The 144,179-nt window shown below is 40.4% G+C and overlaps 1 protein-coding gene across 2 annotated transcripts; it reads left to right on the top strand.

The window, feature by feature from the left end:
• The first annotated feature begins 59,014 nt into the window (after nucleotides 1-59,014).
• LOC126164329 (serine-arginine protein 55-like) lies at nucleotides 59,015-98,779 on the top strand. Of its 2 annotated transcripts, none has more exons than XM_049920232.1 (11): nucleotides 59,015-59,175; nucleotides 59,861-59,984; nucleotides 70,854-70,924; nucleotides 79,197-79,283; nucleotides 81,128-81,154; nucleotides 82,660-82,729; nucleotides 84,778-84,851; nucleotides 86,896-87,084; nucleotides 97,620-97,736; nucleotides 97,917-98,042; nucleotides 98,148-98,779. In XM_049920232.1, the coding sequence occupies exons 2-11, from the start codon at nucleotides 59,862-59,864 to the stop codon at nucleotides 98,242-98,244; spliced, it is 981 nt and encodes a 326-aa protein (XP_049776189.1). In that variant the 5' UTR covers nucleotides 59,015-59,175; nucleotide 59,861; the 3' UTR covers nucleotides 98,245-98,779. The 2 variants fall into 2 exon arrangements, with proteins under 2 accessions (XP_049776189.1, XP_049776188.1); XM_049920231.1 differs by lacking the exon at nucleotides 59,861-59,984 and adding an exon at nucleotides 60,026-60,152 and having other exon boundaries at nucleotides 59,017-59,175.
• The last annotated feature ends 45,400 nt before the right edge of the window (nucleotides 98,780-144,179 follow it).

Raw genomic sequence — 144,179 nt, 5'->3', positions numbered from 1 at the left:
AGTTGATATCCGTTTGACCTATGGCAGCGCCATCTAGTGGGCCAACAACCATAGCGCCATCTGGTTTCCCCCTTCAAGGTAGACGAGTTTCGTTCCTTGTAGTTTGTTCGTTTGATGCTTATTTGCCCCGGTCACTATCAATGGACCACCCTGTATAATAACTGTTTAACGGATTTATCGACTGTCCATCTCAGTGACGCAATGCAGGAACTTCGAAATCAAATTGTTTGTGACGTTCGCGATTTGCAGGCTTCTACCATCGCGCTTGCTTTGGGTGAGGGAGTTTTGGCAGACGAGCCAGTTCTACAGAGTAAAGATACAGGTGTGGGATTGCGATGGAAAACTGTGTATTCTGATTGTTTTTTGAAATTTCCGAATCCTATTGTAAAATTGTTTGAAGGGATTTCAGAATTACATGTTGAAACCTTAGACCATATTCAGGAATTATTGTGGATGTTAGTCCGGTTACAATTTCATGCTGATGTATTGGGGGTGGAGCATTGCGTAATTTTGTCTTTATTTTATCTGATGACTCGAGGGTGCTTTGGCAAGATCTCAGCGGATTAGTTGCAGAATCAATTAACATTGCTAGAACACCGTCGGAAAATTTTAGGGAGGAAGCTCCCGCATCGAATACGGGTACAGCTGGAGCTTGATTTCTATTGGAGAATACAAGCAGATGATGAGACGCTAGCCCAATATTTTGATAGATTGTGTACTGCGGTTGTTCCTCTTGACAAGTCGGTATCAAAAATAGATAGTATCGAACATCTGCTTGAGGGGATGCGTCCTCAAGATCGTTCGCGCTTAACTTTTGCGCGAGCGTCCGATTTCATTGGCTCAATTCCAGCAGCTAACTGATTACGTAGAAAAGGTCTCCCTAGTTGATGATCAACGTCCGCAGTGCCAAATTACACAACCTTCCGTGGTAGTTTCTAGTGGTGATAGAGAAAGGGGGTCCAGTAGTCCTCGCGATTTACGATGTTATCGTTGCCAAGCTACCGATCACTTAGTGCGGCAGTGGAACCCTAGGCCCAATATCTGACGCCAGATGCGAGGTAAGGGTAGCAAAGATCGTAACTGGCCTTTGAATTGTAAGGCGATTAAGCGTGTGAATCGTTCTCCCTTGCCACAGGTTTGTGCTCGGATTGGAGATGAGCGGTTCGTGCTTTAGTTGATTCCGGTAGTTCGGTATCTCTAATTAACCAGACATGGTGAAACTTCCTGGCAGATAAAACTGTGTGCCGGACCGAGACTCGAACTCGGGACCTTTGCCTTTCGCGGGCAAGTGCTCTACCAACTGAGCTACCCAAGCACGACTCACGTCCCGTCCCCACAGCTTTACTTCTGCCAGTACCTCGTCTCCTACCTTCCAAGCTTTACAGAAGCTCTCCTGCGAACCTTGCAGAGCTAGTCGTAGTCTCCTGTGCAGGCAGGTGGGCAAGGACCAGCAGTTAAGGATTTGCTTGACGATGTGTTCGGTACCTATGGTATTTAAGTACTTCCATGAGTCTGTAGTTGGTGGCCATTTAGACCTTAGCCAAGGTACGTGAAAGATTTGTTTGGCCCTCATTGTATCGCGTTGCGTCGTTTTGTTGCAGGTTGTCAGGCATGTAAAAGGGCGAAACCCAACTCGGGCGCTTCTCACGGGCTGCTACAATCTCAAAGGGAAGATTACCCTCTTGATGGACCGTTGCCGCGCACTAGAAGGGGTAACAAACATGTATTGGTTGTAGTCGATGCCTTCCCTCGCTTTGTGCGGTTGCTACCAACTCGTGGGGTTACGGCCGATATTATCACTCACCAGCTGGCCAGAGTAATTTCATGGTTTGGACCACCTAAGTCCTTGGTGAGTGACAATGCCCCGGCCTTCTTATCGAAGATCTTTAAGGCCTTTTGTTTCAACCACGGGGTCAAACATATTATCACCACTCCATAGCATCCGAAGGCGTCCTTTGCGGAGAGGGTCAACCGGAATTTAAAGGCGGCCTTGACTATATACCATTCTGTCACCGAGTAGATGGGATTTGAGCCTTCCGTGGCTTAATCAGGCATTTAATTCTGCGAGACATGAGGTAACTGGTGTCGCACCCAGTACGTTAATGTTCGCGTGTTCTGTTAATTCTCCCCTCTCGAACTTGTGGAGTATCAGTGATTTGTCGCCGGCATCGATCACTCCTGAAAGTTTGAGAGAAAATTGGCAGCGGGCTCGGAATAATATATATTTACCGTACAGTCGGGAGGCAAAGAGGTACAATAAAGGGCGAAAACTCTTTTCGGGGAAAATTGGCGATTTGGTATTTTTTCGCAATTTGGCCTCTCCCATGGGTTGGATGTAAAGGGAAAGCTTAAGTCGAGATATCGTGGGCCGTGCCGAATCTGTAACATTCTTAGTCCATTGAATTTCCAGGTACAGGAGCTTAGCTCGAGTAGGGTTTCCAGAGCCCACTTGAGCCAGGTTTTTTTTTTTTTTTTTTTTTTTTGCATTAGCCCCTCTGGCGGGTGGTTCTCGAATAGGAGGGCGAGGTTGAGCCGTGTCGACTGACGCTAATTATGCTCCGCTTGCGTCGCTGATATGGACACTCGTCTTGTACCTCTGACTGTTCCGCCTTTGGTTTTCCGGCCTGGCGTGTGGCCGGGGGCTCTCTCCGAGGCAACATGTTTTGAAGGCAGGCCCTCGTCCCTATCCACTGTGCCTGGGCTTCGCCGTCCACGCCGTTTTGCCGCGCGCCGGGTGTACGGTGCTGATTAGTCGACGCGTTTGCGTGCGAAACGGTGGCGGGCGCGTCATCTCATGCTGGACATCTTCTCAACGCGTAACTGGAAGCATTAAATTACGTATTCTGCTGTTAACCTGTGAAGATTTGTGAAACTTATGGTGGCATATTGCATCTACCGGAGATCAGTTAAGGGTGGTTCTCAATAATAGTGTGTTATAAGAAAGTTACGAAGTCTAAGGCTTAGAAGTGTTGTTTCAGTGGAGCCAAGTCTAATTATTTCGGCAAAAACAAAAGGGAATAGAGTTTTACTGCGTGTTTTAAAGATTCCTTGCAGTGTTCATTTGATGTAGTATGTTAATTAGTGTGCTCTTCGCCAAGTTTTGGATTTAGACTTTCTTTTAGTATGAAGGGCAGAGCTTTTGTTCAGTCAGTGTAATTTTAATTGTTCTTTTATTCGGTAAATGTCTCAGTTTGGTTTTCAGTTATATAACAGATAGTCACGCAGTTAGTAAGCCTTGCATGGTCTTGGAAAAGGTGAATCGAGAGTTGAATTTGTCTGCCGCGCGAATTATTTGTTGTTGCAGAAATGGTCAGGTATGTGTGGCAGATGGGGTTCGTCGTCTTGGCGGGCCGGCTGAGATCGTGTGTGTGTTCGGCGTGTTTCCTGGCCTGGCTATCTGCCTGATCATCTTCGAAACTGCTTGGTGGTTGCTTTCTACTCGTTTGTTCAGAGTACCACCGTGTATAAGCCACGCCTCATCCTTTAGTTGAATAGCCGGCCTGTCCACCGGAACAGACGTGATCTTTTCATAAGTAACTGAAGGTGAATAATTAGTGCTGTGAGTATTTTGGTTACGTAATCAATGAACTTATTAGTGTGTTTATGGTGGTGACTGTCTGTGATCCTTTTGCAACCAGACCTAATTATTATCTTTAAAATACTGTTTGTTATATTAATTCATGATCCAATGACATACTTTTTCTAAGTTTGGTGAAGGGCAAGCGTCCGAAATTTAAAGACTTGTATTTTTTTTTTAAGGGGCAGACGGTTAAAGTCAATTGTATATTTTCTTAAGAGGACAAAGTTCCGAATTAAATTTTTATATTGTTATTATGATTCTGTAATAATAAAATGTGTTCTTTAGTTGAAATTAAAATAATGTAGCAACCAGTTTGTCCATCAGCAAAGAACCCTAGCTTCCTATCTCCTTTGGGCAGCTGTGGTTAAATTGCGATTTTGGTTTCTGTAGTACATAACTTGAGCAGTAACACAGCTCACGACTGTCCAGATACTTTTGATCACATAGTGTATATTGTTACCAAATTCTGACTCTTAACAATAAAAGTGTTCTGAGAAATAAATGTTGGGCATTACTTATCGAACGACTCTCGTATTTTATGCAGGTAGTTGCTATGGAAGAGGCGGCCGGAGTGGCCGTGCGGTTCTAGGTGCTGCTGTCTGGAGCCTAGCGACCGCTACGGTCGGAGGTTCGAATCCTGCCTCGGGCATGGATGTGTGTGATGTTAGTTAGGTTTAATTAGTTCTAAGTTCTAGGCGACTGATGACCTCAGAAGTTAAGTCGCATAGTGCTCAGAGCCATTTTGCTATGGAAGAGTACAACATGCATGTAAGGGTGGACATGGATCGCAGGGGTAGACACGTCCTTGTGTTGATCCGTTGTGGCTTCCAGAACGGGTCATCATATAGAAGATGCTACGAAAAGATCCCCAGGCCATAACACTCCCTCCTTCCGGCAGTTTCTGAAGGGTGTTTACTTTCAGACGTTTTGCATCGTACACTCCAACGGCCATCTGACATAAATTTCAGTTTGTACAGTTGTGTACGACTTCATACACATTGGTAAAGAGAGGTGGGCCACATATTGGTGTGGCAACTGTCATTGTAGGAAAGCTGGAGAGGTGCAGAAGTGATTAACGAGCAAACAGAATATTTATATAACTTGTATTTCTCCAAGTGAACAATGATTCATTCAAATGATGCAGCAAGAAGTAGAGTGAAACTTGCTGCCAGATTAAAACTGTGTGCCGTACCGAGACTCGAAGTCGGGGCCTTTGCCTTTCGCGGGCAAGTGCTCTACCAACTGAGCTACCCAAGCACGACTCACGCCCCGTCCTCACAGCTTTACTTCCGCCAGTACCTCGTCTCCTACTTTCCAAACTTCACAGAAGCTCTCCTGCAGAACTAGTACTCACGGAAGAGAGGATATTGCGGAGACATGGCTTAGCCGCAGCCTGGGGGATGTCTCCAGAATGAGATTTTCAGTCTGCAGCGGAGTGTGCGCTGATATGAAACTTCCTGGCAGACTAGAGCTGTGTGCCGGACCGAGACGGGGCATGAGTCGTGCTTGGGTAGCTCAGATGGTAGAGCACTTGCCAGCGAAAGGCAAAGGTCCCGAGTTCGAGTCTCTGTCCGGCACACAGTTTTAATCAGCCAGGAAGTTTCATATCAGCGCACACTCCGCTGCAGAGTGAAAGTCTCATTCGAGAAGTAGAGTGTAGGTCATAAAATAGCGGCAGTGATGATGTCGGAGCCGCTAGAGTGCCTGCGTTGCTTCATGTGGCGGTATGCCTCTAAGGGCGAGTGGGCTGAGCCGCTGCCGCCGCGCCGGCAGACGGCAGTCGTGGTACACAGCCGCTGGAGGCGTGGTTCTGCGGGCGCGCTTCACTGGCTCCGCCGGATCCCGCGCGACGGCTCGCGCCGTTGAACGGAAACTTCACGTTCCGTTGCCAACTGCGGAGCACGCGTTCGGTGGTGTCGGTACATGATACCACAGCTACATCTAGCCATTCCTGAGAAAAATGGTTCTTAACATACAGACAGATTCTCAGACACACCGACACCAGAGTGGTGCTACAAGGTTCAAATGGTTCAAATGGCTCTGTGCACTGTGGGACTTAACTTCTAAGGTCGTCAGCCCCCTAGAACTTAGAACTACTTAAACCTAACTAACCTAAGAACATCACACACATCCATGCCCGAGGCAGGATTCGAACCTGCGACCGTAACGGTCGCGCAGTTCCAGACTGTAGCGCCTAGAACCGCTCGGCCACTCCAGCCGGCTGGTGCTACAAGGTTCCGTTGCAAAACGACATGATATGGAACGACCACGTAAGGTCAGATATGAATACCAAATACAATCCTCTAATGCTCGAATATAGCATCAATAGCGTGCGGCTTGACACTGTCATTTCGATAAATGTCCAAACGTAACGTTGTGAAGCGATATGAAATCGAGCGAGCACATAAAGTCCATTCTACAAAATGCAGATGTTCGACCTCCGTTTATCGGGAGGGTTCTACAAAAGTATAATTTACCTGCAAAGGATTCTCCATGTATAACACTAATGCGACCCATTCGTGAGTACTACTCGAGCGTTTGAGATCTCCATCAGGTTAGACTAAAGGAAAACATCAAAGCAATTCAGAGGCAGGCTGCCAGATCTCTTACCGGCAGCTTCGATCAACACACAAGCATTACATAAATGCTCTCATGAACTCAAATGGGCGTCCATGGAGGGAAGGCTACATTCTATCCGCAAAAAATGTTGAGAAAATTTACAGAACCGGCATTCGCGGCAAAGTGCAAAATGATACTACTGCCACCAACATACGAGGGTCACTCCAAAAGAAATGCACACTATTTTTTGTAAAAGTACAGCTTTCATTCTGCATGTGTGAAAGTCTTACAGTGTGTAGATAAATCCTTCCCGCTTGTTTTCAAACTTAGTTCAACCTCTTCCCGTGAGCGGCGCCGTCACAGTATGTCTTCAAGATGGCTGCTACACTTGACGTTCATCAGAAGCGACGTGCTGTCATAGAATTCCTGTGCTGCGAAAACGAGACAGTGGGAAACATCCACAAGAGGTTGAAAAAGGTGTATGGAGATGCTACTGTCGATCGCAGTACAGTTAGTCGGTGGGCAAGCAGGTTACGTGATGAAAGCGGGCACTGCAATATTGAGGACTGTCCTCGCAGCGGCAGGCCTCGTACTGCACACCCTCCAGACAATGTCAGAGAGTTAACGAATTGGTGGCTGCTGACAGACGCATCACAGTGAACGAATTGTCACCCTACGTTGGGATAGGGGAACGAAGTGTTTGCAGAATACTGAAAGTGTTGGCGTTAAAAAAGGTTTGTGCTAGGTAGGTTCCCAGGATGTTGACAGTGGCTCACAAAGAAACAAGAAAAACGGTATGCAGCGAACTTTAGGGACACTATGAAAATGGTGGAGATGAACTTCTTGGAAGAACTGTGACAGGTGATGAAACATGGCTCCATCATTTTCTCACCAGAGATGAAGAGGCAATCAATGGAGTGGCATCATGCAAATTCACCCAAGAAAAAAATTCAAAACCATACCTTCTGCTGGAAAATTTATAGCTACAGTGTTTTTCGATTCCGAAGGACTCTTGCTTGTGGACATCATGCTAAGTGGAACCACCATAAATTCTAATGCATATGTGACGACACTGAAGAAACTTCTAGCTCGACTGAATCATATTGAACCACGTCGGCAAAAGCAGGATGTTTTACTGTTGCACGAGAATGCACGGCCACATGTCGGTCAAAAAACCATGGAAGCGATCACAAAACTCGGATGGACAACACTGAAACACTCGCCTAACAGTCCTGACCTGGCTCCATGTGACTATCATCTCTTTGGGAAACTGGAAGACTCTCTTTGTGGAACAAGGTTTGAAGATGATGACTCCCTTGTGCAAACTGCCAAACAGTGGCTCCAACAGGTTGGTCCAGAATTTTACTGTGCGGGTATACAGGCGCTGGTTCCAAGGCAGTTTAGAGGGATGGAAATTATGTGGAGAAATGAAAATATTGTTCCTGAAGGATGTATCTACACACTGTAAAACTTTCAAACATGTAGAATAAAAGATTGGCTTAAAAAATAGTGTGCATTTCTTTTGGAGTGACACTTGTACATCTCATGTAAGAACTGTGAAGTCAAGATAAGAGAAATGAGTGAATGACACAGGTGTGTGTCTATAACGTAACCTGCCAAGTCGTACAGCCCCATGCGCTGAATCACACAGTGGTTTGTTGGGTATGCTGAAGGTAAGGCCACTGCACCAGGCAACATAGGAAAAGTGCGTGTTTGAGACGACGACGGCCATGGGTGCACTAGTCCTATTCACATGTATTTGGACTTTTTTCATACTCATCTGCATTAGCTTGCATTGTTATACGTTTACAGCAAGCTGCTACTGATCACAACAAATTGTAGCGGTCTCGACTATGTTGACCTTTAGGATAGTTGGTGAAAGAGCCATTCTGCTAGTCAGACACTCTCCCGCCCTAGACACTGTGGCTTCGATGGGTTGGCAAAGGCTGTGGGGAGACCAGTGTAAAGAGAAGATGGCTGCAAGACAAACGGCCTTCATGTAAACTCTTTATTACTCAAAACCAGCTACAGTGGTTAAATGTGCCGACTGGTATTGACCCACGCCGCCCGGGTTCCACGTCGTGGTCAAGGTACCAGTCTAATGGCTCACAGTGATGGCAAGCAGTGTCATACGGACTGCAGTAACTGCCGCCCCAGCAGTGCCAACGCCTTGCGTGGTCGGCATACCTCGGCAGTGCTACGTCAGGTGAAGTGCCTGCTGCGGTGAGTCGGAGCGGGGTGGGGGGCAAGGTGGGTTGCTGTGGTTGCGACTCACCCAGCTGTGTGTGGTGCGCCACTATAGCAGATACCAACGGCTCGGTGACTGGGAGGACGCGTTAGATACTTGGCCCATCTGATGGCAGTAGGAGCCTCACTAGGGTGATGAAAGAACATTGGCAGCCTTGCAGCGGAAGCCAACAATAAGGGACGCCGATCTGAAGCCTAGATGTCTCAACATTATTCCCAGCCTGGCCGGAAGGCCAATTATTAAACATGAGAAGGTAGGTTTTATTGCACCTGAGGTAGTCTGCCATGCACTGTCGAACGTGTCGTAACATCAGTCATTGCCACAGCACCCAAGTCGCGGTCGCAGATCCGCTGGCATGGCGTAATGTCTAAAGCAGCAGGTGCCGGCAAGTGCGTGGGTTTCAGCACCGGCCCCTGGCTCGATCTCATGTCGCTACGTTCCTCCCCTCATGAAATCATTCTCCGCCCGCATCTCGTGGTCGTGCGGTAGCGTTCTCGCTTCCCACGCCCGGGTTCCCGGGTTCGATTCCCGGCGGGGTCAGGGATTTTCTCTGCCTCGTGATGGCTGGGTGTTGTGTGCTGTCCTTAGGTTAGTTAGGTTTAAGTAGTTCTAAGTTCTAGGGGACTGATGACCATAGATGTTAAGTCCCATAATGCTCAGAGCCATTTGAAATCATTCTGCCCCTCGAATTCCTGTCTGGATGAAGTTTGGCTGAAATTGCGATATCATCCGGAGATTGGATGATAAGTCACCAAAACGCATCGATACCACAGACGTTAGCGTGAGCTCGCTGCAATCCGCAACGACGTATGGGCGGCACTCCTAAGGACCACGTCTCCCCTCTCAGCACTGCAGCGCCCTCGTACTGAGGTCTGTATAGGGCCGACCAAACCGGAATTCAGCCAAGTTCGAGACATCAGCTACAGCAGTCAACATCTTCGTGTGGGACAGTGACAGTTGAAGTTTCTGCTGAAATGTTGGTTCGTTGGTTGATTCGGAGGAGAGCACCAAACAGCGTGGTCATCAGTCCCATCGGACTAGGGAAGGATGGGAAAGAAAGTCGGCCATGCCCTTTCGAAGGAACCATCCTGGCATTTGCCTGAGGCGATTTTAGGCAAATCACGGAAAACTTAAATCAGGATGGCCTGACGGGTGTTTGAATCATCGTCCTCCCGACTGCCAATTCAGTGTGCTAACCATTGTGCCACCTCTCTCGGTGCTGAAATGTCTTATCGTAAACGTTGCATTTTGTGCTGCAAGAAAACAGTTTGTTAATTAGTGCATAAAGTGATGCTATGGTAGTCGATGACGGTTGTAAAATCTCCTCTATTCTTGCGGGAAAGAAATATGGCACAGTTAGGTAAACCTTTTACTTATATATGTAATAAAGTGAACTAATATTTCATGTGTTCCAGTGTGATGAGCCTTCTCCCAGAACAATCAACGAACCCACAGTTACGACCGGACGAAAATAGTTTCGTCTGGTCACAACAGAAGCAGTTTCTTTTTTTTTTATTGAATTTCGATTACCCCCGAAGGGGGCGGCCTGGCAGCAGCTTAGTACGCCGCTCTTCAACCTACAGACTTTGTTTTAAAAAGATGAAGAGAATAAATAATAAAATCAGACCATAAAATCGGAGACTTAAATAGTAACATTTCGAAAAAATCGTGGAACATAAAACATAGAACAAAGGGATGATGATGCGAATAAAATACATACGAAGCAGACAGGTAAAATAATAGACAGAAAGTTAAAAAACACGGCGACAGTCTGGTTTCGTTCGCAAAAGACATAAAATTCACACCCAGCGACAGCATGGTTTCTGTTCGCAACACTAAAAAGACGAACAACACTGAACAGCCACTGGAATACTGCACTAAAAGGGTGGCAAATGTGACATACCACAGCCGAGAGCAGGTGGGGGGAAACTGGACAGATGATGGGAAAATAAAAAAGGGGGGAAGGAGAGGAAAAGCGAAGGGGGGGGGGTGGAGGTGGGAAAGGAGTCGATGGGGGATGAGCACCCATAAGAGGCGGGTGGGGTGGGGGTAAAACAGAAGCATAGATGCTGTTAACTTTTACAATTTTTAAACTCTCAGTCAACACACAAATTCGGAATACAAATAGTAGGACAGCTGCCATATGCTCATACTTTTCGTTCCCTCTTTATGCGAGGCCGTGCAGAAAAGTAATGCCTCCGAATGTTTTATGTGAAACCTCTTAAAGCTTTTTAAAATAAAACAAACGTTATTAACATTCTACATCTTTATTCTTCGTGTTTCATAATTACAGCCTTCTGCCGCTAGAGGGATCTGAGTACTTTCTTACTTACCCCTCGGCTCTACAGCCCTTGAAGGGCCTTGGCCTGCATCACAATATCCTGCCATTCTACTATCCAGTCCTTGGCTTTCCGTCTCCATCCTCAGACACCCAGCTTTTTCATGTCTTCTTCAGTTCCGCCCACCCAACTCTTTCTGGGGCGTCCCTTCCGTCGTCTGCCTCCAGCCTTGCAACCAAAACTCTTCTTACGTGTTCCGTCTTCCTCCATTCTGACCACGTGTCCTGTCCATCACAGTCTTCTTATTTTAATGGTAGTGACAATGTCAGGTTCTTCAAAAAGTTATTCTACTTCTACATTCGTACGGATGCGCCAACCTTCTTGATCGTATATTGTGCCGTATATTTTACGCAGAATCTTTCTCTCCCAAATGCTAAGGATCCTTTCCTCGTTTGCAGTCATGGTCCATGTATCGTCGCCTACTGCTATTTGCCTGCTGCTATTCTAGCTTTCACCTTGCTGATGATGTCATTTGTCTCTGTGATAGTCGATCCGAGGTACTTCAAGCCTCTCGCTCTTTCAAACTCCTTGTCGGCTATCCTGAGATTTGGTAGGTTTCGCTGGTAGGTAATTGCCATATATTTGGTCTTTTCGACATTGACTACCAGGCCAAGTACCCTTGTAGCTCTCTCCAGTTGTTGATAGACATCAGCCAGCACAGCTGTGTTTCGTGCGAGTAATGCCACATCATGTGCGTAGGCCAGGTATTGCAGTGAACGATTAAAAATGGTTCCTCCTCTATTTAACTCTACATGACTTTTTCTGGCAGAGGTTGAATGGCAGTGAGGAGATATTGTCACCCTGTCTCAGTCCCTTCTTCACTTCCAGTTCCCTGGAGATTTCGCCCTGTACTTTTACTTCACAGTTGGTTTCACTGAGGGTCATAACAGTAATTCTAACGAACTTCTTAGGTATTCCTGCCTCTTCCATCACATTCCGCAATGCCACTCTTGAGATGCTATCATTTGTTGTTGTTGTGGTCTTCAGTCCTGAGACTGGTTTGATGCAGCTCTACATGCTACTCTATCCTGTGCAAGCTTCTTCATCTCCCAGTACCTACTGCAACCTACATCCTTCTGAATCTGCTTAGTGTATTCATCTCTTGGTCTCCCTCTACGATTTTTACCCTCCACGCTGCCCTCCAATGCTAAATTTGTGATCCCTCGATGCCTCAGAACATGTCCTACCAACTGATCCCTTCTTCTAGTCAAGTTGTGCCACAAACTTCTCTTCTCCCCAATCCTATTCAATACCTCCTCATTAGTTACGTGATCTACACACCTTATCTTCAGCATTCTTCTGTAGCACCACATTTCGAAAGCTTCTATTCTCTTCTTGTCCAAACTAGTTATCGTCCATGTCTCACTTCCATACATGGCTACACTCCATACAAATACTTTCAGAAATGACTTCCTGACACTTAACTCTATACCCGATGTTAACAAATTTCTCTTCTTCAGAAACGCTTTTCTTGCCATTGCCAGTCTACATTTTATATCCTCTCTACTTCGACCATCATCAGTTATTTTACTCCCTAAATAGCAAAACTCCTTTACTACTTTAAGTGTCTCATTTCCTAATCTAATTCCCTCAGCATCACCCGACTTAATTTGACTACATTCCATTATCCTCGTTTTGCTTTTGTTGATGTTCATCTTATATCCTCCTTTCAAGACACTGTCCATTCCGTTCAACTGCTCTTCCAAGTACTTTGCTGTCTCTGACAGAATTACAATGTCATCGGCGAACCTCAAAGTTTTTACTTCTTCTCCATGAATTTTAATACCTACTCCGAATTTTTCTTTTGTTTCCTTTACTGCTTGCTCAATATACAGATTGAATAACATCGGGGAGAGACTACAACCCTGTCTCACTCCTTTCCCAACCACTGCTTCCCTTTCATGCCCCTCGACTCTTATAACTGCCATCTGGTTTCTGTACAAATTGTAAATAGCCTTTCGCTCCCTGTATTTTACCCCTGCCACCTTCAGAATTTGAAAGAGAGTATTCCAGTCAACATTGTCAAAAGCTTTCTCTATGTCTACAAATGCTAGAAACGTAGGTTTGCCTTTTCTTAATCTTTCTTCCAAGATAAGTCGTAAGGTCAGTATTGCCTCACGTGTTCCAACATTTCTACGGAATCCAAACTGATCTTCCCCGAGGTCGGCTTCTACCAGTTTTTCCATTCGTCTGTAAAGAATTCGCGTTAGTATTTTGCAGCTGTGACTTATTAAACTGATTGTTCGGTAATTTTCACATCTGTCAACACCTGCTTTCTTTGGGATTGGAATTATTATATTCTTCTTGAAGTCTGAGGGTATTTCGCCTGTCTCATACATCGTGCTCACCAGATGGTAGAGTTTTGTCATGACTGGCTCTCCCGAGGCCATCAGTAGTTCTAATGGAATGTTGTCTACTCCCGGGGCCTTGTTTTGACTCAGGTCTTTCAGTGCTCTGTCAAAATCTTCACGCAGTATCTTATCTCCCATGTCATCTTCATCTACATCCTCTTCCATTTCCATAATATTGTCCTCAAGTACATCGCCCTTGTATAAACCCTCTATATACTCCTTCCACCTTTCTGCTTTCCCTTCTTTGCTTAGAACTGGGTTGCCATCTGAGCTCTTGATATTCATACAAGTGGTTCTCTTATCTCCAAAGGTCTCTTTAATTTTCCTGTATGCAGTATCTAACTTACCCCTACTGAGACAAGCCTCTACATCCTTACATTTGTCCTCTAGTCATCCCTGCTTAGCCATTTTGCACTTCCTGTCGATTTCATTTTTGAGACGTTTGTATTCCTTTTCGCCCGCTTCATTTACTGCATTTTTATATTTTCTCCTTTCATCAATTAAATTCAATATTTCTTCTGTTACCCAAGGATTTCCATGAGCCCGCGTCTTTTTACCTACTTGATCGTCTGCTGCCTTCACCACTTCATCCCTCAGAGCTACCCATTCTTCTTCTACTGTATTTTTTCCCCCCATTCCTGTCAATTGTTCCCTAATGCTCTCCCTGAAACTCTCTACAACCTCTGGTTCTTTCAGTTTATCCAGGTCCCATCTCCTTAAATTCCCACCTTTTTGCAGTTTCTTCAGTTTCAATCTGCAGTTCATAACCAATAGATTGTGGTCAGAATCTACATCTGCCACAGGAAATGTCTTACAATTTAAAACCTGGTTCCTAAATCTCTGTCTTATCATTATATAATCTATCTGAAACCTGTCAGTATCTCCAGGCTTCTTCCATGTATACAGTCTCCTTTCATGATTCTTGAACCAAGTGTTAGCTATGATTAAGTTATGCTCTGTGCAAAATTCTACAAGGCGGCTTCCTCCTTCATTCCTTCCCCCCAATCCATATTCACCTATTATGTTTCCTTCTCTCCCTTTTCCTACTGACGAATTCCAGTCACCCATGACTATTAAATTTACGTCTCCCTTCACTACCTGAATAATGTCTTTTATCTCGTCATACATTTCACCTATTTCTTCATCATCTGCAGAGATAGTTGGCATAATACTTGTACTACTGTAGTAGGCATGGGCTTTGTGTCTATCTTGGCCACAATAATGCGTTCACTATGCTGTTTGTAGTAGCTTACCCGCACTCCTATTTTTTTATTCATTATTAAACCTACTCCTGCATTACCCCTATTTGATTTTGTATTTATAACCCTGTAATCACCTGACCAAAAGTCTTGTTCCTCCTGCCACCGAACTTCACTAATTCCCACTATATCTAACTTTAACCTATCCATCTCCCTTTTTAAATTTTCTAACCTACCTGCCCGATTAAGGGATCTGACATTCCACGCTCCGATCCGTAGAACGCCAGTTTTCTTTCTCCTGATAACGACGTCCTCTTGAGTAGTCCCCGCCCGGAGATCCGAATGGGGGACTATTTTACCTCCGGAATATTTTACCCAAGAGGACACCATCATCATTTAATCATACAGTAGAGCTGCATGTCCTCGGGAAAAATTACGGCTGTAGTTTCCCCTTGCTTTCAGCCGTTCGCAGTACCAGCACAGCAAGGCCGTTTTGGTTAATGTTACAAGGCCAGATCAGTCAATCATCCAGACTGTTGCCCCTGCAACTACTGAAAAGGCTGCTGCCCCTCTTCAGGAACCACATGTTTGTCTGGCCTCTCAACAGATACCCCTCCGTTGTGGTTGCACCTGCGGTACGGCCATCTGTATCGCTGAGGCACGCAAGCCTCCCCACCAACGGCGAGGTCCATGGTTCATGGGGGGGGATGCTATCATAGGCTTGTTTAAAATCAATATACAGCTGGTGTATGTTTATCTTTTCAAGTAGTATGCGTAATGTGAATATTTGGTCAGTTGTTGGTCTATTTCTTCTAACACCACTCTGATAGTGCCCTACTCTCTCTTCCACATAGGGAGTAAGCCTCCTATTAGGATCTTGGAGAGCACTTGTTATGTAGTATTTAGCAAGTATATTTCTCGGTAATTCTGGCAGTTTAATTTATCTCTTTTTTATGTTTGGGGCATATAATAGCCGTTTTCCATGTCATTGTCATGCTCTGCTCCTGCTTCCCCACCATATTCGAGAAGTTCCACCTGGATGTAACCTTTCCCAGGTGCCTTATTATTTTTTAAGGTCTTAATGGTTTGTATCACTTCCTCCAATGTGGGTTCTGGTGTTAAGACCTCTGAATTACAGCATGTAGCATGGTGGTCCGCGAGTAACAATGTAAGTGCATGAGAAAAAGCGATCTGTAATCGAGTTTCGAATTCGCGGAGTTCATTCACACATGGCGCACCTTCTCCTTCAGAATGACAGTGCCCGACCACACACGAGCTCTGCGACATCTGCAACAATCCGATGCCTTGGGTCCAATGTCAGCGATCACCCACCGTTCAGTACCAACTTGGCCCCATCCGACATTCATCTGTTCCAAAAACTTAGGAAACTGCTTCGAGGAGTTCTCTTTGATGGTGAGGAAGCTATGCAAGCAGAGGTGAGGATGTGGCTCCGTCAACAAAGTCAAACATCCTACACTGACTGCATCGACAAACTGATCTCTCGTTGGAAGAAATATGTTTCGTCATCAGTATGGCATTACTTTTCAGCAAGCCCTCGAATTTGCACTATTTATGATAGTCCACATTCACTGGGGCTCAATCTCTGAGTTTTTGTCTCTTGATTTTTGCACTATCTCACTTTCATTCTCCATTCCTGAATCCCTCTTCGTTGTCCACTTGCTGCGCTCTGCAGCACGCACCAAGCCGTCTCAATGATGAGTCCATAAATTTGTTGGACTGTAGCTGTGACTAATCCACTTAAGCATCGTAGGAATAAGACTGTAGCAGTCCCGCAGGTGCCCTGTAACGTAACATCGCTAAACTTTCCCAGCTAATAACAGTCGTACACTAGCACTACTAAATAAATAAATGCGTTACGTACGCCTTCATGGCTGACAATCTCGGTGTTCAGCTTCCGTTAGCTCCTACACCAGTAGTTCCCAACTTGGGGTGACTACCCCCTGAGGGGTAAAATGAAATTTTATGGGAGGTAAATACCAAACGATTCGATTCTATTTTCAAAATATCATTACCGTTATCACAACTCTGTAAGACTCTAATACTGATTATATGTTATTGTTGTTGTGGTCTTCAATCCTGAGACTGGTTTGATGCAGCTCTCCAGGCTACTCTATCCTGTGCAAGCTGCTTCATCTCCCAGTACTTACTGCAACCTACATCCTTCTGAATCTGTTTAGTGTATTCATCTCTTGGTCGCTCTCTACGATTTTTACCCTCCACGCTGCCCTCCAATGTCAAATTTGTGATCCCTTGATGCCTCAGAACATGTCCTACCAACCGATCCCTTCTTCTTGTCAAGTTGTGCCACAAACTCCTCTTCTCCCCAATTCTATTCAATACCTCATCATTAGTTATGTGATTTACCCATCTAATCTTCAGCATTCTTCTGTAGCACCACATTTCGAAAGCTTCTATTCTCTTCTTGTCCAAACTATTTACCGTCCATGTCTCACTTCCATACATGGCTACACTCCATACAAATACTTTCAGAAACGACTTCCTGACACCTAAATCTATATTCGATGTTAACAAATTTCTCTTCTAGAGAAACGCTTTCCTTGCCACTGCCAGTCTACATTTTATATCCTCTCTACTTCGACCACCATCAGTTATTTAGCTCCCCAAATAGCAAAACTCCTTTACTACTTTAAGTGTCTCATTTCCTAATCTAATTCCCTCAGCATCACCCGACTTAATTTGACCACATTCCATTATCATCGTTTTGCTTTTGTTGCTGTTCATCTTATATCCTCCTTTCAAGACATTGTCCATTCCGTTCAACTGCTCTTCCAAGTCCGTTGCTGTCTCTGACAGAATTACAATGTCATCGGTGAACCTCAAAGTTTTAATTTTTGCTCCATGGATTTTAATACCTACTCCGAATTTTTCTTTTGTTTCCTTTACTGCTTGCTCAATATACAGATTGAATAACATCGGGGACAGGCTACAACCTTGTCTCACTCCCTTCCCAACCACTGCTTCCCTTTCATGCCCCTCGACTCTTATAACTGCCATCTGGTTTCTGTACACATTGTAAGTAGCCTTTCGCTCCCTGTATTTTACCCCTGCCACCTTCAGAATTTGAAAGAGAGTATTCCAGTATGATTATATAGTTTATCAATAATAACTTTTCCTCAATTAATTGCGTTAATGCAGTGGAGGCTACAGTTTCCTCACATAGTCCACCCACTACACACATATGTTGTGCTTTGTCCCGTAGATCGCTGAGGATGAAACTGAGACATGTACGCAACAAATGCTAAATATCTCAAGAAAATATCTTCCCAAAGTTGAGGTTATTACCTTCAGTAGTCTAGAAATTGCTTCATTATCCGCTACGAAGCACATAAATAAATTAATTGAAGCACGACACCGCAGTAACTACATAAGGGCTACTATAGTACTGTACACAGTATTATTATTATTATTATTATTATTATTACTATTACTGTTAGAGGCTGTTGTCACACACAAAACGTCAAAAGCCTCAAGTCATCGAATTTATACCGGTTCACAAGTAAGGAGTGCAACAATCAAGTGATTTACCGAACAGTAAATATAGTGCACACATTTTAACGTAGTTGATTTTAAATGCGGTTTCAGTGAGCACGTCAAGCAAGTGCCGAAACGGAGTAATGCAGGGGAAGCGTGTTTTGTAACAAGTAACAAGTGTCTATCCTCACTGTGGATAGTCAGCTTTATCTGAGGGGTTGTGGGTAGCATTTGCGACGCATCACGAATTCCTTCGTCATTCATTGTAACACCCCCCCCCCCCAACCCCCCCAACACACACAAACTATATATAATTCATCTTTCATCGTTTTAAAAATAAAAGACTTCCATTCTACAGTTTAGTTAGGTGCTAAAGTTGGCGATAATGTGGTGGGGGGGGGGGGGGAGGGGGAGATGGGGGCCAGGGGTACCAGTTAATCTCTGATTGCACTCAGGGATAATGGTCTAAGAAATGTTTAGAACCACTGTCCTACACTTCCACCTAATATATATAAAAACCTCGAATAAGCTCCCGCATATACCGTTCGGCCACGCCATGTGTTATCATGCACAAAAATCATGTGCTCAAAATCGAAACATCCACTTTTCGAGCTGTATAAAGGTATCTACACACATTGCCCTGTTGCCTTATTACTTTGAAACAAGAATATCTATTTACGAAAAAAGGAAGTTAGTGGTAGCACTGCTGTGCTGGCATTTTCAGACATAATGCATAACGACTGGGGAATCATCATAACTCCACTTACTAACTCTAAATTCCTGGTCACCATTCTTCAGTAGTATACATAACATCTCATAATCTTCCATACTACAAAATAATCACAACCCTAGCACATCACCTTGACAATAAATTGTTAATATTTCATAATAAACATCAATATCTCAATTCACGATTACCTCCAGTGTATAGCGTTGTATGTGTTCCCCGACATCGCTGACTTACTTTCTGGGTCACAGTCGCTTTTCAGCCATCCCTCTGTGCCCTCAGTACGCCTACGATACTGCATAAAACTACCCCTAACACACGGTACATTAAGTGACGTGATGTCATTGTTCTAGTTTGGACAGGTATTTTCTGCTATCATGTTAGTGGTATTTCGAGGGACGATGACGATGTAACGTTTAACGATCATCTGGCGTCCGTGTGATATGTCAGCGTACTGCTGCTTTTAGTCAGTGCTGCATGATGTAAACACAGGAAACTCAAACCGTTCGATAGTGTTGCGTCACTTTATCCACGTTCTCCTTGGTCAGCGCTGTACCACTGTTTGCGTCTACCAAACCAAATAGCATTCAGTACTTACTGCCCTTGTTGTACGTTCTACGTTAACTAATCGTTATCCTATTTCCTAATACACACTTTACTGCTTACAGAACTCACGGATAATCCTTTCCTCTTCAAATTTGCACAACTTCTTCTTCAAAAAATCGATATTTCTGTAGCAGGTACACACTTCACAATATAATTAATATATTGCCCTACTAGACTAAATTAAACACACTGATTTTGTACTATCATCTACGTCTCTTTTACTCCCATTTGCAATTCCCTGCCGGCCGCTGTGGTCGAACGGTTCTGGGCGCTTCAGTCCGGAACCGCGCTGCTGCTACGGTCGCAGGTTCGAAAACTGCCTAGGACATGACGTGTGTGATGTCCTTAGGTTACTTAGGTTTAAGTACTAAGTCTAGGGGACTGATGGCCTCAGATGTTAAGTCCAATAGTGCTTTAGCCATTTGAACTTTTTTTTCAATTCGCTCCCATAAATGCGGCACAGACGTAAACAATAACATAAAAGCTGAACCAGAACTCTAGTGACAAACTTTCAACGATTGTCCAGGGATATCTTCTGAACATTTTGGTAACAGGGACACACAATCTCCGGTGGCTTGTCAAAGAGTTGTTGCATTTTCGTTTGGTTTCTCGTCTGAATTAGCTCTGTAACTGTATCGAACTGAAAATAGTACACAACACTGCTGCTGTCGATGGCATTACTACGGATCGATTGACTAATAATAAGTTGGCCGACATCTGCCATCTGCCTTGTGTGTGATCTCACTGGAGGCATTGGATGAGCGCCACAACAACCTATGATGAGCTGTTCCCGCACCAACGGCAGCGACATCACAGTTCTGTCACATCTGTCTGAGGGCTGTGGAATCACTCTGTGAAGTGCACTGCATGTTTTGGTTGTTGCATATTTCAGGCGTCTTCATTGTAGTAAAGGGAATTTTACAGAAACAAGGATAACCGCGATAACAAATCGAATCAATCATTATCACACTGTTAGTCACTACTTCGTAACAAGACGCAGAAGAAGGTATCGTGTGACACACTTTGAAAGTTTGTTGGTGCAGTTCCGGTTTACCTGATACATGCACATCTATCCATAGTAATTAATAAGACAAAATGTAGATAAAATTCAAATACGTATTGCACTCTTCTTCGTACAGACATATCGTATACACTAGTATAGACTACTACACGGTACTGTGTAAGTAGGCTGTTTATACACTCCTGGAAATGGAAAAAAGAACACATTGACACCGGTGTGTCAGACCCACCATACTTGCTCCGGACACTGCGAGAGGGCTGTACAAGCAATGATCACACGCACGGCACAGCGGACACACCAGGAACCGCGGTGTTGGCCGTCGAATGGCGCTAGCTGCGCAGCATTTGTGCACCGCCGCCGTCAGTGTCAGCCAGTTTGCCGTGGCATACGGAGCTCCATCGCAGTCTTTAACACTGGTAGCATGCCGCGACAGCGTGGACGTGAACCGTATGTGCAGTTGACGGACTTTGAGCGAGGGCGTATAGTGGGCATGCGGGAGGCCGGGTGGACGTACCGCCGAATTGCTCAACACGTGGGGCGTGAGGTCTCCACAGTACATCGATGTTGTCGCCAGTGGTCGGCGGAAGGTGCACGTGCCCGTCGACCTGGGACCGGACCGCAGCGACGCACGGATGCACGCCAAGACCGTAGGATCCTACGCAGTGCCGTAGGGGACCGCACCGCCACTTCCCAGCAAATTAGGGACACTGTTGCTCCTGGGGTATCGGCGAGGACCATTCGCAACCGTCTCCATGAAGCTGGGCTACGGTCCCGCACACCGTTAGGCCGTCTTCCGCTCACGCCCCAACATCGTGCAGCCCGCCTCCAGTGGTGTCGCGACAGGCGTGAATGGAGGGACGAATGGAGACCTGTCGTCTTCAGCGATGAGAGTCGCTTCTGCCTTGGTGCCAATGATGGTCGTATGCGTGTTTGGCGCCGTGCAGGTGAGCGCCACAATCAGGACTGCATACGACCGAGGCACACAGGGCCAACACCCGGCATCATGGTGTGGGGAGCGATCTCCTACACTGGCCGTACACCACTGGTGATCGTCGAGGGGACACTGAATAGTGCACGGTACGTCCAAACCGTCATCGAACCCATCGTTCTACCATTCCTAGACCTGCAAGGGAACTTGCTCTTCCAACAGGACAATGCACGTCCGCATGTATCCCGTGCCACCCAACGTGCTGTAGAAGGTGTAAGTCAACTACCCTGGCCAGCAAGATCTCCGGATCTGTCCCCCATTGAGCATGTTTGGGACTGGATGAAGCGTCGTCTCACGCGGTCTGCACGTCCAGCACGAACGCTGGTCCAGCTGAGGCGCCAGGTGGAAATGGCACGGCAAGCCGTTCCACAGGACTACATCCAGCATCTCTATGATCGTCTCCATGGGAGAATAGCAGACTGCATTGCTGCGAAAGGTGGATATACACTGTACTAGTGCCGACATTGTGCATGCTCTGTTGCCTGTGTCTATGTGCCTGTGGTTCTGTCAGTGTGATCATGTGATGTATCTGACCCCAGGAATGTGTCAATAAAGTTTCCCCTTCCTGGGACAATGAATTCACGGTGTTCTTATTTCAATTTCCAGGAGTGTATTTTCTTATTGGCAACGTTACGTAGCGCTCTGTATGAAAATCACTGGCTGTGCTGTGTGCAGTCTGATGATGATGATGTTTGGTTTGTGGGGCGCTCAACTGCGTGGTTATCAGCGCCCGACTGTGTGCAGTCTGTGGCTAGTTTGCATTGTTGTCTGTCATTGTAGTGTTGGGCAGCTGGACGTGAAAGCGCGTAGCGTTGCGCAGTTGGAGGTGAGCCGCCAGCAGTGGTGGATGTGGGGAGAGAGATGGCGGAGTTTTGAAATTTGTAATACTGGATATTATGAACTGCTATGTATATTATGATTTTTCAACACTATTAAGGTAAATACATTGTTTGTTCTCTATCAAAATCTTTCATTTGCTAACTATGCCTATCAGTAGTTAGTGCCTTCCATGGTTTGAATCTTTTATTTAGCTGGCAGTAGTGGCGCTCGCTGTATTGCAGTAGTTCGAGTAACCAAGATTTTTGTGAGGTAAGCGATTTGTGAAACGCATAGGTTAATGGTAGCCAGGGCCATTCTTTTGTAGGGATTTCTGAAAGACAGATTGCGTTGCGCTAAAAATATTGTGTGTCAGTTTAAGCACATTCATGTATAATTGTTCTAAGGGGACGTTTCATATGTCGACCCTTAGCCGAGGATACCTCACTGAAACCTTCTGATTTTTTTTCTTATAGTTTGTGTAGATTTTGTTTATTGCTAGCGCGTAATTGTAGAGAGAATCTCCTTTGTTGTTGCAGCCTTTCATTGTTGTACAGTAAAACAGTTGTGGCATGCATGTAGATTTGCACTAGGTATTTCGCAGCTGCGCTTGCAATTAACTAGATATTATTTTCAGTGCTATGTTAATGTGTTCTCTTATTTTTGCTCTTCAAATTGTGTTTTTCTGTGTTGTTGTGTGAAATATTGTGACAATAATGGCGTGTGAAAAACGTAATACTAGGCTCCAAAGTAAACTGAGCAATAACAGTGAAGACGAAAGCAGTGTGTTAACGCCACCATGTGATGAATTAACAAATATTCAAAGTAGTAATTTGGTAACTGTGCAGAGGGAAATGGAGCGGGCGTCAAATAATGGTGTAGGCAGTGAAACAATTAGTGAACAGGGAAGCATTATCGATCGATCGGTCGGCAACAGCTCGCCTCAGGATTCCGAAATGACAAGAAACAATCTTGCAAATACTGTAGATTCAGGTTTTGCGTCCTCGCCCTTTTCTCAAATAAGTCAAGACACGTTTTCTGCTTTTCAAACTGCGAATATTGCCGGTTCAAATGCATTGCCGAATAGCACTGAGGAACATGTTTCAGACACCAGTGCATTGTTATTACAATTAATACAACAAATGGGACAAAAGCTTCAAAAGTTAGACACAATGGAACAAAATCAGAGACAAACACAGCAAAAGTTAGACACAATGGAACAAAATCTTCAAAAGTTAGACACGATGGAACAGAATCAGAGACAAACACAGCATAAGCTTCGAAAGTTAGACACAGTGGAATAAAATCTTAAAAAGTTAGACACAGTGGAACAAAATCTTAAAAAGTTAGACACAGTGGAACAAAATCTTCAAAAGTTAGACACCACGCTTGAACAAACACATGAAGATTTAACTACTGAGTTACATAACATCGAATCGAAATGTCAAAAAGTCTGTAATGACGTAAAAACACAAATTTGTGAGCATTTCCAACCTATTTTTTCACGGCATGAAAATGCATTACAGAATCACGAGGCAGCCATAAAAGAACTGCAAACTATTGTTCATCAAAATCATGAGACCCTGCAAGCTAAAATTGACTCTGTTGGATCTACCGATTCGGTTACGCAACTTGCAAAAACTCAAGAAAACTTAAAGGACACAGTAGATACTTTGAAAATTGGTTCAGAAAGACACATGGAGTAAATTAGTTCATTATCAGAGAAAGTAGTTGAACTTTCGGATCAGCTAAATAATTTATCTACGAAGGTAGATGATAATCTGAATGACACAAAACCGGTAGTCTTTAATGACACAGAAGAGTGCGAACAAATTAGGAAACTGAAACAAAATCTGAATCAAATTAATACGCAACACCAAAGAGAAATCTGGGAAGTACAAGATCAGCTGACACAGGTAATACAAGAATTACGTATTTCAGAGGACACTCGCGCCCCAATACGGGATGAGGGACACAGAAATATGGAACAGCCACAAAATAATAACACAGTGCATTTTGGAAATTATGAAAGAAATTGGCAAGGTGCGCTGAATTTTGAAATGGAACCGCCGAAACGACGTAACAATGAGCGCTATGCGACTCGCCGACATGATGATTTTGACTATAAGCTGTTCATTACTACACGTAAATTTAAAACATTTAAGAATTCTGGCAACGACATTCATCCACAAGCGTGGCTCCGTCAATTCTCTCATTGTTTTCCTCCCAACTGGTCATTAGTACACAGATTAGAATTTATGTGTGGCTACTTAGAGAATGAACCAGCTGTAAGAATGCGATCGGTCATTCACGATTGTCACTGAAGGAGAATTTTATCATGCCTTCCTCTCAGCATATTGGTCTCAAACTACACAAGACCGAGTAAAACATAGCATCATAATGATGAAACATTTCGAACAATCTGAATTTTCCAGTCTTGTCAAATATTTTGAAGACATATTGCATAAGAATCAATATCTTTCAAACCCATACAGCCCTTCAGAACTCATCCGCATTTGCTTCATGAAATTGCCTGAACATTTAAGAAATATTATTTTGGCAGGATGTTGCAAAGACGACATTGAAGCTTTTCAGGGACTCTTACAAGAATTATAAATTGACACAGACAGTCGCGGGATGCGAAAACAGGAGCACAACAATTACAGGTCACATCCGTTACAATTCCGCAATGACAGAAATAATAACTGGACGCGACAAGGCTATTCTCACAACACAAATCGTGACCAAAACAGACACCACCTGTATGACAACCGTTGGCAGAGTAGTTATAATTACAGGGAAAGATCACCTCTCCGTAGTAATGAATATGACAGAGACACTCATAGAAACAGACAATTTGGCAACCAGAACAATTATTATCACAGGAGACAGAATAACTTCAGACGCAACGGTACACCGTGCTGTGATAATTCAGGGAGAAATTCTCCACCACTTAACCGACAAGAAAGAAACTACATGACGACAGACGATGTGATCGTAACGACAGACGTGAATTTCATCAAAACTGGCGGGATTTAAACAGGGCTGGGCCCTCTCGACAAGGAAAATTTGTACAAGTTAGGTCTCCTAATCCCAATAACGACGCGCGCCAACAAAGAAACAGACAATGACTCACACCGGAGGCAGCCACTTGCGCCCGCTGTCTCAGGGAAAAATAACATTGACGCTAACCTTGAGCAAAATTCCAGTATTCTTTACGGACGAATACCGCATGATAATTGCATTCAAGTTGAAACTCTGCGTACTGAGATGAGTGCCGGTTTACACCACATTTCACATGTAAAACCGTTTATTGAAAGATAATCTGCTTTTTAACTTTGTCTTTTCCATATAACTTTTCACTTTACATTTCTAGCACGCTTTGTCAGACTTAGAAACTGTTAACATGCGACAATATTTTGAAGTTCACTATCCAGTCTAGAATCTAGGGAACATATTTAGACAGTATTTACGAGTGCATTGTTATAGTGAACAGATGACACAATGTTATTGTGTATGTACATTCTTGCTTGTTAGTTGCACGATTACGTAATGACTATAAGGCTCACATACTTAGAACATTTACCAGTACTGCTAATGAGATTTTAATGCAACATTTTGGTTTACTTGAAAATACATTCTGGATTTAAAGTACTTTCTGTGAAATACCAGATGACACAGTGGTTAGTTTATGTGACAGCTACACGATTTTATCACGACGCTACTAATGAGTGACAATTTACAATGTTGCTTTTGCGGTGTATCTGTTTTATATCTGCACAGTTTTTCTGAATTCTTCTGTAAAGTAAAACATGTTTTAGTAGTAACTTTTGTGCTATAGCTACAAGGAGACAGCCTTTTCCGTAGGACAACAATATGTTACAGCACAGTACTTTCTTCATCACGGCAATAAGCGTAATAACTAAGATATCTATACGCAAAGCATTTCACTTTTGTTTATCATGAGGTAAGTACATTGACTTCTGCAGAACTTAGCTTTCGGAGGACGATAACTACGACACTTCCACATAGATTATCTTACAACAAGACGCACAGTTTAGCGCTACAGTACACGTATTTGAGTGATTAATTTTGTACTTAAAACATTTATTTTTAAAGATATTTGAAGTAGAATGGTACAAAGGATTTCCGTGATACATTTCATTCCATTGCTGTACTCTGTAACACCTGAGGGTATAATTACATTAATCCTCAGGCGGGTACACGCCTACTTTGTGTACCATGTGTGTGGCAAGCACAAGGAGCCCTAGCTAATATGGTATTTGCTTATACAACTTTACACATCGGTACCATATTTCTTTAACACATAATTACACCGCTACCTGATCATTTAACTGAGAGAGACAAACTTTTTTACTACAGCAGTGATAGATGTTTACGTAATTACACCGTTGGATAACTTCACACTTGCGAAATTGTATTTTGTCTGTACTTTGTGAACTGTTCATATTTTTTCAGACCCATTGCGATATTATGAGAACTTTGAATGATATATTTGGTATGGGATCACGATTTTTAAAGTACGTTTGAGGCAGATGACACTTTTGACATGAGCAGAGAATTTGTTTTAATTATTGGAGGAAGCTACGAAGATTTTGAGAGTTGACTGAGGTGTTATGATGTTATTATTACGATGACTATGTGTATTATGCTGTTGCGGTATAAGCTGATGCTATATGAGTTATTTGATTATGCTACGTATCTGTTATGATGAAATATTGAAGTGTCGACAAATAAGGTAAGGAATAATGAGTAGTGGTTAGGGACTCTGGTTTGTGAAAAAGATTGTTGGAAACCAAGAATCGGACTTTAAGAGTTATGAAATGTGTGTAAATGCGTGATGTATCACAATGCCGGCGAAAATTTTTTTGGACACTGTTATATTCATAAGATTTTGTTTCTACAGATTTGTAACGCAAATTCTTGACCTGTGAAATATTTTTATATACGACTGTCACTTTAGCGGAAACTGCTGTCGTAAATATTTCCGTAAGAAAGTTAAGTGACCACCTGCACGTAATGAGTCGTGGGCACGCAGCTGTGTCAGACGCCTGGAGAACAAGCCATTAGTGTGTGTCTTTCAGAGGCACAGGTAAAAAAAAAAGGGAGGCCCTTATCCTCGCTATTGACATTCCTTTGTAGAAATCATCCCAAATACGACACGCTCAAACTTGAAAACATATGATTACACTGTGGAGCTCTTAATTTATGATTTACTGAAATGCCTAATGAAATGACGAGAAATATTTTATGTCTATACACCTGATTATGATTACTGTCTTTATAGTTGAGAGATTTTTTACTACCTTATGAAATGCCATATGGCTAATGAATGATGTTTCATGCCTTCCTTTGTACATATTTTCATTTTTTTTAATATCTAGTTTCTAGCTGCAGCAGCATTGGTTAAAATAAAATTTAATAGATGTGCTAATATAAATATTTCATGCCCACAGATCCAGTAAATAATTTTATGATCTATTCAAAAAAACGAAGGAGCATAAAAAGACATTTCCCTTCACAGGAATTGCATATGGAATTTCCTTTTCAACTACTTGGTAATTTTTTTTGTAGAATAACTTCTTGTGGTGCACCACTTTAATTACATAGACTTTAAGATATGAATATACATTTCCCTTGTCTGCATTGTTGTCTTTAGTGTAATGTTTTTTTTGCTTGAGCTATGTCATGTTTAGATATAAGTTATTTCATTTGCTGCTGCTGTTTGCCAGGCATAATGTTACTGAATTTGACTTTCTATTACCCTGTTAAGCCAGTTTACTACTGATTTATTTTTCTTGTTGCTGCACATTGCCTTATATTAGTTGTAATATTGCAATTGCTTTGCTAATTTCTATAATGCTGCTTGCTTCACAAATCTGCATTTTTTTAATTTCTGTTTGTGTTAATTGTTTTGTGCTGCTGCATTGCCTCGTCCCTTAGTTTAGCATCTGAGCTCAGTAGATTTAAGTTAGCTTAAGAGGGGGTGCCCTATAAGAGAATGAGTTGCGATGAATTTGAAGAAATGCACTGAGAGGTTATACAAGAAAAATACAGAAAGCATGCTTGGATAGGATTTTTTTTTGGTGGAAGCAAAGGTTGAAATAAGACGAAAGATGTATGGAATGAAGTTTTGGGTTGGACTGCAGTATCAAATGTTGCACTGAAAACAAACCCTGTCCTTTCTTCTTGTGTTATCCCACTATGTGTTTGTGTACCCTTGTGTATTTATGTTCTTCCTGTCTTTATATGTTTATCTGATAAGACTTATGTTGTAGAATTTTTCTAATACTCAGCTACATGAACTATGATGAGGAATACTGTTATCCTCAAATATAATTTGCATTTATAAGATGTCATTTTCTTTGCAAAGATGTTTACACATTATTAATTCTGTTCTGTTTCAATTCTCATGTGTGAAATTAATGTTTCGAAAACTATTCTCCTTATTTTATTTATTTACTTATGTCATACTTCCTGTAACACTGATGTATATGTCTATTTCTATTCTTTTGTAAAGCCTGCGTTACTACGAATGTTATCTGTACTGTTATGTTCTTTAATGATGTATTTTGTACCTTTGTAATTGTATTCTTATGTTATAAAATTGTAATTGACACCAGTTCATCAAATTAAGTTACATTTCACTGCACGCATTTCTGTTGGTCATAGTATATGCACAATATGTGAAAAAAAGAGGACTGTTAGTGTTTGCACATGTGTTAATAATTCAGCAAGGGACTGGATAACAGCATTGCTGGTTCTATGGACAATTCCAAAAACTTGGTGAGTGCACAAGTGGTGGTTATGGACTTGCTATATTATCCACAAGACTTTTCAATGGTGATTGTGCACCTGCACAGTCGCAACAGATGGCTGCTGGCCGTCTCTACAAGGACTACAGTGGGTCTGCATCTTTGATGACCCACCAGTACCATTATTTCTACAAGGACTGCAGTGGGTCTGCACCTCTGGTGGCCCACCAATACCATATTCTCTACCAGGACTACAGTGGGTCTGCTCTGTGATGACCTACCTACCAATATCCTTCAAAACGTCGAATGCTGTGGGTTTGCTCTGTTGTGGCCCATTATCTGTCAGCATGTCAAGAGTCAGCACTGTCTTTCCGTTGGAAGGACAACACTACTTCTTCAAGACTGCATGGACATCCACTACTTCTGTGTGCATTGTCTTTTACTGCTCAGACTTTGATAAAAGAAAAGGCAGTTTTACTGTGATGAATGATGAGGACTGTCTTTATGGACTGTGAATTTTAGCTTTTGACCAACATTGTATCAATAAGTGTGTGCATTTGATATCTTTGTTATTGTAATTATGAAAAATTTTATCAAATCATTATTGGCCACTGCCCAAAACAATTTGTAAAATTTTTTGTGGGGAGCATGGGGGCTATATAAGTAGGCTGTTTATGTTTTCTTATTGGCAACGTTACATAGCGCTCTGTATGAAAATCACTGGCTGTGCTGTGTGCAGTTTGTGGCTAGTTGGCATTGTTGTCTGCCATTGTAGTGTTGGGCAGCTGGATGTGAACAGCGCGTAGCGTTGCGCAGTTGGAGGTGAGCCGCCAGCAGTGGTGGATGTGGGGAAAGAGATGGCGGAGTTTTGAAATTTGTAATACTGGATATTATGAACTGCTATGTATATTATGATTTTTCAACACTATTAAGGTAAACACATTGTTTGTTCTCTATCAAAATCTTTCATTTGCTAACTATGCCTATCAGTAGTTAGTGCCTTCCGTAGTTTGAATCTTTTATTTAGCTGGCAGTAGTGGCGCTCGCTGTATTGCAGTAGTTCGAGTAACCAAGATTTTTGTGAGGTAAGTGATTTGTGAAATGCATAGGTTAATGTTAGTCAGGGCCATTCTTTTGTAGGGATTTCTGAAATACAGATTGCGTTGCGCTAAAAATATTGTGTGTCAGTTTAAGCACAGTCATGTATAATTGTTCTAAGGGGACGTTTCAACTGTCACGTTAATGTTCAAAGATGCTACTCCAGGCGGGTGTAAAATCAATGTGTGCAACGGAAAATAATAAACGTTAAAATGATGATTTGGCCCTGTCTTACTACCCCCAGAAAATCTTAGGATCTCTTAATTCTGTAAATTACAATCTAAACATAAATGAATGATGAAGGCAACTAATATTAGTAAATTATAAACGTTGTTGTTGAATATATTTATTTATTATAAACTAAAAACAACCATTTAAGTACAATTGTCTATGTTTCCTAACTAAAATTATTAATCAATTGCCCAGCTCTGCCCCTTATTATGACTGCGCGATCTAATATCAATAACGAGAAATGACTGATATCATCTACGTACCAACACTAGTAGACACTACTTTCAAAGATGATCTACGGTGGCGTGGAACCTCAGTGGAAATAAAGTAACGCGATCACAGCTGATTAGGTTTATAGCCCTAATAAGCCGAAGCAATTTGCGATATCACCGTATGTTCTGCGTCCAGTGCGTCGCAGTGATGGTTCTCATACTCGTCTGCGATGATGGGAGAACTCCAGCCACAATTAACCTCTTTCAAACAATAGGACAGCAGAAGGTGGTCCTCTGACTAATATACTCTAATACTGTCTTCTCCTCTCTGTGTTCTACAGACGAGAAACGCGAACTCCCAGCCACAAGGACGGAGATCAGATAACGTCTCAACGTAAGTACAGGCAGAAGTAGTGCTCTCAATTACTGAACGCTGCGTACTCAACGACGACTTCCAGCCCAGAGGTGAAGTCCAGAATAATAGGCTGGCAACAGAACAGTGCCTAACTGCTCTAACTATAAACTCTCCTGAGAGCGAAGACAGCAAGCCTGTCTGTACCAACAAAGCTGATACCGGGTTACCGTCACACACGGGCGCTCACAACGGAAGACCCCGTCTCTCCACCGCTGGCTGCCCAACAAGGCTCGGCTCCCCACCCTCGACATTCCGAAAACGGATCACATTCCCGAAACCACGGAATATTCTCCCTCTCTACAGATTCTTCCGAACGCCGACCAACCATATTTTAGTCTTTTGTCGTCCAGCACGGAAAGTTTGCGAAGAAAAACCTAGACTCGTACAATGGTACGCTTCTGAGTAAAAATCCTTGGAAATAACCCAGCCTGCGAGGTTTCCGAGGTGCCGCTTCTTCTTTCCTCTCACCTGCGTCCCAGATTTACAGAGTTAGGCAGTATTATCTGGTTATCCTTCCGGCCCTACTACAATAGCGGCCGATAGCGACCGGCCGCCCCTGTATTGTGTCTTCGCGCTCAGATGTCCAGACTGTCCTTCTTGCCACTTCCTTTGTGGAGCTGGACCAACACCTGTGCGGGCCTTCCACCCAGAGCTCGAATTCTGCCTGCCGTTTCATCTTCACTGACGTTCCAACCTCTATTAGTATATGCGATCATTCATTATGCCAGTCTGATAATAAAGACACTCCGTCACCTTCCATGCAATAAGCGTTAACAATTATTTACAAGGTGTAAGTGACATTGTCAGTCTCCTTTCTATATTCATATGTACGATGTACAACCTATCACATGATACCTAATTGTGTTTGTAGATCACGGCAAAGTATGTGGATGAGTGCTTGTAAGGTGCGAAATTATAGCCACCTTACAATGTGGCCACCGCCTATGTTCGATGTCAACGTGCAACAAGCACTCACAGATGGCAAGTGTGGTAGTACTAGCAGTGGAGGGTGCATAAAGTGTGTTGGGGGATATGTGGTAAGCAGTGCAGTCACTGTCGTAATGCGGAAACAGAGCAATTTATCTCTCATCCAAAAAAGGCACAATCATTGGCTTTCGGACCTAGGATGAAAGCATTTCCCAAACGGCTTGCCGCCGTGGTTAAGTATACCGTGCATGGCGAAATGGCGCTAATGGCGCTATCCAAAACCGGTTCTGAGGTAACTGTGGTGCTCCACGGGTCACAGATGTGAGGGGTGAACTGTGGCTGAGGAGACGTTTACAGGTGAACAGACACACAGCTGTTGAGCAACTGACCGCCCAGAGGAACGGTTTCTCCTCAACGACCGTCTGGCGAACGCGGCTGTGTACGGGCCTCCGCGGCAGATGCCTGGTTCAGGCACCCGTGCTGACAGCTTCGTCTCTGACGAAGGCTAAATTTTGCGAGACAGTACCACAACTGGTAGCGTGAACAGCCTGCAACATCTGTAACAGTCATTAGAAGGATCCCAACTGGAGGCAGTCACTGGGCGATCTCGTCATTCTCGAAGGCGCAGTGGATCAACACACGTGAACGCATCTCTTCTTTGGTACCACGTCCATCTCTACATGCAGTTTGTTTTTCCTCAGCAGGATGGCATCTACCAGCAGGACAATGCAACATTTCACACAGCTCTCAGTGGACGTGCATAGTTTGAAGAGCACAGGGATGGGTTTACCATATTCACCTGGCTACCAAACTACCTGTATTTAAACAAGTCGAGAATATGTGGGATCACATCGGTCAGACCGTTCGCGCCATGGATTCTCTACCTATTGCCCATGGCAATAGAGTTGGCATAGCTTCACTTCCGTGTAGTTCCCATACAGAGCCTTACTCTTCCTACACGTCAGAGATGCAAAATATGGCTATTCAGGCTGTTGACAGGTGGTTACATAATGTGACTGCACAGTTGAAATTCCTACTTCTCTAATTATAACAATCAGTACTATCTACACTGTCTTACGCTGCCCTGGGACCCACGGCCATCCTTGTCTCAACCACCCACTTTCCCTGCAGTGCCTAATGAAATACCCTTTCCTTTGGCATACCCGACACACCACTCTCTGTGACTCAGTCCATGAGGTTGTGTGACCCAGAACGTTATATTGCATACATACAAGTGGTGTCATTCGCTTATCTCTTGGGCCACTTCCAGGTACAAGAATCGATTCTGTACCGGTCAGAATGAAAAACGGGACAGTGGGAAAAAGGACTAAAACAAGGAATAGCAGATACAAGGACCCACGAGCCGTTATAAAATGCTCATGCAGATACTCACTTTCACTGCTGATGACCGTTGCACATTTGCCATTTCCACTTCTGACGCCAAAATGTAGAGGTCCAGAGTGTGTTGACTTCTATGGTAGATGGTGAAAGAGTCATTCCTCTAGTTGTCAAGATGACGAAGACTCCCCCACCCTGGACTTTGTGGGTTCGATGGGCTGCTGGCACGAGGAAACGGTGACTTCAGCAAGACAAACGGTGTGCGTGTAAACTCTTTATTACTCCAACAAGTTACAGCAGATACAGGTGTGTGCGCTTGTTTGGCGGTCCATGCTGCTATCGACCCACAACATCTCAGTTCCATGTCGTGGCGTCAGTCTTGTAGCCCACAGTGGCACAGGGCTGCTCAGCATACCTCGACAGTGATGTGTCAGGTGTGGCGTCCGCTGTTGCGCTGGTGGTGGGGTGGTTGCGACCCAGCCAGCTGAGGTGAGTGTCGGGTGCTGGTAGGACCCAGCAGCTCGGTGACTAGGAGGGCGCCGGTTCGTCCCACAGCCCATCCAGTGGCAGGACCCCTGGCAGGTGGTCATCGTGAGATGGGGGAAGAACTTTGCTAATCTCGGGGCGAAAGCCAACCAGCAGTGGATGCAAAGTTGAAGTCCAGCTGCTGCAGCATCATGCTCAACATACAAACCATTATTTGTTATGTCTATTTTTTCGGACATGTCTGAAAGAACAGACGTCATTTTAATCCTGCAGCCATTGTCAGTCAAGACACAAAGGAATTACGATGTGTAGCTGTAATTGGGCATTGATTTACATCAATGAGGAAAATTTGTGCCAGACCAGGATTCGAACCCAGGTCTCCTGATTACTAGGCAGATGCTCTGACCACTGAGTCATCCAGACACAGTGGTCATCGTAACTGCACAGACAACCCCAGCAAGCCTCCCGTCAGACGCAAATTCTCAACTTATCCTCACACTACCGACTTAGTGTCCCTACCCATTGCCCTCATTACTTGCAGCGTTTCGGCGATTCCCGTAAGATTCGGGCATGTCCGAAAGAACGGATACCACATATATAATTAAGGCGAGATTGCCCAATGATGCACACGACGCTCGAGAGTAATGAGGATACTGAGCAGAGTCACTAGAGTGCGGATAAGTTGAGACACTGGGTCTGACGGAAGCTACATGCCATAATTCCTTTGTGTCTGTAAAACGTTCTCAGACTTCTTGCGACGTCAGTTGAGGATAAAACTGCGAGCTTCCCACGGTTACCACCATCGTCTTCGTCAGGAGCAAGTGACTGTCTAAACTGCTGCTGTGATAGCCTTATACAGCCCACAGACGGTTTCCGGCTGGTTAATAATTACGTAATGCTGTCGCAGATGGAGTCAACGTATCCGTTGGTTACGCCACCGCTCCCGTAGCGGCGTAAACATTGCGACGAATATCTCTGCTTTTTCTCTGCATCGAGAGCTCGCTTCTATGCACCGCTAAGATTATATCAGCTTCCAGTGTTGAAGTTGTTCTCGGTCATTCTTATTTCTACAGCCTCCTTCTTACAGAATCCCAGTACGTAGAACGCGAGACAAATCTTTTGTTTCGTCAAACGTTAATTAAAGATGCTGCAGAAGTAAGAATGTGCGAGAACTTCAACCGTGACAGCTGATATAATCTTAGCGGTGCGTGGAACGGAGCTCTCGATGCAGAGAAGAGGCAGACATATTAGTTGCGATGTTTACACTTCTAGTAGAGTCGTGGCGCCAGCAGCGCAGACGTTGACATCTTCTGTGACAGCATTACATAACTACCGACCAATCAGAAGGCGTCTGTGGGCTACACACTGTAGTGACAAAAGTCATGGGATAGCGATATGAACACATACAGATAGCAGTAGTATCGCGCACACAAATTGTAAAAGGGCAGTGAACTGGCTGAAATGACGTTTATACTCAGGTGATCCATGTGAAAAAGTTTCCGACGCGATCACAGCCGGACGTCGGACGCGGTATAGTAGTTGGTACTAGACGCATGGGACAGTTCATTTCGGAAATCGTTAGGGAATTCAGCATTACGTGATCCACAGTGTCAAGAGTATGCTGAAAATCCCATATTTCAGACATTGTCCCTTGCCACAGACGGACTTCACTTAACGACCGAGAGCAGCGGCGTTTGCGCAAAGTTCTCAGTGGTAGCACACAAGCAACAATGTGTGAAATAACCGCACAAATCAATGTGGGACGTACGACGCGCGGCCGCGCGGGATTAGCCGAGTGGTCTAGGGCGCTGCAGTCATGGACTGTGCTGCTGGTCCCGACGGAGGTTCGAATCCTCCCTCGGGCATGGGTGTGTGTATTTGTCCTTAGGATAATTTAGGTTAAGTAGTGTGTAAGCTTAGGGACTGATGACCTTAGCAGTTAAGTCCCATAAGATTTCACACACATTTGAACATTTTCGTACGACGGGCGAATGTGTTTGGGTAGTGCGGCGTTAAAGGTCTATGGCAGCAGACGAGCGACGCGATTGCCTTTGTTAACACCACGATATCGTCTGCAGTGCCTCTCCTGACCATATCGGTTGGACCTCAGACCAGCTGGGAAACCGTGACGTGGTCAGATGAGTCACGATTTCAGTTGTTAAGTGCTGGTGTAGGGTTCTGGTGTGGCACAGACCCCAGGAAACCGTGGACCCAAGTTCTTATCAAGGCACTGTGTAATCTGGTGGTGTGGTGGTGACTACATAGTGGTGTGATCTGTATTTACATGCGATGAACTAGGTTCTCTGGTCCAATTGAACCGATCATTGACAGGGAATGGCAATTTTCGGCTACCTGGAGACCGTTGCAGCCATTCACGTGCTTCAAGTTCCCAGACAACGATATCACGTCACCGGGCCACAACATTCTTGAACATTCGAGTGAATAATATGTCCACTCATATCGCCTGACATGAATTCCATCGAACATTTGTGGGACACAATCGAAAGGTCAGTTCATGCAAAACATCCTACACCGGCAACTCTTTCATAATTACGGACGTATACAGAGGCAGCATCGCTCAATATTTCTGCAGTAGACTTCCAACGACTAGTTCAGTCCATGCCACATCGGGCTGCTGCACTACACCGGGCAAAAGGAGGACCGTCAGGATGTTAGGAGGTGTCCGAATACTTTTGTCAGCGTAGTGTATTTTGTATCCCGCCTGGAAGGCAGCGTGTGGGTCTGCTCCTGCAAACTGAAGAGTAGGCCGAATGAAGGAAGTGAGCAGGAGCAGGAAAAGGTGAAATGCTTCGGTACTGCATTTAACTTTACAGAACATTTAATTGCCAATAGTAGTCAATGACATATGTAACTTTGCACTGAAGAGCATGTAGGTGCGAAGCTGGATAGGCATCAATGCTAACTATTACTAGTAGTTGGAGAAACTATCATTGAAGTAACAATGTCTGTAATGACTAGCCCCCTATGAAGTAGAAACAATGTTGCCAGGTCGTCTTCTCGGAATCAAATGGGCTGAATCCGGAGCGGCGCTCGTAGAGCTGCACAGCACCGGCTAGGGGGCGCTGTCGTCGGTACCGGTGTCGTAGTGCCGAGCTAGCAGAGCGCACCTACGCTGCGGCATCGTAGGTATCGATACCACAGTGTATAAGGCCACCACAGCAGCAGTTTAGACATTCAGTTGCTTCTGACGAAGACGATAGACGTAATCGTCCAAGTTCAAGTTTTCACCCTGAACTGACGCTGTAAGAACGCCGAAATTGTTATACGAGGGCATTTCGAAAAGTAAAGATACAATCGCTCGCAGTCCTTAAATAGAACATTTATTTAGGAAACGTCAGTTACATCTTATTAACTGGATTATTTGTTATTTTTCGCCATAATCACCCCTGTTATCCAAACATTTGTTAAGTCGGTGCACAAGCTTTTGTACCCCACAGTCATAAAAGGTTGCCGCCTGTTGTCGGAACCACATTTCAACTTCATCTTTGATCTCTTCATCGCCGTGGAATGATTTTCCACCAAGACGTGACTTCAGGTAATGGAAGACGTGGAAGTCGGTGGGCGCAAGGTCCGGGCTGTATGGTGGATGGTCCGATATGTCCCATTTGAATTGTTTGAGTAGTGCTTTGGTTACGAGCGCTGTGTGAGGCCGAGCATCGTCATGAAGCAAGCGGACTCCACTTGTCAGCATTCCCCTGCGTTTGTTTTGAATTGCCCTTCGAAGACGTTTCAGTCTGGCAATATGCAGCAGCATTAATTGTCGTTCCAGGAGGCATAAATTCCAACAGAAGAATGCCCTGTCCCAAAAAACAGAAGCCATGATTTTCTTCGCTGAAATCGACGTTTTGCATTTCTTGGCTTTTGGTGAATCCGAATGGCACCATCGCATTGATTGTTGCTTGGACTCAGGTGTATGTTGATAAACCCATATCTCGTCACCTGTCACAATGTGATCAAGGAACTCATTACCTGCTTCAGCATAGCCTGTGAGGAAATCTTTTTGTGTTCTTCTGTTAACAGTTTGGGAACCCAGCGCGCACACAGTTTCCTGTATCCTAACTTGACAGTCACAATGTCATAAAGAGTTGTCATTGACACGTCTGGTATGATCTGATGCAGTTCTTTCAATGTGAGACGTCTATTCACACGAATTGCTTCTTCCGTTCTCTGAAGAAGGGCATCAGAGATCACAGATGGCCGTCCTGTTCTTTGTTCGTCATGAACATCGGTCCTACCTTCGGAGAAATGACGACACCATTTCGTTACATTTTGTCGATTCATAGTATTCCCATAAACAGAAACAATTTCTTTGTGAATATCCGATGGTCGCTGACCTTTTGCATGAAGAAAACGTATGACGGAGCGCACTTCGCATTTGGCGGGATTCTGAATCGGCGCAGCCATTTTAAACACGACCTACTCCAATCAGAAGCAACGTTCAACTGCCGAACGACCGCGAGGAGAAAGTTAACGGTTCAAGGTTAACACCAGTGTTGCCAACTTGCTCGCCAAAACTCTTCTGTTCCTCTGGCGTACGGTGTATCTTTACTTTCCGAAATATCCTCGTACAACAGTGCCATCGCGAAAGTTTACGTTCTCACGCCCAACGCAGCCGGACGGCCAGCTTTTATACACAACAAGGCAAGTTTGATGTGGCTGAGGTCATATACGCGGCCTCCTAAACGCTGCCGAAACTTCTCGAAGCGTCGATTATTGCCTCAGCACGCCGATCGTAATTGCAGAGCCGTTGGCATGGCTTAATGCTTGAGTCAGCGGATGTCAGCAAGTACCTAGATTTCGGCATCGGACCCTAGAACGATCCCACGCCACTACAAAATAGAAATTCTGTCTAAATCATCTTGTATCATCCTACAGCGATTGAACCACAAATCTTTCCCGTATCACACAGCTTTATCAGCAAACAGTCGCGGATTGCTGCTCACCCTGCCTTTAAGATCGTTTATGTTCAAAGAGAAGAGGAGCAGTACAGTCTCACTTACCTGCGGCACTCCTGATGATACTTTTGTCTCTGAAGGGATGAAAAGTAAGATCGGCATTGTTTAAAGCTATCGCAAAGGCAATGATCAAGACCACATACCTTGTCCAAATCGTTTCTGAAATTATACGCCTTTAAAATCTATACACTCTTGCATTTGTTTGGACTAAGACTGGAGCATTTACTACTTTGATTTGAATACTGTATTTCAAAAATATGGATTCGCAAGCTCGCAACAGCTTGCTGAGGTGATAAAATCGCTGCACACTGTTCTTTTGTTTGACATAACGGGAAAATTGGAGTCATTTTGTGGTGAATACCAACGAGAGATTAATTCAACGTATGTTGGGTCAAACGATTGTTTGACGTCTGCGTGACAGCAGGCATTGTCACAATGAAGAAGACACGATGTATTCAGTTGTTTATACTGATTCCACCCGTAAGCTGAGTTATACAAATTGTTGTATACCATTCGGCATTACCTGTTATTCGATCCTATATCGCAATGACCACAAACATGCCCATTGTAAGTTAAAAAGCAAGCAATCAGTTTCTTGGAGGTCCTTTGCGAACTACAGATTTGTGTTGGATTTGGTTCGCCGTGAAACACTCAAACAGTTAATTCAGGAACTTCATTTTTGACGAGCAAAAGTCGAAAATGGTTGCAGAGGATTTGCTTTTAAAAAATGTATCACCCTGGACTGGTATCGGGCCTCATACGCATCTCAGCAGCACGCGGATAAAGTTGCATTTACACGGACCATATTTTACAGCAATATTTGGTCACAACAGCGTCGACGTCAACATAAGCGCAAAACGAGAGAATTTTGAGGTACTGATGAGCAATATTGCTGATACTGCAGGCAGGTGCAGAAAGGTACTGACTTAATGCTGAGCTTTCGCCGATGCTGTCAACCATGAATGGAGAATATTTCATTTTGCGGGTCAATATTTGTCTCTGTCCTTGTGTGTAAATGCTTCCCTCCCGCTCTCACCTTTCTTTCCTGCTTCGCTCACTGACAGCACACTGCAGCCACAGTACCGTTTCACTTTTTTTTATCGAAAGCTTGTATGCAGCTGTTTTGTTAGCTGTTTTCTTGTTGAGAACTTGTCTACACTAATCAAGAAGTGGACAACGACATAACTATGAATTTCGTAAATGCTATTCCTCTACGACCAGAACTATGGAATGTCGTATATTATGCATACAAAGTTCCCAGTCTGAAGGATGACAGTTGGCAAGCAGTTACCTATGAGGTCCAATTTATATTCGATTCTGTTGTGAGCATTTCCGTGTGCTGGTGTACAGAAAGATAATATAAATAAAAACCGTATTCAAATTTCAAACTTTCATTTATGAGGAAATCGTTAATGCTTGCACGGAAGCTTTGCATACTTCTGTTACCGAGAGAATTGTTACAGAAGTACACTGAGCTTATGTACAAATCACAATCAGCCAAAAATCAGAGAGAGAGCGGCACTCAGGTTGTACTGGCGTGCACCATCTAATAACAGATTTAGTTTTAGCAGTTCTACGACCAATTTCTTGTACGACATATTCAAAATCGTGTTTCGACATTCTGGCAAAAAAATTCTGGAAGTAGTATGTATCTAGCATCAGTTCATTAGATAAATTTTCAGAACCATTCCACTTACTTGAAAAAAAAGAACGCATCCGCAAAGTCCAATTTCACCTTCCTCTCTTTGTAATTTGATTCCTTGTGTAAAATACGCCTAAAAGCAGGAGAAAAACATACACCTAAAAGCAGGAGAAAAACACCGACTTCCACTAGCTCACGTTCATCCCATTTTGTGACAATAGTGTGCTCCTTGTAAACACGTCTGTCCCATAACTGTATCGCCGCAACACATTTTGCTTTTAAACACGTGAAGCATGTACTGTCATGCATGTACAAACGATGATTTGTGGTGTATGTCACAGATGCTGTTGCGAATTGGGAATTCCTTTCCCTGACATGAAATGATATGTAGATGAGTAGTGATGTCGCCCCCGCAAATCTCAGAGCGAGAAACGGATTGAATGTGAGGGGGGAGGAAAGGTGAATGAATCGTGTTACCGTTCTTCACAGTCATCTGTCGCGTAGTGATGATGGCTGCAGGCGTTGGTTTGGTCCGGCGCTTCGCTTCGGAAATGCTTCGTGGCGAGTCGGCTGCTGCCCTTGGAGTCCCGGCTTTGCCGGAAGGCCCCAACTGGCCTCCATTTCGCCTGCTCGTCGCGAGTTGCGTAGCCGAAGCTGCGATGTCCCGGTGTCAGGAGGCGGATGGATGTAGGAGACGGAGCCCCCATGTCCTCTTCATTCCGTGCTGTCTCACTGACTTCCCCTCTTCACTTCTCCTCACCTTGCTAAGCTCAATGACTGCTCGAAATTTTCCTCCTCCTCGAGTTGTCATTTGCGGACTAAGTTTCCAACGCCGCCCAATGATTGATCGCCATTTCATGACCACGCCTCCTAGTGCCGCGTGGAATTAATCTTATACGTTGTGTGGACTGGTGTGTGACTCGAGAATTGGCGTCTGTCTCACGTTTTCACTGTCAAGGCTGTTCCCAGCGTTGGTCACATGCAGCTTCGATGGTTTTCACCATTCCTGAGTTGTGACAGCAGCCAAACAACACTTCTCTGCGTAAGGCCTGGACAGTCTCATGTACGTGCTACATCTATGAATCTGCTGGCATTCGCAATATAGAAGCTATCTCCCTACAGTCCAGCAAACATTTTTTTTTAAGAAGACGGACTTCTCCTACATCTACATCTACACTCCTGGAAATTGAAATAAGAACACCGTGAATTCATTGTCCCAGGAAGGGGAAACTTTATTGACACATTCCTGGGGTCAGATACATCACATGATCACACTGACAGAACCACAGTCACATAGACACAGGCAACAGAGCATGCACAATGTCGGCACTACCTTTCGCAGCAATGCAGGCTGCTATTCTCCCATGGAGACGATTGTAGAGATGCTGGATGTAGTCCTGTGGAACGGCTTGCCATGCCATTTCCACCTGGCGCCTCAGTTGGACCAGCGTTCGTGCTGGACGTGCAGACCGCGTGAGACGACGCTTCATACAGTCCCAAACATGCTCAATGGGGGACAGATCCGGAGATCTTGCTGGCCAGGGTAGTTGACTTACACCTTCTAGAGCACGTTGGGTGGCACGGGATACATGCGGACGTGCATTGTCCTGTTGGAACAGCAAGTTCCCTTGCCGGTCTAGGAATGGTAGAACGATGGGTTCGATGACGGTTTGGATGTACCGTGCACTATTCAGTGTCCCCTCGACGATCACCAGTGGTGTACGGCCAGTGTAGGAGATCGCTCCCCACACCATGATGCCGGGTGTTGGCCCTGTGTGCCTCGGTTGTATGCAGTCCTGATTGTGGCGCTCACCTGCACGGCGCCAAACACGCATACGACCATCATTGGCACCAAGGCAGAAGCGACTCTCATCGCTGAAGACGACACGTCTCCATTCGTCCCTCCATTCACGCCTGTCGCGACACCACTGGAGGCGGGCTGCACGATGTTGGGGCGTGAGCGGAAGACGGCCTAACGGTGTGCGGGACCGTAGCCCAGCTTCATGGAGACGGTTGCGAATGGTCCTCGCCGATACCCCAGGAGCAACAGTGCCCTAATTTGCTGGTAAGTGGCGGTGCGGTCCCCTACGGCACTGCATAGGATCCTACGGTCTTGGCGTGCATCCGTGCGTCGCTGCGGTCCGGTCCCAGGTCGACGGGCACGTGCACCTTCCGCCGACCACTGGCGACAACATCGATGTACTGTGGAGACCTCACGCCCCACGTGTTGAGCAATTCGGCGGTACGTCCACCCGGCCTCCCCCATGCCCACTATATGCCCTCGCTCAAAGTCCGTCAACTGCACATACGGTTCACGTCCACACTGTCGCGGCATGCTACCAGTGTTAAAGACTGCGATGGAGCTCCGTATGCCACGGCAAACTGGCTGACACTGACGGCGGCGGTGCACAAATGCTGCGCAGCTAGCGCCATTCGACGGCCAACACCGCGGTTCCTGGTGTGTCCGCTGTGCCGTGCGTGTGATCATTGCTTGTACAGCCCTCTCGCAGTGTCCGGAGCAAGTATGGTGGGTCTGACACACCGGTGTCAATGTGTTCTTTTTTCCATTTCCAGGAGTGTATATACATACTCCGCAATCCACCATACGGTGCGTGGCGGAGGGTACCTCGTACCACAACTAGCATCTTCTCTCCCTGTTCCACTCCCAAACAGAACGAGGGAAAAATGACTGCCTATATTCCTCTGTACGAGCCCTAATCTCTCTTATCTTTGTGGTCTTTCCGCGAAATGTAAGTTGGCGGCAGTAAAATTGTACTGCAATCAGCCTCAAGTGCTGGGTCTCTAAATTTCCTCAGTAGAGATTCACGAAAAGAGCCCCTCCTTTCCTCTAGAGACTCCCACCCGAGTTCCTGACGCATATCCGTAACATTCGCGTGATGATCAAACCTACCAGTAACAAATCTAGCAGCCCGCCTCTGGATTGCTTCTATGCCCTCCCTCAATCCGACCTGATAGGGATCCCAAACGCTCGAGCAGTACTCAAGGATAGGTCGTATTAGTGTTTTATAAGGGGTCTCCTTTACAGATGAACCACATCTTCCCAAAATTCTACCAATGAACCAAAGACGACTATCCGCCTTCCCCACAACTGCCATTACATGCTTGTCCCACTTCAGATCGCTCTGCAATGCAACGCCCAAATATTTAATCAACGTGATTGTGTCAAGCGCTACACTAGTAATGGAGTATTCAAACATTACAGGATTCTTTTTCCTACTCATCTGCATTAATTTACATAAATCCACATTTAGAGTTAGCTGCCATTCTTTACACTAATCACAAATCCTGTCCAAATCATCTTGTATCCTCCTAAAGTCACTCAACGACGACACCCTCCCGTACACAACAGCATCATCAGCAAACAGCCGCACATTGCTATCCACCCAATCCAAAAGATCGTTTATGTAGATAGAAAACAACAGCAGACCTACCACACTTCCCTGGGGCACTCCAGATGATACCCTCACCTCCGATGAACACTCACCATCGAGGACAACGTACTGGGTTCTATTACTTAAGAAGTCTCCGAGCCTCTCACATATTTCGGAACCAATTCCATACGCTCGTACCTTAGTTAGGAGTCTGCAGTGGGGCACCGAGTCAAACGCTCTCCGGAAGTCGAGGAACTTCTTCCGTAGTTCTGTAGACTCCATGTCTTCTGTGAATATCCTTGGCGCTTTGTTTGTGCTCCATCCCAGCGCCTGTGGAGTGCTGGAACTGTCGAAATGTTCTCGCTTTCTAAGGCGGGTAAAAACGGCTGCTGCGAACCAGAAGATTCACACGCATTCACGTGCGCGTATTGACGCTTATGTGTCTATGCTCCATCCCAGTGGCTGAAGAGGTCCATCAGCTTTCGACACGCTTCTCGTTGTCCGCCAGGCTCTTCACAAGGTGACCTTTCTTAGGCGAGGTGAGGGCATCCCTCTACATATCTCTGCGTCGTTCCAGAATGACTCCAGTGTCGGTACCTCGAGTGCTCGCTGCATGGGGCCCGGCTCTCGCCACGCCTTGGGCCTCTGGCGCTGTGGGTCGGCGAAGTTGCCCCCACTACTCATGTAACATAATGTAGCCTGTTGCATATGATGAGCATGTAGCACAATACCGATCGGACATAATGAAATTTTAAAAATAAATTTTATGCAGCAGATTGTCACGTTCAGTCTTCAGAACTGAAGTTCCAGTTTTTTGTACGAGTTTCAAGCCGCTGCGTGTGTTAGACATTTTAATAGCTGAATCTTGACTAGTTTCGCTTGCAAATATATTCAATTTGTGTTTCTTTTTACGACAGAACACACAGATGTCTTTTTTTCTCGGCTGACATTTTTGGAGCATTTCCTTACCCAAATCGACATGAGGCATTTATGGATGCTCCTATGGACATCCTATCGGCATGAGCCTGCGTTTAAGCTTTGATCAAATTCTTTGGAATTCACAGGGAAGCGTTTTCAGGTAAACTGCAAAACTGAGTACTTCACTGTCTCCGGTACACGCAATTGTTGTGCATGGCATCAATGTTTATGAGAGGAACGGGCGATTCACGAAACTAATTGCTGACAAAGGCATGTCTGCAACAAAATTCTGTAAACCAATAGCGAAAAGTCTTGTCTGAAGTTGACTGATATCGGTAGCTGAATGAACCTATTTGAGACATTGTTATGCTGTTGAAATTTCGAGAAAATTGTAAAAAGTCATGCAACGAAAACTTTCAAGTGAAATTTCCATTCTTTCTCAACAGCTTTTCTTAAACGCTCACAGTCAACAAATCTGAGCTATCTCCTGAGCTGCCATTGTTCTAATAATAACAAATGTCAAACAATTAGAATATCACATCTCTTAGTGGTGCAATCGGGTGGTCATTTGTAAACATTTAAAAGCCATTGCTCCCACAACACTAAGTTGTTCTATAAAATTGAAGTCCACTCCATGCATTGAATTGTTTGCCATTAATGTTCTTAGTCTTGAGAAATTGTCTTTGGTGTGACGTCATAAGTGAGTGACTGCGTGTGACATCGCTCTCTAAGTTTTTATATATTTTTCGGTTTCAGATACATATTTTAACGGTTTTTGTGATATTATTTACTATATAAGTGACTTATTAGGGGTTTCTTCATTCACCTCTGCCTTTCTTGTGTTGTGACCTGATATTTGTGAGTGTTTCGTATCGAGCAACTTAACCTCTTACCTGTGTTTACATACCGTACTGACCAGTTGCAGCTGCAGTGGTGCATCAAAAGCTAAGTACTAATTAATTGTGTGTGTATAGTGGTTTTATTTTAGAACTTTAGTAGTCTTCAACCGGTGTCCTCGGTGTTTTCTGGTGAAATAATTTCAGAAGAACCTTTTGGGAACTGTTTTCAGTTTCGTTACTGTGTCATTAGACGTTTGATTCTCTTTCTGTATTAGTCTTTTGTTATATTCTCATTTGTTGTTGATTAATACTGTTAATAATAGTAGTTACTTCCCTCGTAGAGTAAGTCTGTGATTATTGTAGTCAGATTTTTAACGTCTTCTTATTGTAGTAGCGAAACTTAGATAAGTAGTTTTCTTGTTTCAATAAGTGTAAAATTTTACCATGAGTGAGAAGTGTGGGCTTTGCCGTAGGTTCGTGAGTAGTGGATTGTGCTGTGAGACTTGTTCGAAGTATTTTCACTGGGAGGAGTGCAGTGGGGGAGCCAGTGGGCATTCTGGTGAGATCCTCTCCTGGAACTGCAGGTTATGTAGCAAGAGTAAGTTGATAGAGGAGCAGGAGCATAAGATCTGTGCCCTTCAGGTGCAGATGAAAAACGCACAGGAGGAGCTAGATAGGATGGGGAGGGAGAAGGGAGTTGGGGAATGGGAGCTGGCTGTTGGCAAGAGATCTGCTAGGAGGAGAAGATTTTCAGATAGTTTTACTATTGGTGTTTGCAATAGATATGACCAACTGTCAGAGTCTAGTGGAGAGGAATCTCTAGTAGCTGTAGATGTAGGAAGTATGCAGCAGACCTCAGCAGTTACGGTGGCTAGGACAGTTGCAAAGTCGAAGAGGAAGAAGAAGGTTCTGCTGTTAGGTAGTTCTCATGGCAGAGGTGTAGGCCAGCAGGAAGGAAGTGTTGGGGAGTGAGCACTGGGTCACCATCATTGTGAAGCCTAATGCAGGATTGGCTCAGGTGACTATTAACGTAGGGGGGTTATGTAGGGATTTTACTAAAGAGGATCAGGTAGTGACTGTGGGTAGGGCTGTTAATAGTATTGATATGGATGGGGAATATGACATAGATGGTGACCTGGAAAAGATAACCACTCAGACTGGCAACACGGATGTGCATTTCATGGAACTGTTTCACCGTCATGATCGGCTTCATCTTAATACAGCCATCAGGCATAATAACATGAGACTTGGGGGTGCACTGATGACAGAAAGCATGAGTCACATTTCAGTGGTGTCGGTGGAGTCTATCAGCAGGATGGGTTTCGCTAGCCATGGCCTGCACCTCAACAGGTATGGGAAGGGGAGGTTGGCAAAGCTTATAGGTGGCAGCATAGGTGGGGGTGGTGGGATCACTCATGGGAAAATTCCTGCAGTAGTGGTTGTTAGAGTTGCACCTTTTTTAGATTGATGTCAGCTGATAGGTATTCCTGCTTAAGGGAAGTCTCTCTAACAAAGGAACCACTTTTGACAAAGCTTAGGTATCCGAGTAATGAGGGAATTAGTATATTTCATCAAAATATACAAGGTATTAGAGATAAAGTTAGTGAGCTGCTTATAGATGTTGGCTCTGAAATTATTGGTATATCTGGAGAGATAATTCAGAGGCTTTCTTTACCAGGATACAGGTTGGCTGGCAGCTTTTCTAGGAGCTCTTTGCGGTGTGGGGGAGTAGCCATGTATGTGAAAAACGGCATCCCATTTGAGTCAATTGATGTTTCAAAATACTGCACTGAAAAGGTGTTTGAATGTTATGCAGGTGTGGTTAAATTTAATGGAGCTAAACTTCTAACTGTTGTTGTTTATAAATCCCCAGACTCCGACTTCACAACATTTTTGCTAAAGCTAGAGGAGATCCTTGGTACACTTTATAGGAAATACAAAAAGTTAGTTATATGTGGTAACTTCAACATTAATTGTATAAGGAATTGTGCAAAGAAAAGGATGCTGGTAGACCTCCTTAATTCATATAATCTTAGGCAAACCGTATTCTTTCCAACGAGAGTTCAAGGGAACAGTAGAACAACCATAGACAACATTTTTGTTCATTCCTCATTACTAGAAGGGCATTCTGTTAGCAAAAAGATGAATGGCCTTTCAGATCATGATGCACAAATTTTAACTATAAAAGATTTTTGTGCTGCAACACATGTTAAATATAGTTATCAACTGTTTAGGAAAGCTGATCCAGTTGCTGTAGAGACCTTTGTAAACCTTATCAAGGAACAAGAGTGGCAAGATGATTATAGCGCTGATACACCAGATGATAAATACACTCCTGGAAATGGAAAAAAGAACACATTGACACCGGTGTGTCAGACCCACCATACGTGCTCCGGACACTGCGAGAGGGCTGTACAAGCAATGATCACACGCACGGCACAGCGGACACACCAGGAACCGCGGTGTTGGCCGTCGAATGGCGTTAGCTGTGCAGCATTTGTGCACCGCCGCCGTCAGTGTCAGCCAGTTTGCCGTGGCATACGGAGCTCCATCGCAGTCTTTAACACTGGTAGCATGCCGCGACAGCGTGGACGTGAACCGTATGTGCAGTTGACGGACTTTGAGCGAGGGCGTATAGTGGGCATGCGGGAGGCCGGGTGGACGTACCGCCGAATTGCTCAACACGTGGGGCGTGAGGACTCCACAGTACATCGATGTTGTCGCCAGTGGTCGGCGGAAGGTGCACGTGCCCGTCGACATGGGACCGGACCGCAGCGACGCACGGATGCACGCCAAGACCGTAGGATCCTACGCAGTGCCGTAGGGGACCGCACCGCCACTTCCCAGCAAATTAGGGACACTGTTGCTCCTGGGGTATCGGCGAGGACCATTCGCAACCGTCTCCATGAAGCTGGGCTACGGTCCCGCACACCATTAGGCCGTCTTCCGCTCACGCCCCAACATCGTGCAGCCCGCCTCCAGTGGTGTCGCGACAGGCGTGAATGGAGGGACGAATGGAGATGTGTCGTCTTCAGCGATGAGAGTCGCTTCTGCCTTGGTGCCAATGATGGTCGTATGCGTGTTTGGCGCCGTGCAGGTGAGCGCCACAATCAGGACTGCATACGACCGAGGCACACAGGGCCAACACCCGGCATCATGGTGTGGGGAGCGATCTCCTACACTGGCCGTACACCACTGGTGATCGTCCCCTACTGAATAGTGCACGGTACATCCAAACCGTCATCGAACCCATCGTTCTACCATTCCTAGACCGGCAAGGGAACTTGTTGTTCCAACAGGACAATGCACGTCCGCATGTATCCCGTGCCACCCAACGTGCTCTAGAAGGTGTAAGTCAACTACCCTGGCCAGCGAGATCTCCGGATCTGTCCCCCATTGAGCATGTTTGGGACTGGAAGAAGCGTCATCTCACGCGGTCTGCACGTCCAGCACGAACGCTGGTCCAACTGAGGTGCCAGGTGGAAATGGCATGGTAAGCCGTTCCACAGGACTACATCCAGCATCTCTACGATCGTCTCCATGGGAGAATAGCAGCCTGCATTGCTGCGAAAGGTGGATATACACTGTACTAGTGCCGACATTGTGCATGCTCTGTTGCCTGTGTCTATGTGACTGTGGTTCTGTCAGTGTGATCATGTGATGTATCTGACCCCAGGAATGTGTCAATAAAGTTTCCCCTTCCTGGGACAATGAATTCACGGTGTTCTTATTTCAATTTCCAGGAGTGTATAATGATTTTCTCAAGACTTTTCTCGTGCTCTTTGAAGGTTGCTTTCCATTAGAACGTTCAAAACAGGGTACCAGCACAAACAGGCAGCCTGGGTGGCTGACTAGAGGGATAAGAATATCTTGTAGAACAAAGTGGCAATTATATCAAAACATTAGAAACAGGCAAAATCTAAATGCAGCAGCCCATTACAAACAGTATTGTAAGGTGCTTAAAAATGTTGTTAGGAAGGCAAAAAGTATGTAGTATGCAGATAGAATAGTCTCAAGATAAAACTAAAACCATATGGTCACTCGTAAAGGAAGTGGCTGGTGTGCAGAGACAGGTCGAGGATATAGAATCAGTGCGTAGTGGGAATGTCCGTGTTACTGATAAGTCACACATATATATATATATATATATATATATATATATATATATATATATATATATATATATATATATATATATATATATATACAGTATTTAATAATCACTTTCTGAATATAGCAGGTGAACTAAATAGAAACCTAGTCCCAACAGGGAATCACATAGCGCTCTTAGAAAAAAGTGTTCCGAGACTGCTACCTGAAATGCTCCTCCATGATACAAGAGGGAGATTGAGTTAATAATTAAATCACTAAAGACCAAGAACTCTCATGGATATGATGGGGTATCTAGCATAATACTGAAGTATTGTTCTATGTATGTTAGCCCAGTACTTAGCCATATCTGTAACTTTTCCTTTAGGAGTGGTCGGTTTCCTGACCGATTAAAGTATTCGGTAGTGAAGCCACCTTATAAAAAGTGGAGACAGGGATAATGTTGGCAATTTTAGACCTATTTCTATGCCATCGGTGTTTCCAAAAGTTATCGAGAAGGTTGTATATACAAGGTTACTGGAGCACTTAAATTCACATAATTTGCTGTCAAATGTACAGTTTGGTTTTAGAAATGGTTTAACAACTGAAAATGCTATATTCTCTTTTCTCTGTGAGGTTTTGGACGGATTAAATAAAAGGTTGCGAACGCTAGGTGTTTTCTTTGATTTAACGGAGGCTTTTGACTGTGTTGACCACAAAATATTACTGCAGAAGCTGTGCCATTATGGAGAAAGGGGAGTAGCTTACAATTGGTTCGCCTCTTACTTTAAGAACAGAAAGCAGAAGGTAATTCTCCGCAATATTGAGAGTGGTAGTGATGTTCAGTCCCAATGGGGCACTGTTAAGTGGGGCCTTCCCCAAGGGTCGGTGCTGGGGCCACTGCTGTTTCTTATTTATACAGGTTGCTACGAAAAGGTATGGCCAAACTTTCAGGAAACATTCCTCACACACAAATAAAGAAAAGATGTTATGTGGACATGTGTCCGGAAACACTTAATTTCCATGTTAGAGCTCATTTTAGTTTCGTCAGTATGTACTGTACTTCCTCAATCCAACGTGATCAAATTGTAAATTTTCACAATCAACATGTGTGGGCTGACGAGAATCCGCACGCAATTGTGCATCACGTCATCAACAGAGATTTTCTGTGGACGTTTGGGCAGGCATTGTTGGTCATGTCTTGATTGGGCCCCATGTTCTTCCACCTACGCTCAACGGAGCACATTATCATGATTTCATATGGGATACTCTACCTGTGCTGCTAGAACATGTGCCTTTACAAGTATGACACAACATGTGGTTCATGTACTATGGAGCTCCTGCACATTTCAGTCGAAGTGTTCGTACGCTTCTCAACAACAGATTCGGTGACCGATGGATTGGTAGAGGTGGACCAATTCCATGGCCTCCACGTTCCCCTGACCTCAACCCTCTTGACTTTCATTTATGGGGGCATTTGAAAGCTCTTGTCTGCGCAACCCTGGTACCAAATGTAGAGACTCTTCCTGCTCGTATTGTGGACGGTTGTGATACAATACGCCATTCTCCAGGGCTGCATCAGCGCATCCGGGATTCCATGAGACGGAGGGTGGATGCATGTATCGTCGCTAACGGAGTACATTTTGAACATTTCCTGTAACAAAGTGTTTGAAGTCACGCTGGTACGTTCTGTTGCTGTGTGTTTCCATTCCATGATTAATGTGATTTGAAGAGAAGTAATGAAATGAGCTCTAACATGGAAATTAAGCGTTTCCGGACACATGTCCACATAACATCTTTTCTTTATTTGTGTGTGAAGAATGTTTCCTGAAAGTTTGGCCGTACCTTTTTGTAACACCCTGTATAAATGATATGTCTTCTAGTATTACAGGTGATTCAAAAATATTTCTGTTTGCTGATGACACCAGCTTGGTAGTGAAGGATCTTGTGTGTAATATTGAAACAGTATCAAATAATGTAGTTCATGAAATGTGGAAAATAATTTGATGCTAAATCACAGTAAGACTCAGTTCTTACAGTTTCTAACTCACAATTCAACAAGAACCGATATTTTGATCAGACAGAATGGGCATATTATAAGCGAGACAGAACAGTTCAAGTTCCTAGGCATTCAGATAGATAGTAAGCTGTTCTGGAAAGCCCACATCCAGGATCTTGTTCAGAAACTAAATGCTGCTTTATTTACCATTAGAACAGTATCTGAAATAAGTGACAGTTCAACACGAAAAGTAGTTTACTTCGCATATTTTCATACACGTATGCCGTATGGTATTATTTTTTGGGGTAATTCTTCTGATTAAAAAAGGGTATTTTTGGCTCAAAAACGGACTGTTCGAGCTTTATGTGGTGTAAGTTCGAGAACCTCTTGTCGACTCCTATTCAATAGTCTTGGAATTCTGACATTGCCCTCGCAGTATATATTTTCTTTAATGTCGTTTGTTGTTAGCAATATTAGCCTATTCCCAAGAGTTAGCAGCTTTCACTCAGTTAATACTAGGCAGAAATCAAATCTGCATGTGGAATGCACTTCCTTGACTCTTGTGCAGAAAGGAGTGCAGCATTCTGCTGCATCCATTTTCAATAAGCTACCACAAGAACTCAAAAACCTTAGCAGTAGCCCAAACTCCTTTAAGTCTAAACTGAAGAGTTTCCTCATGGCTCACTCCTTCTATTCTGTCGAGGAACTCCTGGAAGAGCTAAAAAATTAAGCAAATTCCAGTGTTACATTGTTAATTTTCTTTATTTAAACTTAAGACTTATCGCCTGAATATGTTTTTTATATTTCATTTTATCTGTTTCTACTATCATGTTATAATTCCATGTATTGATTCATTCCATGACCATGGAGACTTCTCCTTAATTTGGTCCCATGGGACGATAAATAAATAAATATATGGTTGGATAAAAGGTGAAATCATAGCCCATTTAACTGGCCTTTGGATGTGTACAACCATTAAAGATATAACCTGCACTGTCCTACAAAGGAATATATGCATGTCTAGGCCTATCAAAACGTGTATCAACAGGCATTCAGATACCAGTACTGCCTAGTTTCAACACATCCCTATCATGATCACTTGATGGACAATAACGTGTTCTGGCAGTATCACCAGATTAGGACACACCAACTGTCGTTTTAAAAGCTAAATCAAGACTTGTGCCCACAAAAGGCTCTGTTCTGTGATGAGTGCTTATTGGCTTACATAAAAGGGAATGAAGATTAGAATGTAACATCCCATCAGTGTTGAGGTCATCAGAGACTTAACACAACCTTTGGCTGAGGAAAGATGGGGAAAGAAATCGACTGTGTTCTTTTTTAAAGTAACCACCAAGGCATTTCGACCTAAATCGAATGGTCAGATAGCAATCTGAACTGCCGTCTTCCTGAATACGAGTTCAGCATTTTACTTCTGTATGTGTTTAGAGATCATGTCACACATACATGATACCCGTGAAGTCTTTTGTGTACTACAGTCGATTGTACCACTCTCGATACATATGGCAACGATAGACCATTGTTCCAATGAAGTCAAAGTTAGGGATGTTGCACTAGAAGTAAATACAAGTAAATATTCGGTACTTTTGTTTCGATAACAAGTGCTTTTAGAATAGACTAGTTCTTTTGATACTTGACACAGTGCAGACTAGATTTTAAATCTCTAAAGTAGCAGTATGTCCAATTTATTTAAATCTGCCACTACTCACTTAACTATTGTAGAAAGAAATTTACAGAAAGTCAGCAGTGACTCTGAGCCTGATGAAACAATCACAGGGTATGTATGAACCCATAATAATTCTCTCAACTCGATTTCTACACTGAGAGAAACACTTCATGGCTTTCGCTTCAGAACTGCCACATATTCGTCGGGCAATAGACCGCGCCGTTCGAACTGTCAGCACAACTGGCACTGCTAAGAGTATTCTACGACTTCCATATCGTTGGCAACGGGCTATACACAATGCTGGTGACTACTTTGAAGGTCAGTAAAACTTTGAAACACTTATCTATTTTGTACAAGCTGTAAATATACAATTGCCACTATTAAAGTTCCAACCCTTGTACGAAGATGAGGTGTGGCAAGATTGTTAAACAGTCCTATCACAGGTACAGCTTTGAACACTGCTGTAGTTTGTGAGTCCAGAGAATACTGGCTGACTAAACTAGTGGCAGTCTGGCTTCGGTGACAATGATAGCATCTACACTGATCACCCAGTACATTGTTATCGCCAACCTACTGTGCAGGATAATGGACTGTAGTCGAACTAAGTCAGGTGATGCTGAGGGAATTAGATTAGGAAATGAGAGACTTAAAGTAGTAAGGGGTTTTGCTATTTCGGGAGCAAAATAAGTGATTATGGTCGAAGTAGAGGGGATATAAAATGTAGACTGGCAATGGCAATGAAAGCGTTTCTGAAGAAGAGAAATCTATATTTAAATGTCAGGAAGTCGTTTCTGAAAGTATTTGTATGAAGTGTAGCCATGTATGGAAGTGAAACATGGACGATAAATATTTTGGACAAGAAGAGAATAGAAGCTTTTGAAATGTGGTGCTACACAAGGATGCTGAAGATTAGATGGGTAGATCACATAACTAATGAGGAGGTATTGAATAGAATTTGGGTGAAGAGGAGTTTGTGGCACAACTTGACAAGAAGAAGGGACCGGTTGGTAGGAAATGTTATGAGGCATCAAGTGATTACAATTTAGCATTGGAGGGCAGCGTGGAGGGTAAAAATCGTAGAGGGAGACCAAGAGATGAATACACTAAGCAGATTCAGAAGAATGTAGGTTGCAGTAAGTACTGGGAGATGAAGAAGATTGCACAGAATAGAGTAGCGTGGAGAGCTGCATCAAACCAGTCTCAGGACTGAAGACCACAACAACAACAACAACAACAACAAAAACAACAACTGTAGATATAAACTCATCTATGTGAGAGCAGCATCACGTGGCGAGGAATGACTGCTAGGCAGACACACACACGGTACATGTAGTATCAGTAAGTGTGCTGTCCATGTGTGTGTAGAATGAGGAAGGCGTGCACTGAGTTTGACTGAGGGCAGATTGTGATGGTCCTGAGGTTTGGTATGGGCATATCAGAAACTGCACTAATTGTCAGGTGTACAAGCAGTGCTGTTGTGAGTGTTTCAACACATGGAGAACCCAAGGTAAAACAACGTCTAGCTTTCATGGGGTTGGACAGTCACCCCTCATTACAGATGTCGTATGTTGTAGGCCAGGCGGACCGATAAAACATCAGACTTTAATGTTGGGCAGAGTACAAGTGTGTCTGAACATACAGTGCACTGAACATTCCTTGTGGTGGGCTTCCACAGCTGATGACATCTGCAAAGGGCACATGACCATTGGCGGTGGACGCTGGTGAAGTGGTAGAGCATTGCATGATCTGATGAATCTCAATACCTTCTTCATCATGCCTATGAGAGGCCACGAATCCATTAAAGTTAACCAGTAATCGCTGCACTCACTCATGCTGTAGTAGCGACACTTGTACTTTTGTGTCTTCCTAGCCTTTATTTTATTAGTCCACTTTGTTTCGTGACACATTGCAAATGTTTCATGACGACTCCGATATTTTTTACACTGAGTGTTCTTGCACTAGAGAGACCAGATATTTGACAGCGAAAATGATTTTGTTTTTACAAGAATTGAAAATGACTGCACATTTACAGGCTGTAACCAAATTCCCTTTAAGGACTTTGAGGACTTGAGGTGGGGCCAAGAAAGTTCAGTTTAGTGCAGCCACTCATGCTTTGGAACATACCATTTTTCTGTTACACCAAAAATACCATAAAATACGCTGCTCTCTGGCTGCTACTGCTTGTCGCATGGGTCCACTTACAAGTACGGCTCAATGTGACAATCACCGACATCGACGAAGACACAGAACCTCTGTACCATGTTACGCTCAGTCATCAATCCCTGGTCCTGCAACATCCACCGCAACTGCAAGACGCGGGAGTAGATCTTCCTTGAGTGCCACAGGGGAGCTCCTAAGTCAAGGATTTCACATGACACCAGAGGCAGCAATCTAGAGGATTTAAGTTGGGAAACATGCAGGACAAGCAACACAACCTATCCACTGTTGCCCAAATCGTTGGTCCAGATGATCTCAGACAGTAGGTGAAAAATGAGGTGGTGCTCCATCGTGCTGCAACCAAATGTGTCGACGCACATATAGTGGCACATCTTCTAAGATGCTGTCAAGAAATCACAGGTCCACAGCACCCAGGAGGTGTTGTGGACGAAGGTATGACCCAGTCTCATGTCCATCCAGGAACCCTGCAATAATGTGCAGACCACGTTGGTCCTAAAATTCATAGGGGCTGTAAAGCATGTGGGATGTCGTCACTGCAGACAAGACTGTTGTAGGAATTTAGGACATCTTCCCCACTTAACTTGGCTTCATCCGTGAAATGGGGCGACCATGGGAAGTTGGGATCGTCCACACAATGCTGCAAGAACCACATGCAGAAGTGAGCTTGCAACGCAAAATCCTGTAGCTGCATTGCCTGTACTTTCTAGGGACGGTACATAAGTAGCTGCTGCTCATGGAGGACATGCTAGACAGCTTGGTGATCTACATTCAGTCTACCTGCTACCTTGCTGGTACTCATCGTTGTGCCCTCTTCCACTGCATAGAGTACAGCCTCTTCAAACTGCACTGTGTGACACCACTGTGGAGCACCACTGGTGGTGAATGTACCCATCTTTGAGGTCTAGTGGTACCCCGTAACAAAGAGTTAGGGCAAATGTGTCTGGCGGTGTGGAAAATGCCTCACATATAACTGCACCAAGCAGCTGAACAATAACATCATGTCTGCGTATTTTGCAAACATGTAGTTCACTGTGGTCAATAGCAACACACTAAAAATGAGATGTACATACAGCTTGCATTGTGTGCTGTAGTGAATAATGACTTCTGTACAATAGTGTAGTATGAACAATGACCACAAGCACAACAGCGGGTACAAACCTCTCTGGACAGCTCAGAAACGTATCAGAATTGCATATAAACAAACCTGTTGTGGGCATGGAACATCAGGTGATGGGTAAAAGATGTACATAGTACTGTGATCAGTGCCGCCGAAAACGTGGGAGATTTGAAGGTGTGTTGTGATATTTTGCGTGTAGCAGGAGAATGGTACATTTCCTGATGTGAGTTTCTATGCTAAGCTAAACTGTATTGGTCCCTGTTACAAGTACTCAAATCTGTAAGACAAAGAGACGTCAATGTTTAAAAACAACGTTTGTTATGAAGTTTTGCTTTGGCCATTAATAAACTTTATTATTACTACTTCCTTAATTATGATAGTATATTCGTACTCTTTGTAACATGGGTGGTATCCTATAACACCACTTTCACCCCTTGGTATTCAGCTAAGCAAATTGACGAAGTTTATGTTCAATCCAGTGCGAAAAACCCACATTTGAGGTCAGGTTCACACTCAGCAGACAACATTGCTGCCAACAGCGTTGGTCCAATGAGTGGATTGATGAAATATCTTTGGAACCAACATTGACCCCAATGTTGGTACAGCTCCACTGCTTGTCGATATTTCGACCAAACTGCAAAAGGGCGTTGGTGTCAATACCGATATGTCAAACAACCATTTGCGCCAATGCTGTTTGTCTTGGTTTTTGTTTGGAAATCCAAGTTGTTGATTTTACTTCCAGGTCAGATAGTTGAAAACACAGAGTCTCAGGAACAGCGCACTAACATGTAAGTCGTTTAGTTTTTGGAACTTTACCAGTGATAAATGCATTTGTGGAATCCTGCTATGAGGAATCACAAAAATCGCAGTGTCAATGGAGATGCCACGCAACTGCCGAATCTATTTTTGCAACTGTACTTGCTTAGAGTATAAGTAGACACATACATATCATAAAAGATAGATTACCAGTATTGGTACATATTCATACATGTTCTGTAACAGTTCTGTGTTTTGCATACATTGACATACAGTATTTGTTTACTTGTGCAATAAAGCCTACTTTATCCAGTTTCTTTCCATATGTTAAGCCATACTGTATCCCAAGAATTTTGTGATGGTGATGATGGATTTATGCTTCAACGTTTTCGAACATAAGGTTGTTAGTTTTTGTTTTGATTGAAAACTTTGTTGCTGGATGGGAAGTATTGTGAATAACTTTTTTTGTATGAGTACTATAAAATAAGTGATCCTGTTTTCGAAAAGTTGCTATAGGCATCACTCTTCTAAATATTTTTTTATGGTTTGTGGAAATTTGAACTAAGAATGTTTTCACATTAGAAAATGTGGGTTACAAACAGAAATACCTGTAATTCCTATGATGAGGACGATGATGAAGTCCCATTCTCCATAACAGAGCATAAGGGATGATGCAGGAGACCTGCACCGCCATACTAGGCCAGGTCCTAGTGGAGGTGGGTTGTCAATGGCGTAATGGGGATGAATGATGTTGATGATGAAGACGACACAATAACACCCAGTCATCTCGAGGCAGGTGAAAATCCCTGACCCCGCCGTGAATCGAACCCGAGACCCCGTGCTCGGGAAGCGAGAACGCTACCGGGAGTCCACGAGCTGCAGACAGTTCCTGCGAGCATCCAGTTATTTGTTTTAAGTTATAATTTCAAATTGTAATAAGACCCCTTTGTATGCAAAGTAAAACGTACAAATTACTCTATGAAACACAACTCGGCTTCCATTTGTACATAAGTAGTCATTCTGAATCGGAATAATGAGTGGATGATAAACTAAATCAGGAGAAAGCTAAGTAATGTCTTCAGTATTCATTCCATAAACTTACGATTGCCCAACATCTAAGTTGTATATTGGTCTGGCTGTGCTGTGTTGGGTTGTAATGTATCTGATCTGTGAGTAAGAGTTTCTGTATTTGATCTATATAAAACACAGATTATTCCAAATTCAAATACAAATTTAACCAAATGATACAGCTATTTATATAAACTTTTTTAGAAAGTTTTTCTTATGATTCTCTTTTTTGGAGCGATGGGTTACATGTATTTCCAACTGATTTTTGAATTTTCCGCATTGAATGTATGTCATGTATAGTAAACGTTGTATAAAACCCCACAAAGGCTGATCCTAAACTGAATTTTTCAGACGATGTCTTCCTGTTCTGAATGTCAAGTAACAGATCGTCTGAGAGGGGAGTATTTTTTTGTATATGTTACAATAATTGCCCAACATCTTCTTTTACGTGTTTTCTTTTTTTCTTTTGCAGTGACAAAATATAGTTATTCGCTTTCAAAACCGCAAATGCATCACCCGTCAGACATGATTACGTTGGCTCAATACAAATTCAACTGAATATCCGATGCAATATGCGGGGGTTGTCCTCTAACTATTCGCCAATGATGACACCAACATTGTCACCAATGTATGAACGAAAGATGACGGTGAGTCGCCTGAAGCTACGTACCGCTCCGTTGACGTTGAGTGTGAATCAGCCTTTATTTTCTAAAATCGACTTAAATTCCTAGATAACGTAAAAATATTAGGTCAGCATATGTTTCTTCATAATATCAGTTATCTTAACTGCTTGGACTAAATTAACATCTGTCTAACTTTTAGAAATAAAAAATAATGGTTATTTAGGCAACCTTTGTACTCTCTTTCAGGCAAAGATAATCCACACTACCTACTATGATATTAGTCGAATATCTTTAGAAGGATGCAACAAAATTCCTTGCTTTCCGGCTCCTGATAGAGGAAGCGTTGGTTTGTGTGGTGTGTTGGAAATAAATGTTTAAGCGTTGTAGTAGTTTCAGAAGCTTACACACTATACGTTTGTTGATTTCTTTACCAAGTATTTGAAGTCTGGAAGAGATCAGTTAATGTAAGTAAGGTCGCTTGTAGAGTATTATTTCAATTTGTATGTGCAAGTGTTATCTCTGTGTAGAACTCTCATGGCTCCTGGTGGCCATTACACTGACCAATTTGTAAAAATAATGTTTTACCTATTATGTACCTTCCTTACTTTGTACCTAGTTAATTCATGTAGTTTCTGACCTCTGACCATCAGTTATATTCAATATTATAGCAAAAGATTTTATGATATACTGTTAGCATTAGTAAACACCGGGCTTGCGCGGTGGGTTGTGCGTAAATACCCTACGTGATCAAAATTTTGACCGGGATGCCCCATTGTTTATGATGTGGTTTTGAAATTAAAAACGGAAAAAGTTTTCATTTTCTGAGATACTTTTTGGAATTGTTTGCACATGTTTAGCTTTTAGTATAATTTAGGTAACTAAACTTGATGCCTATTTTTTACAAGCTGTGTATGGAATTACAAGCAGTCAGTAATGGAAATCATAAATTTCGATATTCGGTATTAATGTGGTCATCATTAATTACATTCGCGGGTTTTTTGAGTGACGTATTTTATTTATTGTTTCCCCACTTCCTATCGTTCCTGCCACCTTGTAGCAGTTTTAAATAAGATTGTAATCAAATTAAGTGGCTGATGTAGGGATGATTTGAGGCTTATGATGTAATTGACTGCTTTTATTTCCTTTAAGAATGGGCACCAGAGTTTTCATTGGTGGCCTAACTTACCGGGTTCGAGAACGCGACCTTGAGAAGTTCTTCAGGAAATATGGTAGAATCAAGGAAGTCGCTATGAAGAATGGATTTGCCTTTGTCGTAAGTATAATTTGAATATGACTTCCTCTTGTCTATTGCAGCATGGTAGGCACAAGGGTGTATGTTGGATGCCTGCCGCATGGCGTAAGAGAGAGAGACCTTGAGCGCTTTTTCAGAGGTTATGGTCGAATACGTGATATACTTCTCAAGAATGGGTATGGCTTTTGTGTAAGTATTGTTTCCCATTTTACATTATTAATTTCGAGTGCATTAAAGTTGTTTTCGTGGGTACTGACTGAATATTGTCAACATCCAGTATCCTGCCATAAGCTGCTTGTATGTTGCTGTGAAAATTTACTAGTTGTCTGGAGACTTTTTAAAATTATCACACTAACACTGATAGGACTGATGCCTATGTTCATACAAACCCTTTGTACCAAGGCAAAACTAAAGAGCAACATTGTGATTAAAAATTGGTGCAAAGTTAGTCCTTGTCGTGATTAAAACTGTGTATTATGCAGTAGTTGAAACATTTACCTCAGTTGTTCAGCAGCCTTGGAAACATTAAATCTTGCTGTGTATATATTTTCCATTTTTAAATAGATTCCAGTTGTATGTATCACATGCAAGAGTTTTCTTTCCAGTTGAAGTTCAAGCAAAAATTTCATATAGAAAAAGATGTAGTTGCATACATAGGACTAAGTAGAGAAGCAAATCATTGCAGTGTAACATATCTTTAAAGAACTTAAACTAGTACTGCACTCTCAAATCATGACTGTGCTGTGCCAAGTGTGTGTAAGATTCTAACACTATTATGATAGGGAAATTTTCTACTCACCTTATAGTGGAGATGTGACGCAGATAGGCACAACAAAGAGACTGTCACGAATAAAGCTTTTGGCCAATAAAGCCTTAAACACACACACACACACCTATCTGCGCATGCGCTGTGACAGTCTTTTAGTTGTGCCAATCTGTGACTCAGCATCTCCACTATATGGTGAGTAGCAACTTTCCCTTTTCTTAATATTGTTGCATTCCACAATGGATTTTCCATTATGTGAAACACTTTTATGTATAAATATGCATAGATTTTTATGGTTTAATACAGACATTACAAATTAATCATTTTATGGAAGGTGTAAAGATATGCACTCGGTGAGTAGTTGATACACTGTGTTGTGAAAAGGTGCAGTTAACATGGCATACACTTTGGGAAAATTACGTTTGCACAAATGCACGTTTGTAGTTGCACTGTCAGAAATGTTGTGTGTTTCCGCAGAGTTAAATGGCAAAAATGGCATCATGTAGGTGCACCTTAACAGCAACACCCAGCACATTCAGACCATGTAAATGTTCATTGGTGTCTTTAGGGTTCTTGGGGTCTAAATATATTCATTGAATTATTGAGAATGTGAAGGAATGTAACATGTGAGAAATTGTCATTTTCTCAAAAGCAAAGGTGAAAGGTTTGAAAAAAAGAGTACCTACCTTCATGAATTCGTGTTTCTAGATTGACATTGAAATTTCAGGCCTTAGTTTAGTAATTCAGTGAAAGGTAGGCCTGTTGTTTTTTTCCCTTGCAGAGTTTGCCATGACACTAGAAAGTAAAACTTGCTCAAACCACGAAATTTTGGGAAAATCTTGTGAAGACACCATTTTGGATAGCTTGTCTGAAAGCAGCGAGTAGGTGAGACATCGGGTGTTATGGAATTTAGCTTTTTATGTGATAAAATTTCCAAAGGCGAAACAGAAAGCATTGATACTTAACAATGAACTGATTGGTATAAGGGGGTCAGAATAAGAAAGTGATTGAGAGCAAAGAGCAGTTGAGTGTTGAAAGGGCAGATGTCGATTCGCCCATGTGCGCTAGTGCAGTATGACCACAGAATACTCTGTGGGACAGTTGCAGTAGCAATAGCTGTGCAGTTCTGTACTACCCACCTACTTATGCTGCCATTTAACATGTGTTATTGATTTTGCTTTTAAGGATTTTAACATTCCTGTTGCTTAAGGTATATGCTCTTGTGTATAAAAGGATACACTGTTCCTGTTACTAGTATATACCAACAAAAGTGACAGGTCACACACTCTTACAAAATCAGAATGATTGACATTTAGGTGAAATTCCTTACTAAAAGGGTGCTGAGATGTATGTGAATGTTTCATGTAAATACAGCAGTGCACAAATTTACAGTAAGTTCAGTTGCTTAAGTCTTACCAGTAACTGTAGCATGCATGTAGTATGTCATACTTGTTCAGAGGGCTATTCTTTAATGACAAGATGAGATTTATTGTGAAAATGGAGGAGACACCATTCAAACGAAAATGTGGAACATAAACACAAAAATAAGATGAATTATGGCAAAGAGTTAATGCTATGTAGTTCAGTCATTTTCTTCCTTGACACTTGTTACGTGTGCTCTGTTCTGTGGAAGGGTGACTAGAATTGCACAGGGGTATAATTATATTTTCGATATTACTTGATGCACTCAATTTACAATGCACCTTCAACAACTGTTTCTATATGGTTACAGTGGTGCTCCTTTTCTGTGACATTATCTGTATCAGTGCTGCCTCTAACAGTTCTTGAATTCCTGCCACAGTGAAACTTTTGGTATTTGTTGCCATTTAATGTTATATTTGCACCCAAATAGTTTAGATGGTGTTGAAGTAGCAGTGACATGGTGGAAGCATAAGAAACCTACGATCATGTTAATTATCCACCTTATCCACAACGCTTCTAAACTGTGGCTTATTTTTTTCTCTGTTTCCGTGAGCTTAGTGTTTCATAAATTGTTCTGAACTTTTACATTGCAGTGTTTTAACCATTTAACAATTTTGGCTCTTTCATTACTATGGCTGGAGTTTTAATCTTCAATAACGGATTGCTATGGTGTACATCCATTATAATGACAGATGGCCAGTATGTTTCCCAGCAGTTGCACCATAAATCATGTCAGAAAGCTATCATGGGTCATCATCTCACTGTAGTCACTTTCCTTGATTTATAGAGGAGGCAGATAAATATGAAACCAGGTAAAGCTTGTGTGTTCAGGACAATAATTCTTGTAGTCTTTCCCCGGGAACAGCGTAACTCCCACACATTTTGTCATTCGTCCTCTCCTGATTTTTCTGATTGACTGACAGAAGTTTATCCATATTTTGGGTCGACAGAAGCGTCCGATCCCACGCGTCGGCTTTGACCCGTTGTGTGTGACGTCGTGACGGTGCGGAGTTTGGTTTGAGTGTGGCTGTTCCAGTTCTGTTTTATCTTATTTTATTTACTTTTCTGATCTGTTCTATCTTGTGAGATTTTTTTTAAATTTAAAAACACTTATTACTTATTTTAATTATCTGTTTCCTCGAATTTCTGTTTTACTTTCTTATATTTATCTCTTTCTGATCTGTTCGTTCTATCCCGTGAGATTTTTTTTAAAAAAGACAAAAAACACTAATCAGCTACTGAAGCATCTTTATCTTCTATGGGTTGCAGGGGTTACGACCCCTGGGGAGGTGGGTGGGTATTCATGCATGGCTGTCTTCACTTACACGTTGTAGCTACGCAAGGCGTCTAAATTTGTTTATATTTAGTTTGCCCCCACCCAAAACACCCCAGTTCCGCGCTTGTCCCGTTAGTGTCATTAGGCTTCTTGTGGAAAGTGTGTGTGTTTGTTTTTGTTTCCGCCATATTTGTGACGTCATGGGTGAAAGCAGACGGGTGGGATCGGACGCTTCCGTATTTCCCATATTTTGTTGAGCCACAGTCTCTTCAAATTACACTTCTAACGTTTCTTAAGTCGACAGTGTCATGCTGTATAACCTATTCATTATAATTTTCTGTCAATTAATGCTTTTGTACCAAAAAGTGACGATTTTTTTTTGAAAAAGGAGTCTTGTTGCCACCCAATAATTCTGCCTTCTGAGGATTATAACAATTATTTATAGTTTGGTTTCTTTTCTCATAATATCTATACGTGTGGTGACAAATGGCTTCTTGTTGAATTGAGTTGAAGTTGCTACTCGTGGTTCTCTCTTCTTACCATGTGCCCATAGCTTAGATGAACCAGGCTCTTCCTCTTTTGCACAGTATTTTTTCCTTATAAACTTTTTGCACAGTATTTTTTCCTTATAAACTTAGAAGGCAGTGTTCTTAAATATTTTCAAAAGTGTCTGCAGTACTTCAGAATACCTTCATTAGAGGTAGTAGTCGCACTGTTGCCTCTTCCTCTCAAAATACATGTGTACCAAGCACACAAACTTGTGTATGACTGTGCAAAACAGATGATCACTGAAATTCTGTTCAGCAACCACACTTCACTACACACTTTAGCTGCAAGCTGCTGCCATTCTGTAGTGCGAGATAAATGCGTTAGACAGAGAAACAAAGCACCCAGTGAAATGTGTAACTACTGTTTGTTTCTGTCTGCAACTGGATATAGTAGTGTTAGCAGAGAGAGATTTTGACAGTGGAACAGAAGGTGCGACCGTGTGAGTTTTCGGATCGTCTGTTGCTGTGGTAGCAGTGCTGTAAGCAGCTAGATGTCAATCACGTTGTTATTCTGATCCAGGTATACTGTTAACAGTAGAGTTCCACTACAGGGTTCAGTTGAAAGCATTTGAAGTGTTCTACTAAAATACCATTGTATTATATAGATACAATGTATTTAACTTCAGTGTTCCAAGTACCAGTGGAATGAAAAATCTCGTATTTCCACGTGATATAAATCAGCACATTGTGTGAATATAATCTTGTTACATGACCTAGGGTTTATTTAAGTGTTGATGATGTGGTATTAAGTCTATTGCCTGCTAATCAGCTGACCAAAAATTGAAGTGTGTTTGTTCAGAATAATATTCAGTGTGAAACTGCAGCCCTCCAGAATAGTGCACCCACCAAACATTTTTAAGCAACTTTGAGAAGGGCATCAAAGAATAGTACAATGATAGATCATTCCATGCACATAGACATTCTACAAGCCACTGTATAGTGTGTGGCAGAGGGTACTCTGTTAATAACTGTACACACGGCCAACATCACAGTTTTGTCCCTGGAATGTAGATCTTACTTCCATCCCCATGGTAAAAAGATAGATATGAAGTGAATGGCCACCATTTCTGCAAAAGCTGCTAAAATATAAGTGAACATAGTGCTTGCAGTTAATAAAGGTAACAAGCCTCTATTCGAAGATGGTGTGCAATAGTAGTTCCGTAGTTTTACGGGAAGACTTAAAAGGTCACAAAATTGTGATAGTTCCATTGCTACATGAAGTGGGGGTGTTTTGTGTACTAGTGTCATGTCCCTCTTTCACATTGGCCAACAAGGAGGGGGGTGGCAAGCCTGCGTGTAAGCTTGACTTCCTAAGTTTGAAATACAATGACCGGTGTGAGACATGTATTTGAGTATTTGGGAAATTAATTTTACTTTACTAGTCAAAGCCTTTTGAAGTACTTTGAGTAAGTGTGTGCGTGAGTATTTTACTGTATTTCCATTTTTTCAGTTGTAATATATTATGCAATTTGTAGCCTTTGTGAAAGAAAAATTGAGTCCTAATTGTATGTTGTTTCATTATGTTTAGTGTAACGCTTGAGCTGGTAATATTTCAATGGTGATTAGTGAATGACAGTTTCATGAATTTTCATTATGCTGTATGGCTCTTAAACATAACACAATGCAGTTGTGCTTTAATGTTATTGCTATGTGACTTGATTTAATTTTTAACCATAGAGTTAAATTTTCAGGCTTGACTTTTTTGTATACAAATGTCACCTTGTACATAATGTTCATAGCCAGTATTATTTGGACCTTTGTGTGGCTCTTCCATGTAGTTATGTCAGATTAACTTGTGCACTGAAATGTTGTATAGTAAAAGAAAAATCATAACCTGAAATATCCTAAATTTGTGGGGCATTTTTCTATTTGTCTTTCACGTTATAGAGTACTATACTGTACATTTACATGATAAAAATTTTTAAAAAATGGAGATAAAGAGCAGAACTATTATGCTCCAGGACACATTTTGTCCTGGGTAAGTTCTACCTGTGACCGTAATTCAAATTGTCTTCCTTTGACATCTTTGGCATACAGTAACTAAGGTAACTCATTCAGAAAACTGCTGTTTCTTCATGTATTAGCTTTATGCACTGTCTCCATTTGTTTAGTCATACACACAAATGTCTTCGTAGAGTTAAATCAGATATTTTTCGGTGGGGAGTGTTTCCAACTATTTCCATCCAAATTTACTCCTTGATAGTCTCAGTTCACTGTTCTTGAGTTGTTTTTTGTGTCATATCAAAGCTCTTGACTTGGCACAGTCCACTTTTCTTGCAAAACTCTATGTGCTTGTTGATTTGTTCAAAGTATTGCATGTGGTAATAAGTGCACAATAGTATATTCCTCTTTTTTTAAGTCCTTAATCCTATTTTCTTGAGGTCAGTGTAAGAAGATTGGCAGAAACTTCCCAACCACCGAGCTATTGTACGTCATAGTGGTTGCTCTCAGTATGAATCACCCTGACCAACCTTTGAATGTCACTGTCCATTAGTGCACAGCTTTTCTGTCCGACAGGTAGATGTCCCAGTCCATGATGCCCGTTGCAAACGACTTGCCATAAGCTGCGTTGTATTAGAGTGCATTTATACTTTGACCAGAGGGCAGTGGCTATAACAAGTGAAGCTCATAATTTTTTTTTTTTTTTTTTACCAGTTCCATACCAGGCATTTCCTCGTGGGTTTATAGAATACTCTCATTTGGTCCTAATCATTTTTTTTCTTAAATTGTTGAACAACCCATCTCCAAAAATGCAATCTCTTGTTTCAAATTGTACTTAAGTATCAAGAAAACGGTTTAATTATTTGAAAAAGAGGGATATACTGACATGCAGTTTTTTATGTGTTGCTGATCTAAGTTAAGATAAATACATTTCAGTGTTAGGGTGTTCAGATTCGGAATGTGTTGCATAAGGATGGACTAAGATATTTAGATTGATTGACAGACTATTACTTTTAGGGATGAAGACAGGACTTCAGGTGGTGTCTCCTTCATTTCACAGTGTAATTAAGTATTCAAAGCAGTGGTGAAGGATGTAGTGATACAGTTTTTTCGATACCTTTGTTGTGGGTCATAAACTAGTTTCTTACTGGTGTATGGGAGGCCACGAGATAGGATTAAGGGATGCTGTGGACATTTTGCAGGTGTTTGTGTGGCTTTGAATATAGATATTTGTGGTCTTCATTGGCACAACATTTTTAAAAATAGTTCTTAAGTCCATGATTACACAGTACATTATTTTTACACAATGTAGTGTATCAATTTTGTGAAGGGATAATTTAAGCTATGAATATGAGGAAAATGCTTTTCAGACTATCACCAGAAGAAACCTTTCATAGATTTTGTCATTGTTTCTATTAAAAAGTTCGAGTGGGGCATGTCAGCACAAATATGATTGTACAATGTGGTACAAATAAAAGTAGCCCGTTTTAAGTATGAGGGAAATGAAGTGAAATTAGAAAACAAAGAGCTGAAATGGACTTTACATTTATTTACAATAAAAAACATTGAAAATTACATTTATAGATGTTCAAAATGACCCTCTGCGACATCAATACACAGCTTTGCTCATATAACCATATTCAGATACACACGGCGTAAAGTTCAGATAATGATGGTGGCAACTTCACGGCTGATGCCTTTCAGTTTCGGTATTGCATGTAGATTTGTTTCACAGACTTTGCTCTTAAGTGTGCCTACAAAAAAAATTGTATGTTTGATCTAACGAACATGGTGAAGACTTTGTGGACTCGTTCCAGGGATACTTTATTGATGTGGCATGTTGCCGCATCTTGGTGAAAGCAGTGTTGTCTTTCATACTCAGTGAGTTGAGCATAAAATGTATAAAAAATTTCCATGTACGCAATCGTGTTGAAGGTAGTGTAAAAGAAAATATCGGTCCAACGACCCACATTCGTGTTACACTGCACCAAATGCTGCTGTTTTCATTATGGAATTGTAGCTGACATGCATTGTTAGGATTCTCCATTACACAGTACCTAATGTTTTGTGAATTCACTTGACCGAAAAGATAACTTTATCACTCGTGATGTAATGGAAAGGGTGTAACGAACCATTGTTGATGTTATTCAGAAGCCATGTGCAGTAATCTACATGATTCTGTTGTCCTCCCATAATGATATTAAAAAAAAAACTTTTCAATATTGGCTGGCAACTACTCCTACTTACATGCTGCTTTTGAGCCAATTTATATGGAGACTCCTTTGTGCTCTGTAGACTTCTGTGGGCTCTTAATAATTGTTTGGCCAATGTCTGCAATAACTTCTGGTGTGCAAACTGAAGGAATTCCTTGTTTTACATTTTGGCAGATCCATGGGTGTTCAAATTTTTGTACAGGCTGTGTTGCTCTCTTTGCTGGTAGTCTTCTACAGGGAAAATTTCGCGGGTTCCCTTAATCAAACCTATTTTCACATACACATCCACAGTTTAAATTCTTCTTCTGAGAAAGATATTTCACTTGCAGACTGCAAAGAGAAACATGTCACTTCACTGATGAAATAAACTGAAATGATTACAAGAAAATGCTAAGTCTGTTGTTGCCTAAAACTGTCCATTGTGGTAGCTGTTTGCTTCAGAAGTGAAAAGTAGCATTCACATATAGTTTGAAGGAGAGAGAACACCAGCAGCAATCAGGTGTCAAAAGAATTCAGTGGTGACGGTTGGAAATTTGTCATGCGAGTACTCGAATCTGGATCTCACAGTTAACATGAGTGGTTGTCTGAACTGCTTTGGCCATCAGGGCATGCTTAATGTCCAATCCAAATTTTCAACTTGCTACACGCTAGTAGTATGTCCATTCACTTACCTGCTAGCAGAGAGTACTGTAGTTTCGCAAGATGCTTGTACCCTGTTTTGCATCAGTGTTGAAATTACAAGGCTGTCATGCCCACAGATCCATAGTACAACCTCACTTTTTCATTCCCAGAGTTAGTTTTCCCTCTGTTTACAACATTTTTTCTTTGCTCTCATCAAATTTCCTATGTTCACAATGTTAATTTGCACCCAATTTATAATTTTTCTAAGTGCATGCTTTAATGAATAAAATAAGTTTGTGGGGAAAAAAGCTGTGAACTTGTAAATCAACTAGAATAGGATATGCTGATGGACTGCTTAACCCTGTTGCATGATAAAGGTGAAGCTACTTGTACACTGATCAGCCAGAACATTGACCACCTGCATAGTAGCTGGTATACCCACCTTTGGCACAGATAACAGCAGTGATCGTTGAGGCATGGAAGCAATGAGGCCATGGTAGGTCTTTGGAGGGAGTTGGCACACACAAAACATCTAATTCCAGGAGCTCTGACGCCACATTCAATCGCATCCCACATATGTTTGATTGGGCTCAGATCTAGCAAATTGGGGAGCTAGCACATTAATTGGAAGTCGTCACTGTGTTCATCAAACCACTCCTGACCGTGACATAATGCATTATCTTGTTGAAAAATGGCACTGCCATTGGGAAACATAATAGTCATGAAGGGGTGTACGTGGTTTGCAACCAGTGTGTGTGAGATACTCCATGATTGTCATGGTGTGTTGTTTGAGCTCCCAACTTGCCTCCATCCTGCAGCACAGGTGTCAAGGAGCTGTTTCCCTTAAGACAACTGATTCATGCCCTAGACCATGTGTGCCTAACATCCAGTGCTGATGGTCATGCCCATTTTTCATAGTTGCAGATATGGTGTTAACGTTGGCACATGTATAGGTCGTTGGCTGTAAAGGCCCTTCATTAGGATGTTCTGTGCACTGTGTGTTCATACACTTGCACTCTGCCCAGCATCAAAGTCTGAGGTTGGTTCCACCAAAATTCGCCACCTGTCATGTTTTACTAGTCTGCCCAGCCTATGACATCAGACATGTGTAATTGAAGGGTGGCTGCCCAACCCTACATCACGACTAGATTTCACCTTGTGTTGAAGATACCACAGCACTCCTCGAACACCGTACAGGTCTTAGCAGTTTCCGAAATGCTCTGCAATCTGCGGTGAGATTCAAGTTCGTCCGCCTTTCTTATTCAAAACAGACAGTACGCTCAGTGATACTATGTGTACCATGCACGTGTCTCACTAGGTGACGTTACCACCTGGATGGGTCATGTTGGTGGTGATAATGTTCTAGCTGATCAGTGTAATGTTGGTGATAATGTTCTAGCTGACTAGTGTAATTTTAATAGTACATAACATTTTTCTCTCTGACCAAATTATGTGTAATTCCAGAAGTAAGACAGGATTTGCAATGACAGGTCTTGCAATTGGTTAACATTGTTTCAACATTTCACATCAATTTCAATAGTTTTAAAGAAATGTGTTAGCAGTAGTTAATTTGTAAGCTTCGGATTAAGATAAATGTTGTCAGCATACAGTTCAGCTGTAGGAAGAAATCTCTCAAAAAAAATCAGCAATTTTCCAGGTCCTGACACGTTATTTAATGCAGTTGTATTCTGTATTTTTTGTGTAATTTCTAGAATGAAGTGTGGCGCTTAGTATTTACTTTGTAGACTTGCTCTTGTGGAGTACTGTGTACGAAATCGCTGCAAATTTAAACTTCGGAAGATTGATAAAAGGAATTGGTTGCTGAATAGTATATCCGAAAAGTCATCATTACTGCTTGTGTTTACTGATTTTAAGAAAGAAAAGTGCTTGTTGTTTTGAGTCTGTTTTAGTGATCTACTTTCATTCCACATCATTTTGCCACCAAAGTGTTTGTTTATGAATGTGAGAATGAGAGGTAGATCCTGAACCTTCAGGATATGCAAAATGTCATGCAGTACAGCATTAAAAGAATTTGTTGCACATCTATTGTTGATAAAGCCCTTTTAATGAATGTAACAACTCATAACTCTTGTTTGTTTCTAGGAATTTGATGATTATAGAGATGCAGATGATGCCGTGTATGAACTCAATGGAAAAGAGCTACTTGGAGAGAGGTAAATATTCCCAAAAATTACCTGGGACTCGTCTAATTTTAATTTTACTTAATACACCACCTATGAAATATAATACTGTTATGGAACATATTTTGGTTGGGCAAAGTTCATTGAATAACTGTACTATCCATACTTAATAAATGCAGAAGGTAAACAGAAATAAATGTTACGTTTGCTGGACTGTTTTGGATGCATGGTGCACACAAATTTTGAAGTGAAGAAATGCTGGTGAACTAGATATAAACTGTGATGATTTGCTTCTGGACATTCCCAATCCCCTCCCGCAGTAATAGGACATTGAAAAATTTCTGGGCTCATATTCGATATGACGTGGCAAAGTAATTTGTTCTCCACATAAATTTTGGTAAGAGTTTACAGCAGCTACTTATTTTCTTTTTTCGCCCTCTGTTAGTAAGTGGATGATTTTCTAAGTCCGTAAGAAAGCTACACACATTCAGTTTAGCTGCGCAGTTTCCCACGTTATTTCATAACTGAGAAATAAACTGGGCGATTACATGAGCTAACTGTACATTTCAGGCAGCCGTCCACTTCCATTAGCCTAGTCTTGGTAACAATAAAACTGCTGAGTTTGGTCCAGTAATTGTAGTTGTCAGTCTTGAAGTCATCAGTCACCCAAACCTCAATCTGTTAGTGCCATTACCTCCATGGGAAAAAGATGCTTTTGTGGATTTTATTGAAAGCTGGAATCTTCATAGGCTTTGGGGTATTGTTTTTTATTCCAATAAGGCAGGAAAAAAGTGGCCATGTGTGACTTTTGACATGAAAATTGAAATTTTCTGTGGCCTGATGTGAAGGCTGAAAGAGTAGGGGAGAGTTAAATATCTTGAAAAATACACACTGTATGAAAAAAAGTTTCATATTAAAAGTTATTTGCAAAGGGACATCTGTCTGTGCTGAACCTGTTAATCTCCTAACCCCACCCATTTTCAAATGGGAACCCATTTCTGATTGCATATTCAGATTCTTTTCCAAAATGTGCCTGGGTTTTATCTGAAGCTTTTTTTTTTTTTTTTTTTTTTTTTTTTTTTTTTTTTTTTTTTTTTTTTCCATACTCTAGTAACAGATGTGAGAGTTATGATGGTTGGACAGAACACTCCGAAATTTGTCACCATGATGGTGAGGTTTAAGGGACTCACCAAAATAGAGCATTTGGATGGTGTGGGGACCCACTGAAATCAACCCCAAAGGGAACCAGATTTTTAAATATGTGTAAAAGTTTTATTATTGTGCAATTAAATTTAGAAAACTAAATTAAATTTTTAACGAGAATATTAAATGTTTAGAACAAAAAGTTTGTTTTATTGAAAATGTGATATAGAAGCAAATAAGTCTGTTCTTAATTGGAAAAACTGGAAAAATTGAATTTTTATTAGTCCCATCTACCCCGAATGGAAGAAAAATGTTAAATTCCAGGTAGTTTTTGGTGTGGAATCTGAAACTGCAATAAAGAAGTCAATTCAGATTTGAAAATAAATGGTTGACCCCTGTGAGAGTGTTACAGTCAGTTTTAACAAAGTTTGCAAATATTAAAGTCATCATCTGGAAACTTTTTTATGATCTGATGTGTATTTTTGAAATATTTGTTCCTTGTTAAAAATGCACACACACCGTATTCTGTGCAGGTGATGGTACAGTCGTATTTGCCACGTCAAAGAGCTTAACATTCAGATTGTCTTCAATGTAGCAAATAATTTTGAGCTTATGTTGAAGTTTAGGCTTTCTGTATATGATTGTAACAACTTCGTGAACTTTCACAGTGTAAAATTACACTCCAATAAACACAATATGATCAGTTTGTGTGCTAAGACCCGATGGCGAAGTTTTTGTGATGTCAAATCATGTGACCCATGCGCATAAATATGCTTCTTCAACTTACTGATCAGCAAATATGATTTACCTCTCAGCAAAAAAGAACTGATTGTGAATTAAGTTTCATTTAGCTCATTTGAAAGTGTTAGGACGTTGGTCATAACTGGGTTTCAGTTTGCAAAGCATTTAATATTTATTCCTTAAAAGCACACATTTTCTAAAAGAAGGGTTTGTCAAAACTGAATTTCAGTAACATGGATCCTGTGTGGTAGTTTCATTATGACCAGTGACAATATTCATTTAAAATGGGAATTTGGTAAAAGTGGGTACATTAATATGGCATTTTACTGTAGTCACTTAATTTGAACTCATTTAAGTGACTTGGACAGAAAATCTGCCAACTTGTTCTTCCCATTGATTTGTTCAGCATAATTCTTTCTACCCTTATTGTTGAGTGCTTTGTCAGCTTGTTACCAGTGAAATTAATATTAGTCTAAACTCTCAATTTTTCTTTTCCATCTTCATTTTTATTTATTTTTGCACCTAAAAAAGTATTCAGAAATACTATAGTACTTCCTAGTCCCTCCCAGAAATTGGGCCTTTGTCATAAACTTCTACATAAAGTCAATTTCTTTGTGTTTGCAGTAAACTGTGTTATGTTCATTTTGACTTGACTCTGCTTGTAACATGTTTCAAAATTATTAAGTTTGACCAGTACAGTTTCATATATGAATGATTTATTCACAATATGGGAACTATTCAGTTACAAAAGGTAGTGCACAATGGATTCAGATATATTTCAAAAGTACCATAGTGTAAGTTTACACTCATCTCTTGTAAAATTTTTTGTTTTATTACAACAAAGAGAAATGGATCCTCAAATGTACGAATACAGAAGCTGTTGTCTGTTTTCCTTCTCTTCCTTTTTCTCTTTATAAAGTACATTGATTCAGTTGGAAATATAGCACATGTGCAACAGAGCTATTATGTAATAGTTGTAAAATGGTTGGACAAGTCTGTACTGTTGTCAGTAGAGCTGCAGCGGGGGTTGAAAATAATTATTATTCTTGCTGCTGCTGCTGGATTCAATCTGATATTTTCTTAATGCATGAAGCGTAGTGTCAATTGAAATTTCTCTCTTGTCGAGTGTAGTGTACTGAGCAAACAGATGGTGTGACGCTGGTGTAGGCAATTTTTCAAAGCTCATAAAAGTGCCCATACACTGTCCCTCATCAATGGGGACCTCGTGGAAAGGGTGCAGCAATGCATTTCGGATTAGTCCACAGTTGCGGATCTCGGCACCCATTTCCTGTAGATTTCGTGATCCTTGGATAAAATAATTCACTAAGCATCTGCTGTTCAAGAAAGTGTGTGCCATGTGGGTGCTGAAAAACATCAAAATGAATTGCTTAGAAGCCACATCGACATTTCTGCAAAACATCCAATAGGATCAGCATGGGTGATATGAGAGTTACTCACTTGATGCAATAAGCCAAGCAGCAGTCAGTGCATTGGCATCACAGCGGATCTCTGGTAAAGACAAATTTCAAACAGACTGTCACTGCAGAAAATGACTTGTATTGATGTTCTGTGCCGGAAATGACATTTTGCTCATAGACCTCCTGGCCAGAGATGAAACTACGAACACTGATGATTACTGTGAAACACTGAAGAAATTGTGATGGGCTGTTTATAACGAGGTGTGGAATGGTTGGTGCAGGTGCTCTGCTGATTGATGAGTGTTCGCCCACATACACCTTGGTGCACATAAACTGTTTTGAAGGTGTTTGACAGGGAGCTGTTTGATCTACAATGGAGTGTCCCAGAGATATCCATCTTTTTTTACAAGTTGATAAATTGCTCTGATGAAGATCTGAAGACTACATACACATGCTGCTTTCATCCTCAAGCAACAGACGTCTGTCAGAGAATAATAATAATAATAATAATAATAATAATAATAATAATAATAATAATAATAATAATTTAGATTATTCCCCTTTAGGAGAGAGTGGAGAGCCAGTCATAATTTCACTTCCTTTTCTTTCCCTCCTTTTCATCCCAAAACCTCTTCATTAACGCTGTGTGTTTTATCTTCATTTCGTCTGTCCTTTTTTCCCCATATTGGTTCTTTCATTGAGATATGTTAAAGTTGTTTTGTTAACTGTTCTCTTAGAAATTTTATGTTGTTGCAGTTTTTTTTAATTTGCTTGCATTAATGATGTTAAAAGTTGTATTGGAGAGTTCTCATCATTCCTACATAAGTACATACTGTAGGCATCTTTTCTTAAATTTACCAGTGATGTTGTCTGTGTGTTAGTATTGCTGCTTTGTGGGTTGTATGGCCCATGTTCCATCTTGGACAACAGTGCCATAGATTTTTCTAAGAATTTTGCATTCTTGTTTCTTTATTATGAATTTGTCGTCCTTCAAAAAACTGTGGTTTCTGCTGCACAACAGGTAAAACAATAGTGTTGTAGTGCTGCAGTTTTGCATTACAGGGTTGTAATTCCATGTTAGTTCGTGCAGCTTTTGCAGTTTGAATATTCTTTCTGTGTTGGAGATTGAGTTCATTCCTGTGGGTTGAATGGCTTCTCCTAAGTACTTAGAATGTGTGGCCTTTTGAGATTTTCTGTACTGTTTTCAGTGAGGTTTTCCAGTTGATTTGGTGACAATGTACTGAGTTATTTTCATAGGATATTTGGAACCCAGTTCTAGAGATTTCATGTAGTTTATCTAGTGCTAGTTTGGCTTCATCTTTGTTGTTGGTTAATATAATAAGGTCGCCAGTAAAGGCAAGGCATTTCAGTGACTCTTTCTTTTTCAATGTAGATATGTTTGACATAATTTTCTCATTCACTGATTATTTTTCTGGTGCAGTGTTGAACTTGAGTGCTGATAAACTGTCCCCTTGTCACTCCTGTGTGAATTTCGAATGAGTTTGAGATTTCTCCCATCAATGTCATTTTTGAGATGATTTCAGATAAAAGTTCCATGGATGATGGTGTTCTTTCTGTCAACTCCTAATTCTTCTAGACTATTAAAATAACCTTTTTTGTCTGCCATAAATGTGATGGTAGTGTTCTGACACTGTCTGATGGGTAGTATGGTTTTTGGTTCCAGATATGTTCAATACAGGATCTACTCTCCTTAATTGTCCCTGCTACTGGCCAATCTGTAGGTTGGCTTTTTCTGTTGAGCATAAAACATTAGAGAGGAGTTACTGGAAGAAGTGATAGTGCACTGTAATTGTTCGGGCCTATTTTGTATTCATTCTTGTGGAGTAGCTGCATTGAGATATCTTCCATTCTTTTGGAATTTTCTGTTTTCCAAGCGTCTGGTATTATTATGCGGCACTTTGGTGTTATGTTTTTGTCATAATTCTGCAATAATTCCATCTTCGCCAGGTGCTCTGTTATTTTTTAATGTTTGATTGTTTTCACTAGTTCTTCATGTGAAGGTGAAAATGAAATCGAACAAGCAACCAGGATGGACGAGGCAGTTTGTTTGTAATAAAGTAGTGGACCAGGAAAAATAGACAGGTGGCACCAGACAATAAGTTTAAATCCAGTATACTCATCATGAATATGAGTAGGGCAGCACTAGGTGACCTAAGCTGTTGAATTAGATATTGTTTCATGTTTGTGTTCACCTGAATAATTCCAAACACAAGGTACAAAAACATCTCCAAAATGCTACAATGCCAATTCTAGTCTAACTACACCCTCCACAAAATGAGATTGAAACACTGTATTGGGCGTTCTACTCTTGCATCATTTCAAAAGAAGCAAAATCAAAACTCTGATCATACAATAAGCCTCCAGTCGGCTACAATCCAGTTTGTTTTTGCATTATTAAAAATGGTCAGTTGTGTGCTGCTGTAAACAGTGGTGTTTCCGAGAAACCGGCTCCAGATGTTTATTGTACATAGTTCCTTTTGTAGTGCTATATTGGAAACCACTTGAAATGGCAGCAATTCCTATTCGGTTTGAAACTTACTGTCATTGACAAAGCATGATGGCGCTTTTCTGCCATTGTCATTTCCTCATCTCAGTCCTACCCTATACTTCATTGCAAGGAATTACCGTATTTACTCGAATCTAAGCCACACTTTTTTCTGGTTTTTGTAATCCAAAAAACTGCCTGCAGCTTAGAATAGAGTGCAAAGCAAGCGGAAGTTCTGAAAAATGTTGATAGGTGCCGCCACAACTAACTTCTGCCGTCGAATATATGTAGCGCTACACAGGCATCCTTTGTAGGCACAAAGATAAATACTGGCGCCAAAACCTCTGCGTCAGTAAATAAAATTAAAATTGGAAGACGAGCTTTTTTTTCTCCGCCCGAGTTTCGACCACTGCTTTTTCATACATAATCCAACGAAGTAAATACAAATTCCGTATTGTTCATCTTCGAATTTCAATGTACTACAAAAATCCGACTGGTAATACTGGGATTTTTGTCAATATGGCCAACTATACGTTCTGAATTTTTTCCTACCTGTGAGAAGAGATGGTTGCTAATAGGAACCTGATGAAATATGAATCACATGCAGTATTCTCTTCACCTTAAGAATAATACGAATATAAATATTTTGCCATGTATTCTTTCGTGTTCGCTTCTATCTCATTTAAATCCTGTCTGCCAAATAAACTACGAAACTAGAGTGAGACAACAGCAAATGCGGAAGAATATACGTATCGTGTCATGTTTATATTCGTATTACTCTTATGCCTAATAGTGATACAGTCAGAAATGAAGCACGGCAACTGACTAGATTTTTTAATCTAAGATGACTAATTTCTGTGCAGAATCTGATGTACTAAAGAAGTGGCCGCAAAGATTTTCAAACGGAGAAAAATTTTCGCCAAACTCTCGTTCAGAACATGTTCTATCATACGCAGTCTATTATTTGGTTCTTGTTGATCATTATCAAAGAAAGCAGGAGTCTAAGTAACAACAAATAGCAGTCTCTTGCCATTGTTTCGCTAACGAGACGATTCCTCTCTTTTTTAAATTGTAGGCGGCGGTAGCGCGCACAAAAGCAAGCCATGCCGCGAGCAGCGACAGGCCGTAAACACGCACTATCAGAATGCGACAAAAAATGCATGACACAGTATAGTAATGCATTTTCAGCTTCGAGTGACTGACGTAAACACCTATAACATAGAAAACGGCACTTATTAGATCAAAGCAAAATAAGCAATCGATTCAAACCAGACGAAGCACGTGAAAAAGGAAGGGTATCCGTATAAATACGGACGGAGCGCCTGACGCATAGCAATGGCTACCTGGTAAAGCTTAACTGCTAAGCTTTTGACTCGAACCAAACTACTGTAGCTGTATCGTCTTTCATTCGACCTAAATTGTGTCTCATATTACAATGGACCAACTTTGTTTCGATTTGGAGGTGAGGCCTAAAACTTTTCTCTCCCCTTGAATTTCGAGTCTCAAATTTCAGGTGCGGCTTAGATTTGGGAATTTTTTTTTTCCTATATTTTAAGTCTCATTTTTCAGGTGCGGCTTAGATTCGAGTATGGCTTAGATTCGAGTAAATACAGTATGTCTGCAGTGGAGGGTCACAAGATCATTTGGGCCAATATAAAATGCTCCAAAGTGGTTGGTGTGCTCTTTTATGCCCAGAAATTTTTTATAGGGAAGCAAGAATTGGATATGAATAACTTTGAATACTAATAAATAACTGTATTAAAGCCATATAATGCCTAAGGCATCAGAGTGATGTTGACTGTGATGTACAGTCACTTGTCAGTCTGGTATCTTACACAGAATGTCGCCATGAGAATATTTGCAACTATTGTTTGCATCATAAAAGCTAGCTTGAAATTCATCTGCAATATGTGATACAAATCATTCATATCAGAACAACAAACATACCATTGTATTTATGAAATACTGAGAAAATGACATTCACAATTTCATGTTCGGAAGAAAGTTTCCCATTCATGATTGTAAGAAATTGTGAATGTTAACTACCAGATAAGTTCCTGTTTAGGCCATTGTGGTTTTCATACTTCTAGTCAGTTTGATTACAAATATGTAAGTGATTATTACCTGTGTATTGAATGACTAGTGCTTTTGCTGATTCGTGAAGCACAGGTTAGGGTGTATACACTGTGGGAGGCAGGGAAGGTGGGGCTTGAATATCTCTCTCTCTCTCTCTCTCTCTCTCTCTCTCTCTCTCTCTCTCTCTCTCTCCCTCCCCCCCCCCCCCTCCCCTTCCAGTCCTCACCCAGTGTCTGTCTGTGGTAGCCAGGCTTGCTTCCTTGCATTTCAAAGTTCACACATTACTTGAATCTCTATTTATTCAAATTTTATGAAAGGTACTTGGAAAATTGCTTGTTTTGTTTTCCTCCAAACTGTGCACTTTTGTGTGTTAGCACTTCTGGATCTTGCTTCTACTTAAGACTTTGTTTCCTTTTATCAGGGTTATTGTTGAACATGCAAGGGGTATTGCACGACGAGAACGCAGCTATATGGGAGTTGGGCCTAGAAGATCTTCGTGGATGGATAGGTGAGTAGTTTTATTTGAAATTTTGTTACATAATGTATATAACATGTATGTAACTCATGTGTAACATTCTTTCTGGCAACATTCGTCATTGGGAGTATACTAGACATAACAGGTTGCAAAGAAATTAGTTCGCTTTTGGTGGTGAGAAACTGGATGACACATTTGTAGTATTAAAAGAATGTTACATTCTTCAGTGGATTATTCTTGGCAGTTTGAGAATTTATGTATACTATTGTTTTTTTTATGCAGGGGACAGTAAATGGGACAGTGCATAGATTGTCACGGCATTGGTGTGTCATGTGCAGTGCTTATATTGTGTCTGTGCCAGAATAACTGGTCCAGTGACGTGATTTTGATTCAATGTTTGTGTAAAACAGATTTTTCTATCTTACTTCACACACATCATTGATATTAAAGTATTTTATGTGTTTCTAGTTTCTGAAGGAAAAAGTGGCTGTGAAGTTTATGGAATGAGTTTCCAATCTGGCAGAAAAATAAGTCTTGTGTAGTGGATTGTAGACAAAATGAGTTTCGTGACAGTTACATAAATTTTGCAATGAATGTGGCATTTCATTTATGAAATCTGTGGAAATGCGCGGTGTTTGTGAAAAAATAATTCCATGTGTGTTTCTTGACATTTAAGTAAGTTGTTTATATGTTTATATTCATTCCATGATTGATACCCAATGCTGTGGAATGTGTCAGGTATGTTGTGTTGTTTTGTCTTGTAATTGTTAGTCTAGTATGTAACCATACAAACATTTTACAGTGTCACACTGTGAAAATGATTAGATTATTATTTTTAAAATTAAAATTTTGTCCACATTGTTTGTTATTTATATGGGGTCTTTCAAATGTCATGATTTGACGACATAAAGTGAACAGCAGGTACAATAACATTTCTTAACTTTTAAAATTTGATAAACAGGAAGCAAAAACCATTTTGAAAATAAAATTTAGAATAATTTCTGATTCTTGAACTATAAATCACACACATTAGTACAGAAACTCACTTTCCTCCTTTGCCTCTGTAAATTTGTATGTGCATGCATTTCAGTGTATTATAAAGCCTGTGTGAATGTATGTATGCACATTTTACACACAGCTCATATTTTGTGCTGGAGGCAACTTGTACACAAGCTGTGACTTTGAAGTATGTTATAAATTTAGAACACTTCATATGCATTTCTGTTATTTATATATAAAGAAATATAGGGAAGGTAATTTGCCCCCATGTTTATGGTCCAATATTAGATGTGTTTGCTCTGGTGGGGCTGGGAATTGTTGAGAGTGTAACTACATAATAAAAAGGAAAAACCTTGACTCAGGTGTGTATGTAATGTAATTTGCTAACTTTGCTTGCTGTGTGAGCCTTATAGCTCAGTATTGTAAAATAACTACTTGCATTCAGATGGCCATAGTATTTTAGTGTATCTTTTGGTCAAATACAAAAAATTGCATTTAAGTGTGTTAATAAAAACATATAGTGTACATTGCTCATAGGTACTTCAGCATCTTTCAATATGTAACTGCTTTCCAGTGCACCTTGTCACCTTGTCTTTCAGATACAGGGTGAAGTCATTCAGAGCAAATAAGCCATATGTCTGCAACTTGATTGCTATGTATAATTGATAGAAGGCATTTTGGAGTTTTTCACATACACATTTCACTGCCATTTTTTACTATCTACTAAAATGTCATTTGGTGAATGAGTGACGTGATCATTCATTTGGTTTCTGAATGAAGTGCACGTTGTAATACAAATAAAAAGTGCAGTAAACTTGAAAGATGCATAAAATTATTTGTTTGTGAAATGACGAACCTGACAACTTCATTTGTTTCAGGGATATGGATGTCCGAATGTATGACAGGTATGTTTTGATGCAGTTTATTGTAGATATAGTGCTAACAAATGGGCATCTTTGTGTAACTGCAATTGGTTATTGGTGTAGGTTTTCTGTTAGTGGGTGTAGAGGTGTTTCAGGTGATAGTCATAATGTAGGTCATATTACTTTGTAATGGATGTTCTTTCTGTGATGCAGAATCAGAATTCACATCACTGGGCTGCTCTTGATTATAAATTCTTAAAATTAAGTTCCAAGTGGGATGTTTTTAAATGTGCACCCACATTCCTTGAAACTGTACCATTAGGAGTAAGAGGATTTCCTATTTGTATGAAAATTCATTCTCTCTCTCTCTCTCTCTCTCTCTCTCTCTCTCTCTCTCTCTCTCTCTCTCTCTTTTGACACTAGTATAGGAGTAGTTCTGGATATTAATTAGTGCAAAGTTTTAGCAGGAAGAAAGGGTTCTTGACTTTAACGTCTGCATTACCAGATATTTTGTACTGCCCAGTAGGAATGTTCACAATATTGAAAACTCTTGCTGAAGGAGACTTGAATTATATAATATTGGTGCAAACATTGCATTGGGTGGTGTGCACAAACTGATGAAATACTGGTACCATCACGTAACTGGAAAGATAAATGAAATTTTCTTTAGTTTGAATTAAATAATTTGTGCTGTGAATATGTGCATACATTACATTCAATCTCAGATTGTTATAAATTTGAAACTTGTGTGCATTCTCAACAGCATGCACATACAAATTCTTTTATAGAACATAAGAATTTGTAGTGTTTTTTTAATTGCTTTGCGGTAGATGTAGTCTGAACTCTTGTAATTTGTGTAGGAAGTTTAGCAATAGAACATCAAAACCTCAAGACGTGCTTGAGTTCTGGATAGCTGCATATATAATAAAATATAACCATTGGGTGTGTGGGTTAACATAATTTTTCAATGTCTCTTGTGTTCTGTAAAATAATTACATCTATGAAAGAGTGGTAGCTCATAAATTTATGCACCTGAAGAAAGCATTTGGTTTTAAAAGGCAGATAAGTCAAGAAATTTGTTTTTCTCTCATACTTCTCTATTTATTATAATGATTAGATTGAGAGGAAATTGCACAGGTACAGTAAGAGAAATTTGTGTGTGATGTACATGTATAGTAATAAATCAGTCGGTGCTGTTGTATAGAAAGTTCATAAATTTTACTGTAAAAATCTCCAAATTAGAACTATTGTTAGCACTGAAAAGCCAAATTACATTAAAATGGTGGAATCGTGTGTGGTTGGCAGAAATACTATTCGTTGGACATTAACATTGCATTTTGTCTGTATAGCTTTTCTACATATATCTTGGAGCAATTATAAAGCAAGATTAACTGCTGTTCAGTCAGAATAGCATTTTGTCCATGAACAACATGGTTATTACGACTAAAAGCCCTCAGCTGCCGATGACTTTTGCCTTTCCCATTTCTGGAAATAGTACTCAACCATAGTTTCTGGGTAAGTGTTATTGTGCTGTTTTGATGTTTTAGGTATGGACCACCAACAAGAACGGAATATCGAGTAATAGTAGAAAATCTCTCCAGTCGTGTCAGCTGGCAGGTGAGACTGAGTTAATTTGCCGTTTCATGGTTTAAGATTGTGATATTTAGGATAATTTCATTTGGAAACACTACTCAGATGTATGTTTTCATTGGAATTTCATGTAATCTTTTTTAAAAATGTGACTGTTCACGCCTTATGTTTGTCCATTTTGTTGTTAATATTTTGGTATCTAATGTCAGAGCAAGTGGAAAAAAAGAAAGAAATGCATGTTGAAATTGCTAACTTTAAAGTTGTCATTGTTCCTGAATTACAACTTTTGCCTGTGCTAGTTTTATTGCTGTAGAAGATAAACTTGTAGAAATTTTTCACTATATAAATGTTTATAAAGAGTTGATTGTGTTGAAAATATTAGAAGTCTTTTTAATGCTTGATACTTGAAAAGCAGAAATGTGAACTTGCTCTGGTTATTAGTTAAATTCTTGTAGGGGATTACTTTATTAATTGTAATTTCAATGTTTTAAAATGTCTAAAAATGATCGCTGTTTTTTCCAAAGAGTCATGCCCTCTTCGCCATGGAGGGACTGTCCGTGCTCGAGCCATAGGTCCTATTGACTGATGTGACTGATAGTTGAGGGTGTTTGAGCACCCTTGTGCTTTATGATGGCCAACCGATGAGATCTAGGGCAGGCAAGGCGTCGCTTGAACATTTCGCTTGGGGGCCAAGGCTGGACATTGAGATTCAAATGATTACTGCCAACCTCCCGCCCGCTCCGTTCTGGCAAATGGGCATCTCTTCCCTCTCTGACTCCGTGGTCCGTAATGCGTGAGGTGCCTTGATCAGATGATGGGTCACCCACATGGCAAATCCTAAAGAGCTCACAAGGGCTTAAGGTAAATGGACTGACAAAATATTGTACTCTGGTACATGCATTTACAGCTTCCTACAGCTGATGCTCTCTATGAAAAAGTAAAATATTTATAGAAGACGAGAATGTGTTAAAAGTTAAGCTAAGGACAGTTCCTGCTTTTTTTGTTGAAGCTGCAGGTACTATGAGGGAAAGGTGTTATGTGCTTGAAATTAGCTTACATTGTAATTAATAAAGTAGTTTTTGTTGTTTTTAGTTAAAATACTGTTTAACAATAAAGATGACTTCATTGCAAATGTGTTACTTTGTATAAAAATGAAATGAAGTTTTCAACAAGTCTTCACCGTGACTGAAATATAATAAAAGTATCACCAAGTTGTAGACTGCAGTCTATAGAAGATAAGTAACAGCTGTATAGAACATGACCTGCAGCTTGTATTGTTCATATAGATCATCAAGAAATTAATACATTTCACATGAACTGGTTGAAAGTAGCACACAGTTTTCAAGAGTTGCTAGACAAGACAGAAGCATGAAGACCTCACACACACAGCCCTCCAGAAGGCTGCAAAAGACCTGGAAATTAAATCGTATACTTGCCAGGATCTATCCACCTGGGAGTTTTGGTGTTATGGCAGCAAAAAGTATGATTTACAATGATGGAAGCATTCTAGTCTAAGTCTTGGAATTGGATTTGAGCAAACTACCGACTGCGCGAAGTGGGCATGATGCAGAAACATAATGAAGAGTTGATAGATCTTCAGTGTGATTTGAAACATACGAATATGAGAAATAACAAATATGAACACCGATGTATTGAATGTCTCGTGGTTTATCCTGTTAAATGTTGGCTGCTTGAGGACATCAGTTCGGTACTTCAAAGAGTTAAAAGTACAGTGGATCCGAAGAGATGCCTTGAAAACTGATTTTACTATGTGATGAAGATGCTTGGACAGAAATTTCATGTCATTTAATTGTATTGGTGGCAAGATGACTCCTGAAGATAAGATTGTGTTTGAGTATTTCTAATGATAAAAATATTACAAGGATTCAGTGTAGGCATAGGGCTGGTAACTAATTTCAAGCACAGCTATTGTGGTTATGTATAAATTTTTTGCTAGATGTGTATTTGTGTTGTTGAACAGTTCACTTAATTAATGAGTTTAATTGTTTAGTGAATGTATGACAATACATACAAACATAAATTATTTTGTTTTTAATGCTGTGTATCTGTCGTAGGATTTGAAGGATTTCATGCGCCAAGCTGGTGAAGTTACATATGCTGATGCTCATAAACAACGCAGGAATGAAGGGTGAGTTAATTTCCCATTCACTTCTGTTCTTAGTGCACATGAATATTTCTTTCAGAACTTGACCACATGGAGATTTATATTGATGTCAGATATTACAAATAACTTCTCAGATGACTTGTAACTAAATATTAAAACCAGAGGGAAATGATTAAGTTTGATACCATTTATGATAGGACAAGAAAGAGGGAAGTTGGAGCCTCTTTCTCTTCACTTTCCCCCTTTTGTTTATTGCATGTTACGGATACTATTTTCGTTTAAGTACTCAGTTAGGTGCTCAAATAATTGGGTACTTCCTAACTTCCCTTCACTAACAAGGGAACCTACCCATCGCACCCCCCCTCAGATTTAGTTATAAGTTGGCACAGTTCATTGACGTCTGTTTACTGTAATAAGTTTAGTGTCTGTTTTGCGACCGCACCGCAAAACCGTGCGATAAGTAGACGAAAGGACGTGCCTCTCCAATGGGAACCGAAAACATTTGATCGCAAGGTCATAGGTCAACAGATTCCTCCACAGGAAAATATATATTCTATACGACACTGGTGACGGCATGTGCGTCACAAGACAGGAATATGTTTTGTCGACCCACCTAACTTGTACATTTGGCGAATGGGTGAAAAGATTCTTCCACCTTGCCCGATTTAGGTATTCTTGTGGATGTGATAATCACTCCCAAAAAAGTGGTGAAAACATAAGAGTTTGTCACATAAACTGCAACAAATGAATGCAACAGTTCCACAGTCGCACAATTTTCCCTGTGCTCTGTCAAAACATATGTTTGTTTAGGTGTAGCGTCCCCATATTATGGTGCAGTTACCTCGCATCGGACGGACAGATAATAATTGTCTGAAAATAAAAAATTAAACTTTTCACTCGTAGGAAGATTTGAACCAAAGACCTCTCGTTCCGCAGTTGTTCACGCTAACCATGGGACCACGACGCTCCTGAGCTCAGTGTCCTCGATGTTGCCTATCTTTCGCATGGACTAATCAGTTTGTATATTTTGCTTATTTTTTCATAGTTCCACACAACTTCTTCCTGTTTTCTCAATTGATCTGTGTTCAGTTTTTCAAGGCCTATCCACCGTTCCAACTTATAACTAAATCTGAGGGGGGTGTGATGGGGAGAATAATGTTGCTGAAGTCTGCTTAAAGATTTCATGGTCTCACTGGGTCCAAAACTGTGCTAGTATTGTCTGATAGTAAATATTTTGTACACTTCGGTTTGTGTGATTATGTATATCAATATTGTTGCCTACAGAATTCTGTTGCTCTGTTGAAACTTCAGTTTCGTGACTTTTGTTACTGTTCACACTTTATATTACTGATGATGCTACACAGGTTTTATACACAGTTAAACTTATTACAGTAAACTAATAAGAGCTGGGGTGAGAGCTCTGTTAGTAAGTAAAAGTAATGTGTGGCAAAATACGCCTTGTCATACTACACCCCCCTCCCCCCCCCCCCCCCAAAAAAAAAAAAAAAAAAAAAATAATTACATACACGCATTGCCAATTACATTACAATTTTCCTTACTCAACCATGAAGGTATTGTAGATTCAGTGTTAGATGTAAAAGGTCGTGGTTACAATTGCAGGATTTTTTCCATTATTGTGTTTTGTGTTAAAGGGTATGGTTAGTTTCTGTTTATAAAAGGTAACATATCTTCTGTATGTCACATTGTTTCATTGGAAAACTGACAACACCACAAATTGTAAAGTTTAGGTTTTCACAGGTGACATTACTTCCGGGCCCAGAGGCCATGGTCGATGTACCAAACTATGCCCCAAAATTTTGTCTCTGACTGGAAGACAAAATGTGGAGAAATAGTTTTATATATCACCCCAGTGGCACAGCCCGTGAATTTTCATTGAAAGAAGACAAATGCTTGCACAAAAGCTAAGCACTTCATTATAGCAGCACACATCAATTATGATAGTTGTATTGTGCATACAGTTAACATGTTCTATTAAATCAAATTTGATATGTATTTAGGTAGGGAAGCTGACTGAAAGTTTATGTACTAATTTCTTAATTCTTTGTAGTGTGGTAGAATTTGCCACACGGTCTGATATGAAGAATGCTATTGAAAAGCTGGATGATACAGAGTTAAATGGCCGAAGAATTCGGCTGATTGAAGCAACACGTCGTCGGCGACGTTCCCGTTCATCCAGTTCGAGATCCCGATCTCGCTCTTACTCGAGATCCCGCCGCCGCAGCAGATCACGATCAAGGTAATTACGCATGCTTTACTATTCTACTTGTTTGAAATCTGCATGCGTGCAGGCATGTGTATTCTGCAAGTTTGGATTGTGCACATATAGTTTCCTTGAGAACTGGATTCAGATGAATAAAGGGATTTATATTTTAATCTATGTTATGAACAAAGTGTGTTCATTAGGAGGTTTTGTTTAGTGAAGTTGATACCAGTAATTACTTTTTCATTTTTGTCATGTGAAATAAAATATTAATTGCAACTGTTGCTCTAAAAAGTCTGTAAAGATTGGCATGTAGTTAAAATGTAAAGAATATCTTTGCTTAACTCTTATTAACAAATTCAGTGTTATTCTATCTTGATTAAAAATAAAATATTAACATTGTGTGTGAAGAATGTTAATACAGTAGGTCCTCTACCATGTGGCCTCTGTATTACCTGACCTGCTTATCATAATACAATGGAACCTCTTTATAACATTCGTCCGTATAATGTTTTCCCTCTGTTACGTCTTTTTTTTTTTCCCCCCAGTCCTGACTAAAAGCCTATACAAACGATGTTAAATTTTCCTCTTTACTCTGTTACCTCTATATTACAATTTCCTCCATGTGACACTCATATTTTTGGAACCCTGGTCAGTTATTTACCTCTTTATAACGTTTGATTGAATGTAGACGCATTGTTTTCTGTTGCACCGGCTCGGAAAGCCCGTGCTCAGCGTGTTTCATATGTCAGTGGCAGAACCCGGTCACATGACATGTGACGCACATGCTGCTTGCGATCTTTTTGGCGCCATTTCAGTCGATGCTTTGTATTCGTAGCATGTTTAGACAGCATCATGGTGTTGTATACAAAGCGGAATGTGGAGAAAGTAAAAGTGTGGACAAACGAACTGTAGCTCAATGCATGCACTCTCTCCCTAATCTGATACATTGCTACAAACTGTGTGACATTTAGAACACTGACGGAACCGGGACGTTTTTCAGTTTAATGGCGGATAAGACATTTAATTTTCGTGGGGAAAATTGCCCTGGCGGTAAGAAGAGCAAGGAACTTTCTTACCGTTTTGTTGTGTACAAACACAGATTGCAATGAAAAACTGAAACCTTTGGTTATTGGGAAGCCAAAAAATCAGAGGGGCTTCAAAAACATTTCCACGTTTCCCTGCAAATATGCAAACGATGCCAAGGCATGGATGACGAGTGATATATTTTTACGTTTTCTCAGAGAATTTGACGCCAAAATGGGGAGTGCTGCAAGAAAAGTTCTGCTGTTTGTGGATAGATGTGTGGTACATCCACCAGACGTATCCTTTCTGAGAAATGTGAAAGTAATTTTCCTGCCACCCAACTGCACCAGCCATCTGCAACTTTTGTACTTTGGAGAGATACATGCCCTTAAGGTTAAATATCGGAGATCCCTTGTAAAAAAGGCCTTGCATTTGATGGACCAAAGAAAACTGGGAAGCCAACAGAGCTCACAACTGAAGCTGAATATTTTACAGGCAATGAATTTATGTACTCTTGGAGGAAGTCAGTGCTGAAACTATTAAAAACTGTTTCACTTAAGTGGGATTCTGTGAGAATGAGATGGTAATCCTATGGAAGATATTGCAAGTGATTTGCAAGAGTTTCAGGAATTAATAGGCAGTGATTCTGTCACTTTTGAGGACTTTGTGGCTGTGGATGACAACATGGCAACCATAGAAGTACAAAGTATTGAGGAGCTGACCGCAGAGAGAATCTTGAAGAATAATAGTGATAGTGAAAGTGACAGTGACAAGGAAGATGACCCTGTGCCCTTATATACTAAGGCAGCTGAAGCATTTGAAACATTCAGGAGATACATGATGGCCCATAGACTTGAGGACAGAACAGTAGTTCAACTTGCTCATTTGGAGCAAGAAATGATTGCCATGGAGTCTAGGAGAAATAGAAAACAAACATGCTTGCTTGAATTTCAAAAAATCATAGGTATGTGATTTTCAGATTGCATAGGTTCCTAGAGTTTTGTGCAAATTTAAGTTCTGTTTCATAATTTAATTATTAAAATATTTTTTGTAACAAATTCTTTTTAATCAGTACCATTTGCTGTGTTTTTATGTAATATGTTCGGTATATTACAAACAAAATTTGGCTCATATTCTATAATTGGGTCAACTGAAGACGGGATACCACCTGTCAGCTTTGGACGATGTCGTATCTTAAGAATCTGTTATAAAGTTTTACAGTACAAACTGATAGTTACTTTCACCCCCCCCCCCCCCATCATTTGATACATTGATCATTTGCAATGAATGTCATATTAGTGTTGTGAAAATTTAAAATGTCATCTATGGCACCTTTCATCAAAGCTGATTAGAGGTATCCCGATCTTCAGTAAGGCCCTATAATTATTATTTGAAAGCCGCCTTCTTTATAGTGTTTTCCTCTATACATTGTACAGAATTTGTGGTCCCTTGAAAAACGTTCTATAGAGGTTTCACTGTAATAGTTCTGTGTGATAAAATGAGGATTGATATATCATATGTACTGTACTTTTCCAAAGTTTTAGCAAGTGGGTACTGGGTACAATACTGTGTAGCCTTTCTAGATGTTTCATGGATTTTTGAGTTTCTAGCACATCTGGAGTCACAGAAGCTGTATACTTCATTGTTAAATATTGAATTAGTTACTGGGACCACTCAAGGAATGAATCTTAAGTCCTCTTCCACTGCTCAAAAACAGTTTTTCTTCAGTTGTACATCAGACATCTGAAGAGCATGCATCGTTAAATTATTGTTTTGTGTGGTCCTCCGTATTTTAGTCCAGAATGGTGACAAATGAAAAACTTCTAGTGACTGGATGAGAAACTGTGTGTTGTAATGCAACTGGATTCTGGGGTAGCAGCTTTGGAGCAAGGGGTAGGAAAAGTCTGTTGGAGACTGGGAGAAAAATAAGAGCACAAATTAAAATTGGTGTGCTGCTCAAGCTAGTGGAAGTGCAAAAAAGGAAGAAAATGTTGAAAGATTAGCATAAAGAAGTTGAAGCTCTACTTTTTTGGAATGAACATTTAAGAGGGAAAGATTTGCACATTACTAGGCCAGTATTGCAGTAAAAAGCATTGCAATTTCAGGGGCAAATAGAAGACTCAGAATTTACTACCTTTGATGGATGGTTGGATCAGCATCAGAAAAAGATTCAACATTGACCAGATTACCATTAGTGGAGAGGCTTTATCTGCTGACAAGGTGCTACACCATTTTTTACTCTCTTTCAGAGTTAATTGGCAAGAAGGGGATTTCTGTGAAACGGATGCGCAGTTGCATTGAGTGGTTTAAGTTGCACGATCATCCCATCGGCTTGCAGTAATGTGGTGGGCAACCATAAGCTTAGGCTTACATTATGCCTGTGCTGGCAAAACATTGCACTGACAGTTCGCATTACATCAAGTTAAGTTGGCTATACTGCAATAGTGATGTTGCAATAGCAGTCTCCATCTCGTAAATGTAAGCAGGGTGTATACGACCCGGGACAACTGGGAATTCCGGGAAAAACCCGGGAATTTTTTCATCCGGGAGAAAACCGGGAAAACCCCGGGAATTTTTCGGAATTCCGGGAATTTTTCATTGTTTTAGCTTTCAGTTACATTTTTGTAGTTTTGACTGCAGAATTGATTCTCTAGCAAAGAATGTTATTGTATCCTGCTACTGGAGAATGATACTGCAGCAATAAAATATAAACGAGAGGGAAAAAAATAAAACTGTAGTGGCAAAGGAAATGTGCATTTTACGACAACAAAACACCGTGCACGCACAAGCGTCTACAGATAGCAAAAATTGATAAAGGCCGTAGGGCGCAGACTGTAATTCTTCGTAACAATAAACTGCTTGCTATGAGCATGACGTCATAACTGTTCACATTAGGTTTGACCAGTTGCCAGCGGTCTGTTGCGCATGCGCATTTGACTCGTGTATAAGCAGTACCTTCTCTCGCTTCCCGCTTCTTGAAGTTTGGCTGTTAGCTGTATCGATAATAGCAGCCAGATGCAAACGAGAAAAATTTTTCTCGCGCGCCCTAGCTGCCAGATTCGCGCTTGCACAGAGTTGTCTGAGTTGTAGTGGGGAGGGGGTTAGTCTCCACGTGGCCCGTGTTTACATTAAGTGATTTCGCTGCTTCTCTTCGTGTACAGCTCCCATGTCAAATGAAATCAAAACGGATTTCTGTGGCCGGGAGCTATCAAGTGAATTAAAATGCATTCACATAATTACAGAGGGCAAAAATATATTATTAATTTCAGTTTCTGATTTTATTTTCTTTCCAAGTTAGTAGCAGTCAAGCATTAATCGCCTTGCAGAAGAATGAAGTTATTTTTGCAAGTTTGCTAAAGAAATTCCGCTGAGGCAATCATTTTATTTGAAACGAAGTGTTTCATTTAACAATTCTGGGTACTTCCAACTGTTCGGTGAATTTCAAGTGCACGTTATCTTCTGCCATGTATGGCATTATGCCATAATAAAGAACCAAACATGAGATCGTAGAGTACTGGTACTCCAAGAAAATTTACATCCCAAAAACCACACTGAAAAGCTTAATATCAGATGGGACCTACTTCACTGTGAATCTGGAAAAAAACAATGTGCACTTCAAGCCGAATTATGCATTTTAGTATGATTCACGAAATTTTGATGCCTTTTGGAGTATCCTCTGATGCCCTGTTTCTTTTATGGTGTAGTGTAAGCTCTCTTAGTGCTTCTTTATACACACGAACATGCGGGCTTCCTACACCACTGCAGTTGCACACGCACAATAATTCGTTTTTGGCGTTCTCTGGCAACTGGTAAATCGAACCTATAACTAACAGTATTGCGAACGGTGGTTAGAAAAACGTTACTTTCAAAGTAAATTTCTTTTTACGCAAGATGAATTATGTTACGTGTGTGAAAGTGGGATGGACATCTAAATCACAGAGCGTTCGAAACTGAACAGTTTGAGGACCAGCCACTTCAAGAATTTCGAGCCGAGGCATTTATGTCACAATTTTAAATTTACTGGCACATTTGTGTGATGTATCTTAAAGTATATCACACCAAAAAAAGGCCAATATTACACGTGAAAGCTTAGCTTTTCTTGTAGATATACGGTACTGTGTACATTAATGTAAACCGTTAACTTTTCCTCTTGTGTGTTCGCGCTATGTAACCAGTAATCTTGCTATTGGCTGACTAGAGCACGTGTCCTATGCTCTGAATAGCTGCTGTCATCGGCTGGCGAGATCTCGTGGCTTGAGATATGACTCGCTTACAAAAGGACATCACAATCTCGGTTGCAACGCTTCGGAAACTAACAAGCTGTGTTCGGTGCAATTCGAATTTATACTTTCGTAATACGAAAATATGCAGCGTATATGTTGCTGCAAATCAAAGGTCTTTCCAAAACTTCTCTGCTCCGGCTTTTCTTTTTTTTCCGGGAAGTTCTACGCGATTATATAAAACGTTAACCATTCAAAGGATTGATAAGTTTTACAGTTCCGAGGGAACTTTTTCTGTGCTAAGTGACAGTAGGTCGCCCGGGAAAAAGCATATTTTTTAAACGGGATATCCGGGAGAAATCCGGGAATTTTTTTTCCTTGTCCCTGTATACACCCTGGTAAGCTATTCAGCAAGAACAGTATATATAAGAATTCGCTTTTAACCTGCTATCACACTAACAGTAAATAAACTGTATAATGTATATATAAGCATAGCAAAGCAAACACTTTCATTGATGGAGCAAAGAAATATAGAAAATAAGCATTTGATGATGGCTGGTATCTTGAAAACAATCCAGTACATAGTTACAAAATAAGTAATAACCAAAATTGTAACTAGTCGCTCTGTCTTTCAGTGAAGATGAAGATGCAATAAATAATTGATGTTCATAACTTTTCACTCACCATTTTCGGTGACAGTTGTGCCATTCCATCCAGCTCTCCATCGTTATTGTAGTCTGCATCAGTACCAAAACCAGTTTCATGATCATCACTAACACACATCATGAGCCACAACATATGCACAGACTTTGTGTTCGTCTAGTGCTTTGTAATGGAAATCTACTTTCCAGCACAATTTTTAGTGATGTTTCCCACCGCTGAAAAGCTAATTTTCTTTTAACAACACTAGTAACTTTCCTGCCAGCGGTGCTCTTTTCTGCTGTAGTACGCATAAATATGCTTACGAATTACACCAGTCTTGAAAGAATGCAAATGGGTGACAGGATGAGGCTGCTTTTCCTTCTTTCCAAGAGCCTAAAAAAATAAATTACCTGCTCCAGATGGCTCCGAATTGTTAGGGCTAAAGTCTACATATTTCAACTTCTGCAACAACACTCCTTCACTTACTACTGTTCTTGCACTAATTCCAAGACCTCTTTCATGTTTGTTCCGCAACTTTTATGAGTAGGATATGATGGTTGTCAATTAGTACTTGTGTATTCCTTTTGCTTGTAAGACTAAAGAGTTCTCTGTTGTAACTTAAGTGCTTCGCTATCTAGCGGCACACATTGATGCAAAGGATTGTCACTAAGCAAACGAAGTTTTTTAGAGTATCAGAATTTTGTAATGCGCAGCAAAATGAGAGCACATGAAAGAAGTGATACGCAATGCATGTTGTTTATGTTCATGCCAAACAAAGCCAGCAATGCGGGAGCTTTGAAGTAACGACCAACAGTGATTACCACGGTGGGATTGGTTCACACCCCATGCCTAGTGCCTCACGCTTCTCTCTATTCGCTTATCAACCTGTTCACTGCCAACTTGAAATACATACATCGAGTGGAAAGTTTCAGTGGCCTGGGTATAATACAGAAATCAAAGAAGCATTGAGCTTTCTAAAACCAAAAAAATCTGGAATCCCTGCCCTTGCATTACACTTGTGGAGAGAAGGTATGATTAATTGAAATCTTCAAAATTTTCTTCCAAAATAAATTTGTGCCAGCTGTAGAGGAATATGAGATTACAATTTACTGAGAAAAGATCTGCTGCTTCTTAAGATCTGCTGCTTCTTAATAACAAGCCTTTGCATCCTCCCAGTGATGGAACTTACAGATGAAGATATCAGAGCATTCCAAAGTTTTAAACATGGCTGCTTGGTTCAGTGACCATTTGTAAATTAAAATTGAAACAAATGTGCCCTCAGTCACTATTATTGACCAGGTTTCAAAGCTTATAAGAATGCCTTCATCAGAATTAAAACAGCCTATAATATAGTTACGAATTTATAGGAATAGACCTTTTTTATATAAAAAGTGTAAGTACTGACTAACAATAAAAGACAGAGGCAGTACTTACATGTCACACATAAAATAATTAACAGGCCAGAAGGGCTTTAGTCACAAAATATATAAAAAGGAATGCTGAAGGCAAGCCACTATGGGCTACTCGTACCTGTACAGCCATAGGTTGCAGTGGACTCGCATTATTTTACTACCAAATATAACCTCTCTTTGTCAACTGATGGACCATGGCATGCGATTGTTAATTGGGGCCGTAAAAATTCGAATTTTGCAATAATTTGCAAAATAGATGTTAATTCTGCCCCCAAAACATGAAATTACCAAATAGATGCAATTTCATAGCGAATTGTATCGAGAGAATCTGTTTTATCTATTTTCTGCACACTAATATTCAAATGATATTTTATATCTGGCAGTCCAGTTTGGGAAGATAATGTGTGTTTGAGTCTGCTTGTACAATAAAAAGTGCACAAATGCAGTACTGTATCAATGCGCTTGATGCTCCAAGCCATGCCAATTCGTGGGGGATTGAGTGGCCTATTTAATGCTTAATGCAGCTTAGTGCCACATTTTAATATGAGACTGTGGTGGTACTAGCATTTTCTAACAAAGGAACATGTTTCCAGAATGAGATTTTCACTCTCGCCGATGGTAGAGCACTTTGCCACGAAAGGCAGAGGTCCCAAATTGGAGTCTTGGTCCAGCACACAGTTTCAATCTACCAGGAAGTTTCAACACACATTTGTTAGCTAAAGATCAAAAGTTGGCAGAATGTGGACACTTTTAACATGGCAGATTAGGTGGTGATGTTTTGAACAGTAGTTGCATCGAATATTGTTAGAGGTTGGGCCTGAATCACCTCGTTAACAATCAATACTCTGCCAACCACAACAAGTAATTGCACAGCAGCCACTCTGTTGCTTTTTGTTGCACATTGTTTTCTTATTTTTAAATAAGTGAAGCGACTAATCCTAGTCCATCATGGATTTAGATTATGATCCTCACAATACTAGAAGAGACCTGCAATTCCTGTGACAATGTGTCAGTTCTGCTTTCACAGAATACAGGTGGAGGTTGCCGCCCTGTGAGTGGGAGTTCGGGCTTGTTTCCTCGCACCACTTCACTCTAAGCTCGTGTGGTGAAAATACTGATATGTTTATGCTTGTGGCTTGCTGCCACTGTATAGCATCCACACTCGGCACTATAGTGATTGGAAAGCAAAAGTCAAATTTTTGGACTGCACCGAAATTCTTCCCCCTACATTTGAAGTGTGTTATTTCTGGTTCTACTTCTATGCTAAATGCCTTGTAAATTCTACCTGTAGTGTTGTAGAGCATGCGTCGGATGTCTATGAATGCCTGTGAAAGATAGAAATTAATAAGCCACAGGTTTTATCATTGAATTGTACAGGAAAACAAAGAACATCAACAAATATATTAAAACATACGTACACATTCATTTCACTGGTGGGAAGATGCTGCTACTTTGAACAAAACCCTCCTGTGTTGAAAGTTTAAATACAGCGAAATGAAGAAAACAAAAGCCAATTTGGATAAAAGCTGTTGTTATTGCAAATGAAAGTATATCAGTCAAAAAGTTCCAGTTTTGTAAGTTATTTCAGAGAACTAAGGCGTTTGTCTTCACACATCTACAGTGACAAACTTTTAAATTTGTGTGTCTAATCATTTACAAACAAAACATTGAAGATTTGAATTTCACAAAAATGGAATGATCAGAGGTTCAGTTGTAGGTTCAGTTGTTTGTACAGCAGGTGGTAGACTTACTTATTGGTAGAATACTGGATAGATGCAAAACAAAGGAGATTGCTAGCAAATCACTTATGTGACCAGTTTTAGAATATTGCCCGAGTGTGTAGGATCAGTACCAGATTGGACTAACCGGGGATATTGAGCGTATACAGAGAAGGGCAGCACGAAAGGTCACAGGTTTGTTTAATCTATGGGAGATTCTCAGAGATACTGAAGGAACTTACTGGAAGACTCTTGAAGATAGTTTGACTATCTTGAGAAAGTCTATTAACAAAGTTTCAAGAACCAGCTTCAAATGGTCACTTTAGGAATATACTACAATATCTTATGTATCACTCAAATAGGGATCGTAGAATAATTACTGCATGCTTAGAGGCATTCAATTGTGCTTCCTGCTCTCTGTACATGCATGGAACAGAATGAAACTGTAATAACTGGTACAATGGGACATATCCTCTGCCACGCACTGCACGGTAGTTTGCAGAGGACAGATGTAGATGTCTGGCTTTTTTTAATCCAGCTTGGTCTTCTGCCATATTAGGCTGGAGGGTAGTGTGTCCTGTATATACCAGAGTGTTTATGCACGGGACTCCTGGGAAATTTGGGAAAAACCTGGAAATTTTTTCATCCAGGAGAAATCTGTAAAAAACCTGGGAATTCATCATTGTTTTAGTTTTGTCACGTTTGTGTAATTTTCACTGGTAGGTACCTGTACTCTAACAAAGAATTTTACTTTAGCTCACTACTGCAGAGAAATACTGCAGGAATAAAACTAGATTAGCAACGAAAATGCGCCATTTACAATGAAAAAGGACAGTGTACACAAATGTCTGCTGACAGTAGAATGTCATAGACTGTGCAGTACTTCGTAATAGCTGACTGCTTTTGATGTGGGGCTAATGGGATTGTGGGCCTCATTTTGTTGAGTGTGATGTCACAACTTTTGCATGTGAAGGACCGCGTGAATGAGACCAAAGTGGACGATATTCCTATGTTGCGACACCGTATCACTAATGCGATTACAACAGTAACAGAGGAAATGTTACAAAGAACTTCGCAAGAAATTGAATATAGACTCAATATTCTTCGTGCTTCAGATGGTTCACATTTGATACAATAATTTATTTGAGATGCTTTACAATGTGGTGCATTTTTCATTGTCTCTGTGATATTTTTTCCCTGGGTCTTTGAAATCAGGGATGTCTGAGTGGGACACCCTGTAGTTGTGGGTGATTATTATGTGGCCACATATGAAAAACTTGTGAGAAAAGATAGATATTTGCCATTTTCTAGTCATCTATTAATTGAAAATTAGCATCATAATTTTTGGCTTTACAAAATGGGAAAAACATCTCGCTAATTTTCATCAATTAAAACTAATATTGGGCATGTCTCTGTAGGTATGAAGTGATTTCCTGTTACAGCCCAGTTGCAATCTCCTCGGGTTCCTTACCTTAAAGACTTGGAGCTATGATTTGGGCTCTGGGCTAACATATTTGAACCATTTTTAAGCAGCTGATTTATTCTCTTTACAGGTCTCGCAGCCGAAGTACACGTTCGAGAAGCCGCAGAAGCAGCCGATCTAAATCCAAATCACGTGGCCGTTCAAAGACTCCATCTCGCTCTAAGTCCCGATCACGATCAAAGTCAAAGTGAGTTAGAATTCTTCTGTGTTTAATAGCTAATTAGATGTTTATCTTGGGGCTTAATGTTGGGTTTAGGGCACTTTGTAAGTCTTCTCCATATTACACCAAAATTCTGAGGCTGTGTGAAGTTCTGCATTGTTTGATTTTCAGTGAGTCTAGCTAGTTATTGTATTTTGGTGATTCCAGGTCTCCAGGCCGCTCCAAATCGAAATCAAAGTCCAGATCTCATTCACGTTCTCGATCACCATCTGAATCAAAGAACAGATCAAAGTCTCGTTCACGATCAGAATCAAAGGCACAGTCCGAACCCAAGTAAGGATTTAAAGATACATTTCTCCAGTATAATTTGTATTTACTATATTCATATATTTTGCTATTCCTTCAGACCACATAATTATTGAGGATTTGTTGTTACAGGGATAGGTCCCGATCTCGATCTGCAAGCAACCGTGATGATAAATCAAAATCAAGAAGTATGTCGAAGTCACCCAAAAAAGATGAAAAGACACCTTGAAAACATATTTGTAATATTACACCATGAAAACATGTTCGTAATTACTATCACACTTCATTTAAGGTTTAGCCTAAGAATGTTGTCATTCTCATCAAAACATTTTTTAAGTTCGTGTAAGTTTATTGTAGGTAAAATAGGTACATTTTACATGTAATTTGTGTAGCTTAAGTGTACATGGAAGTGACAGCTATGTGAGAACTATTTCAGCTTTTTCAGCCTGTTGTCATTTAGTATGACTCACCCAATTAAGATTATTTTCACTGTGGAACATGGTTTTGACTGCTCGCAGAAGGTATAAGGATGCAGCTTACGGTGCATATACTGACTAAGGGCATTCTGGTTAAAGAGTACCACTATTGCGAGAATAAATATGATTAAATGTTAGTACAAAATGCATGTTGACATGAGACAAGGAAGAGATCGTGAAAAGTGATTCCTCCCTTCAGTTTTGTTTTCTGCTCCTACTGCATGTCACCATTGAACTAAACTTGTAATTGTCATACTATCAATAAAGTATATTGTACTTTCAAGGAAACATTTGTTTAATTTCCATTTCCCTAAGAAGATAGGAAGTTGCTTTAACTCCTGTGTGTCCCTTCAGTGGTCTAAATTTGAAAATGTTCTGCGAAGGTAGGTTCTCATTGTGGTTAACTGATGATACGATTTGTGTGTCCCACATAAAATTGTCTAATATTTTCATCTGAAATGGTAAAGGGAAGGAAGTCCTGAGTGTCAAAACTAGATTTGAAGTTGAAAATGAGTTATTCGACAGGACTCTGTGTTGTGGGTAAGGATTTTTAGAGAACAAATTCCAGAAATAGTTGCTTCCAGTAGGATCTTCCTGTGTGTGTTGATGAAATTGTTGAGGTTGCAGCCAGTAGGCTCAGGCTGTTGATCGACAAATCCTGAAACTGCACTGAAAGAGAGAGATTGCTGTTGATATTTCAGAAAAAAGTAGAGGTTAAAATTAACCAGTCAATCAACTATATTTGTGATAATCTGATCGGGGCAACAGTAGAATAACCCCTGGGACAATAGTGTTTTCATTGTTTCATGAAATGGGGTGGCGATTCCCTCTCTTCGCATCAGTGGAGCGTCCTGTCCAACATTAGGTTGTTTAGTGTGCGAAAGTTGAAATATTTTCCTGTAAGATACTGCAGCATGGATTTTTGTGACAGTAATGGTATTCAGTACTATATGAAATTCTTTGCAAATTTAATTAAATCGAGGTACTTTCGCCTTAACCCATTTCTTCCCAGTGTTGCATACACTTCACAGAACACTGTCAAAGAACTTATCACATAAAACTCATTCATGCATGTTAGGCTGTCTCTTATATTCACAATTAGTCCTGCACTTCAAAAACTTACTGTGCCCATATGCAGCACTGGGAAGAAATAGGTTAATTTCTCTTTCTCTGAAATGTACAAAGTGCTAGAGGTGGTGATCATATGGAATCAGGGTAGCCTGCCCTGATTATGAAGTCTCACGTTAGTACTTATAGGGGATTGTTACTTCAAAGATTGCCTGAAGACTTCTGGAAGGGTATCACCAGCTTTATGTATCACATACAGTGACCAGGAGAAAGGTATATTTTGGCAAATGTCCAAAATGAAGAGCACTGCTGTATTCTGAAAACAGTCAGCTTAATGTGAATAAGGTAATGTCATCCACTCAAAATTGTGGTAGTTCAGTTACATAGTAGTATATACTTTACTTCTAATATGAAATTTCGTAAAGATTATGTGACTTCAACACATAAGGCCCAGACACTAAATTTTGTAATATGGTCCATTCATTCCTGGGCACTATGTTGAAACAGCCAACCATCTGTACAGTGTGGAGTTCGCTTTCCTTAGCATCAATTTTAGCTGCGTCCTCATAGGCATTGCTTGATGTGTGTGGCCCACAGTGGCGACACAAGTGGAAACCTTATCGCTTCTCATCGAACAGTATCTGCAAAAGCTGGAGAGTGTATTAAGAGATCAAACACAGCCACATTACAGTATATGCTTTTCTGCGCATTTAGAAAGCTGAATTTTTCTCACTATTTGCAGATGTTGACAACCGTATCCCAGGAGGGGGCCTGTGGACATTAAATGAATGAGGTAAATTAGTGGAGTGTTGTGGTGAGATTATTGAAAGCATTGTTGTCTAGAACTTGAAATAGGGGGCAGGTGTGGGAGCGAATGGTCATTGTATACAGCATGTGTGTGAGCACAGTATGATGGTGTCAGAATGCTAGACTCTTCAGGGATGGTCGTTCAAAAATTCATATACAAGTTACATGTTATGTAGTGTCTTTATATTGGACACCACCTCAGAGGTGTACTCAAGATTGGAAAGTGGTGTGGGCTTGTAATTACTACACGGTACACAGGTTTAGAAAAATACAATATATGTTTGTTTGCTCTTGGGAATGGCCAGGATGGGAGAAGATAAATCCAGTAGCCCCAGTCCATTCTCAAATGATGATGTTGTGGTCTTCAGTCCTGAGACTGGTTTGATGCAGCTCTCCATGCTACTCTATCCTGTGCAAGCTTCTTCATCTCCCAGTACCTACTTCAACCTACATCCTTCTGAATCTGCTTAGTGTATTCATCTCTTGGTCTCCTTCTACGATTTTTATCCACCCCGCTGCCCTCCAATACTAAATTGGTGATCCCTTGATGCCTCAGAACATGTCCTACCAACCGATCCCTTCTTGTCAAGTTGTGCCACAAACTCCTCTTCTCCCCAATTCTATTCAATACTTCCTCATTAGTTATGTGATCTACCCATCTAATCTTCAGCATTCTTCTGTAGCACCACATTTCAAAAGCTTCTATTCTCTTCTTGTCCAAACTAGTTATCGTCCATGTTTCACTTCCATACATGGCTACACTCCATACAAATACTTTCAGAAACGACTTCCTGACATTTAAATCAATACTCGGTGTTAGCAAATTTCTCTTCTTTAGAAACTCTTTCCTTGCCATTGCCAGTCTGCATTTTATATCCTCTCTACTTTGACCATCCTCAGTTACTTTGCTCCCCAAATAGCAAAACTCCTTTACTACTTTAAGTCTCATTTCCTAATCTAATTCCCTCAGCATCACCCGACTTATTTAGACTACATTCCATTATCCTCGTTTTGCTTTTGTTGATGTTCATCTTATATCTTCCTTTCAAGACACTAACCATTCCGTTCAACTGCTCTTCCAAGTCCTTTGCTGTCTCTGACAGAATTAAAATGTCATCGACGAACCTCAGTTTTTATTTCTTCTCCATGGATTTTAATACCTACTCCGAATTTTTCTTTTGTTTCCTTTACTGCTTGCTCAATATACAGATTGAATAACATCGGGGAGAGGCTATAACCCTGTCTCACTTCCTTCCCAACCACTGCTTCTCTTTGATGTCCCTCGACTCTTTATAACTGCCATCTGCTTTCTGTACAAATTGTAAATAACCTTTCGCTCCCTGTATTTTACCCCTGCCGTCTTCAGAATTTGAAAGAGATTATTCCAGTCAACATTGTCAAAAGCTTTCTCCAAATCTACAAATGCTAGAAACGTAGGTTTGCCTTTTCTTAATCTAGCTTCTAAGATAAGTCGTAGGGTCAGTATTGCTTCACATGTTCCCATATTTCTACGGAATCCAAACTGATCTTCCCCGAGGTCGGCTTCTACCAGTTTTTCCATTCGTCTGTAAAGAATTCGCGTTAGTATTTTGCAGCCGTGACATATTAAACCGACAGTTCAGTAATTTTCACCTCTGTCAACACCTGCTGTCTTTGGGATTGGAATTATTCTATTATTCTTGAAGTCTGAGGGTATTTCGCCTGTCTCATACATTTTGCTCACTAGATGGTAGAGTTTTGTCTCCCTCTATATACTCCTTCCACCTTTCTGCTTTCCCTTCTTTGCTTAGAATTGGGTTTCCATCTGAGCCCTTGATATTCATACAAGTGGTTCTCTTTTCTCCAAAGGTCTCTTTAATTTTCCTGTAGGCAGTATCTATCTTACCCCTAGTGAGGTAAGCCTCTACATCCTTACATTTGTTCTCTAGCCATGGCTGCTTAGCCATTTTGCACTTCCTGTCGATCTCATTTTTGAGACGTTTGTATTCCTGTTTGCCTGCTTCATTTAGTGCATTTTTATATTTTCTCCTTTCTTCAATTAAATTCAGTATTTCTTCTGTCACCCAAGGATTTCTACTAGCCCTCGTCTTTTTACCTACTTTATCCTCTGCTGCCTTCACCACTTCATTCTTCAAAGCTATCCATTCTTCTTCTACTGTATTTCTTTCCCCCATTCTTGTCAATTGTTCCTTTATGCTCTTCCTGAAACTTTCTACAACCTCTGGTTCTTCCAGTTTATCCAGGTCCCATCTCCTCAAATTCCCACCTTTTTGCAGTTTCTTCAGTTTTAATCTACAGTTCATAACCAATAGATTGTGGTCAGAGTCCACATCTGCCCCTGGAAATGTATTAAAGTTTAAAACGTGGTTCCTAAATCTGTCTTACCATTATATAATCTATCTGATATCTTCTAGTATCTTCAGGGTTCTTCCATGTATACAACCTTCTTTCATGATTCTTGAACCAAGTGTTAGCTGTGATTAAGTTACGCTCTGCGCAAAATTCTACCAGGCGGCTTCCTCTTTCATTTCTTAGCCCCAATCCATATTCACCTACTACGTTTCCTTCTCTTCCTTTTCCTACTCTCGAATTCCAATCACCCATGACTATTAAATTTTCGTCTCCCTTCACTACCTGAATAATTTCTTTTATTTCCGCATACATTTCATCAATTTCTTCATCTGCAGAGCTAGTTGGCATATAAACTTGTGCTACTGTAGTAGGTGTGGGCTTCATGTCTATCTTGGCCACAATAATGCGTTCACTATGTTGTTTGTAGTAGCTTACGTGCGCTCCTATTTTTTTGTTCATTATTAAACCTATTCCTGCATTACCCCTTCTTGATTTTGTATTTATAACCCTGTATTCACCTGACCAAAAGTCTTTTTCCTCCTGCCACTGAACTTCACTAATTCCCACAATATCTAACTTTAACTTATCCATTTCCCTTTTTAAATTTCCTAATCTACCTACCCGATTAAGGGATCTGACATTCCACACTCTGACACGTAGAATGCCAGTTTTCTTTCTCCTGATGACATCCTCCTGAGTAGTCCCCGCTTGGAGATCCGAATAGGGGACTATTTTACCTTCGGAATATTTTAGCCAAGAGGACGCCATCATCATTTATCCATACAGTAAAGCTGCATGTCCTCGGGAAAAATTACGGCCTTAATTTCCCCCTTGCTTTGAACCGTTCGCAGTACCAGAACAGCAAGGCCGTTTTGGTTAATGTTACAAGGCCAGATCATTCAATCATCCAGACTGTTGCCCCTGCAACTACTGAAAAGGCTGCTGCCCCTCTTCAGGAACCATACGTTTGTCTGGCCTCTCAAGAGATACCCCTCTGTTGTGGTTGCACCTACGTTACGGCTATCTGTGTCTCTGAGGCACGCAAGCCTCCCCACCAACGGCAAGGTCTATGGTTCATGGTTCTCAAATAAGAAGGGAAAATTTGAAGATGGAGGAATTAAGCCATGTGTGTGCTGTAGAGGGCAGCTCAGAACAGAAGAGAATTTTCTGCTGTGGCTCACCCTCATGTGATTTGGTGGCATGATTTGACAGACAAGCCAGCTTTGATATTGACAGTTTGGTTTATTACGGTATGAACCGGTCAGTAGTAGTTTCATCAGCTGAAAGGTATCAGGCAAAATAGGTGGCTCTGTAAATTTTGAATGATGTTACTTGTGTTCCAGGCCTGGGGACACCTTGCACACCTCCTTCCCTCTCCTTGAAAACGTTCCCCATGGATGAACTTGACAATCTGTGGGGCTGTATATATAGGAGACACTTTGATTTCCATTTAACAATGCAATATTTTAATTTCATTTAACAACTCAATTCTTGGATTGTGAGTATGTGGAGTGTGTCGATAAGTTGAGAATTTGGATCCAACGAGAGGCCTGCCACGGTAGGTAGTTGGTCATTTTGGGATGACCTCTGTGTCCAGATGGCTCATTGGTCAGTACATTGGCCTGGTAAGCAGGAGAACTGAGTTCAAATCCTGGTCCTCCACAAATTTTCAGTTTTCCCCATTGAGCTGAATCAATGCCTACTTATAGCCAGTGTCTGTAATTCCTATGTACATAATTATTGCATCACAATGTGGTGATAACTGTTGTCAACATAGAACTGATGATGATTGCATTACAAAGGTGGGTCAATCCATATGAAGTGAAGTGGTCCAGTGATGGTTGCTTGACCATTTTTAAATATTTTAATTTTTGTATATGTGATTGTCATATATTTGAGAAGTTCAAAACATTTAGCAAAAATTTGAATATCTCTGCACTGGGTTAAGTAACAACATTGCAATGGACATGATTGTTTTTAGAAAAGTGTCCTTGACAACATTGTCTATTACACAAAATACCCTAAATAAGCAGTTAAAATTACCTCCAAAGTTTGCTATCCAAATTTTCAAAAAACCACTTTAAGCCCAAAAAAAAGTGATTTATGGGAGTCTTTCTTTTGTATAGTTGGATATTGTACACTACGAGCCTCATATAGAGCAAGAACACTTCCATATGTTTCCTTAATTTTTGATGAATTTTTGAAATTTGAAATTTTTCATTTTTTGTAAAGTTTGGGGTTAGTTACCGGTGGGGCTGAAAATAAAAATGATTTTTCCACAGTTTGTACACCTACATGATAGCAATGGGCTGTAAAAATTTCAACATTGATATCTGACTGTGAACAAAGATATGAATTTTTGGAAATGAGGAAGTAATTCACATTACTGTGCAACTGATCTTATGGCTGTTGCCTATTTAAATGGTTTATTGTTCATTGTAATACAATTTGTGACGTATTTAGTTAACACTATCACCCAGTATTCATTTAGTTTATTTTTAATAATGCAATATTAAACAATAGGAGCTTTTGCTTTTGTTCTATGGTAATAAAAATGCCCATTTATGTTTAGGTTTATTGTCAATAAAGAAGTAAAACATTGCTGGGTGTGGCATTTTAGAAGTACATTACTGCTGCATGTGGCATTGTTGTAGTCAGTCTGTTCTGAAACCTCTGTTGGTGGATATTTCGAGAGTGTAGAATGTGTTACGTGCTTTGTTCTGTGTGTAATGTGTAATTAATTTTGAGAGATTAACTGCAATACAATAAAATGGTTGAACAGTGCTCTGTTGGACAGATAGCAAGTGAAATGTGTCGCAAAATAGTTTACAGTTCAGTTTCAAAAAACTTGAAAAAGTCAAAGACTTGTTGGACAGACTTTGTTTAAATTTTGAGTAAGTTCTCCTGTAACATCAGTGTGTCAGTATCATGAGAAGTACCGTATTTACTCGAATCTAAGCCGCACTTTTTTTCCGGTTTTTGTAATCCAAAAAAACTGCCTGCGGCTTAGAATCGAGTGCAAAGCAAGCGGAAGTTCTGAAAACTGTTGGTAGGTGCCGCCACAACTAACTTCTACCGTCGAATATATGTAGCGCTACAAGGGGATGCTTTGTAGGCACAGAGATAAATACTGGCGCCAAAATCTCTGCGTCAGTAAATAAATTAAAAAAAAAAAGAAGTGGAAGACGAGCTTTTTTCTCCGCCCCGAGTTTCGACCACTGCATTTTCGTACATTATCCAACGAAGTAAATACAAATTCCGTATTGTTCATCTTCGAATGTAGCAGAATTTCAATGTACTACGAAAATCCGACTGGCCAGACTGTTTGGGATGTTTGTCAATATGGCCAACTCTACGTTCTGAATTTTTTACTACCTGTGAGAAGAGGTGGTTGCTAATAGGAACCTGACGAAATGTGAATCACATGCAGTATTCTCTTCACCATAAGAATAATATGAATGTAAACATTATGCCATGTATTCTTTCGTGTTTGCTGCTATTTCATTTAAATCCTATCTGCCTAATAAACTATGAAACTAGAGTGAGACAACAGCAAACGCGGAAGAATATACGTATCGTGTCATGTTTACATTCGTATTTTTCTTATGCCTAATAGTGATACAGTCAGAAATTAAGCACGGCAACTGATTAGATTTTTAAATCTAAGATGACTAATTCCGGTGCAGAATTTGACGTACTAGAGAAGCGGCCGCAAAGATTTTCAAACGGAGAAAAATTTTCGCCTAACTCTCGTTCAGAACATATTCTATCATATGCAGTCTATTATTTGGTTCTTGTTGATCATTATCAAAGAAAGCAGTGTAAGTAACAACAAATAGCAGTCTCTTGCCATTGTTTCGCTAGTGAGACGATTCCTCTCTTTTCTTTTTTTTTAATTGTAAGCGGCGGTAGCGCGCACAAAAGCAAGCCATGCCGCGCGCGACGACAGGCCGTAAACACGCACTATCAGAATGAGACAAACAATGCATGACACAGTACAGTAATGCATTTTCAGCTCAGAGTGACGTTAACACCTATAACAAAGAAAACGGCACTTATCAGATCAAAGCAAAATAAGCAATCGATTCAAACCAGACGAAGCACGTGAAAAGGAAGGGTACCCGTATACTGTTAAGCTTACGACTCGAACCAAACTCCTGTAGCTGTATGGTCATTCATTCGACCTAAATTGTGTCTCGTATTACAATGGACCAACTTTGTTTTGATTTGGAGGTGCGGCCTGAAACTTTTCTCTCCCCTTGAATTTCGAGTCTCAAATTTCAGGTGCGGCTTAGATTCGGGAAAATTTTTTTCCTCGATTTCGAGTCTCATTTTTCGGGTGCGGCTTAGAGTCGAGTGTGTCTTAGATTCGAGTAAATACAGTAGTATACTCTGAAGTACAACCACATTTTTGGAAGAAAGTGCTGTGATCCACTTAAAGTTCATAAAAAGCCTATTACTAAAAGTTTGAGGGAAATAAAACTAGAACATTTGTCCTTGTTATGTGAGAATGATACAGCTTCCCATGTGAAACATAATGTGATTCCTGGAAATTCCCTGTGCCCAAATTGTTACTGAAAAATATTTGTTGTGAATCCTCAACCAGAAGCATGTAACCTTGTTAATGACATTTACATTCTTAATGAGGAAGCTGTTAGCATATTGGATTTTGCTTGTTCTAAGTTAGTCGTTTCTCCTGCTTTGAAAATAATACAATTAAGTAGCAGAAAAAGAAAAGCAGCTATTGAAAATAAGGTACAACAAATTTCAGACAAAATTAGAAAAGACTGAATCGTGCTTTAATAATACAGACACCAACATTATTTTTAAAGAAGATGAAAACCTACCACCAGCATCATCTGACACCAAATCTTTGAGCTTAATAGAGAAATTAAAAATTAAATGTTCAGTGACATCTAAAGAGGAAAAAGTTAAAATTTTAAGTTTGCTCCCTGACTCATGATCAAGTGAAAAAATAGTTCATGAATTCAACATTTCTCGTTTGGTTAAACTAACCTGAAAATTGGTGAAAGAGCAAGGCATTCTTCCAGTTTTAGGAAAGAAGGAAGGTGTTGGTATAAGTGAAGAAACAATTAAAGATCCAGCAGTTTTTTGAAGATGATGAAAACAGTAGAATGTATGTAGGTTGCAAAGATAGGAAAAGAGTTTTTATAAATGGTGTTAAAGTAACAAAGCAAAAACGACTAGTGCTGTCAAATTTAAATGAACCTTAAGTAGCTTTCAAAAATTCTCACCCTGAATGCAAAATTGGAAGGTCAAACTTTTGTGACCACCCTAAGTGGTGTATTTTGGCTGGCTCCTCAGGGACACACCCCATATGCATCAAAATTTCAAACTGCGTAATAAATGCCCTGGGAAGAAAACTGTTAGTGAATTGTTTCACAAATATGATGAGGAAATGTCGGACAGTATTACCTTCCATCAGTGGGTCACACCTGACAGGGCAAAAATGATAACAGTGGTTAAATATTAGGTTGAGTGCTTGGAATCTTTAATTGATAACTTACAATAACTCAAGTCACCACTATGTTTCTAAAATCGAAAGTAAGTTTTTGAATGACAAAAAAAAGTGCAACTTCATGATACTGAATGCAGAAAATTTTACATTTGTGATTCAGGATGCAATACAAGAGTACCACTGGTCAATGACCAGGCAACAGTGCATCCATTTATTCTCTACTTTAAAAATGAGAAAGATGAAATTTGCAGTGCTTCAATTTGCATACTAAGCGACTACTTGGAGGGTTGGTTGGAGCACAACACTTTGGCTGTACATGTGTTTCAAAAGTATGTAATAAATTACATAAAAGATAATTTTCCCAAGGTTGAGAAGCTGATATGTGTTTCAGATGAAGTGGTAGTATAAGAACAAAAAGAATTTTTCAAATTTGTGCAACCACAATGTAGACTTTGGTTTGGAGGTTGAATGACACTTTTTTGCATCTTGCCATGGTAAAAATGCATGTGATGGCGTAAGAGGTACAACAAAATGTGAAGTAAGTAAAGCCAGCCTACAAAGACCAACTGCAGGCCAAATTCTCACAGTACAGGACCTGTATGTCTTGTGCAAGGATAATATTAAAGGCATTACCTATTTTCTGATCAAGAAAGAAGTGGTCCTGCATATGAAAATAACACTTCAAATCAGTTTTGAAAACCGTATGTCAGTAAAAGGAATAAGGCATTTCCACAAATTCCTTGGCATTGCAGAAAACTTAGTTTGATTCTATGTAACATCAGAAACCGAAATTTATGAGGATCATTGTGTCAGTAAAATTACATCTCTGTCTTTAATGTTGAATGACATAGTGGCATGTGTGTTTGATGGACTGTGATGGCTTGCAGAGGTTGAAAGAATAAGTTTGGAAAACTTATGTTTTTGTGCATTTTTATCACCCTGCCGGCCCAAGAACATCATTCAAGAAATCTATTTGTGACAAAGTTTGGATACCAATCAAAGATGTTTTAAGGAAACTTTCAGTGCTTGAACTTACCACAGCAACTAGGAGATTTTATTCTATATCACAAAAGCTGTCTGAAGAAATAAGTGTTCTTAACATTAACCACCAGGTTTAGGAACAGTCACATTTCGAACGATGTTAATTGAAAATATTTATTTTAAGTATTATTGTTATTTTGACATTGTTGCTAAAGACAACAACAATGTCAAAATAATATAAATGTTAATTTCAGTGATGTTTTCACTTTTTGTATATAATTCAGTACCTTACTTCAATAATAATTGATTATGTCACACACAATCAATTATTATTGAAGTAAGGTACTGAATTATATACTGTACTGAATTACGCCACAAATCCCCCCCCCCCCCTTCCCCGCCCACCGGCCGTACCGTAGGTCCAACCACAACGGAGGGGTATCTGTTGAGAGGCCAGACAAACATGTGGTTCCTGAAGAGGGGCAGCAGCCTTTTCAGTAGTTGCAGGGGCAACAGTCTGGATGATTGACTGATCTGGCCTTGCAACACTAACCAAAACGGCCTTGCTGTGCTGGTACTGCGAACAGCTGAAAGCAAGGGGAAACTACGGCCGTAATTTTTCCCGAGGGCATGCAGCTTTACTGTATGGTTAAATGATGATGGCGTCCTCTTGGGTAAAACATTCCGGAGGTAAAATAGTCCCCCATTCGGATATGGGCGGGGACTACTCAAGAGGATGTCGTTATCAGGAGAAAGAAAACTGGCGTTCTACGGATTGGAGCGTGGAATGTCAGATCCCTTAATCGGGCAGGTAGGTTAGAAAATTTAAAAAGGGAAATGGATAGGTTAAAGTTAGATACAGTGGGAATTAGTGAAGTTCGGTGGCAGGAGGAACAAGACTTCTGGTCAGGTGACTATAGGGATCTAAACACAAAATCAAATAGGGGTAATGCAGGAGTAGGTTTAATAATGAATAGGAATGTGGGTAAGCTACTACAAACAGCATAGTGAACGCATTATTGTGGCCAAGATAGATACGAAGCCCACGCCTACCACAGTAGTACAAGTTTATATACTTACTAGCTCAGCAGATGATGAAGAAATTGAAGAAATGTATGATGAAACAAAAGAAATTATTCAGATAGTGAAGGGAGACGAAAATTTAATAGTCATGGGTGACTGGAAAAGGGAGAGAAGGAAACGTAGTAGGTGAATATGGATTGGGGGTAAGAAATGAAAGATGAAGCCGCCTGGTAGAATTTTGCACAGAGCACAACCTAATCGTAGCTAACACTTACTTCAAGAATCATAAAAGAAGATTGTATACATGGAAGAACCCTGGAGATACTGACAGGTTTCAGATAGATTATATAATGGTAAGACAGAGATTTAGGAACCAGGTTTTAAATTGTAAGACATTTCCAGGGGCAGATGTGGATTCTGACCACAAATCTATTGGTTATGACCTGTAGATTAAAATTGAAGAAACTGCAAAAAGGTGGGAATTTAAGGAGATGGGACCTGGATAAACTGAAAGAACCAGAAGTTGTACAGAGTTTCAGGGAGAGCATAAAGGAACAATTGACAGGAATGGGGGAACGAAATACAGTTTAAGAAGAATGGGTAGCTTTGAGGGATAAAGTGGTGAAGGCAGCAGAGGATCAATTAGGTAAAAAGAGGAGGACTAGTAGAAATCCTTGCGTAACAGAAGAAATATTGAATTTAATTGATGAAAGGAGAAAATATAAAAATGCACTAAATGAAGCAGGCAAACAGGAATACAAACGTCTCAAATTATATGACATCGACAGGAAGTGCAAAATGGCTAAGCAGGCATGGCTAGAGGACAAATGTAAGGATGTAGAGGCTTATCTCACTAGGGGTAAGATAGATACTGCCTACAGGAAAATTAAAGAGATCTTTGGAGAAAAGAGAACCACTTGTACGAATATCAAGAGCTCAGATGGAAACCCAGTTCTAAGCAAAGAAGGGAAAACAGAAAGGTGGAAGGAGTATATAGAGGGTCTATACAAGGGCGATGTACTTGAGGACAATATTATGGAAATGGAAGAGGATGCATATGAAGATGAAATGGGAGATATGATATTGCGTGAAGAGTTTGACAGAGCACTGAAACACCTGAGTCGAAACAATGCTCCAGGAGTAGACAACATTCCATTAGAACTACTGACAAGCTTGGGAGAGCCAGTCCTTACAAAACTCTACCATTTGGTGAGCAAGATGTATGAGACAGGAGAAATACCCTCAGACTTCAAGAATAATATAATAATTCCAATCCCAAAGATAGCAGGTCTTGACAAATGTGAAAATTACCGAACTGTCAGTTTAATAAGTCACGGCTGCAAAATACTAACGCGGATTCTTTACAGACGAATGGAAAAACTAGTAGAAGCCGACCTCGGGAAAGATCAGTTTGGATTCCGTAGAAATATGGGAACATGTGAGGTAATACTGACCCTACGACTTATCTTAGAAGCTAGATTAAGGAAAGGCAAACCTACGTTCCTAGCATTCGTAGACTTAGAGAAAGCTTTTGACAATGTTGACTGGAATACTCTCTTTCAAATACAGGGAGCGAAAAGCTATTTACAATTTGTACAGAAAGCAGATGGCAGTTATAAGAGTTGAGGGACATCAAAGAGAAGCAGTGGTTGGGAAGGGAGTGAAACAGGGTTGTAGCCTCTCCCCGATGTTATTCAATCTGTATATTGAGCAAGCAGTGAGGGAAACAAAAGAAAAATTTGGAGTAGGTATTAAAATCCATGGAGAAGAAATAAAAACTTTGAGGTTCGCCGATGACATTGTAATTATGTCAGAGACAGCAAAGGACTTGGAAGAGCAGTTGAACGGAATGGATAGTGTCTTGGAAGGAGGATATAAGATGGACATCAATAAAAGCAAAACAAGGATAATGTAATGTAGTCGAATTAAATTGGGTGATGCTGAGGGAATTAGATTAGGAAATGAGACGCTTAAAGTAGTAAAGGATTTTTGCTATTTGGGGAGCAAAATAACTGATGATGGTCGAAGTAGAGAGGATATAAAATGTAGACTGGCAATGGCAAGGAAAGCGTTTCTGAAGAAGAGAAATTTGTTAACACCGAGTATTGATTTAAGTGTCAGGAAGTCATTTCTGAAAGTATTTGTATGGAGTGTAGCCTTGTATGGAAGTGAAACATGGACGATAAATAGTTTCGACAAGAAGAGAAAGAAGCTTTCGAAATGTGGTGCTACAGAAGAATGCTGAAGATTAGATGGGTAGAACACATAACTAATGAGGAAGTATTGGAGAGGATCGGGGAGAAGAGAAGTTTGTGGCACAACTTGAGGGATCGGTTGGTAGGACATGTTCTGAGGCATCAACGGATCACCTGTTTAGTATTGGAGGGCAGCGTGGAGGGTAAAAATCGTAGAGGGAGACCAAGAGATGAATACACTAAGCAGATTCAGAAGGATGTAGGTTGCATTAGGTACTGGGAGACGAAGAAGCTTGCACAGGATAGAGTAGCATGGAGAGCTGCATCAAACCAGTCTCTGGACTGAAGACCACAACAACAACAACATGTCACACATGAATAGGCAACAGCCATAAAATAAGTTGTAGAGTAATGGGAATTATTTCCTCATTTGCAAAAATTTGTATCTTTGTTCACAGTCAATATCAATGTTGAAATTTTTACAGTACATTTCTATCATATAGGTGTACAAACTGTGGAAAAATCATATTTTTATGTTCAGTCCCTCCTCAGATAATTAACCCCAAACTTTACAAAAAATGAATATTTTCAAATTATAAAATTCATAAAAAATTAAGGAAACATTTGTAAGTGTTCTTGCTCTATATGTGGCTAGTAGAATATGATATCTAACCATAGGAAAAAAATACTCTCGTAAATCACTCATTTTTGTTATTTTTGGGCCTAAATAGTGGATTTTTGAAAATTTGGATACCAAAGTTTGGAGGTAATTTTGACTGCATATTTTTGAATTTAGGGTCTTTTGTGTAATAGACAATGTCATAGAGGACACTTTTCTAAAAACAGTCATCACAATTGCAATGTTGTAGTTTAACCCAGTGCAGATATAGTCATATTTTTGCTAATGTCTCCAAACTGAAACATCGTCGCGCACGTACAAACGAAAATGGCCGTCATTCAGTTGTGGTGAAAGGTAAAACTTTTAAAAAAACTGATTTGAACTTCTCAATTATAGGGTAATGACATATAAAAAGATTAAAGTATTTAAAAATGGTCAAGCAACTAACTTAATTTTTATTGGACCATTTGGATTGATCCAGGTAGCTGTTGCTTCCAGAAAGAGCTTTGAGTAGTACAGGCAACCAAAACACTTGTATGACAAGGATTAGAATATAATGTAAAGTAAGTATATTTTACAACTCTTTTGTTTTTATTCTTTTTGCTTTATTAATAAAGCAACTGAATGATTGATTTGTAATGTTGTTAGAGGAGGTAACAGACATGATAGAGTTTGCAATAGCAGCTGTGTTAACACTGAAGGGCCTCATCAGACTGGTGGTCAGTCTGTTTTAGAATGACCCAATAAAAGTCAAACTGAAAATACAGTAATGTGCAGAAGGCACTATGTCAGATATTTGATTACATGTTTCTGAGTATCAATGAAAATGAAATTACATGGGTGTGACTAATCAAACTATAAAATAATGCAAAAATGATGCTTTTCATTATATTGATGCATTTTATAAACACATAATAAATCATTTACAACAAACACCTGAGAGGTGATTCCTTCAATCCAAATTTACATGATCATAAAAGCAAGGAAGTTATGTCCAGTTAAACTGAATAGACAGATTGTAAAAATATCCCATGACAAAACAATATCAGCTGAACAAACAAATGTGATGATCAAAGACTACTGTTGGAAAGTCACAAAATCAAGCAATTCATAAGACAAATATAGAAAAGTCATAATTGAAAACCTGGGATTATTTGACAGTCTAATGAAAAGGATAGGTTGCTAATCACTGTATACCTTGAACAGTCCACGGGTGTACTGCTGGTCCATACTGTCCAACGGGCACAATATTTCGGCGATCAGACATGTCCACATCGTCAGGTGCTCTGACGAACTGAGCTCCTGAGGACAGGCGGCCGTCCTAAATCCCCTTCCCCGCGAGGCGTTCTCTCTGCGGTCCACGCATGCAGCCGCACGTCGGCGGTCGCTGAGAGGCTGGGGTCGGCATCCCATGCCTTGCTGAGGTTATAGCCACAATCTCTGTTGATGAGTCCGTCCCTGGTAAGAATTTCGATAGCCTCTCTGACGATGCTGTCCCAGTATCTAGATGTCTGTGCCAAGACCCTGGTATGTTTGTAGTCCATTTTGTGATTTTCAGGAGAAGTTGAAGAATCACATCATATACCTCTAAGGGGAGGAGCTGTATCGCAGCATGAAAAAATTTGACAAGCTGCGCCACCAAAGGAGCCGTTTGCTGAGTGCTCTTGCCTTTCTGAAGAGATGTCGTGCTGATCAGGTTGTGCCAAACTTTGCTAAGGTCATGCATCACTTTGACTCTACAGCAGCTAAGAGAATTAAGAAGCGTGCTAGCCTCGCCTTGGTTCGTGAGAGGGTGCACTTCACCTGCCGCAGCCTTGAGTACAACTCCCAGGAACTACTTGAGGGGCTCCGGAACGCCCTATACTTGCAATGTTAAAATAACGCTTATAAATTACATCTTTCCTCACAAAGTATTTGAGGTAGGAAGTTGAACTTTTTACAGATTATTTATTGGAATATGGGCTACAACTTAACACAGGGATTTTACAAAATTTTAGTTCAGTTATTAAAGATGATTTTTTTTCAATTGTAATGAAAATTCACAACATTTTTTTGCAATTTTTTATTTATATATTCAAAAATATACAGTTTTTTGGAAAAAGGCTGTGTTAAATTATGCAGAAGGTACTGTGTAACATTTACTGAAAGTTTGAAACAAATATGTTTGGAAGATCCTTAGAAAACATGTAATTAGTATGAGAAAATAAAAGTTTTGGGAATCGAGCGACAAAGATTGGATTAACTTTTTAGTGCATTCCAGGTCCATATGATGGATTATCTTCATCCTCTGCAAACTCCTCCTCCAGCTTCCTCTTGTTCCTCCTCCTGTTTACTCTTGCTTGTATTTCTAGACTCTTTACAGCCCTGTCTGCAGCCCGAAGGTGTTCCTTGTCTAAAGCAAGCATCGCTCATACCATGTTAGAACCTATCTTCATTCCCATATTTCTAAGTACCTTGCACCTTACAATGTTGCCATCATTGAAAGTCGCAACAGCAACTTTACTTTTACTCATTATTATACTTCAACAAAACAGAGACTCAAGAAACAGAATTAATTACGAATATTTTCGAGATAACGACAGAGTAAATAAACATGAAACATTCGACAATCACACCAGCGATATATATTGAACCATCACAGGTTAGCCACAACACATACTTTATCTCACATCACTAAAATCTACCTGATGAACACGGACGTTAATAATAACACCATTTGACAGCAGTTTAACAGCGCCACAGTGGGTCACGCCCATGTAGAACACATTTCAAAAAAAATTTAAAAATAGTTGTAGTCTTCAGAATTGAATAAATTATCTATCTATTAAAAGGTAATAGTCTGCAGATTCAGAAAACGCAAAAAAAGTAAAAATTGAACTTTTCATGATTTTGAGCCTTTCCGGAGCCCCTTAAACTACATCTACAACTAGCCAATAATTTTAATTCCGGGACCTTGCACTGGATTGATGGTATTACCTGGTGATACACATAAGAAGGCCTCGGGACGTCAGATATCTAAATTTTCTCGGCTGTCTGACAAACCATTGCTGGAGGCCCCACGCAAGACGGTCATCAACCTCACGGACATTGAGCTGACTTGTGATGCAGTCTCTGTTCTGGAGAAGGGACTTAATTTTGCGCCCACATCTAGGTTCATGCCGGTAGCGGACATCGTCAGTGCAGTTGAACAGGTTGCTGCGCGACTACAACCTGAAGCAGCTGAAGAAGTGCGCTGGGAAACCTGCCCTACAGCATGTGGAGATGGACGAAGTCACGAAGGAAGAGATAGCCACCGCCTATATACCGTATACTGGCGCAATATCGGGGAAAATAGGACGAATATTGAGGAAACACCGAGTAGGAACTGTCTTTTGCCCGCTCAATAAAACACAAGCATTATTGGGAAGTGTCAAAGACAATCTCGGTTTGCAGAAGGCAGGCATATACCAGATTCCCTGTAAGTGTGGGAAGACTTACATTGGACAGACAGTGCGCACCATCGAAGCTCGTTGCCGAGAACATCAGAGGCACACTCAACTTATGTACCCCAACAAGTCGGCAGTCGCAGAGCACTGTTTGTCCAAAAATCATGAAATGGACTACCAACATAACAGGGTATTTGCACAGACATCTAAATACTGGGACAGCGCTGTTAGAGAGGCTATCGAAATTCGTACCAGGGACGGACTCATCAACAGAGGTTGTGGCTATAACCTCAGCAAGGCATGGGAACGAGCACTGAGTCAATAGAGGCTCGGCAAAGAAAACGAACGAGTGACCAGGGCGGACGAGGCAGGTACACCGACGCCACCACAGACGCCGACACCAGCCTCTCAGTGACCGTTGACGCGCGGCCGCGGGGACAGACCACGGAGACAGCGCCTCGCGGGGGGAGGGGATTTAAGACAGCCACCCGCCCTCAGGAGCTCAGTTCGTCAGTGCACCTGATGATGGCGACATGTCTGATTGCCAAAATATTGTGCCCGTTGGACACTATGGACCGGCAGTACACCCGTGGACTGTTCAAGCAAGAAATACGCCGGGAGAAGTTGAAGAACCACACCGAATACCTCGACTACTATCTCTGTCTGCTGTGGCCCAGCCAGAGGTAGTGGTCTCGTGTGTGTGTGTGTGTGTGTGTGTGTGTGTGTGTGTGTGTGTGTGTGTGTATATGTAAAAGTAATTTGGATGGGTGCCTTCTGGCCAGAAGCTTGCTTGTTTGATAGTCTTTCGTTGTGCATATCTGGGACTCAAGATCTCAGCTATATGGTGAATAGCAATCTATTTTTTCAATAATATTGTCGAAAACAACACTGAGTGAGATTACAAAATTGCAGTTCGTGACAGAAGGAAAAAAAGTTGTCTTGACTTTTGCAGTGCAACTTAGCCAAGATGTGGTCAGCTGGAGTGGCTGTATGTGTTACATTACACAAATTGCATGTGAAAAATCATTATGTAGTTATGCTGAGTATTAGAATAGCAAGGAGGGTGGGAGTCACTGCGGGAACAGTTATGCGTATTAAGTAACATGTTGTAACATATAGCATGGGCAGCAGCTTGATCTTGTGAAATTTATTGGTGCTCCTATTTCATCAACTAATCCAAGAACTTAAAACACTTCAGCATTGCTAGTATCCAGAGGAACTGACAAGGGAGAATGTACACTGAGAGAGAAATTGAATTCCCAGGAGAATTACAGGAATGGTTAGTGGCATTCAAAATGTGTCTCAACTGTGCAGAGAACTAAAACTCAGGTCCCATGGTATAGCAATGGAAAGCTTTGAATAGAAGTCCCCTGTTATGTAGTGTTTGATAAGCCTTTGGAATGAAATTACGGTTGAAACACAAAGGTGAAACCTAAACGGGACATGGGACGGCATACAGCTAGCTGATTCTTATGCTGTAGAACAATGGTTGTGTTAATTTCACCAATTAATTCAGAGGCCAGTTGAATTTGTTATGTATGAGAAACTGTCTTCAGTATGTTCCAAGAAAGAACAGAGTCCACAAAGGGTGCTGAATTGTGTCGCCAATGTCTATTCAGAGGTGAGGCATGTGGAGCACTGCTTATTCAGTGGCAGTTGAGCGATAAGTGTTTTGGTTCGATGGAGAGTGGGATTTCATTTCTGCAGTTTCTTTCAAAACAACATGGCAGCCATCTTCATGATGATGGTTTGTGGTCTGTGTTTTTGTAACACAAGTTTACAAATTGCAAGAATTTTGAACATGACTTTGCCATACCTGGCAACAGCGAAAAATATGTATGTAGTGAGTCTCTCAACATAACAAAATTGTACAAACATATGACAAAACCATTCAGTAGTAGAGGGAGATGATAAAACACAGAGGAAAAACTAAAAGAGTGAAACAAGGCTGAAAAGAGTATACTGTTTCATGTAGCTTGGTGTATGATGAAATTACAAGTGACAATAGCCTATTCTAATCTGAGTGTGAGTTGTTCATGTAATAAGACAGTATTTTTACAGTTATTTTATGAACGCATTCAACCCTGCCATTACTCTTTGGGTGAAATGGCATAGTTTGCCCTATCTTTGTAGTTGACACACCCGAACAATAAGATTGGACATAAAGTTTGCTCCTGTTATATGAGTCTCTAGATTTCCAAATGGTAGTACTAAATGATTGACTATTGTGACATTGTTGCATTAAACATTTACAGATAGCCTTTGGCACTACTATCTGGTTTCAAAGAGGATTTTTCTTATATAAAAGATCTCTCTTGTAACAAAATCTGGGAGGTAGCCAGTTTCTTACACTCGGCATTGGATTCTTATGGCCTTTTTAATTCCTCAATTATCACTTGTTCCACTTGCAGAATCTTAATTTTTCTGCTCAAGCCATCTGCATTTTGGTTTTAACTTGCCGGGCTTGTGTTTGGCTATGTAGTCATATTCAATAAGTTTTAAAGTCCATGTAACAAGTCTGCTGCTGGAATCTTTTGAACTAAAAAGTCATTGTAAAGTCACATTATCTGTATTTACTGTGAACTGTTGTCCATATAGATAACACTGAAAGTAGTAGGTGCCAGAAGTTCGTTTTTAGTCATGTTGCAGTTTTGTTCAGCTTGATTTCGCTGATGTGGTGTGTAACGAGCTGGTTTTTTTCACCATCTTGATTTGATTCGGCAACGGCCTTGCTGCAGTGGATACACTGGTTCCCGAGAGCTCACTGAATTTAAGCGTTGTCGGGTGTGGTCGGCACTTGGATGGGTGACCATCCAGGCCGCCATGCACTGTTGCCATTTTTCGGGGTGCACTCAACCTCGTGATGCCAATTGAGGAGCTACTTGACCAAATAGTAGCGACTTCGGTCAAGAATACCATCACAACGACCAAGAGAGTGGTGTGCTGACCCCACACCCCTCCTATCCACATCCTCCATGAGAATGACATGGTGGTCGGATGGTCCCGGTAGGCCAGCCTGAAGACGGAGTGCTTTTTTTTTTCTTTTTCTTTTTTTTCTTTTTATTTTATTTATTTATTTATTTATTTATTTATTTATTTATTTATTGCTCAAAGTGTGGCCAACAGCTGCATCACGCCAAATAAGACAAGACAGGTGATGTAAGACCTTTTTTCAGTTTTGACATGGCACTCTCGCAATCTGCTATTCTAACAAATGGAGTTCCTTTCTTTAGTTATTTTGTGAGCAGTTTTGTGGTGAATGCATAGTTTCCCATGAAACGACAGTAGTAATTTGTTAGTCTGAGAAATGATTGCAATTCTTTTAATGTTCCTTGGCCTTGGAAAGTCATTCAGTAGGTCCATTAACTGCGGATCTGGCCGCACACCATCTGCTGCAATTATACGGCTTAGATAGTGCAATTGTGACTGTGTGAAACTGCACATTTCCAATTTCAAATTTAGATTAGCATCACTAACATGAGTTAGCACATTTCTCAGTCATTTTGTGTGTTCAATCATTTTACTTGGAAAGACTGTTGCAAAATCTAGAAATGTGAAACACTTCGTCAGCTTTAAACAACGTAAATTAGCAAAACATTAAAATGTAGCAGGTACTTTTCGTAAGTCAAGGGGCACCCTTAGGTACAACAAAAGCTTTCTTTTCCCAATGTTTTAGAGCTTTAAGAATTTGATGGTAGCCAGTACACATATCTAAGGTGGTTCAAAATTTGCATTTGCCAAGGTGATCCAAAGTGTTATCCATCGTTGGAAGAGGTTAAGTACCAGATTTCATGACCTTGTTGACTGCTTGCACAGCTACAAAATTCGATTAGCCTTGTCTCTGTTACGGGTTCTTTTCAGGACAATCACTGTAGGGTAAGAGCAGGGGTGGAAAGAAGGTTGAATTACTCCTACTTCTAGCAAATTTGAAAATTTTTTCTCTTCTATGGCCTGGAAGTGATAAGGTTTCTGGGCTGTAGGCCTAGCATCACCTGTAAGAATCTTGGGGCACATTGAGGAAGTTGTTGGAAGTTGTTTCTTTTCTTCAGACAAACTCACAAATTCGCATAGGTCAGAGTACAATACATCCTGATCTGCCTTACACAGGTGTTCAAGTTTCTTTTCAATTTCAGTTTCTACAGGTTACATAATTGAAGTAGAGGTTATGTAAACTGTTCGGTTTCTTGGTATGCTGTTATCAGTATGTACCTTGGCTGGTATAGTACCCCGGCGAATTTTAACTTCTATGCTTCCAAGACTATCTACAGTCACTCACAAAAATGCACCCATGTATGTCATATTCATCAGGGATGAACTGAACTTTGCATATGTCTGTTTACCATCTAAAACTTAATTTCTTTTTATTGGATCCATTAAGAAAATATCTCGTCTTAAAAAAATCTTTCTTCATTTCTATCCAAATGCTTTTCCCAGTACTGCCCTATATTTTCTCTGTTTTGTTTAACTTCAAAACTGTGGTTAATGGTTTAGTGGGTTGTTGGAACCTGGTCATTCTTTCTGGACTCACTGCGTGTTTATAGCGGGAACACTGCCAAAATGCTGAACATTTCTCCCAGTTTGGACATCTTGTGTTTGGAAGTAAACTGTGCCTTGAATATGGCGCAGGAAGTAGTTGTTTAAAATGGCATCAAGATCATGGTCATGCTTCCAAATCACTTTGAATATGAACTGGTACTCCTTCTATTTCCCATTTCACATATTGCGAATCTGTTGGGTAAATTACTTTTTTTTTCCCAATCCACTCAGTGTGCTGGTTTTAATTCACAACTGAGAGTAGATTTAATGAACAAAACACTTACTTGTGCGCCTGTTATCAATGATGAAGGTAGACTGTTTACTATTGATTTTACCTTCCAAAGTTTTGTTTGCCATCTTGGTGAGTCTTACCTCTCTTACTGGATTCACTTTTTGGAAAGGGAGTGGGGGGCAGTGATGGAACCACTCTTATATGCATTTCTTGTATTAGCATTTATTTGTAGGGCTCTGTAATCTGTTTAGTTGGCTGAGCGTTGCTGTAGAGACCGACAATTTGGTCTCGTGTGTCTGATCTTTCTGCAGTAGGCACATGCCTACACTCCAGTTATGAATGCACATCTATCAGGATTTACTCTGGTGGAAGATTAGACAAATTATTGAGACTCCTTGCATAGAAATGTGAGTCGAATGGCCTCTCTAGTGTGTTTGGCAAAGCACACTTTACCTCAGCACCTGCCTGTGGGTCAATCCCACGAGTAAATACATCTACAAAGGGAGTTTCAGCTTCACTGAGTAGTACCTCATTTCTTACGTTACTTTTCCCTAGCACATGTGTACAACATGACACAGCTCTTATTCTGTCAGTAAAGTGCACTAAGTCCTCTGTGAAATATTAGTGTAGGGTGGAAAGTTGGTCATTTTAACATCTAGCACTGTGCTTATCTTCATATCTGTGCACTAGCCCTTTTGAAGGCCCACCAAATGCTTTGGTATTTCTGAGCCCTTCCACAGAATGTACATAAGCATGTGCCTCTCCTTGCAAGTTGAGGTTGGCGACTCCTACCAACACTTTCTCACTCCGTGTAGACAGTTTCCCTACATCCTTCATATTTTGTATGAAAAGAGTGAACATTTTCACCTGGTTTACCCACGAAGGTGGGAGTCAGCCCATTGCAATGTCAGGCTGGTCTGGGACCAGCATTGGGAAACCCGGTAATGGGGAAACAAGGCTGACTGCGGGCACAGTGCTGCTTTGTGGGGCCGCATTTACTAATGCTTCATTAATGTGCCTTTGTAGAACTTCATCCTCCACCTGGAGTTGCTGAAGCCTTGCTTGCATATCAGGATCCATCTGCAGCTACCCCTGTGACCTGGTGGTGGGCTTTGCTTTAATATACACATGTCAAAACAAAAACAAATGTTCGGCGGCAGCTCTCAGCAACGTGTCGGGCAGCATTGGATCCCGGCAACATCTTCTTCCTAAAAGCAAAGCTTGCATCTTATATTTCTTGATCCATTAAAAGCGTCAGGCAGCAACACGATGATATCACCCGGTGTCATCGGACGCTTGACATGGTCTAGTGCGAAGGCAGTAGAGGCAGTGGGCGAAATTGGTTGGCCTTGCACAGCTGGAGCAGTGGCGGCTGCAGCTCTGGGTACACTGAGGCAGATCGTCTGAACAGAATACACTCAGCACTCATCCGTCGCATTGCAGTCAGCTGAATCTGAACGATGGTTCCACGCATCTGCTCATGGCTTAGAAATTTGTATGTAGCACCTCAAAGCTGAAAATGCTAATTCGACATTCCGATTCCGACGCCAGTTTGTACTCTCCCTAGGAGGAGTAATCAGGATTGGAAAGCAGTGTGAGCTTGTAATCAATACACGGTGCTAAGATTTAGAAAAAGAACTGTAACAGTTTATTCGCTCTTTGGAGGGGGGGAAGGAGGATTACATGGTAATCATTGCCAGGAGTGTGTGAAAAGGTAGCTTCAGTAACCTCAGACCAGGTTGAAGGAGAAGGGAAAATTCAAAGATGAAGGAACTAAGCCATTTAGCTTATGTGTTAGATGGTGGCCCAGAACAGGAGAGAGAGAGATAGATATTTTTTGGCCATAGCTCTGAGAGCCCGCAGTCTCATCAGTCACTTGATCTGGCAACGATATTGGCAACGTAGCTTTGCTGACGATGAGTCAGCTTATTCTGATGTGAACCGGAATGTTGCATCAACTGAAAGGAGGCAGACACTTTGTAAAATTTACATAATAAAAGTTACTTGTGGTAGGGGTTGTGGGCACCTTCTACAGAATCACGTAAAGCAAATAAATACTGGGATGGTTCCATGGAAAAGGACGTGACTGATTTCCTTTTCCAATCTCGGGTTGTGGTCTTTTTTTCCATTCAACTACTTATCAATGTAGCATTAATCCCATATATTTATGTTTTTTATCTACATTGGCACTATTGTAGCATTTTTTAATTTTATGTTGAGGAGTGTTATATATCTCAAAGTTTCAGGTTGGCTATAAGCACGTTTAAAAGGATTTTCCATTGTAACCATTGGACAAAACTGTCACATTGTGTGACGTTTCTGAACCTGATTTATTTGAGGTTTTGTTACTTAGAGCTCTTATCCTTCTGGCTGAAGAATGAAGCCAATGTTATTTTGCTAGCTTCAGTTTTTGTTTCCATATTTGTTGGTTTGAGATAGGCAAAGCCAGGAGTTCTTTTAACTGTGCACCTACAGGTTAACATCTTGTGCTGCTGATTCAATCTTAATAATCTTAGATTGTTGAACATGTTACTCTCTGTTCTTCGATTTTTGTCCTATGTAACTTTGCAATCCTTCTTCCAAGCTCTATGTGCACCTTAGCAATTCAAGCAAGCGCTTAGGCCTGAGCATTTTCTCTCTTGTTTGTGAGTACAGCTACCACATTTTCATGTTGTCTGCAGCAGATGTTTTCAGAGAAAAATATGGTGGACAAGCGAAATGGTTTCAAGACACCTAGGAAAGAAGGAGCAATTCAGACAGAGCCCTACTTACTTGGACCTGTCCCATAGCTGCCGATACTGCCACTGTACTGAGGTGCTCACCATTTACAACAGATTTTGTGGATACTTATTGGATGCCTTTATTAGCTATTGACAACTTTAGTAATTTTCTGTAGTTATGCAGCTGTGTTCATTACTAGTCTTTTAAAATTGTCATGGATCATTTCTGACAAATTTCATTTCAGAATTTTACGTTCACTGTGTGTGCATGTGTGCTTGCGCTATACCACATACTATTTTCACTTCTCAGATTTATGCAATCAGTACTTTATTTGTAACTGAAGTACTATTGGAAAAAATAAACATGTTGATTTTTTTCTGAGACTAATAGTTATGTGAGGAACTAAAGTGCTGAAACTTAGTGTTATTGTCATTTTTCCACTGGTTCAAATTTCCACCGATTTGCACATTCAAAAAATGTGAATGTCTGCTGTGTGTTTTCTCATGAGATACATTGCTGTTGCTGTTCTACAAAGGCATGCTGAAAAGTAATGGCTCTGAATTTCGTGGAAACTCTTAAAGCTTTTTTTAAAAAAAAAAAAACTTTATTAACAATCTACATTTTTATTCTTCATATCTACATATTTATTTCTGAACATGGTCACCTTGGTGAGGAACACAATTCTCCCAATGAGAGACCAGTTTGTTGATACTGTCACATTAAAATGTTTAACTTTATTGATAGAGCGACAATCTCATATATCACCACCATCACCATCAAAGTGAAGCCCTCGCAGGTGTTCTTTAAGTTTCGGAGACATATGAAAAATCGAGTGGTGTCAAGTTGAGACTGTATGGAAGATGATTCATGACAGTCAACCTGAAGTGTCAGATGTTGCAGATCTCACAGCACTCATGCATGATTGGTCTTGTTATGCTCTGTGTGTCAACAATCTCTTCGAATTCGCGTTTCCCACGTGCTGACATATTTATGTTGAACACCAACTTGTTATGTGCTGCATTTTGGAGGCCTCTAGTGGCAGAGCATTGCAACTTGTGTCAGTGAAGTGGGAAAGTTCACCAAGTAATATGCTTGGCATGTATTGCCTCAACCGATATTGAGAACAGAATAAACATGTAGGCATTGCATTTCAGCATGTCCTCATATATGTAGGCAATAATTGCAGTTTCTTTAAAAAAATTCTGGATTCCAAAGTGTTGTACTAAGTGAATTACTCCAACTTTAGTACAGTACTTCTGAGTCTATTAAATTATTGGAAATGACCAAAAAAACATTTAGTAACAAAGTATGATTATTCCTATTTTTCCCCAACATCTTGCTTCAAGCACGGTTCACAGTGGAGCAAATGGAAGCAGACACAAGTGAATGAGGATCACAGACAATTTGCACAGGATAACCACTGTCTCTTTTGATGATGAAAACAATGGCATAGGAAGGGAAGAACTTGGGCGTCTAAATTTGTACATGAACATAAAATGTGTGGAGATAATTCCCTTTACACATCCAAAACCTTACACATACTTGGCTGATGATTTCTGCTAGCTTCTAATTGCAGCTGAGGAGAAAATTTAAAAATAGAACACTAAATTACCACTAATTTACACAACCTGAAGAAAGCCTGATGTTTACAATCTGGTTATTAGCAGCTGGAGACATTTATACTAGTGATTTTCTCATTTCAGTAACTTCTTTATAGTTTCTGATGTTGCAGTGACATGCAACACACTGCAAGGATTTTACTGAGGTTCATATAAGGAAGATGGCATAAAACATGAAATGTGAAATATATGTATAAACCATCATGTAGGCTACTTTATAAAGTCAGCTATTAAGGTAAGTCTTTCTGCTCCCGGGATTGGAATGACTTCTTACCCTCTCCCTTAAAACCACATCCTTTCGTCTTTCCCTCTCCTTCCCTCTTTCCTGATGAAGCAACCGTGGGTTGCGAAAGCTTGAAGTTTGTGTGTGTGTTTTTTTTTGTTTTATCTACCAGCACTTTCTTGTTTGGTAAGTCACAGCATCTTTTTTAATATATTTTAATTACAACTGTAATAGATATATATTTCCACAAACTTTCACAAAAGTTATTGTCATTTCCTTTTTAATAACAGGAAATGTAATGTTTGCACTTATTCACACTGTTCATACCTGATGGAAGCATCTAATGAATTGATCATCTTTCTCACATCCACAGTAGGACCACTGAGAACTTTGCAATTTTCTACCAATCATATTTCTTTTCCTTTAGCATTTGTGCTGTGGATCTGTTGCATCCCAGAAGCACTTATGGTATGTATATTCTTCTATCAGCAGTATTGCATTATCTTCAGATCACTCCATGCAGCTCGTGTCAACAACAGCAAAAGTACACAAGATAGCAGATGAAAACTTCCTCTATTGTTTGTTAGCACAGAAATGGAGAGGATGTGAACTTTCTCTGATGGTTCACTAAAAGATCAACGACGAGCTGAACACAAGTAAATGCAGTTCACTAGCACTCACCTCTCAATTAAGATATACTCTAATGTGATTTAAGAATCACTGTGTTAGTGACACATCACATGTATCAGTTGCATCACTTAAGTTTCCTATCTCATCCTCCCTCTCATTTATTCCATGTTTTCCTCTATAATTCTTTGTTGCAGGCAATTACTGCACAGTATAGGCCCCAGCCAAGATTTTTTGTTTCTTATCACATCCAATAATCTTCTTTCTTCCTCTATTTTCTTCATTACTGCTTCATTCGTAAGTCTGTTGATTCACCTTGATCATTCTTCTCCACACCCACACTTCAAAACTTTGGAAATATCTTTATTTTTTTCTTTTAATGTTCATGGTCACTGCTATATAACACGGACACAATAGTTAGCAAATCTTTTCCTCAATTCCACTGGAATTCTTCTTCTAGCTCTTAGTTACTGCATTGCCATCTCGCTTTATTTCTTTCCCATAGATATCCTTGTCCTTAATTTTTCTGCACACCTTCCATTCCATGTTGTTAACCTTTTGAGGTACAAAAGGATTTTACTTGTTCTGATTTCTTTCTATCTAGGAACATAACTGGTGGTTCCTTCTTACTTACCCTCATGACTTTCGCCTTTCCTGTATTTATCTTCATTCTATACTCGTCATCCATTCCTGCAGTAGTCTTCAACATCTGCTGTAACTTTTCTTCTGATTTTGCAAGATCTGCTTGATTGTCTGTGTATTCTATAGCCTTCATCCTTTCTCCTCCAATTATAATGCCTTCTCCATCCTCTATGACTGTGTCTATCTGTTCTTCTCCACAATGTTAAATAACTTTGGTGACAATGAGCATCTTTGCCTTATACCCCTTCCAATGCTCATGTCTTTCTTCTGTGTCAGTTGTTGCATTTTGGACATCTCTTAACCTTTCTTTTTTACAATCTATACCAACATTTTAAAATTCTCAGAAGTATACTGCAGTCAATTCTATCAAACACTTTCTCCCTGTCAATAAAACAAATATACACCTCCTTGTTCATTTCTATCACTCTTTCTCCAATCATCCTCAGACAACGTATAATATCTCACTTTGCTTTACCCTTTCTGAAATCGAACTAGTCTTCCCCAGTATTTTTCGCAGTTGTTCCAGTTCTCCTTAGCGTGACACTTGTTGCAGCCTTTGTACCATTACTGACAAAATTATATGTTCTATAGTCTTTGCACTCTTTTGCATTGCACTTTAAGTAAAAAGGTATTAGAATAGTCTTAATAATATCTTGGGGCTAGATTCCTGTGTCATAAACTCTGTTTACTACCTCTATCTGGCTATTCAATTTGGACCTAAGAGTTTTAATGCCACAGATGGTATTTTGACACAGCCAAATGCTTTCTTTTCCTAGAGATGCTGAATTGATTTCTCCAGTTCCCATTTCATTGTCTTAGGACCTTTGTTTTCTTCATTTCCCTTCGCCTTCTAAAACCAGTTTTGTGTTACTCGCCTGTGCATTGCATAACTCTTCGACATAATCTGTTCAAACTTTCTTGTCTTCTTCTCTTTTCTTCCCATGTTTATTTCACATTCCTTATCGGTTTATTTCCCTCACTTCTTTTTGTGTTAAAGATTACACTGTTCTGTACATGTCTTCTGACTTCCCTTTCTTTCCCAGTTCTTTTAATTCATCACATTGTTTCCTCATTCTGGCATTGAATCTCTAATGGTGACTTCTGCACTATGCCTTGCATGTTCCAAATTATTTTCGACGCAGTGACTGTGCTCTTATATTCTTCAATTTCCCATCATCCTTTTACTTTATCTGTTGTCTGAATACACTTTTAATCTCCTGCTAATATCTGCTACGAGTAAATTATGGCCTGTATTGGTGTCTGTCACTGGAAAGGTTTCTACCACTTTAATACAGTAGGACCTTGATATTCCAGCATGCTTGGGGATCTTTTGGTTCCTGATTATCAAGGTCATTTTTAAAAACTATGTTTAAAAAAGGTGTGTAAGCAAAACCAGTTGCTGTAATGTACAAAAACAAGTAATTGTTATTTACTAAATACAACAGGAGAGATTAGAGTACAAAAAAATTAAAAGTAAAGTAGAGCGTCACTTATCCAAACTAATTGGGAGACCCGGGTGTTTGGAAAACTGATTTATTCGGCCAATCGAACTGTGTATTTTTATTTGCCATCAAAAACTACATATATTTGTAATAACATGAGTCTCTTTATTATTACTGAGGCCAGTTCAGTAGGATGTATGTGGTACAGCCTAATAAACAAAAAGTGTGTAATACAAATTAAGGGTACGGGAGAACAACAGTTGAATGCCACTTTTGATGAGATTAAAAATCTGTTACCAATTGATTCTGTGTATTTAGTACTACATTACTACATCCTCTTTTATGGAAAAAAATTACACATAGTCCATAAGAAAGTGGCACAGAAAAAATGTCAAGGGGAAACAGTAATCTGTAAAATGGAAAAAAAAAGAGTCCATATACATATTAAATGAGAATAATTTTGTACTGCTTCAGAAGAGTTTGCTTTAAATGTTAATCAGCTTGGGTTTTTAAAATTTGTTACATGCCTAAGCCCTGTTGTGGCTTATATTTTTACTGGTAGCAAACTGCATTTTTACTGAAGTCTCTTTTACCTGCATGTAGAGAGGCAGTTTACATTTCAACGTGGAACGAAGTGATGGAAATGTTACAGCTGTTCATCACAGTAGAGCAAAGAAAAGATCTAAACGTGGTAGACTTCATGATGCAAGTAAACATGTAAGAGTGATGAGCTGTGTTCCTGTTGAAGACTGCAAATGCAGGAAACAGTGTTTCACACAAATTTTAAAACATGAATCTTATATATTAATCTGTGAATTCAATTTACTTGGAAATATCAATATGCAGAGTTCACATTAATGTACAATAATTTCAGTCTGGCATTTGAAATGAGGATGACCATGGACACCAAAAGAAGATTGCAATGTCAGAGATAACACTGACTCCTACAAGGTGTGTGTGCAAAAGGACGGAAAAGTTGTTGAAATTCCAGTTTATTACAAATCCCTTATGAGTGGGCATGCTATAACAAACCGGAATATGTTAACAGTCAATAAATCTCTTTCTGCTAGTGGTTGTGCCCCTGTTGACTGATGAACTAGTCATTCTACTAGATCCATGAAAAGGACAGCTGAGACTTTTGAAAACGTAGTGGAACATTATGTGCCTGAAGAATTAAACACTCAAATATGCATAAAATATACATAGAGACATTTCTGGGGTTCCCCATTTCTTGTGAATTCTATTGACATATTTCAGACAAAATTTAATATTGAATTTGTTTATCCCAGGTCAGATACTTTCTCTGAATGTGATGAATTCAAAGCAAAAAAGGAATCTTTTCTTGCAAGGAAACGTAATGATAGCAGGAGTGCAGAAGATGTAGATAAAGAAATTAAGTGTCTAGTAACACTTAATTTATTGCATAAGAAGGAGGCTGAAGTTTTCTATCAACAAAAATGTGGAGCCAGATTTTAAAGGTGAGGAAAGTCATGAACATGGGGCAATATGCATATGTTGTTGTTGTTGTTGTTGTAGTTGTGGTCTTCAGTCCTGAAGCTGGTTTGGTGCAGCTCTCCATGCTACTCTATCCTGTGCAAGCTTCTTCATCTCCCAGTACCTACTGCAACCTATAGCCTTCTGAATCTGCTTAGTGTATTCATCTCTCGGTCTTCCTCTACGATTTTTACCCTCCACGCTGCCCTCCAGCCTTGATGCCTCAGAACATGCCCTACCAACCGATCCCTTCTTCTAGTCAAGTTGTGCCACAAACTTTTCTTCTCCCCAATCCTATTCAATACCTCCTCATTAGTTATGTGATCTACCCATCTAATATTCAGCATTCTTCTGTAGCACCACATTACAAAGGCTTCTATTCTCTTCTTGTCGAAACTATTTATCGTCCATGTTTCACTTCCATACATGGCTACACTCGATACAAATACTTTCAGAAACGACTTCCTGACACTTAATCTATACTCAATGTTAACAAATTTCTCTTCTTCAGAAACGCTTTCCTTGCCATTGCCAGTCTACATTTTATATCCTCTCTACTTTGACCATCGTCAGTTATTTTGCTCCCCAAATAGCAAAACTCCTTTACTATTTTAAGTCTCTCATTTCCTAATCTAATTCCCTCAGCATCACCCGATTTAATTCGATTACATTCCATTACCCTCGTTTTGCTTTTGTTGATGTTCATCTTATATCCTCCTTTCAAGATACTGTCCATTCCGTTCAACTGCTCTTCCAAGTCCTTTGCTGTCTCTGACAGAATTACAATGTCATCGGCGAATCTCAAAGTTTTTATTTCTGTTCCATGGATTTTAATACCTACTCCAAATTTTTCTTTTGTTTCCTTCACTGCTTGCTCAATATACAGATTGAATAACATCGGAGAGAGGCTACAACCCTGTCGCACTCCCTTCCCAACCACTGCTTCCCTTTCATGTCCCTCGACTCTTATAACTACCATATGGTTTTTGTATAAGTTGTAAATAGCCTTTCGCTCCCTGTATTTTACCCCTGCCACCTTCAGAATTTGAAAGAGTATTCCAGTCAACATTGTCAAAAGCTTTCTCTAAGTCTACAAATGCTAGAAACGTAGGTTTGCCTTTCCTTAATCTAGCTTCCAAGATAAGTCGTAGGGTCAGTATTGCCTCACGTGTTCCAATATTTCTACGGAATCCAAACTGATCTTCCCCAAGGTCGGTTTCTACTAGTTTTTCCATTGGTCTGTAAAGAATTCGCATTATTATTTTGCAGCCGTGACTTATTAAACTGATAGTTCGGTAATTTTCACATCTGTCAACACCTGGTTTCTTTGGGATTGGAATTATTATATTCTTCTTGAAGTCTGAGGGTATTTCGCCTGTCTCATACATCTTGCTCACCAGATGGTAGATTTTTGTCAGGAATGGCTCCCCCAAGGCTGTCAGTAGTTGTAATGGAATGTTATCTACTCCGGGGGCCTTGTTTTGACTCAGGTCTTTCAGTGCTCTGTCAAACTCTTCATATGCATATATTTTATAAAAAAAAATTCAGTGCCTAATATTAGCATTACTGATGTATACTAAAGCAACAGCTATCTTATTACTTAATGTACACGTTCTCGCTTCCACAAATGTGTACTTTCATACCTACAATGAGACTATAGGCAAAAGGTTACTCCATCAGTGATATCTGTTTATATCATCTGGACTCTTCAGTTTGACATATATGTGCCTTTTGTGATTCTTGACCCAGCCAGAATAAAAATTATATCATTATTCATCACATCTATTCTATGGTTCATTAATACAACAGATTTGAATCAAAGTTAGCTTTCCCATTAGGGGACACTGTTACATGGATTGTGACAAAGATATGGGTTTAATAAATCAAAAAGTCCACATTGAAACTATTAGTAGCTGGAATTACCACATCAAAGGATGCTGAGTGAAATCATGCCCCTTCCTTGTCAGCGAGTGTTCCCAAGACAATTTCAAATCATAGTCTTCATTTCTCAGTAAAGAATTTAGAAGGAAATTCCAATGAAGATGAGACAGATGTGAGAAATGGCAGTTGACAGAACTATTTTGAGAACTATCAACAGTCACGCCACCTACAATGGCTCCTGGAATTCTAAGTTATTGTTGACAAAAAGTGACATGTACAGAATGAAAAGTACCAAAAACCTTTGTATTCAAGTTTAATTCCACTTTCCGAGACAAAATACGATGACTTGCAATCCCTGAAGAAATTCTGTTCTGAACGTCCACAGCTCTATTCTACAAAATTACCTGTAGTGAACAGTGAGAATTTAGTGTGGACATAACATTAATTTCATCGGTCCTGTTGTAAATATTGTTGACTAATATCACACAAATGTTGTTTATATTATTCTAAGGCAAACAGTGATGTATGATGTAATAATTCTATAAAGTAAGTAGACAATAATTTTTTTTGTCTTTAAATGAGTCTCTTGATCTTTTATTACTAATAAATAGGACACCATAACACACGACATTAACTGAGCGAGGTGCCGCAGTGGTTAGCACACTGGACTCGCATTCGGGAGGACGACGGTTCAATCCCGTCTCCGGCCATCCTGATTTAGGTTTTCTGTGATTTCCCTAAATTGTTTCAGACAAATGCCAGGATGGTTCCTTTGAAAGGGCACGGCCGATTTCCATCCCAATCCTTCCCTAACCCGAGCTTGCGCTCCGTCTCTAATGACCTCGTTGTCGACGGGACGTTAAACACTAACCACCACCACCACCACCACCACATGACATTAATTTCAAAAGCAGGTTCTGTTAGACTAACATCTTGAGAATTGCTCCAGAAAAAAAAAAAAAAGGTTTCTGCATGTCTAATGCATTTAATGTACTGTGTTTTTAATCTTTAAATTAAATTATTACAAAATTTTAAAAAGTGGACTTAGTTTGTTTTTCTCTTGTATCCTTCATATGGATTTTGCGTGTACAGTACAGATGTATAGAATTAACACAAATCTGTGATGGAATGTAACTATATAATGAGAAGGATAGTTGCTACTCGCAATATAGTGGAGATGATCAGTTGCAGAAAGGCACAACATAAAGAATGGCAGAAAGTTAGCTTTTGGTTAACAAGGCCTTTGTTAAAAATAGACAAAATACACTTACACGAGTCTGGTTCCAGCTGCCAGAGACAGTGGTTGTGTGTGTGTGTGTGTGTGTGTGTGTGTGTGTGTGTGTGTGTGTGTGTGTTGCATTTGCAGTTTTGAAAAAGGCCTTGTTGGCTGAAAGCTAACTTCTGACAATCTTTTTGTTGTGCCTTTCTGTGACTCAGGATCTCTGCTATAAGGTGAGTGGCAACTATTCTTTTCGTTATATTGTTACACTTAAAAAATCATTATTTTGAACTGTCTAAGCAAGCCTACCTGCTTATGAGCAGCAAAGTCATGCAATTTTCTCAGGACAGGTACAAGGTGTCTGGGCGAATGTTATACAAAAAAATTTGTATATATTTAATAACCTGTTAACAATGTAGGAGAAAACATATTGCTACTTACTGTAAAGAAGAGACGTCAAGTTGCAGACAGGCACAATTAAAAGACACTTACACAAAGATTTCGGTCACAGCTTCACTCTATTACTGACGAAGCTATGGCCAAAAGCTTTATGTAAGTGTCTTTTAATTGTGCCTGTCGGCAACTTGACATGTCTTCTTTATGGTAAGTAGCAATCTGTCTTTTCCTACATTGCTGATATTCCTATCTTGAGTTCCTATTGTTTGATCATTACCTGTGAAGGTTTATAGTTTTATCTGTCCAACATTGTACACAGGATTTCAGTGTGAATGCTGTTTGTTGCTTGACAGATATCAAAATGGTTCTCTGCATCTCACCACATGTTCATAAGCATGAGAAGTGTTATGGTGTCTACTGTGGTATAGATCCATTGTCTCAAATCTACCAGATCTCAAAACCTTGTTCTGTAAACAGTGTCCCTGATGAACCCCTATGCACTGAAATGCAGCAGAGTCACGTCAGGAGGTCAAGTGGGCCAGGCAATGACTCCACACTCCCCTCCCCCCCCCCCCCCTCATTCTGATTAAATGCTCAGGAAGTGTTGAGAAATGTAACATCTCCATCCCCATGATACTGGGAGGGAGCATCATCCTGCTGGAAAATCATGTCGGGAGGCATATGTGGACTGCATAATTCACCAATATGTCGAGATAAGTGTGCCCTGTGACTGGCGCACATGTGCCATGTGACTCAGCACTCTTCATGAAATGGTGAGAATCATATCTTGGAGAATGCCTCTATCGAACTGTGTATTTAGCCAACAATGAAGAATGTTGAGTTCTTTCATTACAACATTATAAGGTTTTGTTTGTGTATACCTGTAGTATCTGATACTGGTCACTTTCATCTTGAGCTTCAAACTGTCACAAGTTGGTATCTAAACATATAAATGCTCCAGAAGAGGCCATTAGTGGATGAGATCTGGCTTCATCCACATTATCAGTGATGAGATTTATGTTGCCACTATTGTGCATGATTTGATGCCCGAGATGTGTGTTCTCAATACTCATCCATTCTTGAATGTTCGCATCACATTCATGGAAATTGTGTTCTTTTAGCAATTGAGCATTTCAAACATAGCATTATGTTCATATTTTTCAATAAAGCTTTGAGAACTTTCCGCCATACCTAAAATTTTATTCCCACCCTTTTACAAATTCCTTTACACTATCCAATGCTGCTCTAGTCATATAAGACAAATGTTTGAAATCAATATTTTTACGATTTCTTATTAGCCTTTCTTCTCCCTTCTCTTCTCTTTCTAACAAGTACTTATATAACAATTCTTTTGGTAATACCTGTTTCAAAGTTTCAATAATGCCTTGATCCATGGGCTGTAATAAGAAAGCTATCTTAGGTCACTATCATGAACTCATCCTCTTTGTTTAATATATCACATGATGATGACTTGGTCCATTGTCAAGAAGCAGCAATGTTTTTCTCCTTTTCGCCATTCTTTAACTGATGAGCTTTTACAGAGGATACAAAAACTTCCATAAACCATTCCATGAAAATCATGCTATCCGTCCAGGTGCTCTTTTGTGAGGTGCAATCAACAGGCATCACAGACATATTAACATGTTGGAAACAATGTGGTTTCATATTTTTACCTGTGCTGAGCGTTGGCAAGCAGTGACTACCCTTAGCATAAGCACAGCCTAAGGAAGTAATATGAGCCTTGCTTGTTTTAGGACCAGGTGCCGCTAATTCGCGATGTGAAGTGAGAGTTTTTGGTGGCAGATCTTTCCAGTTGAGCCCAGTTTCATCAGCATTGTAACCATTTTTGAGGGGGCATACTTCCTGAGGTTTCGAGAGAATCAGAAGACAATTTTTCTCCTCCTATTTTAGCTCACTGATATCATGTCTTGGTTTAAAACATTTTAACCAGCCCATTGTTGCTTTAAAATTCAAAGGCCCTTCAAGATTTTCACTAAACTGAAATGCATTCTCACACAGAGTAGAACCAAATATATGTTTTTTATGTATTTTGTGTATTTTTGTGTAAACGACTTGTAAACAGCATTTGTGACAAGCTTCATAGTTTTATGAGCTGCAAATCCATCAGCCGAATTGATTTCAGATATTAAATTTGTGATGCTTATCCTTTATTTTATTTTATTTTTTAAATATCCATAGTTGTTGACTTACAAATCTTGTACTCAGTAGATGACTTGGTTGTAGAGTCACCCTACTTTAACCTTTTATTAATCTCGTATTTATCTCTCATAGAAAGGAAAAGACATTTCTTTTTAGGTATTATATTGCAAGTTTACTGCATATGGCAAAATTGGTACTCTTGATTGTAACACAGAGTAAACAGTTATTATTGTTAACAACTCAGCATTGGTGCAGGGTGGGAGGCTTGTGCAAGTAAGTAACAATTCGGTTAAGTGGTCATTTGATTGACTGACATTCAGCTAATTGATGCTGTAATGAATTCATTACTAACTGTAAAAACAAAATAGAACTGCTAGTCAAATACTGTACTGTTCTGTTAAATCAGTTCAAGGCTCAAAGTTTTGGGAAAGTTCAACATAAATAATATTTTATATGCCAGTTATGAAATAAAATATGGATCATTGATTTGAAAAGATCAAGAACAAGATAATTAATAAAAATTGATATCAAAAATTTGCTGCAGTTTGCAGCCTTTAGGAGTAGCACAAATATCTGATATTGTCAAGAGTGTGGAATACGATGGGCTGCTGTCTTCCACTGATGGTTTAGCTGAAATTTTCTTCTGAGGCCTCTGGAACTGTAGAGACATGCTAGTGTGTCTGTTTTGACAAATATTGTTTTGTATGATGTGCAGATTCAAACCTCCAGAAGTGTTGTACTGTTAGCTATTCTCAGGGAATTTGTTTAAGGCTTCTGAAGCCTCAGCTCAAGAGATGAGTTGTAAGCATATCCTCTGTGTCACTCTGTTCCTGGTACCTTGGTAATATACAGGGTGTTTCAGAAGTGATTGTCAATATTCAGGGATATGACAGGAATGATCATTCTAAACAAAAAAGTCATGTAAGCATGGGGTCTAAAATGCATATCTTAAGAGCCATGAGCAGTTCCTGATCTTTGATACTGTGAATCAATTCTCTTCTACTGCAAGCTCTTTGCTTTCCATGTTTTGGGAAGTGGTATATGGACCAAAACAAGAAAAAAACGACCAGTAAACATGTCCTCTAAAATGCATACCTTAACAGCTATGAGCACCTGTTCATCTTCGGTACTTTGAAACACAACTCTTTTAATGAACAGGTGATCATAACTTTTAAGGTATGTATTTTAGAGTACATGTTTACTGGACATTTTTTGCTTGTTTTGATCCATACTACCACTTCCCAAAATATGGAAAGCAAAATGCTTGCAGCAGAAGAGAATTGTTTCACAATATTGAAGATCAAGAATATCTCATAGCTCTTAAGGTATGTGTTTTAGAGCCCATGTTTACTCGACTTTTTTGTTTCGAATGATCATTCCTGTCATATCCCTGAATAATGACTATCAATTTTCAAACACCCTGTATATTTCGCATTTTTAGTGAGCTCTTCTTTGATAGCTAAATTTCTGTCAGAGTTGATTCATTTGTCAACTTCTTTTGTTTAAAAATGTACTCATTTCATTAGTGGATGCAGAATTTATCACTTGTACAATTTCAGAGCAATCAGTTGTCAACTCATCATCATTGCATCACTTTCCATCTCTGCTTCTGATGCATTCTGAACTATTGGGTCTGCCAGATTATCGAGTGCCCGATTATTGTGGTCTTACTGTACTGGTTTTGAATCACTGTTTGATTATGAAAAAGTGTATTTGATATCAAGCAATATCACCTGGAGCTGGAGCTTTTCATGCAATAATCACTGTTGATAGAATTAAACCAAGTATTCGAAAAGCAGAGAACAAAACGGTGGCAGAAGGCTATCAGTTTACCAATCTGTAGTCTCCAGCTGCATTGTTTCTTCTTCCCTTTCCCACTATACTCATCCAGCCCCCCATCATTACAGTTCTTAACTGTCCTTTCTGAGTTTGTTCATAAACTTTCTTAGTCTGCTCAGATATTTTATCCATTTCCTCTTCATTTGCATCTGATGTTGACATGCGAACCTGAACAATCAATGTATCCACAGAGTTACTCTTTAACCCTTTCACTGCTACTGATGTGCTCACCATAAGCTGTGCAGAGTGTTACTGTGGCCTAAGCTGATAATCTGAACGTGGACCCTTCTGTAAGGAATGGCTTCTTGCCTGCTGAATAACCTGCACTGGCCTCCTGGCCTTGGGACCGATGACCGTAGCAGTCTGGTCCCTTTCATCCCCCAAACCAACCGACCAACCTCCTGGCCTTGTGCTGAATTTTTTTTCTGTAGTTTGTGAGCTACACACTGTACAGTTTGCACGTTCAATCTCTCCAGTTTGCCTTTGCCCCTGGGGCATGCTAACACAATAAGTCATTCACAAACAGTTCAGTTCACAAGAAATGTGAAGTGCTTGCTGGGACATACTTTTGATGTCCCTGAATACCTTATGATTATGTAAATAAAATTATTTGTTCCAAGACAAACTTCAAAGACAGAAACCAATGTTTTCAAATCCTTGCTTCACATCGTAATAATTTGGTCACATCGTCATATATTTTTATTAACTGACGCTATAAGGGGTGGCAACAGAGTTTCCATTCAAAGGCCATACAGTCCAGGATTGGTATGCCACTCCGGCAAAATTATTGTGAGCACTGAGGAAATCATCCCACCGATGCACCAGATTGGTAAAATACCGAGTCCTGCTGCATGAGGAATTCTGTAACTGCCTGCTGCACATCGTTATCTGACAGTAATTGTTGATCCTTAAAAACCTACTTTAAGGGTCCAAAGGCTTGGTAATTGGATGGAGGAAGATAAAGATTAGGGGATGGGTGCTCAAGTGTCTGTCATTTGGCTGTAATGGATGAGGCTGGCCTCCTTGTTCAATTGATGCCTTTTGATGAATTACAACCAGCACGGGACTTGGCACACCATTCTACAACAATGGTTTCCAACAGATGTGTTGCCTCATACATGTTCTTCAATGGATATCTACTGGTGTTTGTCCTTTGGCAACCAAAAAAAGAGTAATAGCGTGTTGGTCCTGTTTGGACACATCTGGTAATTATGTTGAATTAGTTCACAGTTCCACATTTGCCACACACCTGCCAGAGAGACACAAATGCCACACTAATACCCTGCCTACAAATCGGTGCTCAATATCTTCATCAGAGTCACACTGCATTGCGTATACACTGCAGCAATGTCCTCAAATGGAAACTTTTTGATTGCCCCTTATATGTAGGCTGTGTATTTACTTCATTCATGGAACAGATATTGCCGCATCAGATCCATCTGTTGCCAACATACTACTTCATCTAGAGAGATGCTTCAATCTTAGAATTGCTTAGTGTTTGAATACTTTTTACAATGTGCAGTATGTATTTTCAATCATTTTCACATCTGTAGACAACATTCATGGTCAAAAATCATGATATACAAATATAATTTTGTACATTACTTGGGAATAATTTTGGCATCATAAGAGGATGAAGATGTATGTTTTTTTATTTGTGCACTGTATGCTCTGTAAGTACATCATCCACTAAATGGATATGTTTCTTACAATACTCAGGATGTAACTTTAATCCTCATTTATGTCCTTAGTCAGTTTTTCACTGCTCAAAAATCAGGGTACCCAAACAAAATCATTTGCATCATGTTGATGATACTGAAAAGTGTTAAATATTTACTTTTTTTTTACTGGTGAAACGAATCCTGTGTATTATTTGTGTCACATACAGTATAGATATTGTAAAACACAAAGTATGTTTGTTGCCAGCATATTTCATCATGTGGAAAGGCACATCAAACTTACAATCTTTTAGAATTTGAATATCTGCTTCAATGCATAGAGTATTTTCACTCCTACTTAATGCCCATAGGAAACATTTTGCTGTACAAAATCAGGATACCTGATTATAACTATCTACACTACAAAGCAATAATTTTAGCATATTGTAAGTAGGTGAAGGTGTATGGATTTTGTTTTACTGACTCAATCTGTGCTATGTAGTTACATTAAGTACAGAATAGGCACTGTAGCTTCTGAATCACCAAGTATGTCAATTTGAACAGATGAAGTCAGGAACTGTTTGAATACTTTTTACACCAATTGTATCTGTTTACCAACCTCATTTTCCACACAACAGGAACAGATGTAACCTAACCTCCTTGGTCTGTGTAGCAAGCAAGAGACAGTCAAATATATTTTCAGTATTGCCCACAGGCAGCACAATATTTCTGGCTGGTGCAATCTACTTCAAAAGCTTCTGATGTTCTCAGTATTACTGTACAGTCTCTCAATCTCACCCCTAGACATTCAACAGTATTACATATCACAAAATATTGTGCAGTGTTATTGACAGTGTAGGGTGTGCTTCAGAGCACTCAGAGTGCATAGTGTAACTTAGTGAACGCAGGGTAATTAAAATGTGGTACAAAACATTGCTTCATGAGACTAAAAGAATACACAGAGAAGTTTCTACAAAGGCAACTGCAATTTGACCTGTGGGGAAGATCATATAAGCTATTGACTCAAAAAGTAAAGGGACGTACTGTGCTGTTCACAACATGTAAAGAGGATGGCTCAATAATGACTGGTTGAAGGGAGTCAGCAGAATATCTGGTAACTGTCCTAATTACTGATGACATAAGAAAAGAACAGATACTGAAATACTCAGAGAACTTTGAAAATAACTAGATAATGAATATGACAGTCAGATGTTGGTGTTATCTTTTGCTCAAATAGAAGCTGCTATCACAATTTCCAAGCTTGAAACTGGAAAGGCACCTGGTCTGGATGGCATCTACCCTGGTGTTGTGCAGACTGTAGGTCCACTGTTAGTGCCATATTTGACAGCATTTCTAAGTGTGACATTGTGAATAGTTAGTACCCCAGCAAGTTGGAAGATGGCTAGGGTAGTAGTTATTAAAAGAGGAAAAGGATAAAGACCTGGCATCATCGAAAGGTCATAGTCCCATTTGCTTATTAAAACTCTTGGCCAAAGTTCAGGAGCATCTACTTTACGACAGGTTGCATCTGAACCAGTGTCAGTATGGAGTCATGAAGGGGAAACATAAAGGTGATGCTGTTAATAGAGCTCTTCAGATTGTAGAAAATTCAACAATGAAGTATGTAATCATGCTCATGATTGGCACTGCAGGCACAATCGATAACCTTTATGGCCTGTGATGTTTGCCTGCCTCCGAGATCTCAGGGCCACCAAATGTCTGTACAAGAACTTTGTGATTATGGTAGTGGACATAGTTTCCAGTGGCTTGCAGGGCAGAATAAGTTAATCAGAAAGATTGCCAAGGGCTGTCCTCAATGCTGTATGAGTGGTCCACTGTTCTGGGATCTGAGTACTGAAACCCTATTACATCTGTTGGATATGGGCAGATACTGTTGAAGATGGTATTGCATGTACAGATGATCTCCTAGTCGCTGTGTCTGCAGACTCCAGGGAGAGACTCGAGGGAAAAAATGATGTACTTGCTCAGATACAGCATTGCTGCAAGGGCAATGAAGTGACTATAATTGTTCATAAAATTACATGCAAACTTTTAAAAGGAAGACTTTCTCTTCCCAGAAATTCTTCACTGCAGTTGGATGGAATCCCTATAAAATGCAGCACTGTTTGCAGGTATCTAGGTATTCTTCTAGATGAGAAAAGGAACTTTCTGCTACTCAGAAAATTATGCATTAGACTGCCAGTGCTGACACTATAAATTATTGTTGCACCTGGTGCAATCATATCGCAAAGCTATCATCAGTGCCATTGTGGGCTTTGCTGCCAGTGTCTGGATGTGTCACCTTCAGCTGTGGAGCTGCAAAAAAATATTGCAATGAATCTAGCGGAGGGTACTTCTTAGGCTCACCAGTGCCTTTTGCACTAGATGTTTTGAGGGTTTACTGGCAATTCTCAGGATATGTCCTATTGATATCGTGGTACATTACAGGTCAATGCTGTATTGGGTCGTGAACAATATGATTGCACAAACACGATCACAGGAGCTCATATTATGGTTACAAGACATTTACGAGCTAGGAGATTGCAATAATGTCTGGCTGACTGGGATATTAGGAATACTGCAAGATGGGCACACAGCATATTCCAAGCATTAGGAATAAGCTCACACTGCATGACATGGCCCTTACTTGAGGTATGGTGCACCTTCGAGGCATGTTTTCTAAGTAAGTAAGAAGTTTGAAATAAAAATAAAACAACTAAACTTTTCATAGCAATTTTATTTTTGCGTGAAAGCCTGTACTTTAATCTACTTCTCTTCATATTCCCACCAATATTAAGGCATTCATCATACAGTATAACTGCTTTGAACACCATCCTTGTAGAAATCTGCCTGAAGATAACTTTCGATAATTTAAATGTTCGGTAACAACTGTATCAATCTCACTTTCTGACAGTTGAGGAAACTCATCACATAAAATCGAAATCATAAAGTGTCTGTTCTCTCTCACTTTTTCATCAACTTTTTTCATTAAATTGTCAGTAATGACTGAAGGTCACACACTTTGTTCCCCATCATGCACATTCAGCCATCTTTAAAAGTTATCACCTATTTCCATACCATTCCATCACTCATGTCAAGAAGTGTGCTTTATGCAGCTGTTACAGAATGTATAAATTACCAGAAGTTATGCTCAGGTGGCAGATTTTTATGAGGTTGGTATACAAAGCCAGGTTTGTGATACAGTAAGTGGCTTAATATTGGTGGGATGTATGCAGGCTTTCATGTATAAATAAAATTGATAAAATAGTCCACTTGCTTCATTTTTATTTCAAAATGGTACTTACTTTTAAAAAAATATGCCTTTTATTAACAGGCCACAATCTATATCACAAACATCTCCATCAAGTGGGATGTAGTAACACACCAACACCAATCTGTGAAAGCAGAGAGTGAGGTCTGGATGATGCTGTTGTTTTCAGTTACCTCCATTTCTGGGTGGAGTGATACTACAGACTGTGATCTGCAAGAAATTGTATGACCAATGTATGAACAAAAGTTATGGACTACAGTTAATATGATTGCACATTGTGATCAAGACTGTTTTACTGAATTTTAATATTTGACACCAATTGCTGTTCACTCTCCATATAAAGAAAGCTTTCTAAAATTTTAAGTCTTGTATTTTGCTGTACACAATACTATGATGTTTCCAGTCTTTTTTTGTCAAGGTCTTTTAATCAATTTTCTTTATGAATGATATAACAGATTACTGTTGAGCATTGTTTCAGTGCAAAATGTTTCTGTCAAACACAAACATTTTCCTTTCTCTGACTTGTTTTCCATGTATTGAAGCTAAGCATTAATTCAGTCAAGAGAACTATTGAGACAGGGTTGCTAGCTAATACTTATTTCATGAGACGAAATACTTAGTTAGGCAGGCTGATACATCTGTAAATAACTATGACAAAAGAAAGAACTGAGAAAGAGCTGAGGGAAAGGAGCAAAGATGAAAAAGTAAAAGCAACAAAAGAAATAAATGAGATGAGATATAAAAAATAAAAATGATTTTATTGGGACAAGGAGGTCATGAGCTGCTTGATGCAGCTTGTCATGACTTGCTCACCTGTGCCAACCTCTTCATCTTAGAGAGGCACATGCATCCTACATCCTGTATTACTTCTTGGATAAATGCCAATCTTCATATTCCCCTACAGTTTTTAGTCTCTACAGCTCCCTCTAATATCATGGAAGTTATTCCATGACCTTCCTCTTATCAGTGTTTTTCACCATTTCTTTCCTCACCAGTTCTAAAGACAGTCTCCTTGTTTTTATTAGCTTTTCTTCTTCTTCTTCTTCTTCTTCTTCTTCTTCTTCTTCGGTGGCCCTACAGCTCATTGGGACAACAGCTTTCAGAATATAAGAAAGTTAGTAACGGAGTGCCACAAGGTTCTGTGCTGGAACCCCTCTTGTTCTTGATTTTCATAAATGACCTACCAAACTGTTTAACCCCAGCTAATGTTGTATTGTGTGTGGACGATACAAGTCTTTTTATTAAAGCTCAAAATGAGACTGACTTGCAACACAAAGTAAAAATAACAAAAGAAGTAGCAGGAAAATGGTTTAGAGATAACTGTTTATTTGTAAATGAGAGAAAAAAAAACCCAGTATGGATGAGTTTTAGCCACGTATCGAATAAAGTAAAGCCCAATATAGTTTTGAAACTTGGTGAACAGAAGATTTTACAAACTTCAAACACAAAATTTTTAGGTATCTGTTTAGATGAACATCTAAAGTGGGATAAACATATTGAAATGCTCATTACAAAGCTAAGTAAATGCTGCTATATACTCAGAATGCTGAAAAACTGCTGCAGTGAAAAAACAGTAATATGTGCTTATTATGCTCTTATACATAGTCTATTGCAGTATGGTGTCTTATTTTGGGGTAATTCAAGTCTGGCAAACCAATCATTCATTATTCAAAAATGAGCATTAAGAATGATGAAAGGGGCTGCACCAACAGAGCCCTGCAGGGAAATTTTCAAAGAATTTCAAATAATGTCACTTCCATCTTCATATATTTATGAAAC

The sequence above is a fragment of the Schistocerca cancellata genome, chromosome 1 (assembly GCF_023864275.1).
Source record: "Schistocerca cancellata isolate TAMUIC-IGC-003103 chromosome 1, iqSchCanc2.1, whole genome shotgun sequence".
Lineage (NCBI taxonomy): Eukaryota > Metazoa > Arthropoda > Insecta > Orthoptera > Acrididae > Schistocerca > Schistocerca cancellata.
This window is presented reverse-complemented; position numbering and strand designations above follow the sequence as displayed.

Excerpts from the sequence above, each read along its gene's own strand:
- LOC126164329 (XM_049920231.1), top strand. The coding sequence starts at position 60,027 with ATGGTAGGCACAAGGGTGTATGTTGGATGCCTGCCGCATGGCGTAAGA. Across the intron at positions 82,730-84,777 it reads CCAGTCGTGTCAGCTGGCAG|GATTTGAAGGATTTCATGCG; the intron begins GTGAGACTGAGT and ends TATCTGTCGTAG. Across the intron at positions 98,043-98,147 it reads AAGGCACAGTCCGAACCCAA|GGATAGGTCCCGATCTCGAT; the intron begins GTAAGGATTTAA and ends TTGTTGTTACAG.